At 46.4% G+C, this 144,179-nt stretch overlaps 2 protein-coding genes and 1 non-coding gene across 4 annotated transcripts in view; 2 read left to right on the top strand and 1 right to left on the bottom strand.

The window, feature by feature from the left end:
• The window catches only part of LOC119934017 (zinc finger and SCAN domain-containing protein 29-like), a 59,408-nt gene extending 13,808 nt beyond the window's left edge, over positions 1–45,600 (bottom strand). The window contains exons 1-8 of one of the 2 annotated variants that reach the window (XM_038753362.1): positions 45,101–45,600; positions 41,368–41,542; positions 31,967–32,055; positions 31,319–31,445; positions 29,816–30,520; positions 22,869–22,949; positions 21,430–21,906; positions 18,091–18,928 (exon numbers count right to left, since the gene is read on the bottom strand). In XM_038753362.1, the coding sequence (XP_038609290.1) occupies positions 18,091–18,928; positions 21,430–21,906; positions 22,869–22,949; positions 29,816–30,520; positions 31,319–31,445; positions 31,967–32,055; positions 41,368–41,542; positions 45,101–45,595 (2,987 nt within the window). In that variant the 5' untranslated portion in view covers positions 45,596–45,600. Of the gene's footprint in view, positions 1–17,223; positions 18,929–21,429; positions 21,907–22,868; positions 22,950–29,815; positions 30,521–31,318; positions 31,446–31,966; positions 32,056–41,367; positions 41,543–45,100 lie in introns of those variants that run through there. The other variant, XM_038753361.1, reaches the window with a different exon arrangement.
• Positions 11,324–11,428, top strand: LOC119935456. Its single transcript, XR_005453338.1, has one exon. It is a non-coding gene; the product is annotated as a U6 spliceosomal RNA (small nuclear RNA).
• Positions 45,601–96,176: 50,576 nt separating the features above from the next.
• On the top strand, positions 96,177–140,672 carry LOC119934018 (zinc finger and SCAN domain-containing protein 29-like). The gene is made up of 7 exons (XM_038753363.1): positions 96,177–96,275; positions 109,021–109,529; positions 111,513–111,714; positions 122,835–122,926; positions 123,276–123,402; positions 123,998–124,693; positions 134,928–140,672. Exons 2-7 carry the CDS (start codon positions 109,143–109,145, stop codon positions 135,830–135,832), a joined length of 2,409 nt encoding a protein of 802 aa, XP_038609291.1. The 5' UTR covers positions 96,177–96,275; positions 109,021–109,142; the 3' UTR covers positions 135,833–140,672.
• The last annotated feature ends 3,507 nt before the right edge of the window (positions 140,673–144,179 follow it).

The following is a 144,179-nucleotide window of genomic DNA, read 5'->3' as shown; positions in this document are numbered from 1 at the left end:
AGACATTAAAACCCACATCACCAACCCAGCAACAATCAATCAATCAATCGTATTTATTGAGCACTGACTGTGTGCAGAGCGCTGGACTAAGCGCTTGGGAAGTACAAGTTGGCAACATATAGAGACGGTCCCTACCCAACAGTGGGCTCACAGTCTAGAAGGGGGAGACAGAGAACAAAACCAAACATATTAACAAAATTAAATAAGTAGAATAGATATGTACAAGTAAAATAAATAGAGTAATAAATACGTACAAACATATATACATATATACAGGAATCATTGAACTGTCCGTCTTCTCTATATTCTGCCCTATCTGTAATTTATTCTAACGCCTGTCTTTCACTCTACACTGTGGGAAGTCTCTTGTGGGTAGAGGTCGTGACTACCGACCCTATTTATACTGAACTCTTCCCAGCATTTAGTACAGTGCCCTACGAACTGTAAACCCTCGATACGTACCCCTTATCGACGGATTAACAGCGCTGAGTGGGGAGTCAGAAACAACACGGGGCAGGGAAGGGGTTGAAAGAGAAATGGAGATAGATTATGAGGATGAAGAGCGACGAAGATAGCGCCTTTCCCTTCCCACAAAACATACCCAGGAAAGGGGCACAGTCTGCCAGCACAGGAGCTCTAACCTCTCCCACCCCCCAAATGCTTTTTTCAGCATCCCGGCATTCCTACTGATTTCTCAGCATTCCTTGATTATCTTCTCCTTCTGTATCAGAAGGGGAGTCATCAACTGATTCCGAATTCAAGTTACCACACGAGACAACGAAAAAATTAAATCATCCCGGTATTGCTCTCCCAGATAAAGTGCTCAAGCCAGAAGTCTTTTCCCAGTAATATCCTCAACCAGCTGAATAGCTTTCACAGTGAAACATACAGCACTTCTGATCACTAAGCGCTTAGTACAGTGCTCTGCACATAGTAAGCGCTCAATAAATACGATTGATGATGAATTCAAGATCGCACTGCACAACTCTCTGAGACATATTCTAAACCATCCGCTCTCACCCAGCCTTACTGTTGCATTGTTCTGGTAGAAACAGGAACTTTTTTTAGAGCGAGTTCAGGCAGGGCATATCTATTCTATTTATTTGATTTTGTTAGTCTGTTTGGTTTTGTTCTCCGTCTCCCCCTTTTAGACTGGGAGCCCACTGTTGGGTAGGGACTGTCTCTAGATGTTGCCAATTTGCACTTCCCAAGCGCTTAGTACAGTGCTCTGCACATAGTAAGCGCTCAATAAATACGATTGATGATGATGATGATGAGGGCAATCAGGCTCCCGATGGCATCTTTTCTGAAGTCCTGCCAGCCAAGTCTCTTTTTAGATTTTTCTCCAGTTTTCTCATTTTCACTCTCAAATTCATGGGTATTCAGGCTGCTTCAATTTACCCAAACTTCTTCCTGTAATGATGCTCTCAAAAGAACTTATCCTGGGGAGATCTCTACACTTCAGGCTATGTGAAAGGACTGACTTGGCCTTATAATAGGCGGCCTTATTTCAGACACAATTTTTTTCATTCTAAAAAAAAGTTACCGCATGAGACAACGAAAAAATTAAATCATCCCGGTATTGCTCTCCCAGATAAAGTGCTCAAGCCAGAAGTCTTTTCCCAGTAATATCCTCAACCAGCTGAATAGCTTTCACAGTGAAACATACAGTACTTCTGATCACTAAGCGCTTAGTACAGTGCTCTGCACACAGTAAGCGCTCAATAAATACGACTGAATGAATCACCATGCCTTTTAATTCCTTCAAAACTGGTTTCGGCGTCAGTTCTGTGTGTAAATGTATTTCCAGAGTGACCTGCTTCCAGTGCTCCCTTTGTTTTAGTAAACTGCACGTCCCACTCTCATGATCTGAAAAACAGTTCTTTTTTTTTTTTTTGCATTTTTCTCTAGCAAAAAGGATTGGAATGATATACTGAACTGCAAAAAGTCATTTTCCAAAGTAGTTTTTCATGTCAAATTGTCACAGTTCCCATCCAAAGGAAAAGCAGCCCAGTCTACTGGGAAAAGTACCGAGCAGAGACGAGGGAGATGGAGATTCTAGTCCTGAATATTCAGGTTTAAAGCAGGAATAATACTCCCTGAGCCTCCCAACCTCCCCCAGAAAGTGTGGGGATAAAATAAGACTAGTCATAGGTTCCTACTGAATGGCAGGGACAAGCGTGAGAGAGTCGGCCCAGGGGAATTTGGAAAAAGTGCTTAACAATTGCCACTATTATTATTATTATTATTATTAAATAATGGTAATACTTATTGGATACAACCAATGTGCCAAAAGCCAGGCAGAAATAAACATGTATAGCTGATGCCCAATGGTACAAATTAAAATAGGCACTGAGGGATTACCACCCACCTTGGATCAATCTGGAAAATGGGGATGAAGACTGTGAGCCTCCTGAGGGACCTGTATATATGTACCTGTATGTAGTATTTATTACTCTATTGATTTATTTATTTTAATTGTACATATTTATTCCATTTATTTTATTTTGTTAATATGTTTTTTGCTCTCTGTCTGCCCCTTCTAGACTGTGAGCCCACCGTTGGGTAGGGACTGTCTCTCTCTGTTGCCACCTTGGACTTCCCAAGCGCTTAGTACAGTGCTCTGCACACAATAAGCGCTCAATAAATACGACTGAATGAAATGAATGGAAAAAAGAGTGGCAAGAGGACCAGTGAGAAACCCATCGTGGCTAGCGACCACCCTCTATTGCCACGGTTGGTGGGAGTCATCTGCTCTTCCTCGGGGAGAGAGAAAAGTGGCAGATGCAAGTGCACGAGTTCAGTAGCCAACCAAACCTCCTTGCTGCATTCATTAACATCATCAATCGTATTTACTGAGCGCTTACTTACTGTACTAAGCGCTTGACACCGATCAACAATTGACAAGGGGGCCTAGGTAGCTGGAAACCGCGCCCAGAAGCAGTTTCCAGGGTGGAAGCCACCCATTCAGAGCCCAATTCCCTTCTCATTGAACGCCGAATCCCCTTCTACCCTGGCCTTCAGATAAGAAGTTTCATGGTCGATGCAAAACGGCCCTTCCTGCCAATAACCCTTTGGAGTTTTGTCCATCTCTAGCTCCCCTGCTTTTTTTTTTTCCCCCAAAATGCGAATTCCCTCCCGTCGCACCAGTAATTTGCAGGAACTTAAATAAAACCCCTGCAATATTGTACAGCTGACTCCTAAATGTTCTGTGGTCAACTAATTTGGGCTGTGGGAGGAGATTCCCACAGATTTCCCCACAGCACCTGTATATATGTTTGTACATATTTAGATTTATTACTCTATTTATTTAACTTGTACAAATCTATTCTATTTATTTTATTTTGTTAGTATGTTTGGTTTTGTTCTCTGTCTCCCCCTTTTAGACTGTGAGCCCGCTGTTGGGTAGGGACTGCCTCTATATGTTGCCAACTTGTACTTCCCAAGCACTTAGTACGGTGCTCTGCACACAGTAAGCGCTCAATAAAGATGATTGATGATGATGATGATGATTAACACCGATCAACAATTGACAAGGGGGCCTAGGTAGCTGGAAACCGCGCCCAGAAGCAGTTTCCAGGGTGGAAGCCACCCATTCAGAGCCCAATTCCCTTCTCATTTAACGCCGAATCCCCTTCTACCCTGGCCTTCAGATAAGAAGTTTCATGGTCGATACAATATGGCCCTTCCTGCCAATAACTCTTTGGACTTTTGTCCATCTCTAGCTCCCCTGCTTTTTTTTTTCCCCCCACAATGTGAATTCCCTCCCGTCGCACCAGTAATTTGCAGGAACTTAAATAAATCCCCGCAATATTGTACAGCTGACTCCTAAATGTTCTGTGGTCAACTAATTTGGGCTGTGGGAGGAGATTCCCCACAGATTTCCCCACAGCACCTGCATATATGTATATGTTTGTGCATATCTATTACTCTATTTATTCATTTATTTTACTTGTACATATCTATTCTATTTATTTTATTTTGTTAGTACGTTTGGTTTTGTTCTGTCTCCCCCTTTTAGACTGTGAGCCCACTGTTGGGTAGGGACTGTCTCTGTATGTTGCCAACTTGGACTTCCCAAGCGCTTAGTCCGGTGCTCTGCACACAGTAAGCGCTCAATAAATACGATTGATTGATTGACTGATTCCTGGGATTCTGCACACCCACAGTCCCCTGGGGTTAGGGTCGGGTGTGAATCATCATCATCAATCGTATTTATTGAGCGCTTACTATGTGCAGAGCACTGTACGAAGCGCTTGGGAAGTACAAATTGGCAACATCTAGAGACAGTCCCTACCCAACAGTGGGCTCACAGTCTAAAAGGGGGAGACAGAGAACAAAACCAAACATAGTAACAAAATAAATTAGAATAGATATGTACAAGTAAAATAAATTCCTAGAAGAGTCCAGAAGTCCACATGAAACTAAGTGGAGGCTAAAAGGGCCTTTGGGCATTGGCAATTCGGCCCACCCTCAACCCCACAGCATTTACGGACGCAACTTCGTCGGTCTCCCCCTCTAGACTCTAAGCTCCTCGCGGGTCTGCAGCGCGACACCAACTCTGTCGTACCCTCCCAGGTGCTTAGTACAGCACCCAATAAATCTGACCGATTGATCGACACAATGCCAAGGCTGCCCACGCTTTTCCAGATCGCATCACCCTCCTCTGTGAGCGCTACGGCTCCCCTCCCTGCTTCAGCACTGTTCCAGCGCTTAGAACAGTGCTTTGCCCATAGTAAGCGCTTAATGAATGGTATCATTTACTTTTATTGAAAATAAAATATTTGAGATGAAAATAAAATAATTTTCAGCAGGAGGAACTGCCTAACGGAAGGTCAGGTCAGAAGCTGATCATCATCCGGGTCTTTTATCATCAATCGTATTTATTGAGCGCTTACTGTGTGCAGAGCACTGTACTATCCTCATCTGAGGGGAAACCGAGCCCCAAATGATTATTTTTATTTGCCCGAGCCAAGTCTGTGAGGCAGCCAGCGACTTGCAGCCTTTCGTTGTCCCAACCCCCGAGGCCTCTCAATGACTTCACATCTCACGTCGCTTCCTCTGGGAACAGAGCGGGATTTCCCCCCCCCTTCTAATAATGATAATAATAATGACGGTATTTGTTAAGCACTTACTATGTGCCAAGCACTGTTCTAAGCGCTGGGGGGATACAAGGTGATCAGGTTGTCCCACGGGGGGCTCACAGTCTTCATCCCCATGCTCCAGATGGGGGAACTGAGGCCCAGGGAAGTGAAGTGACATGCCCAAAGTCACACAGCTGACAAGTGGTGGTGTCAGTGTGGCTTAGCGGAAATAATAATAATAATAATGATAATGATGGCATTTGTTAAGCGCTTACTATGTGCCAAGCACTGTTCTAAGCGCTGGGGGGATACAAGGTGATCAGGTTGTCCCACGGGGGGCTCACAGTCTTCATCCCCATGCTCCAGATGGGGGAACTGAGGCCCAGGGAAGTGAAGTGACATGCCCAAAGTCACACAGCTGACAAGTGGCGGTGGCGGTGTCAGTGTGGCTTAGTGGAAATAATAATAATAATAATAATGATGGCATTTGTTAAGCGCTTACTATGTGCAAAGCACTGTTCTAAGCGCTGGGGGGATACAAGGTGATCAGCTTGTCCCACGAGGGGCTCACAATCTTCATCCCCATGTTCCAGATGGGGGAACTGAGGCCCAGGGAAGTGAAGTGACATGCCCAAAGTCACACAGCTGACAAGTGGCGGTGTCAGTGTGGCTTAGCAGAAATAATAATAATAATAATAATAATAATGATGGCATTTGTTAAGCGCTTACTATGTGCAAAGCACTGTTCTAAGCGCTGGGGGGGGATACAGGGTGATCAGGTTGTCCCACGGGGGGCTCACAGTCTTCATCCCCATTTTACAGATGAGGTCACCGAGGCTCCGAGAAGTGAAGTGACTTGCCCAAGGTCACACAGCAGCCGTGTGGCGGAACCGGCATTCGAACCCATGACTTCAGACTCCAAAGCCCGGGCTCTTTCCCACTGAGCCACGAGCCCGGCCTTGGGAGTCAGAGGTCATGGGTTCTAATCCCGGATTCATTCAATCGTATTTACTGAGCGCTTACTGTGGGCAGGGCACTGTACTAAGCGCTTGGGAAGTACAAGTCGGCAACACCTAGAGACGGTCCCTACCCAACAACGGGTTCACAGTCTAGAAGGGGGGAGTAAGACAACAAAACAAAACACGGAGACGGGTGTCAAAATCTACCTCCTTCCCCTCCCCACAGCACTTGTATATATTTGTACAGATTTATTACTCTACTTATTTTACCTGTACATATTTACTATTCTATTTATTTTGCTAATGATGTGCATTTAGTTTTAATTCTATTTGTTCTGACGATTTGGACACCTGTCTCCGTGTTTTGTTTTGTCGTCTGTCTCCCCCTTCTAGACTGTGAGCCCGTTGGTGGGTAGGGACCGTCTCTATATGTGTTCGACTTGTACTTCCCAAGCACTTAGTACAGTGCTCCGCACACAGTAAGCGCTCAATAAATACGACTGAATGAATGCAAATCGTCAGAACAAATCTGCTGCGTGGCCTTGGGCAAGTCACTTCTCTGGGCCTCAGCTCCCTCATCTGTAAAATGGGGATGAAGACTGTGAGCCCCATGTGGGACAACCTGATGACCGTGTATCTATCCCAGCGCTTAGAACAGTGCTGGGCACATAGAGAAGCAGCGTGACTCGATGGAAAGAGCCCGGGCTTTGGAGTCAGAGATCATGGGTTCAAGTCCCGGCTCTGCCAATCGTCAGCTGTGTGACTTTGGGCAGGTCACTTAACTTCTCTGTGCCTCAGTGACCTCATCTGTAAAATGGGGATGAAGACTGTGAGCCCCCAGTGGGACAACCTGATCAGCTTTTTGAGAAGCAGCGTGGCTCAGTGGAAAGAGCCCGGGCTTTGGAGTCAGAGGTCACGGGTTCAAATCCCAGCTCCGCCAACTGTCAGCTGTGTGGCTTTGGGTAGGTCACTTCACTTCTCTGGGCCTCAGTGACCTCATCTGTAAAATGGGGGTTAAAACTGTGAGCCCCCAGTGGGACAACATGATCAGCTTTTTGAGAAGCAGAGTGGCTCAGTGGAAAGAGCCTGGGCTTTGGAGTCAGAGGTCACGGGTTCAAATCCCGGCTCCGCCAACTGTCAGCTGTGTGACTTTGGGCAAGTCACTTCTCTGTGCCTCAGTGACCTCATCTATAAAATGGGGATTAAAACTGTGAGCTCCCCGTGGGACAACCTGATCACCTTGTAACCTCCGCAGCACTTACAACAGTGCTTTGCACATAGTCATCACTTAGTAAGGAGAAGCAGCGGGGCTCAGTGGAAAGAGCCTGGGTTTTGGAGTCAGAGGTCATGGGTTCAAATCCTGGCTCCGCCAGTAGTCAGCTGGGTGACTTTGGGCAAGTCACTTCACACTTCTCTGGGCCCCTCTGGAAAATGGGCATGAAGACCGTGAGCCCCCCGTGGGCCAACCTGATCACCTTGTAACCTCCCCAGCGCTTAGAACAGTGCTTTGCATCATCATCATCAATCATATTTACTGAGCGCTTACTGTGTGCAGAGCACTGGACTAAGCGCTTGGGAAGTACAAGCTGAGACAGTCCCTACCCAACAGTGGGCTCACAGGCTAGCACCTAGTAGGGGCACTAGAACAGTGCTTTGCACATAGCAAGCGCTTAATAAATGCCATTATTAGTAGTAGTAGTTGCAGTAGGAAGCGCTTAGCATTAGAACCCGCGAGCTGTGCTTCCCAAGCCCGGGCTCTTTCCGTTCTCACCCAATGCCTGGGTCTCCGGGGCTCCCCGTGCCAGGCCTCCAGCAGCGTCACGGCCTCCTCCCCGCTCCGGGGGTGCTGCTCTCGCACCCAGGTCCGGCTGTCCTCGGGCAGGGCGGTCAGGAGCTGCTCCAGCACCAGCGACTCCAGGATCTGCTCCTTGGTGCGGAGGTCGGGCCTCAGCCAGCCGCTGCACAGGGCCCGGAGAATCTGCAGGGCGTCCCGGGGGCCGGAGGACTCCTGGTAGCGGAACTGCCTGAAGCGAAGGCGGCAGGCCTCGGCCCGGGCCCGGGCGGCCGGCCTCTCCCCGGACGACGCCTCGGACGGCCGTCGCACCCAGGGCCCCAAGGCCGCGCCGAGCTGCGAAGCCGCCATGGTCGCCGGAGGCCCTGCCTCCTTCGGCCGGTCCCTGAGGAAAGGACTTTATTTTATTAACAGGTCTTGTTCCGTCGGCTGTCTCCCCCTTCTAGACCGGGAGCCCGCTGTTGGGTAGCGACCGTCTCTATCGGTTGCCGACTCGGACTTCCCAAGCGCTTAGTCCGGCGCTCTGCACACAGTAAGCGCTCAATAAATACGATTGAATGAATGCATGAATGAATGAATGAATGTGAGCCCGCTGTTGGGTAGGGACCGTCTCCATAAGTTGCCGACTTGGACTTCCCAAGCGCTTAGTCCAGTGCTCTGCACACAGTAAGCGCTCAATAAATACGATTGAATGAATGAATGTTGGGTAGGGACCGTCTCAATATGTTGCCGACTTGGACTTCCCAAGCACTTAGTCCAGCGCTCTGCACACAGTAAGCGCTCAATAAATACGATTGAATGAATGAATGTTGGGTAAGGACCATCTCCATATGTTGACGACTTGAACTTCCCAAGCGCTTAGTCCGGCGCTCTGCACACAGTAAGCGCTCAATAAATACAATTGAATGAATGAATGTTGGGTAGGGACCATCTCTATAAGTTGCCGACTCGGACTTCCCAAGCGCTTAGTCCGGCGCTCTGCACACAGTAAGCGCTCAATAAATACGATTGAATGAATGAATGTTGGGTAGGGACCATCTCTATAAGTTGCCGACTCGGACTTCCCAAGCGCTTAGTCCGGCGCTCTGCACACAGTAAGCGCTCAATAAATACGATTGATTGAATGAATGTTGGGTAGGGACCATTTCTATATGTTGCCGACTTGGACTTCCCAAGCGCCTAGTCCAGTGCTCTGCACATATTAAGCACTCAATTCATTCATTCATTCAATCGTATTTATTGAGCACTTACTGTGTGCAGAGCCCTGGACTAAGCACTTGGGAAGTACAAGTTGGCAACATATAGAGACAGACCCTACCCAACAGCAGGCTCTCATTAAACATGACTGAATGTTACCAAATTTTTGGTTGTGATAAACATTTAGAGGGGTGTGCTATTTATATTCAAGTCACTATGTATATATGCTTGTACATATTTATTACTCTATTTTACGTGTACATATTTATTCTATTTATTTTGTTAATATGTTTTGTTTTGTTGTCCGTCTCCCCCTTCTAGCCTGTGAGCCCGCTGTTGGGTAGGGACCGTCTCTAGATGTTGCCAACTAGGACTTCCCAAGCGCTTAGTCCAGTGCTCTGCACACAGTAAGTGCTTAATTCATTCATTCATTCAATTGTATTTATTGAGCACTTACTGTGTGCAGAGCACCGGACTAAGCGCTTGGGAAGTACAAGTTGGCAACATAGAGAGACAGTCCCTACCCAACAGCGGGCTCTCAATAAATATGATTGAATGTTACCAAATTTTTGGTTGTGATAAACATTTAGGGGGTGTGCTATTCATATTCAAGTCACTATGTATATATGTTTGTACATATTTATTACTCTATTTTACTTGTACATATTTATTCTATTTATTTTATTTTGTTAATGTTTTGTTTAGTCATCTGTCTCCCCCTTCTAGACTGTGAGCCCGCTGTTGGGTAGGGACCGTCTCTAGATGTTGCCAACTTGGACTTCCCAAGCGCTTAGTACAGTGCTCTGCACACAGTGAGCGCTCAATAAATATGATTGAATGAATGAATGTGAGCCTGCTGTTGGGTAGGGACCATCTCTAGATGTTGCCCACTTGGACTTCCCAAGAGCTTAGTCCAGTGCTCCACACACAGTAAGCACTCAATTCATTCACTCATTCAATCGTATTTATTGAGCGCTTACTGTGTGCAGAGCACTGTACAAAACGCTTGGGAAGTATAAGTTGGCAACATATAGAGACGGTCCCTACCCAACAGCGGGCTCTCAATAAATACAATTGAATGTTACCAAATTTTTGGTTGTGATAAACATTTAGAGGGGTGTGCTATTTATATTCAAGTCACTATGTATATATGTTTGTACATATTTATTACTCTATTTATTTTACTTGTACGTATTTATTCATACATACATACATATTTATTTTGTTAATATGTTTTGGAGAAGGACCGGCTCTATCTATTGCCGACTTGGACTTCCCAAGCGCTTAGGATAGTGCTCTGCACACAGTAAGCGCTCAATAAATACGATTAATGAATGAATAGATTGGGAGCCCGTTGTTGGGGAAGGACCGTCTCTGTTGCTAACTTGGACTTCCCAAGCGCTTAGTCCAGTGCTCCGCACACAGGAAGCGCTCAATAAATACGATCGAATGAATGAATGAATAGATTGGGAGCCTGTGTTGGGGAAGGACCGGCTCTACCTGTTGCCGACTTGCACTGCCCAAGCGCTTAGTACAGTGCTCCGCACACAGGAAGCGCTCAATAAGTACGATGGAATGATGACAGAGGGAGCCGGTCCCTCCCCCCCAACGGGCTCCTGGGCTAGAAGGGGGGTGTCGGGGTCCTGACCCTGGTGGGCCCTGCTGAGGCGTGGGCACCTGTCATTCATTCATTCATTCAATCGTATTTATTGAGCGCTTACTGTGTGCGGAGCACTATCCTAAGCGCTTGGGCGGTCCAAGCTGGCAACAGATAGAGCCGGTCCTTCCCCAACAACGGGCTCCCAATCCATTCATTCATTCAATCGTATTTATTGAGCACTTACTGTGTGCGGAGCACTGTCCTAAGCGCTTGGGAAGTCCAAGTTGGCAACAGATAGAGCCGGTCCTTCCCCAACAACGGGCTCCCAATCTATTCATTCATTCAATCGTATTTATTGAGCGCTTACTGTGTGCGGAGCATTATCCTAAGCGTTTGGGAAGTCCAAGTTGGCAACAGACAGAGCCGGTCCTTCCCCAACAAGGGGCTCCCAGTCCATTCATTCAATCGTATTTATTGAGCGCTTCCTGTGTGCAGACACTGGACTAAGCGCTTGGGAAGTCCAAGTCGGCAACAGATAGAGCCGGTCCTTCCCCAACAAGGGGCTCCCGGTCTATTCATTCATTCAATCCTATTTACTGAGCGCTTCCTGTGTGCAGACACTGGACTAAGCGCTTGGGAACTACAAGTCGGCAACAGATAGAGCTGGTCCTTCCCCACCAACAGGCTCGCAGTCTGGAAGGGGGAGACAGACGAGAAAACACGAACAATACAGAGAAGATTAGCATGGCCCCTGTGCAAGGATGACACGCAAATTCGTGATGCGTTCCATATTTTTACATGTTTATTGTATTTATTTGATTTTGTTAATATGTTTTATTCTCTGTCTCCCCCTTCTAGACTGTGAGCCCGCTGTTGGGTAGGGACTGGCTCTATATGGACTTCCCAAGCGCTTAGTCCAGCGCTCTGCACACAGTAAGCGCTCAATAAAGATGATTGAATGAATGAATAATATGTTTTATTTTGTCGTCTGTCTCCCCCTTCTCGACTGTGAGCCCGCTGTTGGGTAGGGGCCGTCTCTAGATGTTGCCAACTTGGACTTCCAAGCGCTTAGTCCAGTGCTCTGCACACAGTAAGTGCTCAATAAAGACAACTGAATGAATGAATGAATAATATATTTTCTTTTGTCATCTGTCTCCCCCTTCTCGACTGTGAGCCCACTGATTGATAGGGGCCGTCTCTCTATGTTGCCAACTTGGACTTCCCAAGCGCTTAGTCCGGTGCTCTGCACACAGTAAGCGCTCAATAAATACGATTATTTATAGATAACAAAACACGATTAAATAGAGAAGCAGCGTGGCTCAGCGGAAAGAGCCCGGGCTTTGGAGTCAGAGGTCATGGGTTCGAATCCCGACTCCGCCACATGTCTGCTGTGTGATCTTGGGCATGTCACTTCACTGGGCCTCAGTTCCCTCATCTGGAAAATGGGGATGAAGACTGTGAGCCCCCCGTGGGACAACCTGATCACCCTGTACCCTCCCCAGAGCTTAGAACAGTGCTTGGCACATAGTAAGCACTTAACAAATGCCATTTATTATTATCAATCAATCAATCGTATTTATTGAGCGCTTACTGTGTGCAGAGCACTGGACTAAGCGCTTGGGAAGCCCAAGTTGGCAACATCTAGAGACGGCCCCTACCCAACAATCAATCAATCGTATTTATTGAGCGCTTACCGTGTGCAGAGCACTGGACTAAGCGCTTGGGAAGTCCAAGTTGGCAACATCTAGAGACGGTCCCTACCCAACAGTGGGCTCACAATCTAAATATTATTATTATTATCATTACGATTGAATGAATGCCTTGTAGTTCCCAAGCGCTTAGTCCAGCGCCCTGCACACAGGAGGCGCTCAATAAAGACGACGGACTGGATGACCCAAGCGAGCCCCTTCCCCTGGGGGAATAATGGTAATGATGGCGTTGGTTAGGCGCTTATTAAGTGCCCAGGGCTGAAGAGGAGGTCTGGCGGTCGGTTAGGAAGGAGGAATGGGGAAAAAAAGGGGAAAAAGAGGGGAAAAAAAGGGGGAGAAAAAGGGAATAAACAGGGGTGTGAGGGGTGGCAGCCTGCCTAGGCCCGAGCGCCTCACTCACCTCACGCGCCGCCTCCGCCGCCGCCGCCGCCGCTGGGCCTGCTCGCCCCGAGGCCCCGCCCCTCTCTCTGATTGGCCGCACCTGCCCCGGCCGGGGAAATCCCTTCCTGCCATTGGCTGGAGGCCCACGGGGCTCGCCCTCCGGCGCAAGGCTCTCTGGGAGTTGTAGGCCTCGGGGCCTGCCCCTGCTGCGGCCGCGCCGCGCGGACTCAGCGCCCGTTCATTCGTTCGTTCCTTCGTTCGTTCATCCATTCATTCATTCATCCACTCCTTCATTCATTCATCCACTCATCCACTCTTCGATTCGTTCACTCTCATTCATTCATCCACTCATCCATCCGTTCATTCATTCATCCACTCCTTCATTCATTCATCCACTCATCCACTCCTCCATTCATTCATCCACTCATCCACTCTTCCATTCATTCATTTATTCATCCACTCATCCATCCACTCATTCATTCATTCATCCACTCATCCATCCACTCATTCATCCACTCATTCATTCATCCACTCTTCCATTCATTCATCCCTCATCCATTCATTCATCCCTCATCCATCCACTCATTCATTCATTCATTCATTCACCCATTCATTCATTCATTCATTCATCCACGCATTCATCCACGCATTCATTCATCCACTCTTCCATTCATTCATCCCTCATCCATCCACTCATTCATTCATTCATCCATTCATTCACCCATCCACTCATTCATCCATCCATTCATTCATGTATTCATCCACTCATTCATTCCTCTACTCATCCACTCATTCACACATTCATTCATCCACTCATTCATCCACTCATTCATTCATTCCTTAATCCATCCATTCATTCATCCACTCATTCATTCATTCCTTAATCCATCCATTCATTCATCCACTCATTCATTCATTCCTTAATCCATCCATCCACTCATTCATCCATCCACTCATCCATTCATTCCTTAATCCATCCATCCACTCATTCATCCATCCACTCATCCATTCATTCAGGGAAGCAGCCTAGCTCAATGAAAGGAGCCCGGGCTTTGGAGTCAGAGGTCATGAGTTCGAATCCCAGCTCCACCACATGTCTGCTGTGTGACCTTGGGCAAGTCACTTAACTTCTCTGAGCCTCAGTTACCTCATCTGTAAAATGGAGATTAAGATTGTGAACCCGACATGGGACAACCTGATCACCTTATATCCTCCCCAGTGCTTAGTACAGTGCTTTGCACATAGTAAGCACTTAACAAATGCCATCATTATTATTATTATTATTCATCCATTTCATTCATTCATCCATCCATTCATTCATCCATCCATTCATTCATTCATCCATCCATTCATTCATCCATCCATCAATTCATTCATCCATTTCATTCATTCATCCGTCCATTCATTCCAAGTGCTTAGTACAGTGCTCTGTGCTTAGTACAGTGCTCTTAGTACAGTTTTATTTTGTTAATATGTTTTGTTTTGTTGTCCGTCTCGCCCTTCTAGACTGTGAGCCCATTGTTGGGTAGGGACCGTCTCTATATGTTGCCGACTTGTACTTCCCAAGCACTTAGTACAGTGCTCTGTGCTTAGTACAGTGCTCTTAGTACAGTTGTATTTTGTTAATATGTTTTGTTTTGTTGTCCGTCTCCCCCTTCTAGACTTTGAGCCCGTTGTTGGACAGGGTCCGTCTCTGTCTGTTGCCGACTTGGACTTCCCAAGCCCTTAGTCCAGTGCTCTGCACACAGTAAGCACTCAATAAATACAATTTAATGAATTAATATAATTCTATTTATTCTGGTGGTGACATGTGTCTCCATGTTTTGTTTTGTCATCTGTCTTCCCCTTCTAAACTGTGAGCCCGTTGGCGGGTCGGGACCGTCTCTAGATGTTGCTAACTTGTACTTCCCAAGCGCTTAGTCCAGTGCTCTGCGCACAGTAAGCGCTCACTAAATATGATTGAATGAATGAATGAATTCAGTCTCCTCCCTCTTCTGGGAGCATCTCCGTCTCTGGCATAAGCAGCTCCAGCTCCCTCTTGTCCCAGGCCTCCCCTGGGCATTGGTGCCTCAGTTCCCTCTTCTGGAAAATGGGGATTAAGACTGTGAGGCCCCCCCCCCCCCCCCCGTGGGACAACCTGATCACCTTATAATAATAATAATGATGGCATTTATTAAGCGCTTACTATGTGCAAAGCACTGTTCTAACCTTATAACCTCCCCAGCGCTAAGAACAGTGCTTTGCACATAGTAAGCGCTTAATAAATGCCATTATTATTATTCTTTTGTTGGTTGATCACCCCAGAGCGCCTGCAGCTTGACAAACTGTTTCCAAAGATCTCAGGTACTCCCACTAAGCCTATAACCTTTGCTTGGGGTCCCAAGCCTCATTAGCCCAGTTTAATGACACCGAGAATCAGCACGGTCTAGCAAGAAAGAGCACAGGCCTGGGAAATCAGGGTTTCTGGCCTCACGTGTCTGCTGGGTGACCTCGGGCAAATCACTTAACTTTCCTTATCTCCAAAATGGGGATTGAATACCTGTGACGACTCCTGCTTAGACTGTGAGCCCCATGTGAGACGAAGACTGTGTCGGATTTGATTCTTTTCTACCTCCCCCGGCACTTCTGATTCCGAAGTCAGGGTGCTGGTGTGGCACCTCGCCGCTATGCCTTAAACGTTGCTTTAATGAACTCACGGAGCTAGAACTACGCTCGACCACTCATCGGGGAGGTGATCAGTCTGATGATGGGACCCAATGTTCCTCTCCACGCTCCTCTTCCACCCTCACATCCTCAACGTGACCATGATCTCCATGCCTGTCTCCCTCCACGCTCTGAAGCCCACCATCCCCTTTCTTCTCCAACCCCAGCCTGATGTCCTGATTCCCATTTTCCCTGGATCTTCTTGCCCAAGCTCCTCATTCCACTCTTCAAGACCTTAACTCATTGCCACGAGGAAACTCCTCTGCCTCAAACTGACGGTGGCCTTTCCTTTAGATCCTGATCAATCAATCAATCAACGTCGTATTTATTGAGCGCTTACTGTGTGCAGAGCACTGGACTAAGCGCTTGGGAAGTAAACTGACGGTGGCTATTCCTTTTGATCCTGATCAATCAATCAATCAATCAGTCGTATTTATTGAGCGCTTACTGTGTGCAGAGCACTGGACTAAGCGCTTGGAAAGTCCAAGTTGGCAACATCTAGAGATGGTCCCTACCCAACAGTGGGCTCACAGTCTAGAAGGGGGAGACAGAGAACAAAACCAAACATATTAACAAAATAAAATAAATAGAACAAATATGTACAAGTAAAATAAATAGAGTAATCAATCAATCAATTGTATTTATTGAGCACTTACTGTGTGCAGAGCACTGGACTAAGTGCTTGGGAAGTACAAGTTGGCAACATCTAGAGACGGTCCCTACCTAACAGTGGGCTCACAGTTTAGAAGGGGGAGACAGAGAACAAAACCAAACATACTAACAAAATAAAATAAATAGAACAGATATGTACAAGTAAAATAGAATAATCAATCAATCGTATTTATTGAGCGCTTCCTGTGTGCAGAGCACTGGACTAAGCGCTTGGGAAGTACAAGTTGGCAACATATAGAGACGGTCCCTACCCAACAGTGGGCTAGAAGGGGGAGACAGAGAACAAAACCAAACATATTAACAAAATAAAATAAATAGAACAAATATGTACAAGTAAAATAGAGTAATCAATCAATCAATTGTATTTATTGAGCGCTTACTGTGTGCAGAGCACTGGACTAAGCGCTTGGGAAGTACAAGTTGGCAACATATAGAGACGGTCCCTACCCAACAGTGGGCGCACAGTCTAGAAGGGGGAGACAGAGAACAAAACCAAACATATTAACAAAATAAAATAAATAGAACAGATATGTACAAGTAAAATAAATAGAGTAATCAATCAATCAATCAATCGTATTTATTGAGCGCTTACTGTGTGCAGAGCACTGGACTAAGTGCTTGGGAAGTACAAGTTGGCAACATATAGAGACGGTCCCTACCCAACAGTGGGCTCACAGTCTAGAAGGGGGAGACAGAGAACAAAACCAAACATATTAACAAAATAAAATAAATAGAATATATATGTACAAGTAAAATAAATAAATAGAGTAATAAAATAAATAGAGTAATAGAGTGATCAAGTCACTCCGGCTGTCTTCTCTTCATCCTGGGAACTCTGGTATATATGTATGTATGTTTGTACATATTTATTACTCTATTTACTTATTTATTTTACTTGTACATATTTATTCTATTTATTTTGTTAATATGTTTTGTTGTCTGTCTCCCCCTTCTAGACTGTGAGCCCGCTGTTGGGTAGCGACCGTCTCTATATGGTGCCAACTTGTACTTCCCAAGTGCTTAGTACAGTGCTCTGCACACAGTAAGCGCTCAATAAATACGAATGCATGAATGAATGAATGAATGAATGGTCCAGACTCAAGAAAACTAGACACGATAGATTAGGTGGGAATGAACACTTTTATTTTGGTCAGAGTAACAATATTTTAGGGTTGTTGCACATTATATGCAGGTCACTGGTAGTAAAGGTTACGAGTTCATTCTAAAATCCCACCAGTCTGGAACCAAGGGTGGGAGATGCTAAATTCTACCTTATTCAGAAATCGAAAGGATAAAACCAAAGGACTTTTGCTCTAAGGTGAGGTCTAAATCAGGGAAACAATATCAGGGCGCATCCCAACGGAAGTAAACTTCCCCTTAACAGGCCAGGTTGGTTTCGGATACTTTGTTGGGTTTGAACTAATGCATAGTTTACAAATGCTCATGGATTACTTTGTTTCCCAAAACGGCAGAACCAAACAGTGGCCCCGAAGCGAATTATCGGTTCGGTAAAAACCCGCTCTGTCATGGCCAGATAGCGCCAGAAGATATCGGTCTGCATTTTCCACCTCTACATGAGGACCTCAGACCGCTCATCCCCAAACCCCTTACACGCTTTTCCTGTGTGGTCCGAACACACTCAGTGATGCTCAGATCGGTCATCCCAGCCACGGAAACACAGCTGTGGAAACCTCAGCAGGGATCATACGCCCTCATTTACCTGAAAGAGAAACTGAGAGCTGCGGAGGGGCGGGAGTGGATTCCCTGAATCGGAGGCCAAATCGGAAGGAGGACCCGGGCCCCCTAACATCCATTTCCTCGCTTTTCTCCGGGAGTTTAGCTTTGGCTCCAACAGGAAACTCTTCCCAGAACCGGGTGGAGAGCCCGGACCTCGAGTGCAACCGACGGGACTTATTGCGAGGTTTTCCCAGCCTCGTTATTTTACAAGATACGGCTGTCTGCCGCCTAATTAAGCCTGGATTGAGACAGAGGCTTTTCTCTCATGTGGACACCCTGGTGCCTAGTCAGGGCCGAGCTCTTCGTGAAGCTCTTCCCACACTGGGGACACTCATAGGGTTTCTCTCCCGTGTGGATTCTCCAATGGGCATTAAAGTGGGAGCTGTTACTGAAGCTTTTTCCACACTCACCACATTTGTAGGGGCTCTCTCCCGTGTGGGCCCGCCGGTGGGCACTGAACTGGGAGCTGTTGTTAAAACGTTTCCCGCACTCGCCGCACTTATAGGGCTTCTCTCCCGTGTGGGTCCTCTGGTGTACAATCAGGCTGGAGCTCTGGTTAAAGCTTTTCCCGCACTCGCCGCACTTATAGGGCCTCTCTCCCGTGTGGGTCCTCAGGTGGGCCGTGAGGTTGGAACGCTCGCTGAAACCCTTCCCGCACTCGTGGCATTTGTGAGGTTTCTCTCCCGTGTGGATCCTCTGATGGCGAACAAGGTAGGAGCCCCGGCTGAAGCTTTTCCCGCATTCGCGGCATTTCGGGACTTTGTCGTGGCTTGGTCGGGGTAAAAGGTGGGTGTTCTGAAAGACGCTTTTCCCACCCCTGAGGCGCTTGTAGGACTTGGCCGCTATGGAGAGTCTCTGTTGAACTCCCCCCCTCTTTGAATCTCTCTCCTGAAAAGTCAGCTTCCTCTGTCTCTCCCCAAGAACATTTCCCCATTGCCTTCTGGATGGCCGCTCACGCTCACCTCCTCCTTTCAGATTAGGACTTGGGCGCAGCTCCCCGCCAGGCCTTCCTGACGGTGTCCTGGGCAAGCCCACGTCTTCTGAACTTTCCCATTGTGGATTCTTCCCTTTCTTTTCACTCCTGACAGGAAAATCTGAAAGGAGGCAGAAAAACGCATTGCCTTTGATGACGAGCGGAGCGGGCGCGGGAGAACGGAAAAAAAGGTGAAAAGCAAACTACCGATTAGTTGGTAAATTGGTTGAAAAACTGAGAGCCCCCTCCGTGTTTCCTCCCTCACTCCTGGGCTCTGACCAGAGCGAGAGAGCACTGATCATCATCATCAATCGTATTTATTGAGCGCTTACTATGTGCAGAGCACTGTACTAGGCGCTTGGGAAGTACAAATTGGCAACATATAGAGACAGTCCCTACCCAACAGTGGGCTTGTCCTCACCTCAGTGCGTGATCCTTGGGACCACTCTACTTCTAGACTGTGAGCCCACTTTTGGGTAGGGACCGTCTCTATATGTTGCCAACTTGTACTTCCCAAGCGCTTAGTCCAGCGCTCTGCACACAGTAAGTGCTCAATAAATACGACTGAATGAATGCATGAATGAATGGGGCTTTACTAGAGGTCTAAGGACTACAATTCTCTTCTACTGGTTTCAATCAATCAATCAATCAATCGTCTTTATTGAGCGCTTACTGTGTGCAGAGCACTGTACTAAGCGCTTGGGAAGTACAAGTTGGCAACATATAGAGACAGTCCCTAGTTCAATCTCTGCCATGGGATTCAATCAACCAATCGTATTTATTGAGTGCTGTTTGAAGAGCACTGTACTAAGCGCTTGGAAGCATATAATATAGAACAGTGCTTTGCACATAGTAAGCGCTTAATAAATACCATTATTATATAATATAACAGAGTTGGTATGCACGTTCCCTGCCCACAGTGAGCTTACGGTCTAGAGGGGATTGTCCCCTTAATCTTTCTGCCTCCAAAAGCACCTACGACTGTGGATGGATGAGGAAACTCCCAGACTGAGCCCCTTCCTTCCTCTCCCCCTCGTCCCCCTCTCCATCCCCCCCCTTCTTACCTCCTTCCCTTCCCCACAGCACCTGTCTATATGGATATATGTTTGTACATATTTATTACTCTATTTATTTATTTATTTATTTTACTTGTACATATCTATTCTATTTATTTTATTTTGTTAGTATGTTTGGTTTTGTTCTCTGTCTCCCCCTTTTAGACTGTGAGCCCACTGTTGGGTAGGGACTGTCTCTATATGTTGCCAATTCGTACTTCCCAAGCGCTTAGTACAGTGCTCTGCACATAGTAAGCGCTCAATAAATACGATTGACGATGATGACTGTCTCTATATGTTGCCAATTTGTACTTCACAAGTGCTTAGTACAGTGCTCTGCACATAGTAAGCGCTCAATGATGATGATTGATGATGAAACCGTGGGCCAAGGCTCGGGGAGCCTAAAGTTCGGGAGGACTGAGTTGTGCCAGAGATGCGAGTCCGCTTCCTTGGCAAACTCTACCTTAAGTCACGCTGCCTCTCCTTTTTATGTCTGGGCTTTTGGGCAGCTCCATCCTGGAACTCTGCCCACCATGCCTGGAATCTCAGGGAAAGTATCTTAATTTACCTTCCTATCCCCGACAGATCAGTCATCAAGTCCAGGTGCTTCCTTCTCCACGGCAACATTTAAATTGGCTTATTCCTCCCATCCCAGGGACTGCCACTTCGTGCTAGGGCTACTCTTATCTCTTGGCAGCTCTTCCAGCTCCAAAACATTGTGCACGCTCTAATTCAAATGATTTTCTTTGCCCTTCACTTCACATCTGGAAGTCAGAGGACCTGGCTCCACCACTAGCCTGCTGTGTGACCTTGGGCAAGTCACATAACTGCCTTGTGCCTCATGGCACAAGATTCAAATGGAGATTCGATACCTGTTCTCCTTCCCATTTACACACTCTGAGCTCATATTCATTCATTCATTCAATCGTATTTATTGAGCGCTTACTGTGTGCAGAGCACTGGACTAAGCGCTTGGGAAGTCCAAGTTGGCAACATATAGAGACGGTCCCTACCCAGCAGTGGGCTCACGGTCTAGAAGGGGGAGACAGAGAACAAAACCAAACATATTAACAGAATAAAATAAATAGAATAAATATGTACAAGTAAAATAAATATGGGGTAGGGCCTGTGTCTGACCTGACTGTCTTGTATTAACGATGGTATTTGTTAAGTGCTTACTATGTGAAAAGCACTGTTCTAAGCACCTGGAGGATACAAAGTAATCGGGTTGTCCCACGCGGGGCTCACAGTCTTGATCCCCATTTTACAGATGAGGGAACTGAGACCCAGAGAAGTTGCCCAAGGTCACACAGCTAAGTGGTGGAGCCGGGGTTCGAACCCATGACCTCTGGCTCCCAAGCCCCTGCTCTTTCCACCGAGCCACGCTGCTTCTCTGTGCTTAGGATAATGCTCTGGGACATAATAAGTGCTTAATAGACACTGTAATTGTTACCAATAATTAATACATTATAAAATATAGAAAATAATAATAATTGTAACTCTAAGCTCCTGATTAGTTGCTATGCCCCTTAAGGATGCTCAATGAACACTTGCTAACTTGTCTTACCAGAGGGGGTTTGGAATAGGACAGGGGATTCAGAGCTGTCAACTTTAGGGACCGGTTCCTTGACGTCCAGTTCATCCCCGTCCGAATCCTCAGCCAAGGACACTTCCACAGCCACCCGGGGCGTCCACGCTCCGGTCCCGGCCTCGTCTCTCCCCCGCTCGGGGACCGGCGTCATCTTGCCGAGGACATCGGTGCCGGCGACGGAAGCCCAAGAGCCCAACAGGACGTCCATCTCTTTATAAAAGGCACAGGGCTCCGGGACGTGGCCTCGCCTGACTTTCCGGTAGCTGGACTGGAGGCTCTTCAACTTGGTCCGGCACTGCTCCGGGGATCGGAGGAAGCCGCGCTCCCGCAGCCGCTGGGCCACCGCCCCGTACACCTGGCCGTTGCGTTGGCACGTGCGGAGCTTTTCGTAGAAGCGGGACTCGCGGAGAATGGCTAGGAAAGTCTTGGTTTCCTCGTAGCCCCAGTGCACGCCTGCCACGGGAGAGAAGGTCACGCGGAAAAGTCAGCAACGGTACGGAGGCCTTCGATACTTCACCTCCCCAACTCCCAAGCCACGTCTCCTATGTTTCCCAGTTCCTGAGGAATCAACGGAACACGCACTTCAGTCTTTCAAACCTGGAAACTTTTCAACCCGGTAAAAGCCAACGTAGCTACCGGAGGGATTTATTTATTCTATTTATTTATTTATTATATTTATTTATTCTATTTATTTATTTATTCTATTTATTTATTTATTTATTATATTTATTTATTCTATTTATTTATTTATTCTATTTATTTATTCTATTTATTTATTTATTCTATTTATTTATTTATTTATTTTACTTGTACATACCTATTCTCTTTATTTTATTTTGTTAGTACGTTTGGTTTTGTTCTCTGTCTCCCCCTTTTCGACTGTGAGCCCACTGTCGGGTAGGGACTGTCTCTAGATGTTGCCAATTTGTACTTCCCAAGCGCTTAGTCCAGTGCTCCGCACACAGTAAGCGCTCAATAAATACGATTGATGATGATGATGAGAAGCAATCAATCAATCGTATGTATTGAGCGCTTACTGTGTGCAGAGCACTTGGGACGTCCAAGTTGGCAACATAGAGAGACAGTCCCTACCCAACAGTGGGCTCACAGTCTAAAAGAGGGAGAAGCAGCGTGGCTCAGTGGAAAGAGCCCGGGCTTGGGAGTCAGAGGTCACGGGTTCTAATCCCGGCTCCCCCACGTCTGCTGGGTGACCCTGGGCAGGTCACTTCGCTTCTCTGAGCCTCAGTTCCCTCATCTGTAAAATGGGGATTAAGACTGTGAGCCCCATGTGGGACAGCGTGATCACCCCGTATCCTCCCCCGGCGCTTAGAACAGTGCTTGGCACCTAGTAAGCGCTTAACCAACGCCATCATTATTATTATTATTATAGGAACGATTCGCTCATCAGAACCTACCTGCGTTGCAATAGTGCAGCTGCCGAGGAGCCAGGTTCATCGCGGTTGGCCGGTCAGGCCCTCGGGTGACTTCCAGGGTCCCTTCGAGGGGAAGAGCGGAACAGGGTGGGAAGGCCGTGAGAGGTTAGGGCACGGGAGCAGGGGGAGAGTGGAGCAGAGGGTGAAAAAGAGGACAGGGTGGGATCAGTCAGTGTTGGTTGCAAGTAGATTCTTCAACATTTTGATGCAGCCTCATTCTTCGCCCAAATAGACGGACCCGGTGCCCACCGGGGGTGGGGGCTTTCCTGTGCCGGACCCCCACTCTACCACCCTTAGGCATTCCCAGCTTGCATCCCTACAGCTGGGGTTGGTGGCCAGATTACCTCAAAGGAGTGATCCAGGCCAAGGGGGAGGAGAGGAATAAGGGGGCCGAGACAGTGGATTCAATCAATCAATCAATCAATTGTATTGATTGAGCGCTTACTGTGTGCAGAGCACTGTACTAAGCGCTTGGGAAGTACAAGTTGGCAACACAAAGAGACAGTCCCTACCCAACAGTGGGCTCACAGACTAGAAGATTGAGGCAAGTGACTCACTCCACTTTACAATTAATCCAGGAGGGCCAGGCTGGTTCTGGACCTGTTCCAGTGATCAGAAAGCCAAGGGGGAGGAGAGGAATAAGGGGGTCAGAGAAAGTGGATTCCATCAATCAATCAATCAATTGCATTGATTGAGCGCTTACTGTGTGCAGAGCACTGTACTAAGCGATTGGGAAGTACAAGTTGGCGACACATAGAGACAGTCCCTACCCAACAGTGGGCTCACAGTCTAGAAGATTGAGGCAAGTGACTCACTCCACTTTACAGTTAATCCAGGAGGGCCAGGCTGGTTCTGGGCCTGTTCCAGTGATCATCATCATCATCAATCGTATTTATTGAGCGCTTACTGTGTGCAGAGCACTGTACTAAGCGCTTGGGAAGTACAAATTGGCAACATATAGAGACAGTCCCTACCCAACAGTGGGCTCACAGTCTGAAAGGGGGAGACAAAACCAAACATACTAACAAAATAAAATAAATAGAATAGATATGCACAAGTAAAATAAATAAATAAATAAATAGAGTAATAAATATGTACAAACATATATACATATATACAGGTGCTGTGGGGGAGGGAAGGAGGTAAGATGGAGGGGATGGAGAGGGGGAGGAGGGGGAGAGGAAGGAAGGGGCTCAGTCTGGGAAGGCCTCCTGGAGGTGATCAGAAAGCCAAGGGGGAGGAGAGGAATAAGGGGGCCCAAGAAAGTGGATTCAATCAATCGTATTTATTGAGCGCTTACTGTGTGCAGAGTACTGTACTAAACGCTTGGGAAGAACAAGTTGGCGACACATAGAGACAGTCCCTACCCAACAGTGGGCTCACAGGCTAGAAGATTGAGGCAAGTGACTCACTCCACTTTACAATTAATCCAGGAGGGCCAGGCTGGTTCTGGGGCTGTGCCAGTGATCAGAAAGCATCCAACAAGGCATGTTGGGTTTAAGATCCCTCGCTAGGTTTAAGCTCCTTAAGGGCAGACACTGCGGTTTCTCCTACGCTCACCCTGGTACTTAGGAGGGCTCCGCACGCAGTACGAGCTCAAAAAGATACCTGGTAAGCGCTCAATAAATATATATATATATATGTATATATGTTTGTACATATTTACTACTCTATTTATTTTACTTGTACATATCTATTCTATTTATTTTATTTTGTTAGCATGTTTGCTTTTGTTCTCTGTCTCCCCCTTTTAGACTGTGAGCCCACTGTTGGGTAGGGACTGTCTCTAGATGTTGCCAATTTGTACTTCCCAAGCGCTTAGTACAGTGCTCTGCACATAGTAAGCGCTCAATAAATACGATTGATGATGATGATGATACCACCGATTAAAACCCTCCCCACAAGAGCGCAATCCCGGAAGGAACTGGCTGATGGCTTTGGGAGGGGGATTTTCATTCCAGAAGTGTCGGGGTGGGGAAGGGACCGACAGCAAAGTAAAAGAGGCAGAAGCAGCAGTTTTAGGACTAGCAGGAAATTTATGCTGCTGTCTGGAAATATTTAGCATTTGGGATAACCACGCTGCCAGAGTGGCCGCACATTCAGGGTCTCCCAGTAACGTCTAGACTTTATTCGCCGCTCCCCACCCTTTATTTAAAAAAATGGTATTTCATTCAATCGTATTTAATTCATTCATTCAATCGTATTTAATTCATTCATTCAATCGGATTCCCTCATTCGATCGTATATTACATATTTACTCTTCTATTTATTTTATTTTGTTAATTTCTTTTGTTCTCTGTCCTCCCCTTCTAGACTGTGAGCCTCCCGTTGGGTAGGGACCGGCTCTAGATGTTGCCAACGTGGACTTCCCAAGCGCTTAGTACAGTGCTCTGCACACTGTAAGTGCTCAATAAATAAATAAATAAATAAAAACTAAACAAAATAATAAATAAATAAATAAATAAATAATGAATGAATGAATAAATAAATGAATGAATACAACTGAATCATCATCATCAATCGCATTTATTGAGCGCTTACTGTGTGCAGAGCACTGTACTAAGCGCTTGGGAAGTACAAGTCGGCAACATATAGAGACAGTCCCTACCCAACAGTGGGCTCACAGTCTAATGTTCCACTTTCTCCCCATCCCCCTGTCTTTCCGCCTTCCCCTCCCCACAGTACCTGTATATATGTATATATGTTTGTTCGTATTTATCACTCTAGTTATTTTACTTGTACATATTTATTCTATTTATTTTATTTTGTTTATAGGTTTTGTTTTGTTGTCTGTCTTCCCCTTCCAGACTGTGAGCCCGCTGTTGGATAGGGACCGTCTCTATATGTTCCCCCTTTCCATCCCCCTCGCCTTACCTCCTTCCCCTCCCCACAGCACCTGTATATACGGATATATGTTTGTACGTATTTATTACTCTATTTATTTTACTTGTACATATTCTATTTATTTTATTTTGTTAATATGTTTTGTTTCGTTGTCTGTCCTCCCCTTCTAGACTGTGAGCCCGCTGTTGGGTAGGGACCGTCTCTAGATGTTGCCGACTTGGACTTCCCAAGCGCTTAGTACAGTGCTCTGCACACAGTAAGCGCTCAATAAATATGATTGAATGATTGAATGAATTTAATGAGCACTTACTGTGTGCAGAGCACTGTACTATTGCTTGGGAAGTATTTGTTACGTGCTTACTTTGTGCCAGGCACTGTACTAAACACTGGGGTAGACACAAGATTGGACACAGTCCCTGTCCCCCACGGGACTTACAGCCTTAATCCTCAATTGTGACTGAGGTGCAGGGAAGTTAAGTGACTTGCCCAAGGTCACCCAGCAGGGAAGTGACGGAGTGGGGATTAGAAGGACAGCGATGAGGGAACTGAGGCCCAGAGAAGTGAAGTGACTTGCCCAAAGTCACCCAGCTGACAAGTGGGGGAGCCGGGATTTGAACCCATGACCTCGGACTCCAAAGCCCGGGCTCTTTCCACTGAGCCACGCTGCTTCTGGTTATCAAGCGCTTAGTACAGTGCTCTGCACATAGTAAGCGCTCAATAAATACGATTGATGATGATCTGTCCACAAGATCTTCTCCAAACAATGAAATTCTCCAACGCCCTGCTACGGGACAAGGAAGATTCAGATGCTGGTGGTATCAAATATTTCTTTCTGCAGCAGATATTTAAGAGACATCTATAAGACTGTGTTGAAAATACAATCGAGACGCTCTCCTCTTGGCTGGGGCATCATTCATTCATTCATTCAACCGTATTTATTGAGCGCTTACCGTGTGCAGAGCACTGTACTGGGCGCTTGGGAAGTACAGGTTGGTAACATATAGAGATGGTCCCTACCCAACAGTGGGCTCACCGTCTAGAACACAGCACTATGTTAGGCAATATCTGGACAGTGTTAACAGCCACTGGAAAACGTTTAATACATATTTACTATTCTTTTTATTTTGTTAGTGATGCGCATCTAGCTTTAATTCTATTTGTTCTGACGATTTTGACACCTGTCTCCATGTTTTGTTTTGTTGTCTTTCTCCCCCTGCTAGACTGTGAGCCCGTTGATGGGTAGGGACCGTCTCTATATGCTGCCGACTTGGACTTCCCAAGCGCTTAGTACAGTGCGCTGCACACAGTAAGTGCTCAATAAATACGACTGAATGAATGAATGAATGAACCCAGGTCCTCTGTCTTTCAGGCCGGCTTTCTCTCCACTAGGCCCGCCGCTTCCCTGAAATAAGGGCAACATTCCCCACCATATCTTTGATAAACTGTATTTTCAGTGATCTCGTGGCCAGGATTGTTTAAATTTTAGTTCACTGCCCATGATCTTCAAACAGTGGTGTTGTGTAAACGTCCGTGTTTCACTGGTTCATTTGAACTGGGGGGCGGTTGGGGTGTTGTGTGGTTTTCTTGTCTTAACAGGGGGAATTCTTATATTTTTATCTTAGGATGGATCGTCACGCTCCTCTTACAAACGGAACAGTCGAGGGCCGGAGGTGGGAAGTGACTTCCTTCCACATCAGACCAGCCACCGGCCGAACTGAAACGAGGCCTCCTGCCTCCCAGTGTCTTGCTTTTTTCCCCAAGCTTATTACTTCCCCTTTCACAACACTCAGAGGGAGAGATTTTTACCCGTGCGGCTTTGGAACCGGATTGCGGTACTAGGGCTCTGCCTCCCGGTGCCTTGCTTTTTTCCCCAAGCTTATTACTTCCCCTTTCACAACACTCAGAGGGAGAGATTTTTACCCGTGCGGCTTTGAAACCGGATTGCGGTACTAGGGCTCTGCCTCCCGGTGTCTTGCTTTTTTCCCCAAGCTTATTACTTCCCCTTTCACAACACTCAGAGGGAGAGATTTTTACCCGTGCGGCTTTGGAACCGGATTGCGGTACTAGGGCTCTGCCTCCCGGTGTCTTGCTTTTTTCCCCGAGCTTATTACTGCCCCTTTCACAACACTCAGAGGGAGAGATATTTACCCGTGCGGCTTTGGAACCGGATTGCGGTACTAGGGCTCTGCCTCCCGGTGTCTTGCTTTTTTCCCCAAGCTTATTACTTCCCCTTTCACAACACTCAGAGGGAGAGATTTTCACCCGTGCGGCTTTGGAACCGGATTGCGGGACTAGGGCTCTGCCTCCCGGTGCCTTGCTTTTTTCCCCAAGCTTCTTACTTCCCCTTTCACAACACTCAGAGGGAGAGATTTTTACCCGTGCGGCTTTGGAACCGGATTGCGGGACTAGGGCTCTGCCTCCCGGTGTCTTGCTTTTTTCCCCAAGCTTATTACTTCCCCTTTCACAACATTCAGAGGGAGAGATTTTTACCCGTGCGGCTTTGGAACCGGATTGCGGTACTAGGGCTCTGCCTCCCGGTGCCTTGCTTTTTTCCCCGAGCTTATTACTTCCCCTTTCACAACACTCAGAGGGAGAGATTTTTACCCGTGCGGCTTTGGAACCAGATTGCGGTACTAGGGCTCTGCCTCCTGGTGTCTTGCTTTTTTCCCCAAGCTTATTACTTCCCCTTTCACAACACTCAGAGGGAGAGATATTTACCCGTGCGGCTTTGGAACCGGATTGCGGTACTAGGGCTCTGCCTCCCGGTGCCTTGCTTTTTTCCCCGAGCTTATTACTTCCCCTTTCACAACACTCAGAGGGAGAGATTTTTACCCGTGCGGCTTTGGAACCGGATTGCGGGACTAGGGCTCTGCCTCCCGGTGCCTTGCTTTTTTCCCCAAGCTTATTACTTCCCCTTTCACAACATTCAGAGGGAGAGATTTTTACCCGTGCGGCTTTGGAACCAGATTGCGGTACTAGGGCTCTGCCTCCCGGTGCCTTGCTTTTTTCCCCGAGCTTATTACTTCCCCTTTCACAACACTCAGAGGGAGAGATTTTTACCCGTGCGGCTTTGGAACCGGATTGCGGTACTAGGGCTCTGCCTCCCGGTGTCTTGCTTTTTTCCCCAAGCTTATGACTTCCCCTTTCGCAACACTCAGAAGGAGAGATTTGTACCCGTGCGGCTTTGGAACCGGATTGCGGGACTAGGGCTCTGCCTCCCGGTGTCTTGCTTTTTTCCCCAAGCTTATTACTTCCCCTTTCACAACACTCAGAGGGAGAGATTTTTACCTGTGCGGCTTTGGAACCGGATTGCGGTACTAGGGCTCTGCCTCCCGGTGTCTTGCTTTTTTCCCCAAGCTTATTACTTCCCCTTTCACAACACTCAGAGGGAGAGATTTTTACCCGTGCGGCTTTGGAACCGGATTGCGGTACTAGGGCTCTGCCTCCCGGTGCCTTGCTTTTTTCCCAAGCTTATTACTTCCCCTTTCACAACACTCAGAGGGAGAGACTTTCACCCGTGCGGCTTTGGAACCGGATTGCGGTACTAGGGCTCTGCCTCCCGGTGTCTTGCTTTTTTCCCCGAGCTTATTACTTCCCCTTTCACAACACTCAGAGGGAGAGACTTTCACCCGTGCGGCTTTGGAACCGGATTGCGGTACTAGGGCTCTGCCTCCCGGTGTCTTGCTTTTTTCCCCGAGCTTATTACTTCCCCTTTCACAACACTCAGAGGGAGAGATTTTCACCCATGCGGCTTTGGAACCGGATTGCGGTACTAGGGCTCTGCCTCCCGGTGCCTTGCTTTTTTCCCCGAGCTTATTACTTCCCCTTTCACAACACTCAGAGGGAGAGATTTTTACCCGTGCGGCTTTGGAACTGGATTGCGGTATTAGGGCTCTGCCTCCTGGTGTCTTGCTTTTTTTCCCAAGCTTATTACTTCCCCTTTCACAACACTCAGAGGGAGAGATTTTCACCCGTGCGGCTTTGGAACCGGATTGCGGGACTAGGGCTCTGCCTCCCGGTGCCTTGCTTTGTTCCCCAAGCTTATTACTTCCCCTTTCACAACACTCATAGGGAGAGATTTTTACCCGTGCGGCTTTGGAACCGGATTGCGGTACTAGGGCTGCTAGGCTCTTGGCTCTGCTCTTCAGGGCTCTGCTCATCACTCTCAGAATCCTCCATAGTATCGTCTTCCACCACCTCCTCGTGCACCCGGGGCCCGTGCTGCCGCTCTTCAGCGTCAGCACCGTCCTCTGCCAATCTCCGGGGAGACGCTGCCTCTCCTAGGATGCCCACGGAAGAGACGGAAGCCCGGGAATTCACCAGAGCTTCCATTTCCTCATAGAAGGCACAGGGCTCCGGGAGCCGACCCCTCCTTTCCTTCCAGTAGCTGGCCTGGAGGCTCTTGAATTTGGTCCGGCACTGCTCCCGGGTCCGAAGGAAGCCGCGTTCCCGCAGCCGCTCCGCCACCGCCCCGTACACCTGGCTGTTTCGCTGACAAGTCCGGAGCTGCTCGTAAAACCAGGACTCGCTGAGAATCGCCAGGAACGTCTTGGTCTCTTCAAAGCTCCAGTGCACCCCAGCAACTTTCTCATCTTCCAAGATCCGCGGCCTTGGGTCCCCCCAGGTCTGCCCTTCTCTCCTTGCTGGGGCCCGGTCAGGTCGCGCTTCCCCCTCTCCTGTCGGGAAGCCTCTCGGGACCCGCTTCTCCTCAGATATCTGGAGCTTTGGAATCCGGGTGCTTTCTCCTCGCTCCAGAACGGAGACCACGGTAGGATTAGGGATGGGAAATCCTGTTCATGGAGAAGCAAACAGGGCAGGTCATGGTTCATGTTGGCGGCTGGATAGAAGGACATCATCCCTCCTCTCAACTTACCAGAGATGGGTGGGACCAGTAAGTGAAGGGGCTAGTGAGATACTCTCGGATAGACACATGACTCGGGGAATGCAGGATAACTAGCCCAAATGTGACAGTGGAGAAACTCTATGTCCTGTAAGGGGGAACATAGACAATCTTTCTCTGCGCTCCTGGGAAAGGGATGACCACGACTCTCCCTCTCCCACCCCGACAAGGGGCCCTGGGGAGGGAGATTGGATGCCAAGAAACAACAAAAGGAAGAAACTCTCTCAGGCTCTGGGATATTGCGAGGGGCACGGTGGCCCCATGACCGACATGCAGCAGAAATCCCACAGCCCTGAATCATCCTCATCGACAGTATTTTACTAAATGCTCACTTCACTGGGCATTCTTACTAGAAACTGCATGGAATTAACAAGGGAAGGCACGGTCCTTGCCCTCAAGGATTTCACTACAGCGTGATAGAGACAGGACAATTTATTTATTTATTTATTTATTTATTCTACTTGTACATATCTATTCTATTTATTTTATTTTGTTAGTATGTTTGGTTTTGTTCTCTGTCTCCCCCTTTTAGACTGTGAGCCCACTGTTGGGTAGGGACTGTCTCTCTATGTTGCCAATTTGTACTTCCCAAGCGCTTAGTACAGTGCTCTGCACATAGTAAGCGCTCAATAAATACGATTGATGATGATGATGACAAGCATAATTTAGAGGAAAAATGAATCCTTACCCATTGGGACCACGTTCCTGTGATTCTCCCGCACGATGACTCTATACAGGGCCTTCTGGGCAGGAGCCAGACGCCTCAACTCGGCCTGAGCTGGAGACCCGGCCGTATCTTCACACGGTACTGGTTCCTGTAACACCACCGGCACCTGCTGTAACCCAGACAATCCCAATCCCTCTCCCCCCTCCCCACACCCTTCTCGCTTCCCAACCCCTCTCTTTCTCTCTGCCTGCAAAATGAAAATGGCCAGGTCTGGGTGAAGAAACTGATGAGATTATTCGCTTCTGACTGTGAGATGTGTTGGATTAGATGGAATGACATTCTCCCCCTTTCAGACTGTGAGCCCACTGCTGGGTAGGGACCGTCTCTATATGTTGCCAATTTGTACTTCCCAAGCGCTTAGTACAGTGCTCTGCACATAGTAAGCGCTCAATAAATACGATTGATGATGATGATGAATGACACAGAGAAAGGGAAAAGTACACGGGGGGAGACAGTGGCCTGAGAAGAGTCCAGGCCCCTCAACGGTGGGCACTGCCGCCAAATGGGGGGAATTTCCATGATGGGACGGACGATCTCTGGGGAAAGGGAAGGCCCGGGATCACACTTGATCCTGAGATTTCATGCTGGAAAAGAGGGATAGAGGCTCACCTTGGACCCAGTCACAAGGAGCACGGTTGTCATCTGGCCTCTACAGCTCCCCTCCTCAGGAAGAACTGAACCCGAAGGGACAGGCCAAGCTGAGGGAGGAGAAAGGAGCCAGCATTGTGACCGTTTACTACCTCCTTTACAGAGGAATGTCTTTCTTTTTTCTTAACGGTATCTTTTTTTTTTTGATGGCATTTGTTAAGCACTTACTATGTGTAAAGCGTTTCTGTTAAACGCTTACTGTGTGTCAGGCACCGCACTAAGTGTTGGGGTCCGTACGAGCTAATCAGGCTGGACACCGCCCGTGGCCCATATGGAGCTCACAGTCTTAACCCCCATTTTACGGACGAGGTCACTAAAGCACAGAGAAGCGAAGTGACTTGCCCAAGGTCACACAGCAGACAAGTGGCAGAGCCGGAATTAGAACGGTGGTCTTTCTGAGTCCCAAGCCCATGCTCTAGCCACTACGTCATGTTACATCTACGGTCTCGGAGACGGTATCCTCCCTCCCTCCCTTCCAGAATCCAAAAGATCCCAGCTCTCCCCACTTTCAAAGCCCCGCCAAAATCCCATCTTCGCCACCAAGGCTTCCTCCGGTTAATTCCCTGCATTCTTGTCATATAAACTCATCAGCCATCTCTAGTGCTTCTGTTTATCCTCGGTTCTTTTAGACATGTTTACTCAATCATTCACTCAATTATTTATTTAGATCACTCTATTTGTAACCAATTAAGCCCAGCGCTTAGAACAGCTCTTTGCACATAGTAACTGCTTAATAAATGTCATTATTATTATAATTAATTAATGATATTTATTGAGCGCTTACTGGGTTCAGAGTACTCTACTAAATGCTTCGGAGAGTACATTACAGCATAGATGGTAGACATGTTCCTTGCCTGCAGTGAGCATACTTTTTGTGTGTCTCCCCCATTAGAGCGTAAGCTACTTGCGGACAGGGAATATGCCACTTCACTTTTGGTTATTCCTAAGCACTTAGTAATAATAATAATACTTTTGGTTATTCTTAAGCACTTAGTACTGTGCACTGCACCCAGTGGGTACTCAATAAATGCTGTTTCTACTTTTTATTCCTTTTAAATTTAAACCAAGCACGGGAATGCTCAAATCGGATTACATATGTTTCAATGTCCTCTTCTCCCACTCCCTTCTGCATCGCCCTTGCACATAGATTTGCACGCTTTATTCACCCCACCCTCAGCCCCACAGCACTTATCCCTAATTTAGCCCTAATTTATCTATATAGATTTATTTCTATATTTATAAATTTATAAATAAATGTATTTATTTCTATATTAAATATCCCTAATTTATTTATATCGTCTGTCTCTCCCTCTGGACTACCTTATCAACTCTGCTATATTGTACTCTCCCAAGCGTTTAGTACACTGCTGTCTGCACGACTGATGGTAGTTACTGAGCACTTACTATGTGCAGAGCACCATACTAAGCGCTTGGGAGAGTACAACAGAATTAGAGGACATATTCCCTGCCCATAATGAGCTTCCGCTCTAATAACAATAATAATGGCATTTATTAAGCACTTACTATTCCGCTCTAATAATAATAATAATAATAATAATAATAATGGCATTTATTAAGCGCTTACTATGTGCAAAGCACCATTCTAAGTGCTGGGGAAGTACAAGGTGATCAGGTTGTCCCACAGGGGGCTCACAGTCTTCATCCCCATTTTCCAGATGAGGTAACTGAGGCCCAGAGAAGTGAAGTGTCTTGCCCAAAGTCACCCAGCTGACGAGTGGAAGCAGCGTGGCTCAGTGGAAAGAGCCCGGGCTTTGGAGTCAGAGGTCATGGGTTCAAATCCCGGCTCTGCCACATGTCAGCTGGGTGACTTTGGACAAGCCACTTCACTTCTCTGGGCCTCAGCTACCTCATCTGTAAAATGGGGATGAAGACTGTGAGCCCCCCGTGGGACAACCTGATTAGCTTGTAACCTCCCCAGTGCTTAGAATAGTGCTTTGCACATAGTAAGCGCTTAATAAACGCAAAAAAAACAAAAAAAAAAGTGGCGGAGCCGGGATTTGAACCCATGACCTCTGACTCCAAAGCCCGGGCTCTTTCCTACTGAGCCTCACTGCTTCTCTGATGGTCTGGAGGACCGCTCAGTTCTGGCTCCTTTTGTGAGTCTGAATCGTCTAAGGATCCAGCTGGCTTTACTGACACATACCAGAGAGACACCATTCGTCTGGGGTTCTGCGCTTTCCAACCTACAAAACTCCCCAAGGTGAGAAACGGTGGAGAGGGGCAGGGAGCATGGACTGGCAACAGAAAACCAGGGAAAGTGATGCAGGCAGCTGAGACCAAACAAAATTCCAGACCTACACAAAATGAGCCCCTGGCATCTAATGCCTGGTAATAATAACGATAATAATAATGATGCTGGTATTTGTTAAGCGCTTACTACATGCCAAGCACTGTTCAAAGCGCTGGGGTAGATACAACGCAATCGGGTTGTCCCACGCGGGGCTCAAAGCTCTCATCCTATCCCGTCTGGACTACTGCATCAGCCTTCTCTCTGAGCTCCCATCCTCGTGTCTCTCTCCACTTCAATCCATACTTCATGCTGCTGCCCGGATTATCTTTGTCCAGAAATGCTCTGGGCATGTTACTCCCCTCCTCAAAAACCTCCAGCGGCTACCAATCAATCTGCGCATCAGGCAGAAACTCCTCACCCTGGGCTTCCAGGCTGTCCATCCCCTCGCCCCCTCCTACCTCACCTCCCTTCTGTCCTTCTCCAGCCCAGCCCGCACCCTCCGCTCCTCCGCCGCTAATCTCCTCACCGTACTTCGTTCTCGCCTGTCCTGCCGTCGACCCCTGGCCCACGTCATCCCCCGGGCCCGGAATGCCCCCAATCCCTCTGCCCATCCACCAATAAATACGATTGATGATCCGCCAAGCTAGCTCTCTTCCTCCCTTCAAGGCCCTCCTGAGAGCTCACCTCCTCCAGGAGGCCTTCCCAGACTGAGCCCCTTCCTTCCTCTCCCCCTCGTCCCCCTCTCCATCCCCCCATTTTACCTCCTTCCCTTCCCCACAGCACCTGCATATATGTATATATGGTTGTACATATTTATTACTCTATTTATTTATTTATTTATTTTACTTGTACATTTCTATCCTATTTATTTTATTTTGTTGGTATGTTTGGTTCTGTTCTCTGTCTCCCGCTTTTAGACTGTGAGCCCACTGTTGGGTAGGGACTGTCTCTATGTGTTGCCAATTTGTACTTCCCAAGCGCTTAGTACGGTACTCTGCACATAGTAAGCACTCAATAAATATGATTGATTGATTGATTATTCCCCATTTTACAGATGACGGAACTGAGGCCCAGAGAAGGGAAGTGATTTGCCCAAAGTCACGCAGCCGACAAGTGGCGGAGCCGGGATTAGAACCCATGACCTCTGACTCCCAAGCCCGGGCTCTTTCCATTAAGCCACACTGATCTCTCTTCTACTTTTAAAGTCTTTGAGGGCAGATGATTTTACACCCCTCCTTGGTGACCTGTTTCACTGTTTAATCAATCAATCAATCATATTTATTGAGCGCTTACTATGTGCAGAGCACTGTACTAAGCGCTTGGGAAGTACAGATTGGCAACATATAGAGACAGTCCCTACCCAACAGCGGGCTCACAGACTAAAAGGGGGAGACAGAGTTTAACTACTGTGTCACAAAAAAACCCCTCACAACTAACTTTACTTCCTCCCCTAAAAGGTCGAGTCGGTTTCCTGGTTCGCTGTCCGCCTGAGTGCTATAATTCAAATGCTGAATGGATAAGAATTAGCAAGTAATAATAATAATAACAACAATGATAGCATTTATTAAGTGCTTACTATGTGCAAAGCACTGTTCTAAGCGCTGGGGAGGTTAACAAGGCGGTCAGGTTGTCCCACAAGGGCTCACAGTCTTCATCCCCATTTTCCAGATGAGGTAACTGAGGCCAGAGAAGTGAAGCGACTTGCCCAAAGTCACACAGCTGACAAGTGGCGGGGCCGGGATTTGAACCCATGACCTCTGACTCCAAAGCCGGGGCTCTTTCCACTGAGCCACGCTGCTTCTCCATATAATAATTGTTAAGCGCTTACTACGTGCCAAGCACTGTTCTAAGCGCTGGGGGCATACAAGGTGATCAGGTTGTCCCACATGGGGCTCACAGTCTTAATTCCCATTTTACAGATGAGGGAACTGAGGCCCAGAGAAGTGAAGTGACTTGCCCAAAGTCACACAGCGGACGATTGGCAGAGCTGGGATTTGAACCCGTGACCTCGGACTCCAAAGCCTGTGCTCTTTTCCACTGAGCCACGCTCAGTGGCTACAAGGGACGTAAAAAAACCCAAAAGTCTTATCAAGCCAATCCCATTTTCCACTATCTCCTCTCAGTTCCCACAGTCCCCCTCTCCCTCATCTTCCTCTTCTGGCTGTCCTTTTTTTCCTCCTCCTCCTCCTCCTCCTCTCACTCCTCCTGCCTCCATCAGCCACAGCTTCTTAGCCTTGATTCATTCATTCGTTCAATCGTATTTATTGAGCGCTTAGCACTGGACTAAGTGCTTGGGAAGTCCAAGTTGGCAACACAGAGAGGCGGTCCCTACCCAACGGCGGGCTCACAGTCTAGAAGGGGGAGACGGACGACAAAACAAAACATATTAACAAAATAAAGTAAATAGAGTAATAAACATGTACAAACATATATACAGGTGCTGTGGGGAGGGGAAGGCACTAGGCCCCGCTGCTTCTCTATGCGTCTCTGATGACCCTGTATCTATCAAGTGGCGGAGCCGGGATTAGAACCCATGACCTCTGACTCCCAAGCCCATGCTCTTTCCATTAAGCCACACTGATCTCTCTTCTACTTTTGAGGGAAGATGATTTTACACCCCTCCTTGGTGACCTGTTTCACTGTTTGACTATTGTGTCACAAAAAACTCCCTCACAACTAACTTTACTTCCTCCCCTAAAAGGTAGAGTTGGTTTCCTGGTTCGCTGTCCGCCTGAGTGCTATAATTCAAATGCTGAATGGATAAGAATTAGCAAGTACTACAACGGACATAAAAAAGACCCAAAAGTCTTATCAAACCAATTCCATTTTCCACTATCTCCTCTCAGTTCCCACAGTCCCCCTCTCCCTCATCTTCCTCTTCTGGCTGTCCTTTTTTTCCTCCTCCTCCTCCTCCTCTCACTCCTCCTGCCTCCATCAGCCACAGCTTCTTAGCCTTGATTCATTCAATTGTATTTACTGAGCGCTTACTGTGTGCAGAGCACCGAACTAAGCGCTTTGGAAGTCCAAGTTGGCAACACAGAGAGATGGTCCCTACCCAACAGCGGGATCACAGTCTAGAAGGGGGAGACAGACAACAAAACAAAACATATTAACAATATAAAATAGAGGAATAAATATGTACAAACATATCATCATCATCATCAATCGTATTTATTGAGCACTTACTATGTGCAGAGCGCTGTACTAAGTGCTTGGGAAGTACAAATTGGCAACATATAGAGACAGTCCCTACCCAACAGTGGGCTCACAGTCTAATATACAGTCTGCATACATATATACAGGTGCTGTGGGGAGGGGAAGGCACTAGGCCCCGCTGCTTCTCTATGCATCCCTGATGACCTTGTATCTACCTCAGCGCTTAGAACAGTGATCGGCACATAGGAAGCGCTTAACAAATCCCATCATCATTATTATTATCAGGTTGTCCCACGTGGGGCTCACAGTCTTCACCCCCATTGTCCTTGATTGCGACTGACCCCCCGACTTTGGCCCAGCTCCGTGGTCCTGGCCCAATCTGAACCCACAACGCTGACTTTTTCTTTGCCATTTCCCCTCTTTCCCTTCCGCACGTTACTCCGCTGCAATCCTCGAACGTCCCTCATCCAAAACTATCAATGTCGGGGGACTGGCATTGGTTTTTGTTTCTTTTTCTTCAAGCTTTTGTGTCTCAATGTGGCCCTGGGTCAAATGAATAACTCAGCCATCCTCAGCCACCCATAACTCCCGCTGGCCCTGCCTGCCTTGACTTTTCTCGCTCCCCGTCCTCGAGAGATTGAGAGCTAACCCCTCCTGTTTGGTTCTTCTCACCCCTTCGGCTTGTCTCCAACCTGGACAAAATCACAGCCCTTGAGAGCTCCCTGAACCTCGGGGGGCTGGAGAAATCTTTCTGGGGTCCCCCTGCAGATCCTGAAATCAGACCACAGTGCTTGGCACAAAGTAAGCCATTAACAAATACAACTATTATTAATAGTACTAGAGTAGCAGTCTCCTCCTAACGAATTTCCTGCTACCCCCAGCTTAACTCTTCCTGACGTCCTCTAGGCTTTCTCTTACGGGGGCAAATCCCGTTGTCCAGCAAAGCACATGAAAACTGATTTTTTTTTTTTTACTCTATTTATTTTATTTGTACATATCTATTCTATTTATTTTATTTTGTCAGTATGTTTGGTTTTGTTCTCCGTCTCCCCCTTTTAGACTGTGAGCCCACTGTTGGGTAGGGACTGTCTCTATATGTTGCCAATTTGTACTTCCCAAGCGCTTAGGACAGTGCTCTGCACATAGTAAGCGCTCAATAAATACGACTGATGATGATGATAGTATAAAGTCATTCATCTGGCTTCAGCGCTTAGAACAGGGCTCTGCACACAGTAAGCACTTAACAAATGCCGTCATTATTTTATTATTAGTTTTTATTTAAGCGTAGGGGGATAAGAGAGTCGCGGGAGGTTCTTTTCAGAGAAGCAGCTTGGCCGAGTGGAAAGAACGAGAGCCTGGCAGTTACGGGACCTGAGTTCTAAACATGGCTCCGCTTACCTGCTGTGTGACCTAGGGCAAGTCACTTAACTTCTCTGCGCCTCAGTTCCTTCATCCGTAAATTGGGATTAGATACCTAGTCTCCCTCTTACTTACACTGTGAGCCCCTTGTGGAACAGTGACTGTGTCCAACCTGTTTTTCTTGTGTCTATCTTGTATCTGGGAAGCAGCGTGGCTCGGTGGAAAGAGCCCGGGCTTTGGAGTCAGAGGTCATGGGTTCAAATCCCGGCTCCAGCACTTGTCAGCTGTGTGACTTCAGGCCAGTCACTTCACTTCTCTGGGCCTCAGTTCCCTCAGCTGTAAAATGGGGATTAAGACTGTGAGCCCCACATGGGACAACCTGATCACCCTGTATCTCCCCCAGCGCTTAGAACAGTGCTTTGCACATAGGAAGCACTTAACAAATACCACCATTATTATTATTATCGGTTCAAATCCCCCCCCCTGCCTTACCTCCTTCCCCTCCCCACAGCACCTGTATATATGTTTCTATGTATTACTCTATTTATTTATTTTATTTGTACATATTTATTCTATTTATTTTATTTTGTTAATATGCTTTGTTTTGTTGTCTGTCTCCCCCTTCTAGACTGTGAGCCCGCTGTTGGGTAGGGACCGTCTCGAGATGTTGCCAAGTTGTTGCCAACTTGTACTTCCCAAGCGCTTAGTCCAGTGCTCTGCACATAGTAAGCACTCAATAAATACAATTGAATGAATGAATGAATGCTCTGCACATAGTAAGCGCTTAATAAATGCTATTAAAAAAATGCCACAACTGGTGAAGTAAGCGCTCAATAAATACGATTGAATGAATGAATGAATGAATGAAATCCCAGCTCCGCCACTTGTCAGCTGTGTGACTTTGGTCAAGTCACTTCACTTCTCTGGGCCTCCGTTACCTCATCTGGAAAATGGGGATTGACTGTGAGCCCCCCGTGGGACAACCTGATCACCTTGTAACCTCTCCAGCGCTTAGGACAGTGCTTTGCACATAGGAAGCAGTAAATGCCATCATTATAATTATTATTATTATTACCACCCCAGTGCTTAGTTCAGTGCCTGGCGCATATCATCATCATCATCAATCGTATTTAATGAGCGCTTACTATGTGCAGAGCTCTGTACTAAGCGCTTGGGAAGTACAAATTGGCAACATATAGAGACAGTCCCTACCCAACAGCGGGCTCACAGTCTAAAAGGGGGAGACAGAGAACAAAACCAAACATACTAACAAAATAAAATAAATAGAATAGATATGTACAAGTAAAATAAATAAATAAATAAATAAATAGAGTAATAAATATGTACAACCATGTATACATATATACAGGTGCTGTGGGGAAGGGAAGGAGGTAAGATGGGGGGGGATGGAGAGGGGGGCAAGGGGGCGAGGGGGACAGGGAGAGAGGCATAGTAAGTGCTTACTAAATACCACAATTATTAGTGTTATGATTTTCAGCCTTTTGAGTCTAGGCCCCCTCTCTCCAGTCAGTCAGTCAGTTGATCGTATTTATTGTATGCTTACTGTGTGCAGAGCGCTGTACTAAGTGCCTGGGAGAGTCCAATATAACCACAGAGCCGACATATTCCCTGCCCACAGTGAGTCTACAAGGGGAGACGGACATTAATATAGGAGAAGCAGCGTGGCTCAGTGGAAAGAGCCCGGGCTTTGGAGTCAGAGGTCATGGGTTCGAATCCCAGCTCCGCCAACTGTCAGCTGTGTGATTTTGGGCAAGTCACTTCACTTCTCTGTGCCTCAGTTACCTCATCTGTAAAATGGGGATTAAGACTGGGAGCCCCCCGTGGGACAACCTGATCACCTTGTAACCTCCCCAGCGCTTAGAACGGTGCTTTGCACATAGTAGGCGCTTATTTCCCCCTTTTAGACTGTGAGCCCACTGTTGGGTAGGGACTGTCTCTATATGTTGCCAACTTGTACTTCCCAAGCGCTTAGTACAGTGCTCTGCACACATTAAGTGCTCAATAAATACGATTGATGATGATGATGATAAATGACAGATACATACACAAGTGTCAGCTGTGTGACTCTGGGCAAGTCACTTCACTTCTCTGGGCCTCAGTTCCCTCATCTGGAAAATGGGGATGAAGACTGTGAGCCCCCCGTGGGACCGCCTGATCACCTTGTAACCTCCCCAGTGCTTAGAACAGTGCTTTGCCCTTGTACCTACCTATTCTATTTATTTTATTTTGTTAGTATGTTTGGTTTTGTTCTGTCTCCCCCTCCTAGACTGTGAGCCCACTGTTGGGTAAGGACCGTCTCTAGATGTTGCCAGCTTGGACTTACCAAGCGCTTAGTACAGTGCTCTGCACACAATACAGCTGATTGATTGATTGATAGCAAATGCTTAATAAATGCCATTATTATTATTATTATTATAAGTGTTGTGGGGCTGGGAGGGGGAGATGGATAAAGGGAGCAAGTCAGGGCGGCGCAGAAGGGAGGTGAAGAAAAAGGAGACGGCTTCGTCAGGGACGGCACCTGAGAGGAGATGTTCTTTCACCGGGGCTTTGAAGTCATCAAACGGATGCTCCTTACCTGTTTCCTGAAGGAGTTGGGGATTTCCCTGATAGCGCGCTGGCTCCTGTGGCCCTGGATGCGGGCTCCATCTTCCCTCCTCTCGGAACTCTTCCTTGGGATGGCCCAGCACTTCCCGGGCCCCTTCCGCGGATCCACTCGAAACCACCTTCTCTGTCGACACGTTGACTGTGACCTGGGGAGAAACCCCCACCACCCGTCACGGCCGAGTCCGGAGGGAGGCACGATTCCGCGGGGAGAACCTGCATATAGGTTTGTACATATTTATTACTCTATTTATTTATTTTATTTGTACATATCTATTCTATTTATTTTATTTTGTTAGTAGGTTTGGTTTTGTTCTCTGTCTCCCCCTTTTAGACTGTGAGCCCACTGTTGGGTAGGGACTGTCTCTATATGTTGCCAATTTGGACTTCCCAAGCGCTTAGTACAGTGCTCTGCACATAGTAAGCGCTCAATAAATACGATTGATGATGATGATGATGATGAGATGGAGCTTAAGGCCGCAGAGAGGAAGAGAGAGAGTCTATCCCTGCCTGGTTTTCCCAAGCCCGCGTCAGAATCTGCGAATGGTTCTTGGGAAGCTGGGAAAGAGTCGGGCAGCTTCCGGGATGGACTGCTTATTATCCACCTGGACATTTCTTTCCTGCAACCTCCAGGGAACTGAGCAACCTGGCGTGTTCTCCTTAATGATCCCTGCCATTTTCTCTGGGCTTAGCACAGGTTGACGCTCTTGAAATATTACAGTGTAGGAATTTCGAGGTCGAGTATTTTATTTGCCTCTTCTGGAAAGCTCACCAGCCATCCATCTCTAGCACCGTGGTTCCTATTTATAGCCATCCTCAGCAGGAGCGTTTGCCTATTCAATTGCACATTCAGTTAATAATAATAATAATAATGGCATTTATTAAGCGCTTACTATGTGCAAAGCACTGTTCTATCTATTCTATTACCTATTACCAGTTACCTATCCTATTCTACTTCTATTCTATTCTATTTATTCTATTACCTATTACCAGTTACCTATTCTATTCTTTTTCTATTCTATTCTATTCTATTTCTATTCTATTTATTCTATTACCTATTACCAGTTACCTATTCTACTCTATTTATAAATATTTTTTATGTCTGTCACCTCAGTCGGATGGTAAACTCCTCACGGGCAGGGGACGGGTCCCTTTCTTCTGTTGTTCTCACCTCTCCTGCCGTTACCCTATTGCTGCCTGCAACTCTCTTCCTATTCCCGTTGGACAGTATCCCTCTCTCCCCATCTTCCAACTCCTTCCCTAATTAATTTCTCATCTATTTATTATTCTATTTATTTATTTATTTATTCTACTTGTACATATCGATTCTATTCATTTTATTTTGTTAGTATGTTTGGTTTTGTTCTCTGTCTCCCCCTTTTAGACTGTGAGCCCACTGTTGGGTAGGGACTGTCTCTAGATGTTGCCAACTTGTACTTCCCAAGCGCTTAGTACAGTGCCCTGCACATAGTAAGCGCTCAATAAATACGATTGATGATGATGATGACCTCCAAACACGGCCACTTCAGCAGGTTTGTGCTGTGCAGATCCTTGGGTACGCACACTTCCCCACTCCCACTGTGGCACTTTTGTACATATTTAAATTCTCTTATTGCGTCCTCGTATCCATTATTTATTTTACAGTCTGTCTCCCCGACTAGATGGTAAGGCCCTAGAAGACAGGGATCGTGCCTACTGATTCTACTGTACTCTTCCAACCCAAGCGCTCGGTACAGTTCCTACCCAATCAAGCGTATTTATTGAGCGCTTACATTATCATCATCATCATCAATCATATTTATTGAGCGCTTACTATGTGCAGAGCACTGTACTAAGCCCTTGGGAAGTACAAATTGGCAACATATAGAGACAGTCCCTACCCAACAGTGGGCTCACAGTCTAAAAGGGGGAGACAGAGAACAAAACCACACATACTAACAAAATAAAATAAATAGAATAGATATGTACAAATAAATTAAATAAATGAATAAATAGAGTAAAAAAATATATACAAACATATATCCATATATACAGGTGCTGTGGGGAAGGGAGGGAGGTAAGATGGGGGGGATGGAGAGGGGGACGAGGGGGAGAGGAAGGAAGGGGCTCAGTCTGCTTACAGTGTTCAGAGCACTGTACTAAGCGCTGGGGAGAGTACAATATAACAGAGTTGGTAGACATATCGCCTCCCCACAGTGAGCTTACAGTCTGGAGGGGGGAGGGCTCAGTAAATACTATTGATTGATTGCAAGAATGAACTGTAAGAGCTGGAAAAAGGCAGGAGATTTTGGCTTGGAGCCCTCCTTCAGGACACTACACTCAACAATATTAGGAGGGGGCTGATGGGGACATCGAGTCATTGGTACCCCCTCTTCCCCTCTGGGAAGGAGCACGGTCTAGCGGACAGGACACCGGCCTGAGAATCGGAAAGATCTGGGTCCTAATCCCAGGAGGGCTTCTCGTCTGCCGTGTGACGTCGGGGAAGCCATCTAACTCCTCCGTGCCTCGGTCACCTCATCTGGAAAATGGGGATTAAGACTGCGGGCCCCATGTGGACGAGGACCATGTCCAACCTGATTAGCACATACCTACCCCAATGCTTAAAACAGTGTCTGGCACACAGTAAGCCCCGCTTGACAGAGGAGGGAACTGAGGCCAAGAGCCCGGGCTTTGGAGTCAGAGGTCGCGGGTTCAAATCCCGGCTCCACCAACTGTCAGCTGTGTGACTTTGGGCAAGTCACTTCACTTCTCTGGGCCTCGGTTACCTCACCTGGAAAATGGGGATTAAGACTGTGAGCCCCCCCCGTGGGACAACCTGATCACCTTGTAACCTCCCCAGCGCTTAGAACAGTGCGTTGCACATAGTAAGCGCTTAATAAATGCTATTAAAAAAAAAAAGTAAGCACTATTTCTGAAGACAGCTGCAGACAGCTCAGTGTTGAGATTATCCATACGTGGGCTCCAGTTGCTCCCTCCAATCATCATCATCATCATCAATGGTATTTATTGAGCGCTTACTGTGTGCAGAGCACTGTACTAAGCGCTTGGGAAGTACAAATTGGCAACATATAGAGACAGTCCCTACCCAACAGTGGGCTCACCGTCTAAAAGGGGGAGACAGAGAACAAAACCAAACATACTGACAAAATAAAATAAATAGAATAGATATGTACAAGTAGAATAAATAGAGTAATAAATATGTACAAACACATATACATGTATACGGGGAAGGGAAGGAGGTAAGATGGGGGGGATGGAGAGGGGGATGAGGGGGAGAGGAAGGAAGGGGCTGAGTGTGGGAAGGCCTCCTGGAGGAGGTGAGCTCTCAGCAGGGCCTTGAAGGGAGGAAGAGAGCTAGCTTGGCGGATGGGCAGAAGGAGGGCATTCCAGGCCCGGGGGATGCCCTCCAATAAAAGGGCAATTTTTCCTGCCAACTATAGATCCTATACGTTGCCAACTTGTACTTCCCAAGCGCTTGGTCCAGTGCTCTGCACGCCGTAAGCGCCCAATAAATATGACTGAATGAATCCAGGCCTCCCCCAGCATATCCTTTCCCACGCCGGCCGCCTCTCCGCCAGTCCCACTTTCGATCAATCAATCAATCAATCGTATTCACTGAGCGCTTACTATGTGCAGAGCACTGTACGGAGCGCTTGGGAAGCACAAACTGGCAACACGATCACCCGCGGAGGCCCTCTCCTTCTTACCCGTTGCCCCGGCTCCCTCCGCAGATCCTCCACCAGAGCCACGGCCTCCTCCCCGCCGTCCGGCCGACGGTCCCGCACCCGGGCCCGAAGGTCCCCGGGAAGGACGGCGAGGAACTGCTCCAGGACCAGCAGCTCCAGGATCTGCTCCTTGGTGCGGCTCTCCGGCCTCAGCCAGCGACAGCAGAGTTCCCAGAGTTTGCTGAACGCCTCGTGGGGCCCGGCCGCCTCCCGGTAGCGGAACCGCCTGAAGCGCTGGCGGAGGGTCTCCGGGTCGGCTCTCCCTCCTCGCGGGGCAGGTTTCGAACCCCAGTCCTCCTCCACGAGGGCTTGGAGTTGTTGGGAGTCCGGGGTCGCCGCCATCGTCCGCTTCGGGGAACGGGCGTCACGCCGGTGGGTCCCCGGGCCTGGATTTCTCCGCGGCTTCTCTCGGGAGCTCATCTGGAAGCGATTCCCATCATGGGAACTCTCCCTGGGGATAGACAGCCTCGACAGCATCAATCAATCAATCGTATTTATTGAGCGCTTACTATGTGCAGAGCCCTGTACTAAGCGCTTGGGAAGTACAAACTGGCAACACATAGAGACAGTCCCTACCCAACAGTGGGCTCACAGTCTAAAAGGGGGAGACAGGGAACAGAACCAAACATACTAACAAAATAAAATAAATAGGATAGAAATGTACAAGTAAAATAAATAAATAGGGTAATAAGTACGTACAACCATATATACATATATACAGGTGCTGTGGGGAAGGGAAGGAGGTAAGATGGGGGGATGGAGAGGGGGACAACGGCATTTACTGAGCGCTTACTGTGCGTGAGGTCCCGGGGGGGGGGCGGCGCGGCCTGGATTTGGAGCACCGGACTGAGCGGTCGGGAGCGTAGACTATAGCAGAAATGGTAAGAATAATAAAAATAATAACGGTGGCATTTGTTAGGCACTTGCTATGTGCAAAGCACTCTTCAAAGCGCTGGGGTTTTAGACTGTGAGCCCACTGTTGGGTAGGGACTGTCTCTATATGTTGCCAACTTGTACTTCCCATGCGCTTCGTACAGTGCACAGTAAGCGCTCAGTAAATATGATTGATTGATTGATTGATTGGGGTGGTTTGAAATGGTAGACGCAGTCCTTGTCCACAATAATAATGACGGCGTTTATTAAGCACTTATTACTGTTCAGAGCGCTGGGGTGGTTTGAAAAGGTAGACGCAATTCTTGTCCACAATAATAACGACGGCGTTTATTAAGCGCTTACTATGTGCAAAGCACTGTTCCAAGCGCTGGGGTGGTTTGAAATGGTAGACGCAATCCTCGTCCACCATAATAATGACGGCGTTTATTAAGCGCTTACTATGTGCAAAGCACTGTTCCAAGCGCTGGGGTGGTTTGAAATGGTAGACGCAATCCTCGTGCACAATAATAATGACGGTGTTTATTAAGCGCTTACTACGTGCAAAGCACTGTTCTAAGAACTGGGGAGGTTACAAGGGGATCAGGTTGTCCCACGGCGGGGCTCACAGTCTTCATCCCCATTTTACAGATGAGGGAACTGAGGCACAGAGAAGTAAAGTGACTTGCCCAAAGTCACCCAGCTGACAAGTGGCAAGGATGGGATTTGAACCCATGACCTCTTCCTCCAAAGCCTGGGCTCTTTCCACTGAGCCACGCTGCTTCTAAGTGACTTCTAAACTGTGAGCCCACTGTCGGGGAAGGACCGTCTCTCTATGTTGCCAACTTGGACTTCCCAAGCGCTTAGTCCAGTGCTCTGCACACGGTAAGCGCTCAATAAATACGATTGAATGAATGCGGAGCACTGTACCAGCAGCTTGGGAGAGTACGGTTCAGACAGAGTTGGAAGACACGTTCCCTGCCCACAGAGAGCTTACAAGCTAGAGGGGGAGATGGACATTAATAGAAATAAATGTCAACAGAGTCTCATAAATAGCCGCAGTCACCTCAAGCCACTTCCAGGGGCTGGAAGGCTCCCACTTTCCACGCGTCACCTGCCCTCTGCCCAAGATGGAGAGTGAGGCTGAGTAATAATAATAATAATAATAATAATGGCATTTGTTAAGCGCTTACTATGTGCAAAGCACTGTTCTTAGCGCGGGGGGGATACAAGGCGATGAGGTTGTCCCACAGTTTTAATCCCCATTTTACAGATGAGGTCCCTGAGGCTCAGAGAAGTGACTTGCCCAAGGTCACACAGCAGACATGTGGCGGAGCCGGGATTCGAACCCGTGACCTCTGACTCCAAAGCCCGGGCTCTTTCCACTGAGCCAGCCACGTAGCATGGCAAAGCACCAATTTCATTTTACCCCTGCCCGCCTCACCCACCCCACTCGGTTTTCTGTCCCTTTCCCGTTCATCAGTCCCAACTCCCCTCCTCCCCCTCCCCACAGCACCTGTATATATGTTTGTACAGATTTATTACTCTATTTATTTTACTTGTACATATTTAATAATAATAATGACGGCATTTATTAAGCGCTTACTAAGTGCAAAGCACTGTACTAAGCATTGGGGAGGTTACAAGGTGATCAGGTTGTCCCACGGCGGGGCTCACAGTCTTAATCTCTCCCCCTTCTAGACTGTGAGCCCACTGTTGGGTAGGGACCGTCTCTAGATGTTGCCAACTTGGACTTCCCAAGCGCTTAGTACAGTGCTCTGCACACAGTAAGCGCTCAATAAATACGACTGATTGATTGATTAATCCCCATTTTACAGATGCGGTAACTGAGGCCTGGAGAAGTGAAGTGACTTGCCCAAAGTCGCACAGCTGACCATTGGTGGAGCCGGGATTTGAACCCATGACCTCTGACTCCAAAGCCTGAACTTTTTCCTTTTAGACTTTGACTTTTGGACTTTAGACTTAGACCTTTTAGACTGTGAGCCCACTGTCGGGAAGGGACTGTCTCTATGTTGCCAACTTGTACTTCCCAAGCGTTTAGTCCAGTGCCCTGCACACAGTAAGCGCTCAATAAATATGATTGATTGATTTCCACTCCGCCACGCTGCTTCTCTTTATTCTATTTATTTTATTTTGTTAATGTTTCGTTTTGCTGTCTGTCTCCTCCTTCTAGACTGTGAGCCCGCTGTTGGGTAGGGACCGTCTCTAGATGTTGCCAACTTGTACGTCCCAAGCGCTTAGTCCAGTGCCCTGCACACAGTAAGCGCTCAATAAATACGATTGATTTCCACTCCGCCACGCTGCTTCTCTTTATTCTATTTATTTTATTTTGTTAATGTTTTGTTTTGCTGTCTGTCTCCCCCTTCTAGACTGTGAGCCCGCTGTTGGGTAGGGACCGTTTCTATATGTTGCCAACTTGTATACGTCCCAAGCACTTAGTACAGTGCCCTGCACACAGTAAGCGCTCAATAAATACGATTGAATGAATGAATGAACATTTTTTTTCCATCTTCCCAAGCACTTAGTACAGTGCCCTGCACACAGTAAGCGCTCAATAAATACGATTGAATGAATGAATGAACATTTTTTTTCCATCTTCCCCACCAACCCAAGCCAATGTATAATATCGAACAAAAAAGAACGGCAAAACAAGAGAAAATATTTTTTTTTTTATTCAAACGTCCGAGGTCCCTATTTTTTTTTTCCAGTTTATGTCTATTCCGTGAAAGAATTAATCAAGGGTATTGATTGAGCACTTACTGGGAACAGAGCACTTGGGAAAGTACAATACAACAGAGTTGGTAGAAACAATCCCAGCCCTCCAGATTCCAAAAATGCAGATCGCAGGATTTTACTGGAATCCAAACATTTTAATTCAGGTTTGTATATCTGGCCCAGCTCCACAGACCCTTGGCCAATACTATTCTCATCCCGAGGGAACGGCAAAGATTTTCCGCAGGCACCTCTCCCTGGGATCCCGCAAGCCTTCCGCGGTCGCAAGAAAACGCTGCTTTCCTCAATTTTGCCGGCAAAATACATCCTTTGGGGTCGAACCCAAGGGCAGAACTAAGGAACGTTCTTCTGATAACGCACATCCATCTGGATACGGCATGACAGTGTCAAAAGAAACAGTTGAGTATCACTTTGACCAGAGGATGAGCATGAAAATGTGAATTTTCCTTAGCGAGAAGTGCTACCAAAAAGCAATCTCGTGTTCAAGGAAAACTGGGTGCATTAAAGAAACTGAAAAGTCACATGAAAATGTGAATTTTCCTTAACGAGAAGTGCTACCAAAAAGCAATCTCGTGTTAAAGGAAAACTGGGTGTATTAAAGAAACTGAAAAGTCCCAAGGCAAGGAGCTTGTCCTAATGGACATGGGCAAGATGCTCCCCTTGCTTGACCTCTGTCAAGCATATATACAGCACCTGTATATATGTTTGTACATATTTATTACTCTATTTATTTATTTTACATGTACATATCTATTCTAATTATTTTATTTTGTTAATATGTTTGGTTTTGTTCTCTGTCTCCCCCTTCTAGACTGTGAGCCCACTGTTGGGTAGGGACTATCTGTCTCTATATGTTGCCAACTTGGACTTCCCAAGCGCTTAGTACAGTGCTCTGCACACAGTAAGCGCTCAATAAATACGATGGATTGATTAAAGACACTGAAAAGTCACAAGGCAAGGAGCTCGTCCTAATGGACATGGGCAAAATGCTCCCCTTGCTTGACCTCTGTCAAGCATATATACAGCACCTGTATATATGTTTGTACATATTTATTACTCTATTTATTTATTTTACATGTACATACCTATTCTAATTATTTTATTTTGTTAATATGTTTGGTTTTGTTCTCTGTCTCCCCCTTCTAGACTGTGAGCCCACTGTTGGGTAGGGACTGTCTCTATATGTTGCCAACTTGGACTTCCCAAGCGCTTAGTACAGTGCTCTGCACACAGTAAGCGCTCAATAAATACGATGGATTGATTAAAGACACTGAAAAGTCACAAGGCAAGGAGCTTGTCCTAATGGACATGGGCAAGATGCTCCCCTTGCTTGACCTCTGTCAAGCATATATACAGCACCTGTATATATGTTTGTACATATTTATTACTCTATTTATTTATTTTACATGTATATATCTATTCTAATTATTTTATTTTGTTAATATGTTTGGTTTTGTTCTCTGTCTCCCCCTTCTAGACTGTGAGCCCACTGTTGGGTAGGGACTGTCTCTATATGTTGCCAACTTGGACTTCCCAAGCGCTTAGTACAGTGCTCTGCACACAGTAAGCGCTCAATAAATACGATGGATTGATTAAAGACACTGAAAAGTCACAAGGCAAGGAGCTCGTCCTAATGGACATGGGCAAAATGCTCCCCTTGCTTGACCTCTGTCAAGCATATATACAGCACCTGTATATATGTTTGTACATATTTATTACTCTATTTATTTATTTTACATGTATATATCTATTCTAATTATTTTATTTTGTTAATATGTTTGGTTTTGTTCTCTGTCTCCCCCTTCTAGACTGTGAGCCCACTGTTGGGTAGGGACTGTCTCTATATGTTGCCAACTTGGACTTCCCAAGCGCTTAGTACAGTGCTCTGCACACAGTAAGCGCTCAATAAATACGATGGATTGATTAAAGACACTGAAAAGTCACAAGGCAAGGAGCTCGTCCTAATGGACATGGGCAAGATCCTCCCCTTGCTTGACCTCTGTCAAGCATATATACAGCACCTGTATATATGTTTGTACATATTTATTACTCTATTTATTTATTTTACATGTACATACCTATTCTATTTATTTTATTTTGTTAGTATGCTTGGTTTTGTTCTCTGTCTCCCCCTTCTAGACTGTGAGCCCACTGTTGAGTAGGGACTGTCTCTCTATATTGCCAACTTGACTTCCCAAGCGCTTAGTACAGTGCTCTGCACACAGTAAGCGCTCAATAAATACGATGGATTGATTAAAGACACTGAAAAGTCACAAGGCAAGGAGCTCGTCCTAATGGACATGGGCAAAATGCTCCCCTTGCTTGACCTCTGTCAAGCATATATACAGCACCTGTATATATGTTTGTACATATTTATTACTCTATTTATTTATTTTACATGTACATATCTATTCTAATTATTTTATTTTGTTAATATGTTTGGTTTTGTTCTCTGTCTCCCCCTTCTAGACTGTGAGCCCACTGTTGGGTAGGGACTGTCTCTAGATGTTGCCAACTTGGACTTCCCAAGCGCTTAGTACAGTGTTCTGCACACAATAAGCGCTCAATAAATACGATTGATTGATTAAAGACACTGAAAAGTCACAAGGCAAGGAGCTCGTCCTAACGGACATGGGCAAGATGCTCCCCTTGCTTGACCTCTGTCAAGCATATATACAGCACCTGTATATATGTTTGTACATATTTATTACTCTATTCATTTTATATGTACATATCTATTCTATTTATTTTATTTTGTTAATATGTTTGGTTTTGTTCTCTGTCTCCCCCTTCTAGACTGTGAGCCCACTGTTGGGTAGGGACTGTCTCTAGATGTTGCCAACTTGTACTTCCCAAGCGCTTAGTACAGTGTTCTGCACACAGTAAGCACTCAATAAATACGATTGATTGATTAAAGACACTGAAAAGTCACAAGGGAAGGAGCTCGTCCTAATGCTCCTCTTGCTTGACCTCTGTCAAGCACATATAAGCACCTGTATATATATTTGTACATATTTATTACTCTATTTATTTATTTTACATGTACATATCTATTCTATTTATTTTATTCTGTTAGTATGTTTGGTTTTGCTCTCTGTCTCCCCCTTTTAGACTGTGAGCCCACTGTTGGGTAGGGACCGTCTCTAGATGTTGCCAACTTGGACTTCCCAAACGCTTAGTACAGTGCTCTGCACACAGTAAGCGCTCAATAAATACGATTGATGATGACCTCTGGCAATCTGGTTGTCCTGCCCACCCCACATTATTAAACTGTGACCTCTTTGACTCCCTAAAGAACACAGTCCAAATTTTGAGACAAGCACTGGTAGGAGAAGGAAGGTTTTTTTGTCGTTTCTTGTTTCTCCACAGGTATTCAGCACCTGGCTAACGGATGGGAAAAGTGCGCTGGAGTTGATGGGAGACACTGTGGAAAATAATAATAATAATGATGGCATTTATTAAGCTCTTACTCTGTGCAAAGCACTGTTCTAAGTGCTGAAAAATAGTTTCATATTTACCACGTATATGCTCTTTTTCACTGGAAGAATATTTAGCGAGTAGAAGCATTACTCACCTTCCGTGGCTACTTAAAAATCAAGTTAAAGCATTTTAAAGGAGTGCCTGGTGCAGGTTAATGAATCAAAACCCATTCACAGGCAGTCAGTCAATCAATCGTATTTATTGAGCACTTACTGTGTGCACGGCACTGGACTAAGCGCTTGGGAAGTACAAGTTGGCAACATATAGAGACGGTCCCTACCCAACAGTGGGCTCACAGTCTAAAAGGGGGAGACAGAGAACAAAACCAAACATACTAACAAAATTAAATGGAATAGATATGTACAAGTAAAATAAATAAATAAATAAATAGAGTAATAAATATGTACAAACACATATACATATATACAGGACATATATACACACATATATACATATATACTCAGCATTTCCCGTTTCGTTTGAGGAGTATCATGCCGCTTCTTGGGAAAGCCAACCTACTTAACTTGAATCTACCCCGGCGTTTAGTAATGATAATAATAATAATAATAATGGCATTTGTTAAGCGCTTACTATGTGCCAAGCACTGTTCTAAGCGCTGGGGGAGATACAAGGTAATGAGGTTGTCCCACGTAAGGCTCCCAGTCTTCATCCCTATCTTACAGATGAGGTAACTGAGGCACAGAGAAGTCAAGCGACTTGCCCAAAGTCACACAGCTGATCAGTGGAGGAGGCAGCATTAGAACCCACGACCCGGGCTCTTTCCACTTAAGCCACGCTGCTTCTCTACAGCACAGTGTGGGACACAGTGAGCGTTTAGCAAATACCATTAATACTAAAGAAGCAGCGTGGCTCAATGGAAAGAGCACGGGCTTCATCATCCTCATCATCAATCGTATTTATTGAGCGCTTACTATGTGCAGAGCACTGTACTAAGCGCTTGGGAAGTACAAATTGGCAACACAGAGAGACAGTCCCTACCCAACAGTGAGCTCACAGTCTAAAAGGCTTGGGCTTGGGAGACAGAGGTCATGGGTTCAAATCTCAGATCCGCCACCTGTCAGCTCTGTGACTTTGGGCAAGTCATTTCACTTCTCTGGGCCTCAGTGACCTCATCTGTAAGATGGGGTGAAGACTGTGAGCCCCACGTGGGATAATCTGATCACCTTGTATCTCCCCAGCGCTTGGAACAGTGCTGTGCACATAGTAAGCTCTTACCAAATGCCATTATTACTATTAAATAATAGACTTCTAGACTGTGAGCCCACTGTTGGGTAGGGACTGTCTCTATATGTTGCCAACTTGTACTTCCCAAGCACTTAGTACAGTGCTCTGCACACAGTAAGCGCTCAGTAAATACGATTGATTGATTGATTAAAAATTCAACAGGAGCACTACACATTGTGCGGCTTAAGTGGAATTTATTTGTGTTCCTCTGGGGCCTTGGATGTTGGCCTGAAGGACCCCCTGGCCTGGGTGTCTGTCGGCTGCCCCCAAGCAGCGTGGCTCAGTGGAAAGCGCCTGGGCTCGGGAGTCAGAGGTCATGGGTTCTAATTCCGGCTCCACCGCTTGTCTGCTGTGTGACTTTGGGCGAGTCACTTCACTGCTCTGAGCCTCAGTTCCCTCATCTGTAAAATGGGGACTAAGACTGCGAGCCTCCCCGTGGGACAACCTGATCACCTTGTAACCTCCCCAGCGCTTAGAACAGTGCTTTGCACATAGTAAGCGCTTAATAAATGCCATTATTATTATTAAAAGAGAAGTCCAGCGCCCTGGGAAGGGCGTGAAGAGGCAGCAGCTGAGGCCTCGCCTGAGCAAGGCCGCAGGACTCACCTGGTCCCCGGCTCCCTCCAGCCGGAAGTGACGACAGCTCGACGGTCTACGCATGCGCGACGCCTCCTCCTGGGACTACATTTCCCAGCATGCCCCGCATCGTTCGTTCGTTTTTATTGAGCGCTTACCATGTGCGGAGCACTGTACTAAGCGCTTGGGAAGTCCAAATCGGCAACATATAGAGACGGTCCCTATTACTCTATTTATTTTACTTGTACATATTTATTCTATTTATTTTATTTTGTTAATATGTTTTGTTGTCTCCCCCTTCTAGATGTCTGCCTCTATTTATTGAGCGCTTACCACGTGCGGAGCACTGTACTAAGCGCTTGGGAAGTCCAAGTCGGCAACATATAGAGACGGTCCCTATTACTCTATTTTACGTGTACATATTTATTCTACTTATTTTATTTTGTTAATATGTTTTGTTTTGTTGTCTGTCTCCCCCTTCTAGATGTCTGTCTCTATTTATTGAGCGCTTACCATGTGCGGAACACTGTACTAAGCGCTTGGGAAGTCCAAATCGGCAACATATAGAGACGGTCCCTATTACTCTATTTATTTTAGTTGTACATATTTATTCTATTTATTTTATTTTGTTATTGTGTTTTGTTTTGTTGTCTCCCCCTTCTAGATGTCTGCCTCTATTTATTGAGCGCTTACCATGTGCGGAGCACTGTACTAAGCGCTTGGGAAGTCCCAATCGGCAACATATAGAGACGGTCCCTATTACTCCATTTATTTATTTTACTTGTACATATTTTCTATTCTATTTATTTTATTAATATGTTCTTTTTTTGTTGTCTGTCTCCCCCTTCTAGACTGTGAGCTCGTTCGTTCATGCATTCATTCCTATTTATTGAGCGCTTACCATGTGCGGAACACTGTACTAAGCGCTTGGGAAGTCCAAGTCCGCAACATATAGAGACGGTCCCTATTACTCTATTAATTTTACTTGTACATATTTATTCTATTTATTTTATTTTGTTAATATGTTTTGTTTTGTTGTCTGTCTCCCCCTTCCAGATGTCTGCCTCTATTTATTGAGCGCTTAACATGTGCGGAGCACTGTACTAAGCGCTTGGGAAGTCCAAGTCGGCAACATATAGAGACGGTCCCTATTACTCTATTTTAGTTGTACATATTTATTCTAGTTATTTTATTTTGTTAGTATGTTTTGTTTTGTTGTCTGTCTCCCCCTTCTAGATGTCTGTCTCTATTTATTGAGCGCTTACCATGTGCGGAACACTGTACTAAGCGCTTGGGAAGTCCAAGTCGGCAACATATAGAGACGGTCCCTATTACTCTATTTATTTTACTTGTACATATTTATTCTATTTATTTTATTTTGTTAATATGTTTTGTTTTGTTGTCTGTCTCCCCCTTCTAGACTGTGAGCTCGTTCGTTCATGCATTCATTCGTATTTCAATCAATCAATCAATCAATCAATCGTATTTATTGAGCGCTTACTGTGTGCAGAGCACTGTACTAAGCGCTTGGGAAGTACAAGTTGGCAACATGTAGAGACGGTCCCTACCCAACAGCGGGCTCACAGTCTAATAGGGGGAGACAGAGAACAAAACCAAACATACCAACAAAATAAAATAAATAGTATAGATATGTACAAGTAAAATAAATAAATAGAGTAATAAATATGTACAGACATATATACATATATATATTTATTGAGCGCTTACCATGTGCAGAGCACTGTACTAAGCGCTTGGGAAGTCCAAGTCGGCAACATATAGAGGCGGTCCCTATTACTCCATTTATTTATTTCACTTGTACGTATTTTCTATTCTATTTATTTTATTTTGTTAATTTGTTTTGTTGTCTGTCTCCCCCTTCTAGACTGTGAGCTCGTTGTTCATGCATTCATTCCTATTTATTGAGCGCTTACCGTGTGCAGAGCACTGTACTAAGCGCTTGGGGCAAGTAGGCAACATATAGAGACAGGCCCTATTACTCTATTTATTTATTTTACTTGTACATATTTTCTATTCTATTTATTTTTATTTTGTTAGTATGTTTTGTTTTGTTGTCTGTCTCCCCCTTCTAGACTGTGAGCTCGTTGTTCATGCATTCATTCCTATTTATTGAGCGCTTACCGTGTGCGGAGCACTGTACTAAGCGCTTGGGAAGTCCAAGTAGGCAACATATAGAGACGGTCCCTATTACTCTATTTATTTTTTCCACTGTTGGGTAGGGACTGTCTCTATATGTTGCCTACTTATACTTCCCAAGCGCTTAGTACAGTGCTCTGCACACAGTAAGCGCTCAATAAATACGATTGATTGATTGATTGATTTACTTGTACATATTTTCTGTTCTATTTATTTTATTTTGTTAATACGTTTTGTTTTGTTGTCTGTCTCCCCCTTCTAGACTGTGAGCTCATTCGTTCATGCATTCATTCCTATTTATTGAGCGCTTACCTTGTGCAGAGCACTGTACTAAGCGCTTGGGAAGTCCAAGTCGGCAACATATAAAGATGGTCCCTATTACTCTATTAATTTATTTTACTTGTACATATTATTCTACTTATTTTATTTTGTTAATATGTTTTGTTTTGTTGTCTGTCTCCCCCTTCTAGACTGTGAGCTCGTTCGTTCATGCATTCATTCCTATTTACTGAGCGCTTACCATGTGGAGCGTGGCTCAGTGGAAAGAGCCCGGGCTTTGGAGTCAGAGATCATGGGTTCAAATCCCGCCTCTGCTGTCAGCTGTATGACTTTGGGCAAGTCACTTCTCTGTGCCTCAATTACCTCATCTGTGAAATGGGGATTAAAACTGTGAGCCCCCTGTGGGACAACTTGATCACCTTGCAACCTCCCCCTGCGCTTAGAACAGTGCTTTGCACATAGTAAGCGCTTAACAAATGCCATCATCATCATCATGTGCGGAGCACTGTACTAAGCGCTTGGGAAGTCCAAGTCGGTAACATATAAAGACGGTCCCTATTACTCTATTTATTTTACTTGTACATATTTATTCTACTTATTTTATTGTGTTAATATGTTTTGTTTTGTTGTCTGTCTCCCCCTTCTAGCCTGTGAGCCCGCTGTTGGGTAGGGACCGGCTCTAGATGTTGCCAACTTGGACTTCCCAAGCGCTTAGTACAGCGCTCTGCACACAGTAAGTGCTCAATAAATACGACTGAATGAATGAATGAATACGATTGAATGAATGGAATGAATGTCGGGTAGGGAACGGCTCTACAGTGCTTTGCACATAGTAAGCGCTTAATAAATGCCATTATTATTATTATTATTATTATTATATATTGCCAACTTGGACTTAGGCGGTTAGTCCAGTGCTCTGCACACAGTAAGTGCTCAATAAATACGATTGAATGAATGAATGAATGAACCAACAATGGGCTCCCAGTCCATTCATTCATTCGTTCGTTCGTTCATTCATTCATTCATAGAGAACCAGCATGGCTCAGTGGAAAGAGCCCGGGCTTGGGAGTTAGAGGTCATGTGTTCAAATCCCGCCTCCGCCAATTGTCAGCTGTGGGACTTTGGGCAAGTCGCTTGACTTCACTGGGCCTCAGTGACCTCATCTGTAAAATGGGGATTAAGACTGTGAGCCCCCCCCCGCCCCCACCGTGGGACAACCTGATCACCTTGTATCTTCCCCAGCGCTTAGAAGAGTGCTTTGCGCATAGTAAGCACTTAGTAAATGCATTTATTATTATTATTCATTCAATCATATTTATTGAGCGCTTACTGTGTGCAGAGCACTGGACTAAGCGCTTGGGAAGGACAAGTCGGCAACAGATAGAGCCGGTCCCTACCCACCAACGGGCTCACAGTCTAGAAGGGGGGAGACAGACAACTAAACAAAACACGTAGACAGGTATCAAAACCGTCGGAATAGATAGAATGATAGCTATATGCCCATTGTTAATAAAAGAGTAATAAATATGTGCAAATGAGGGAACTGAGGCCCAGAGAAGTGAAGTGACTTGCCCAAAGTCACACAGCTGAGAGTTGGCGGAGCCAGGATTTGAACCCATGACCTCTGACTCCATAGGCCATGCTCTTTCCACTGAGCCACGCTGCTTTTACAGATGAGGGAGCTGAGGCCCAGAGAATAATAATAATAATAATAATGGCATTTATTAGGCGCTTACTATGTGCAAAGCACTGTTCTAAGCGCTGGGGAGGTTACGAGGTGATCAGGTTGTCCCACGTGGGGCTCACAGTCTTTATCCCCATTTTACAGATGAGGTAACTGAGGCCCAGAGAAGTGAATTGGCTTGCCCAAGGTCACGCAGCGGACAAGTGGCGGAGTCGGGATTAGAACCCATGACCTTCTAATTCCTAGGCCCGGGCTCGCTGCTTCTAGTGTTTCCTCTTCCGCCACCGCCGAGCGCGTCCCGGTGATGCTCATGGCTGTGCCGGGGAGATGTCAGGGGTTGGGCGGTGGAGGATGCGGAAGCTTGTCATTATTTTTTATGGGATTTGTTAAGCGCTTATTATTTGCCAGGCGCTGAACTAAGCTCCGAGGTAGATTTAAGCTAATTAGGTTGGACGCCGCCCGTGTCCCACATAGGATTTACAGTCTTAATCCCCGGTCTACAGATGATGATGATGATGGCATTTAAGCGCTTACTATGTGCAAAGCGCTGTTCTAAGCGCTGGGGGGGGGGATACAAGGTGATCAGCTTGTCCCACGTGGGGCTCACAGTCTTCATCCCCATTTTACAGATGAGGTGACCAAGGCACAGAGAAGTGAAGTGACTTGCCCAAGGTCACACACCCAGATCCTGTATATATGTATATATGTTTGTACATATTTTTTTTACTCTACTTATTTATTTATTTAATTTATTTGTACATATCTATTTATTTTATTTTGTTAGTATGTTTGGTTTTGTTCTCTGTCTCCCCCTTTTAGACTGTGAGCCCACTGTTGGGTAGGGACTGTCTCTAGATGTTGCCAATTTGTACTTCCCAAGCGCTTAGTACAGTGCTCTGCACATAGTAAGCGCTCAATAAATACGATTGATGATGATGATGATGATCCTCTGACTCCTGGGCCCATAATTTATCCATGAGGCCACACGGCTTCTCACAAGCTTTAAAATAGAGGCAGGGGGAAATAATAATATTAATAATAATAATAATGGTATTTGTTAAGCGCTTACTATGTGCAAAGCACTGTTCTAAGCGCTGGGGGGATACAAGGTAATAATAATAATAATAATGGTATTTGTTAAGCACTTACTATGTGCAAAGCACTGTTCTAAGCGCTGGGGGGATACAAGGTAATAATAATAATGGTATTTGTTAAGCACTTACTATGTGCAAAGCACTGTTCTAAGCGCTGGAGGGATACAAGGTGATCAGGTTGTCCCACATGGGGCTCACAGTTTTAATTCCCAATTTACAGATGAGGGAACTGAGGCCCAGAGAAGTGAAGTGACTCGCCCAAAGTCACACAGCTGACAATTGGCAGAGCCGGGATTCGAACCCATGACCTCTGACTCCAAAGCCCGGGCTCTTTTCCACTGAACCACGCTGCTCGAGGGGAAGGTTGGGGACGGCGGGATTAAAGGGGGCTGGGAGCCTCAGGTCTGATTCTTTCCCCGTCTTCCCGAGGCTGCTGACCCCACTGAGGGCCCCAGGAGATAATAATAATTCATTCAATGGTATTTATTGAGCGCTTACTGTGTGCAGAGCACTGTACTAAGCGCTAATAATGATGGTATTTGTTAAGCGCTTACTATGGACAAGCACTGTCCTAAGATAGTAACATCAACTGCAGTGCAACACAGGGGCTCCAAGCCCGGGGTACGGGGAATGGTGAGTGTGGCTCAGTGGAAAGAGCCCGGGCTTTGGACTGTGAGCCCACTGTTGGGTAGGGACCGTCTCTATATGTTGCCAACTTGGACTTCCCAAGCGCTTAGTACAGTGCTCTGCACACAGTAAGCGCTCAATAAATACGATTGATTGATTGATTGATTGATTTGGAGCCAGAGATCATGGGTTCAAATCCCTGCTCCGCCACTTGTCAGCTGCGTGACTTTGGACAAGTCACTTAATCAATCAATCAATCAATCGTATTTATTGAGCGCTTACTGTGTGCAGAGCACTGGACTAAGCGCTTGGGAAGTCCGAGTTGGCAACATATAGAGACGGTCCCTACCCAACAGTGGGCTCACAGTCTAGAAGGGGGAGACAGAGAACAAAACCAAACATATTAACTAAAGAAAATAGAATAGAAATGTACAAGTAAAATAGAGTAATAAATATGTACATACATATATCAATCAATCAATCAATCATATTGAGCACTTACTGTGTGCAGAGCACTGGACTAAGCGCTTGGGAAGTCCAAGTTGGCAACATATAGAGACGGTCCCTACCCAACAGTGGGCTCACAGTCTAGAAGGGGGAGACAGACAACAAAACCAAACATATTAACAAAAGAAAATGAATAGAATAGAAATGTACAAGTAAAATAAATAGAGTAATAAATATGTACAAACATATATCAATCAATCAATCAGTCGTATTTATTGAGCACTTACTGTGTGCAGAGCACTGGACTAAGCGCTTGGGAAGTCCAAGTTGGCAACATATAGAGAGGGTCCCTACCCAACAGTGGGCTCACAGTCTAGAAGGGGGAGACAGAGAACAAAACCAAACATATTAACAAAATAAAATAAATAGAATAGAAATGTACAAGTAAAATAGAGTAATAAATATGTACAAACACATATACATATATACAGGTTATATACTTAACTTCTCTGGGTCTCAGTTCCCTCATCTGTCAAATGGGGATGAAGACTGTGAGCCTCCCGTGGGACAACCTGATCACCTTGTAACCTCCCTAGCGCTTAGAACAGTGCTTTGCACACTGTAGGCGCTTAACAAATGCCATTATTATTATTATTATTATAGAGAAGCAGCGTGGCTCAGTGGAAAGAGCCCGGGCTTTGGAGTCAGTGGTCATGGGTTCAAATCCTGGCTCCGCCACTTGTCAGCTGTGTGACTTTGGGCAAGTCACTTCACTTCTTTGGGCCTCAGTCACCTCATCTGTAAAATGAGGATTAAGACTGTGAGCCCCCCGCGGGACAACCTGATCACCTTGTATCTTCCCAGCACTTAGAACAGTGCTTTGCACATAGTAAGCGCTTAACAAATACCATTATTATTATTATTATTATTATTATTATTATTCAATCGTATTTATTGAGCACTTACTGTGTGCAGAGCACTGTATTAAGCGCTAATAATGATGGTATTTGTTAAGCACTTACTATGGCCAAGCACTGTTGTAGCCTCAAACACTGTTCTAATATAGTAACATCAACTGCAGGGCAACACAGGGGCTCCAAGAGCTCACCTCCTCCAGGAGGCCTTCCCAGACTGAGCCCCTTCCTTCCTCTCCCCCTCGTCCCCCTCTCCATCCCCACCTTATTACTCTATAAATAGAGTAATAAATATGTACAAACATATATACATATATACAGGTGCTGTGGGGAAGGGAAGGAGGTAAGCCCCTTCCTTCCTCTCCCCCTCGTCCCCCTCTCCATCCCCACCTTCTTACCTCCTTCCCTTCCCCACAGCACCTGTATATATGTATATATGTTTGTACATATTTATTACTCTATTTATTTATTTTACTTGTACATATCTATTCTATTAATTTTATTTTGTTAGTATGTTTGGTTTTGTTCTCTGTCTCCCCCTTTTAGACTGTGAGCCCACTGTTGGGTAGGGGCTGTCTCTAGATGTTGCCAACTTGGACTTCCCGAGCGCTTAGTCCAGTGCTCTGCACACAGTAAGCACTCAATAAATACGATTGATGATGATGATGGAGTATGGGTAGGGACCGTCTCTATATGTTGCCAACTTGTACTTCCCAAGCGCTTAGTACAGTGCTCTGCACACAGTATTCATTCATTCATTCATTCAATCGTATTTAATTGTATTCAATCGTAAGTAAGCGCTCAATAAATACGATTGATTGATTGATTGATGACGGCCCCACATCCCCCTCTCCAACCATGTTATCTCCAGGGACGAAAGGGAGGTGTTTGGTCCCAGGAGTGGGTCGCCACTACCAACCTCGTCCTTCGGCCCAGTCAGCTTAGGGACATAAGGCCCTACTGAGAGCTCACCTCCTCCAGGAGGCCTTCCCAGACTGAGCCCCTTCCTTCCTCTCCCCCTCGTCCCCCTCTCCATCCCCCCAATCTTACCTCCTTCCCTTCCCCACAGCACCTGGATATATGGATATATGTTTGTACGTATTTATTACTCTATTTTACTTGTACCTATCTACTCTATTTATTTTATTTTGTTAGTATGCTTGGTTTTGTTGTCTGTCTCCCCCTTTTAGACTGTGAGCCCACTGTTGGGTAGGGACTGTCTCTAGATGTTGCCAACTTGGACTTCCCAAGCGCTTAGTCCAGTGCTCTGCACACAGTAAGCGCTCAATAAATACGACTGATTATGATGATTAGGAGAGATTGTGCCATGGCAGGGAAGGGGCGTCCACATCGGGATAAATTGGGCAGGGGTGGGGGGACGGCTTTGCACGTCGGTCCTCAAAGACCGCAAAACAACGCAAGAGGGGATGTGAACAAGAATTAAAACCAGATGCCGGGCCTCAGGCAGTTAGTTACACACTCACCCACCTCTGTTCGGGAGGCCCTATGTTTGCTGCAGTTGAAACTAGTGTCAGGAGCTTTTGGTTTCTAATAATAATAATGATAATTATGGCATAATAATAATATTTATAGCATTTGTTAAGTGCTTACTGTTCTAAGCGCCGGGGTAGATACAACGTAATCAGGTTGGATACAGTCCCCTTCCCACATGGGGCTCACAGTCTTCACCCCCATTTTCCAGATGAGGTGGCTGAGGCCCGGAGAAGTGAAGTGACTTGCCCAAAGTCACCCAGCGGACAAGCGGCAGAGTCGGGATTAGAACTCACGCCCTCTGACTCCCAAGCCCGGGCTCTTTCCCCGGAGCCCCGCTGCTTATAGTGCGCAGAGTAGTGTACTAAGCGCTCGTCCTCCCCCTGGCCTGGCATGCCCTCCCTCCGCACATAATAATAATAATAATGATGGCATTTGTTAAGCGCTTACTATGTGCAAAGCACTGTTCTAAGCGCTGGGGTGGTTACAAGGCAATTAGTTTGTCCCACGGGGGGCTCACAGTCTTAATCCCCATTTTCCAGATGAGGTAACAGAGGCACAGAGAAGTTAAGTGACTTGCCCAAAGTCACACAGCTGACAATTGGCAGAGCCGGGATTTGAACCCATGACCTCTGACTCCAAAGCCCGGGCTCTTTCCACTGAGTCACGCTGCTGCTTCTCAAGCTAGCTCTCTTCCTCCCTTCAAAGCCCTCCTGAGAGCTCACCTCCTCCAAGAGGCCTTCCCAGACTGAGCCCCCTTTTTCCTCTCCTCCTCCCCATCCCCCCCGCCCTACCTCCTTCCCCTCCCACAGCACCTGTATATATGTTGGTACAGATTTATTACTCTATTTATTTTACTTGTACATATTTACTATTCTATTTATTTTCTTAATGATGTGCATTTAGCTTTAATTCTATTTGTTCTGACATCTTGACACCTGTCCACTTGTTTTGTTTTGTCGTCTGTCTCCCCCTTCTAGACTGTGAGCCCGTTGTTGGGTAGAACCGTCTCTAGATATTGCCAGCTTGGACTTCCCAAGCGCTTAGTACAGTGCTCTGCACACAGTAAGCACTCAATAAATACAATTGAATGAATGAATGAATGCTATTTATTTTATTTTGTTAGTATGTTTGGTTTTGTTCTCTGTCTCCCCCTTTTAGACTGTGAGCCCACTGTTGGGTAGGGACCGTCTCTATATGTTGCCAACTTGTACTTCCCAAGCACTTAGTACAGTGCTCTGCACACAGTAAGCGCTCAATAAATATGATTGATGATGATGACGATGATAAATACGATTGAATGAATGAGTGAATGAATGAAATAAAAATGTAACATTAAACAAAGATAAAGATAGATTTTAGGATTTGACCAAAAGCACAATTTCAATTGTATGTTGCCAACTTGTACTTCCCAAGCGCTTAGTACAGTGCTCTGCACACAGTAAGCACTTCATAAATACGATTGAATGAATGAATGAACAGTATAAAGCAATCAAACGCCAAATAAAAAAACATACATATTCAGTTAAAAGAGCATCGAAAGAGCTTCTCAGGAATCAGCACGGCCTAATGGAAAGAGCCAGTTTTGGGAGTCAGAGGACCAGGGTTCTATTTCGGATACAGCCCCTGTCCTGTATGGGGTTCACAGTCTAAATAGGAGAGAGAATAAGTATTTAATCCCCATTTAACGGTTGAGGAAACTGACACGGAGAGAAATTAAGTGACTTGTCCAAGGTCCCACGGCAAATAACTGGCAGAGCTGGGATTAGAACTCAGGTCCTCTAATTCCCAGGCCCGTCTCTTTCCACTAGACCATGCTGCTTCTCTGGTAAATTCTGGTAAGATGTGAGGAAAATGGTATTTGTAAAAATTTGCCAGTGGTCCACAGTTCACCATCAAAATAGAATTACAGCAGTAAAAAGGGGCACACCTGCCCTTTCCATTTTTATAGATTTTTAAGCAAGTTCTCCTTCAACTGCCTAAATTCCGGTCCTGGGAGTGGGGAGATCTGGGTTAGAGTCTCAGCTCCTCAATGGCTTAATGTGTCACCCTGGGCAAGTCATTTATCCTCTCTAGACCTCAGTTTTCCCATGTCTAAAATGGGAATAAAATTGTACGGTTCTTTCCCAATCGCTTAACCCAGTACTCTGCGGACAGTATTTATTTATTTTATTTGTACATATTTATTCTATTTACTTTATTTTGTTAATATGTTTTGTTTTGTTGTCTGTCTCCCCCTTCTAGACTGTGAGCCCACTGTTGGGTAGGAACCGTCTCTATATGTTGCCAACTTGGACTTCCCAAGCGCTTAGTACAGTGCTCTGCACACAGTAAGCGCTCAATAAATACGATTGAATGAATAAGTGTACGTCTGCCATTTGCCTGCTGTGTGACACGAGACAAGTTCTCTGTGCTTCAGTCTCCTCATTTGTAAAATGGACAGTGAACAACCAGCTCTCCCTTCTCCTCAGACTGTAAGCTCCAAGTGGGACCAGGACTGGGTCTACCCTAGTTATCTCGTATTTGTGCTAGAGAAGCAGAGTGGCTCAGTGGAAAGAGCCCAGACTTTGGAGTCAGAGGTCATGGGTTCAAATCCTGGCTCCGCCAATTGTCAGCTGTGTGTGACTTTGGGCAACTCACTAAACTTCTCTGTGCCTCAGTCACCTCATCTGTAAAATGGGGATTAAGACTGTGAGCTCCCCAAGGGACAAGCTGATCACCTTGTAATGATGATGATAACATTTATTAAGCGCTTACTATGTGCAAAGCACTGTTCTAAGTGCTGGGGAGGTTACAAGGTGATCAAGTTGTCCCACAGGGGGCTCACAGTCTTCATCCCCATTTTACAGATGAGGGAACTGAGGCGCAGAGAAGTGAAGTGACTTGCCCAAAGTCACACAGCTGGCAAGTGGCAGAGCTGGGATTTGAACCCACGACCTCTGACTCCAAAGCCCGGGCTCTTTCCACTGAGCCACGCTGCTTCTCTAACCTTGTAACCTCCCCAGTGCTTAGAACACATAGTAAGCACTTAATAAATGCCATTATTATCATTATTATTATTTGCCCCAGTACTTGGTACGATGCTTAGCGCAACAGTAAGCACTTAATAAATACCACAATTTATTATTATTGTTATTGATGATACTACTTTTATGACTACTACTAATTTTTAAAAAATAAAATCCAGACCCAAAACCTAATTTGTAACCCCCTTAAGCTTTTCCTGCTGTTTGGGCTTGCCAAGATTTGACTTCAGGCTCTTCTTTCCTCCACGCCGTTCCTTGCTCAGCATCATTTAGTACAGTGCTCTGCACATAGTAAACGCTCAATAAATACGATTGATGATCATTTCTCAAAACTCCTCACACACTGGGATCCTTGCCGCTCTTCCACAAAGACTGTCAACATGCTTCTCTTTCTCCCTTTTTCCCAATACGACTGACTGACTGGCTAATCCGTGCTGCCAAGATCCCAATCCTGAATTGGTAGTGGTTCAGCCTCTAGGACATCGTGCAGGTGCCAGGATTTCCTTCGGGCATCTGCCTGGATCCCAGATGGTTTTAATTTGTCCTTCACTAGGATTTTGGGATCCATGAGGAAAGAGACACACGCAGGGAGATTGGAGAGGGAAGGTTGCAGGCTGGAACTGTCTGCATCCACCCCTAGGATGGACATCCCATGCGCCACATTTGGATCAATCAGTCGATCAATCAATCGCATTTATTGAGCACTTACTGTATGCAAAGCATTGTACTAAGTTCATGAGAGACTACAATGTAACAGAGTTAGCAGACACGTTCCCTGCCCACAATAACTCCGCAATACACAGCGCGTGTAGACAACTCCTTGAACAAGTTGTCTACACGTGCTGCCTAGAATTCCTCAACAACAACTCTCTCCTCGACCCTCTCCAGTCTGGCTTCCGTCCCCTACATTCCAAGGAAACTGCCCTCTCAAAGGTCACCGATGACCTCCTGCTTGCCAAATCCAACGGCTCATACTCTGTCCTAATCCTCCTCGACCTCTCAGCTGCCTTCGACACTGTGGACCACCCCCTTCTCCTCAACACGCTATCTGATCTTGGCTTCACGGACTCCATCCTCTCCTGGTGCTCCTCTTATCTCTCTGGTCGTTCTTTCTCAGTCTCTTTTGCAGGCTCCTCCTCCCCATCTCATCCTCTTACTGTGGGGGTTCCCCAAGGTTCAGTGCTTGGTCCCCTTCTGTTCTCAATCTACACGCAGTCCCTCGGTGACCTCATTCGCTCCCACGGCTTCAGCTATCATCTCTACGCTGATGACACCCAGATCTCCATCTCTGCCCCTGCTGTCTCCCCCTCTCTCCAGGCTGGCATCTCCTCCTGCCTTCAGGACATCTCCATCTGGATGTCTGGCCGCCACCTAAAGCTCAACATGTCGAAGACTGAACTCCTTGTCTTCCCTCCCAAACCCTGCCCTCTCCCTGACTTTCCCATCTCTGTCGATGGCTCTACCATCCTTCCCGTCTCACAAGCCCGCAACCTTGGTGTCATCCTCGACTCCACTCTCTCATTCACCCCTCACATCCAAGCCGTCACCAAAACCTGCCGGTCTCAGCTCCGCAACATTGCCAAGATCCGCCCTTTCCTCTCCATCCAAACCGCTACCCTGCTCATTCAAGCTCTCATCCTATCCAGTCTGGACTACTGCACTAGCCTTCTCTCTGATCTCCCATCCTCGTGTCTCTCTCCACTTCAATCCATGCTTCAAGCTGTTGCCCGGATTATCTTTGTCCAGAAACGCTCTGGGCATATTACTCCCCTCCTCAAAAATCTCCAGTGGCTACCAATCAATCTGCACATCAGGCAGAAACTCCTCACCCTGGGCTTCAAGGCTGTCCATCCATCCCCTCGCCCCCTCCTACCTCACCTCCCTTCTCTCCTTCTCCAGCCCAGCCCGCACCCTCCGCTCCTCTGCCGCTAATCTCCTCACCGTACCTCGTTCTCGCCTGTCCCGCCATCGACCCCCGGCTCACGTCATCCCCCGGGCCTGGAATGCCCTCCCTCTGCCCCTCCGCCAAGTTAGCTCTCTTCCTCCCTTCAAGGCCCTGCTGAGAGCTCACATCCTTTAGGAGGCCTTCCCAGACTGAGCCCCTTCCTTCCTCCCCCCCTCGTCCCCCTCTCCATCCCCCCATCTTACCTCCTTCCCTTCCCCACAGCACCTGTATATATGTATATATGTTTGTACATATTTATTACTCTATTTATTTTACTTGTACATATCTATTCAATATATTTTATTTTGTTAGTATGTTTGGTTTTGTTCTCTGTCTCCCCCTTTTAGACTGTGAGCCCACTGTTGGGTAGGGGCTGTCTCTATATGTTGCCAATTTGTACTTCCCAAGCGCTTAGTACAGTGCTCTGCACATAGTAAGCGCTCAATAAATACGATTGATGATGATGATAGTAAGCGCTCAATAAATACAATAGACGATGATGAATAAGCTTACGGCCTAGAGTAGGAGATAGTCATTAGTATAAATAAATTAATATAAATAAATTACCTTATACATATAAGGGCTGTTCGTGCTGCTCTACAACCCCAATGTGGAGACTGTCCCAGTTTGAACAGGGCTGTTCAGAGTGGAGTGGGAAACAGCCCGAGGATTTGAGAAATAAACTGTTACCTTTGTACTATTGCTTTTTCTCAATTGTTGAATTTAGCTTTCATTCTTCCCTTTAGTGTTCTGCCCTCCCCTTCTGAAACTGTGAACGTCTTGAGGGCCATGGAGCTCATCAGAATGAATGCTCATGTATTCTTCCCAGGGCTGAGCACTGCGCTTTGTGCATTGTAAACATTTAATAAATGTCATTATTATTGTCAAAAATAAGCTGGCAGAAGCGTGGAGGCTATGAATTTGCAAATAGTCTCTTTCAAAGCCCCTGCTATTAGCAAGCCTTTCGACTGCACGTCAGCTCCAGTCTGAGGGAACAAATCCTCCAAGGTCATTTCAAAGATAAAATCCAAGTCTAATGTACAACTATTTCAGATTGATAACAAAGATGAAGCAGAGTGTTAAACCGAAAATAGCCTACACTTCTGACCCAGTCTCACTGACTAAACTGCTGGGCACCCAGTGGGAACACAGTATGCATAAACTCAATATATACAGTGTGTATGCACATATACCTCAATCATATTTATTCATTCATTCAATTGTATTTATCGAGCGCTTACTGTGTCCAGAGCACTGTACTAAGCACTTGGGAGAGTACAGTATAATGGAATAGGTTCACGTGACAGCTGATGGTCTAAAGGAGGATAAAAACATTAATATAAATAAATTACCGATATGTACGTAAGTGCTATGGGGCTGAGGCAGGGGTGAATAAAGGGTGAAATTCCAAGTGCAAGGATGACACAGAAAGAAGTGGGAAAAGGGGGAATGAGGGCTCAGTCGGGGGTTATTGAGTGTTTACTGTGTGCAGAGCACTGTGCTAAGTGCTTGGGGAAGTTTAATACAGCAATAAAGAGTGAAAATACCTGACCACAACTGAGATGGGCTTTGAATAAGGCTTTGAAGAGAATGATCATCTGTTAGATATTCATTCAGTCGTATTTATTGAGCACGTACTGTGAGGCCAGAGGCAGGACATGGGCGGGAGGTTAGCGGCAATATGGAGAAGATGGAGGTACAGTGAAAATACTTGAGAAGCAGCGTGGCTCAGTGGAAAGAGCCCGGGCTTTGGAGCCAGAGGTCATGGGTTCGAATCCCGGCTCCGCCACATGTCTGCTGTGTGACCTTGGGCAAGTCACTTCACTTCCCTGAGCCTCAGTTCCCTCATCTGTAAAATGGGGATTAAGACTGTGAGCCCCACATGGGACACCCTGATCACCTTGTATCCCCCCCCAGCGCTAAGAACGGTGCTTTGCACATAGTAAGCGCTTAATAAATGCCATTATTATTATTATTATAGGTTGGCATTACAGGAGTGAAGTGTGCCGACTGGAATGCAGTAGGAAATGAGGAAAGTAAGGTAGGAGGGGGCAACTAATTGAGTACTTTAAAGACGTTTCTGTTTGATGCAGAGGTGAATGGGCAACCACTGAAGGTTCCTGAGGACTGGGGAAACATGGACTGAACGCATTTGTATAAAAATGATCCAGGCAGCAGAGTGAAATAAGGACTGAAGTGGGGAGAGCCCGAAGGCAGAGAAGTCAGCAAGTAGCCTGTTGCAATAATCAAGGTGGGATACGATTATATATATAATATAATTATTATATAATATATATATTAAGCGCTTAGTAGAGTGCTCTGCACATAGTAAGCGCTCAATAAATACGATTGATTGATAGAGAGTAATGAAAGTCAGTCAATAATAAGTGCATAGTGCATATATATTGTATACAGTGTATATATAGTAACAAGAGTCAGTCAACAGTATATATTTTATACATATATAGTCAACTGACATACTACATTGAGAGAGAAAATAGTTTTCTTTTGGGAAGTAAAATGCCTCGTTGGGAGCCAGCTTTGGGCCAAGGTTTGTTTGTCCTCATCGGGGACTGATGTGGACAGAGAAGCAGCGTGGCTCATTGGAAAGAGCCCAGGCTTGGGAGTCAGAGGTCATGGGTTCAAATCCCGGCTCTGCCACTTGTCAGCTGAGTGACTTTAGGCAAGCCACTTAACTTCTCTGGGCCTCAGTTACCTCGTCTGTAAAACGGGGATTAAGACTGTGAGCCCCATGTGGGACAACCTGATCACCTTGTATCCCCCCCCAGCACTTAGAACAGTGCTTTGCACATAGTAAGCGCTTAACAAATGCCATCATTATTATTATTATTATTTAAGCGGTGCCTGCTGTGAATAATGCCATCATTATTATTATTGAGAAGCAGCGTGGCTCAGTGGAAAGAGCCCGGGCTTGGGAGTCAGAGGTCAGGGGTTTAAATCCCAGCTCCGCCACATGTCTGCTGTGTGACTTTGGGCAAGTCACTTAACTTCTCTGAGCCTCAGTCACCTCATCTGTAAAACGGGGATTAAGACTGTGAGCCCCACGTGGAACAACCTGATCACCTTGTATCCCCCCCAGCGCTTAGAACAGTGCTTTGCACATAGTAAGCGCTTAACAAATGCCATCATTATTATTATTATTATTTAAGCGGTGCCTGCTGTGAATAAGAAGTCTCAGGTAGATTCGGGAAGGATGAGGGGCATGCCAGAAAGCTGGATCCAAATTTGGAGGGAATCAAACGATTCGGGAAAAGGGGCATGGATACTGGGGTTTGGGGCTCTAGACTGAGGAGCAAGAATTTGGAAAAGTGGGAATTGAGAACCGAGAATGAAGGGGCTGAGCAGCCTGGAACTGCCACATTAAGGCCAGGAGTAAAGTGCACAAGTGGAGAAGCCAGACAGTCAGTCGATCAATAGCAATTATTGACTACCTACTAAGTGCTTGGGAAAGTGCAATACAATTAGTAGACATGATCCCTGCCCTCAAAGAGTTTACAATATAATGGGGACAGAAGCATTAAAGTAAGTTACGGATAGGAAGAAGGAGGAAAAGGGGATACGTACATGAATTAGTGCTTAAGTAACAGGGAATGTAAGATATGTACCTAAGTGCTGTGGGAGGTTGAGGGTACTTAAGTGCGTAGAGGCTTCGGAATTGCTGATGTGGCAGTTGTGGGGGTATTATAAACTGAGGAAATTTATCAGGGAAATCCTCCTGGAGGGGATAGGATTTTAAAAGGGTTTTGAAGATGGGGAGAGCCGTGGCCTGTCAGTTCCACACAGTGGGGAGGGTGTGGGCGATGGCAGGAGAAGTGAGAACGAGGCCTAGTGAGTAGGTTCTCTTGAGGGGAACAAAGAGTGGCCGCTGGGTGTAGTGGGAGAAGGCAGTAGTTAAATTGGAGTGAGAGAGCTCCTCCACAAAAACTCCTCATCACCGGCTTTAAAGCACTCCATCACCTTCCCCTCACCTTGCTTCTCTCCTTCTACAATGCAGCCCGCAAACTTTGCTCCTCTAATGCTAACCTTCTCACTGTGCCTCCATCTCGCCTTTCTTGCCGCCAACCCCTGGCCCACATCCTGCTTTTGGCCTGGAACGCCCTCCCTCTTCAAATCCTAAAGACGATTACTCTTCCCACCTTCAAAGCCTTACTAAAGACACACCTCTTCCAAGAGGGCTTTCCAGACCAAGCCTCATTTTTCCTCTTCTCCCACTCCCTTCTGCATCACCGTGACTTGCTCCCTTTGCTCTTCGCCCCATCTCAGCCCCACAGCACTTATGTATATATCTTATGTATATATACTTATGTATACACTTATATATATATATACATATATATACTTATGTATATATACTTGTACATATTTACTACTCTATTTTGTCAATGATAATAATAATAATAATAATGATGGCATTTGTTAAGCGCTTACTATGTGCAAAGCACTGTTCTAAGCGCCGGGGGGGATACAATGTGATCAAGTTGCCCTGCGTGGGGCTCACAGTCTTAATCCCCATTTTTACAGATGAGGGAACTGAGGCTCAGAGAAGTTAAGTGACTTGCCCAAGGTCACACAGCAGACTTGTGGCGGAGCCAGGATTCGAACCTATGACATCTGACTCCAAAGCCCGGGCTCTTTCCACTGAGCCACGATGTGCATCTAGCTTTACTTCTATTTATTCTGATGACTTGACACCTGACGGCATGTGTTGTCTGTCTCCCCCTTCTAGACTGTGAGCCCGTTGTTGGGTAGAGACCATCTCTATATGTTGCCAACTTGTACTTCCCAAGCGCTTAGTACAGTGCTCTGCACACAGTAAACGCTCAATAAATACGATTGAATAAATGAGTATATCTGTCATTTTATTTATTTTTATTGATGTCTGTCTCTCCCCCTCTAGCCTGTGAGCTCGTTGTGGGCAGGGAATGTCACTGTTTATTGTTGTATTGTTGCACTGTACTTTCCCAAGCGCTTAATACTGTGCTCTGCACACAGTAAGTGCTCAATAAATACAATTGAATGAATGAATATAGCTGTCATTTTATTTATTTTTATTGATGTCTGTCTCACCCCTCTAGCCTGTGAGCTCATTGTGGGCAGGGAATATCACTGTTTATTGTTGTATTGTTGCACTGTACTTTCCCAAGCGCTTAATACTGTGCTCTGCACACAGTAAGCGCTCAATAAATACAATTGAATGAATGAATATATCTGTCATTTTATTTATTTTTATTGATGTCAGTCTCCCCCCTCTAGCCCGTGAGCTCTTTGTGGGCAGGGAATGTCACTGTTTATTGTTGTATTGTTGCACTGTATTTTCCCAAGCAGTTAGTACTGTGCTCTGCACACTGTAAGCTCTTAATAAATATGAATGAATGAAAGCTGAATAAGCCCCTTAAACCCAATGGACAGGGCCTTCTGCTTGAAGTCAAGAGGAATGGGTAACCACTGGAAGTTTTTGAGGAATGGGGAGACATGGTTCAGAACCACATTCTAGAAAAATGATTCGGGAGGAGGAAAAGTAAAGGATGAACTGGATAGGGGAGAAACTGGAGAACAGGGAGGAGGGTGATATGGTAAAGTCAATAAACAGACACTTTCCCTGTCCATGAGGAATTTAAAGTCTAGAGGAGGGGGAGGAAGTTCCAGGTTAGCGGCAACCTAGGGTGTGAGAGGGAGGGAGGAAGGGGAAGAGTGATGGAGAGGAAGAGGATGATACTGGCAAAACCATCAGGATTTGGCGACAGACTGTTCATGGGGATTGCAAGACAGGGAGGAGTCATGGATAATGCCAAGGTTGCAGACTTCAGAGTCAGGGAGGATGTGAGGGTGTCAACTGTGATGGGGAAGTGAGGTGGAGGGCAGGATTTGGGAGAGAAGATGAGGAGTAATCAATCAATCAATCAATCGCATTTATTGAGCGCTTACTGTGTGCAGAGCACTGTATTAAGCGCTTGGGAAGTACAAGTTGGCAACATATAGAGACAGTCCCTACCCAACAGTGGGCTCACACTCTAAAAGAGTTGTAGACAATTTGAACTTGAGGTATCAGTGAGACATCCGTTTGAAAATATGCTAAGGGGTGGAGGAAATACGATACTACAGGGGAGAAAGGTCAGGCCTAGCAAGGTTGATTTGGGAATCACTCTTACAGAGGTGGTAGTTGAAGCTGTGGGAGTGGATGAGTTCCCCAAGCAAAGGAATGTAAAGGGAGAAGAGAATAAGACCCAGAAGAGAGTCCTGAAGAACACCCACAGCTAGAAGGTACAGAGTGAAGGAACATCCAGCGAACGAGAAAAGGAAACCCAGGAGAGAACTGTGTTTGTAAAACCAAGACTAGAGAGTGCATCCAGAGGAAGGAAGTAGTCTAAGTGTGGAAGGCGGCTGAGTGGTCAAAGAAGATTGGGACAGAGTAATGGCAGTTATATTTGGCCCGAAGGAAGTCATTGGTGACTTTGGAGACAGTGGTCTCAGTAGACTAGAGGGGCCAAAACCAAATTGCAGAGGATCAAGAAGGGGGATGAAGTAATGGAAGTGGAATTAGTGAAATGGAGTGGAGTACAGTTCGCTCAAGGCATTTGGAGACGGGTAGGAATGGACCTCCTGGGGAACCTCAGTACACAGGTCCAGACTTGAATACAAGTCTGTGCTTAGAACAGTGCTTTGCACATAGTAAGCGCTTAATAAATGCCATCATTATTATTATTATTATTACAAGGGAGCAGTCAGAAATGGATCACCCTGGGAGATACAAATGGTAGGCTACTCTTTTTGGTCAGCCTAATGCTAACCCTGCTGTATTGTGCTCTCCAAGCACTTAGAACAGTGCTCTGCAAACAATAAGTGCTCCATAAATACCACTGATGACAACGATGATGATGGCGGTGGTGACTAGGTTGTATTTTCCACTGACCAAACGTGAGGATGGGGGATTCGTTCATTCATTCATTCAATCGTATTTATTGAGCGCTTACTGTGTGCAGAGCACTGGACTAAGCGCTTGGGAAGTACAAGTTGGCAACAGATAGAGATGGTCCCTACCCAACAACGGGCTCACAGTCTGGAAGGGGGAGACAGACAACAAAACAAAACATGTGGACAGGTGTCAAGTCGTCAGAACAAATAGAATTAAAGCTAAATGCACATCATTGACAAAATAAATAGAATAGTAAATAGGGATGCCTGGGATTGAGAAATGATTCTCAATCATTTCTCAACACAGCACCTGTATATATGTATATATGTTTGTACATATTTATTACTCTATTTATTTATTTATTTTACTTGTACATATCTATTCAATATATTTTATTTTGTTAGTATGTTTGGTTTTGTTCTCTGTCTCCCCCTTTTAGACTGTGAGCCCACTGTTGGGTAGGGACTGTCTCTAGATGTTGCCAATTTGTACTTCCCAAGCGCTTAGTCCAGTGCTCTGCACACAGTAAGCGCTCAATAAATACAATTGATGATGATGATTGAACTAGTGCTGCAAACTAGGGGATTCTACTGGAGCCTTGAGAGGGTCCCTATTTGGGGTAGAAGTGGGGCAGGCTTCAGAACTGGGGCTTAGGAATCATCAATCCTATTTATTGAGCGCTTACTATGTGCAGAGCACTGTACTAAGCGCTTGGGAAGTACAAATTGGCAACATATAGAGACAGTCCCTACCCAACAGTGGGCTCACAGTCTAAAAGGTGGGTTCACAGTCTAAAAGACTGTCTAGGAATCTGTCTTTGGGGGAGATATATGGTTCAGATATGGAGATGGGTGGCTTTGGAGACTTTCACGTCTGCTGATTAGAGAAATGCTATACTAACCAAACACGCTCAAATTGCTGCAGGTACCTAAACTGGGTGAATCATAAACATTTCTATTTATTCTTTCGGGTTCTGAGATCGGGAGGGAGAATGAAGAGACTTCAATATCTGAAATTACCTTCAAAATGAATTTGCACAGAGCGTTATCAGGAAAATTCGAAGAGAATACTTATCAAGCTTCCAACCAGCAAAAAACCTGTTTAAAGTGAATGTGTGCCAGGAAAATAATGGGCAGGCTGCTTAATAGGGAGATTTGGAAACCCATTCTCCAGAACAAAATGTAGGGAAAGCCATTGATAATCAGGGCCTTCACATTCATTCATTCAATTGTATTCACTGAGCACTTACTGTGTGCAGAACAGTAAGCGCTCAGTAAATACGATTGAATGAGGGAATGAATATGTTTGTACAGATTGATTCCTCTATTTTACCTGTACATATTTACTATTTTATTTATTTTGTTAATGACGTGCATTTAGTTTTAATTCTATTTGTTCTGACGACTTGACACCTGTCCACATGTTTTGGTTTGTTGTCTGTCTTCCCCTTCTAGACTGTGAGCCCGTTGTTGGGTAGGGACCGTCTCTATACGTTGCCGACTTGTACATCCCAAGCGCTTAGTACAGTGCTCTGCATACAGTAAGCGCGCAATAAATACGACTGAATGAATGAATGAATGAAGAGCACTGTACTAAGCGCTTGGGAAGTACAAATCGGCAACATATAGAGGCGGTTCCTACCCAACAACGGGCTCACACACTGAACAGGAACTCTGCAAACGTTCTCTACTTGGGAAATCTCTCAATGAGAACTCACATAATAATAATAATAATGGTGGCATTTATTAAGTGCTTACTACGTGCAAAGCACGGCTCTAAGCGCTGGGGAGGTTACAAGATGATCAGGTGATCCCTTCAAGGCCCTGCTGAGAGCTCACCTCCTCCAGGAGGCCTTCCCGGACTGAGCCCCTTCCTTCCTCTCCCCCTCCTCCCCCTCTGCATCCCCCCCATCTTACCTCCTTCCCTTCCCCACAACACCTGCATATATGTATATTTGTTTGTACATATTTATTATTCTATTTATTTATTTATCTATTTATTTACTTGTACATATCTATTCTATTTATTTTACTTTGTTAGTATGTTTGGTTTTGTTCTCTGTCTCCCCTTTTAGACTGTGAGCCCACGGTTGGGTAGGGACTGTCTCTATATATTGCCAATTTGTACTTCCCAAGCGTTTAGTACAGTGCTCTGCACATAGCAAGTGCTCAATAAATACGATTGATGATGATGATGATGATCAGGTTGTCCCACGGGGGGCTCATAGTCTTAATCCCTACTTTACAGATGAGGGAACTGAGGCCCAGAGAAGTGAAGTGACTTGCCCAAAGTCACACAGCTGACAGCTGGCGGAGCCGGGATTTGAACCCATGACCTCTGATGCCAGACCCCTGATCTTTCTACTGAGCCTTTTCACCGTGCACCAGTTAACCCACATAGGAGAAAACCCTATAAATATATCGACTGCGAGAAAAGCTTTAGCGACAACTCAAACTTTTAGATACCAGAGGATCCGCACAGGAAAGGAACCCTAAATATTTCCCCACGGCGTGAGAAATACTTGCTACAATCCCGACCTGAAAAAGCACCCTAGAATCTACACGGGCGAGAAGCAGCGTGGCTCAGTGGAAAGAGCCCGAGCTTTGGAGTCAGAGGTCATGGGTTCAAATCCTGGCTCCGCCAATTGTCAGCCGGGTGACTTTGGGCAAGTCACTTCACTTCTCTGGGCCTCAGTTACCTCATCTGTAAAATGGGGATTAAAACTGTGAGCCCCCAGTGGGACAACCTGATCACCTTGTGACCTCCCCAGTGCTTAGAACGGTGCTTTGCACATAGTAAGCGCTTAATAAATGCCATTTTTTAAAAAAAAAGTCACATAAAAGGAGTTTTTGTGGGAAAAGCTGTAACGGTAGTTCTCGGCTCGGGCATGTTGGCTCTCTTTACATGCTACTCCCTAGTTAACTCTCTTCATTTCTGCCAAATAACCTTCTAGCTGTATCCCGCCCTCAACACTCTCACCTCTGTCCAAATTCCTCAAGTTGTTCCCCTTTACTGGAACTCTTCCCCCATCCCTGGCCCAAATCTGACAGGCCATAGCGCTACTCTAAATCCCTTAAATACCCTAAATCCTACTCTTCAAATCCTGGCTCCGCCACTTGTCAGCTGTGTGACTTTGGGCAAGTCACTTCATTTCTCTGTGCCTCAGTGACCTCATCTGTAAAATGGGGATGAAGACTGTGAGCCCCAGGTGGGACAACCTGATCACACTGTAACCTCCCTAGCGCTTAGAACGGTGCTTTACACATAGTAAGCGCTTAATAAATGCCATTATTATTATTATTATTATTATTACTCTAAGCTAGCTCCCTTCCTCCCTTCAAGGCCCTACTGAGAGCTCACCTCCTCCAGGAGGCCTTCCCAGACTGAGCCCCTTCCTTCCTCTCCCCCTCGTCCCCCTCTCCACCCCCCCATCCTACCTCCTTCCCTTCCCCACAGCAGCTGTATATATGTATATATTTTTGTACATATTTATTACTCTATTTATTTATTTATTTTACTTGTACATATCTATTCTATTTATTTTATTTAGTTAGTAAGTTTGGTTTTGTTCTCTGTCTCCCCCTTTTAGACTGTGAGCCCACTGTTGGGTAGGGACTGTCTCTATATGTTGCCAGTTTGTACTTCCCAAGCGCTTAGTACAGTGCTCTGCACATAGTAAGCGCTCAATAAATACAATTGATGATGATGATGATGATGATGATGTATATATGTTTGTACGTATTTATTACTCTATTTATTTATTATACTTGTACACATCTATTCTATTTATTTTATTTTGTTAGTATGTTTGGTTTTGTTCTCTGTCTCCCCCTTTTAGACTGTGAGCCCACTGTTGGGTAGGGACTGTCTCTATATGTTGCCAATTTGTACTTCCCAAGTGCTTAGTACAGTGCTCTGCACATAGTAAGCGCTCAATAAATATGATTGATACTCAAGTTCAAAGCCTTTCTAATACCCTTCCTCCTCCTACAAGTCTTCCCTAATTAACGCCCAGCACCTGAAGTTGTACTAGAGAAGCAGCGTGGCTCAGTGAAAAGAGCGCGGGCTTTGGAGTCAGAGGTCATGGGTTCAAATCCCAGCTCCGCCGACTGTCAGCTGTGTGACTTTGGGCAAGTCACTTCACTTCTCTGGGCCTCAGCTCCCTCGTCTGTAAAATGGGGATTAAAACTGTGAGCCCCCCGTGGGATAATCTGATCACCTTGTAACCTCCCCAGCGCTTAGAACAGTGCTTTGCACATAGTAAGTGCTTAATAAATGCTACCGTTATTATTATTATTATTATATATTATATTATATAATATTATATATAATATAATATTATATATCATATTGTATAATATATTATATCATGTTTTATATTATATTATTTATTATATTATTATTATTTTTATTATTATCAGCCCAACAGCCACCCTTAGCACATACATGTTGATTTTTACCCATCCTCAGCATTTGTGTAAATAGGCCTAATCGATTGTACAATTATTTTTTTCGCATATCTCTATTTGTAAATATTTTCATGTCTGTCACCCTCATATTTATTCAGCACTTACTGTCTGCAGAGCACTGGACTAAGTCCCTGGGAGAGAGACCAATATAACGGAGTTCGTAGATACATCATCTGCCCACGAGCTTATGTTCTGAAGAGGAAAGACAGACATCAGTTCCCTCATCTGTAAAATGGGGATGAAGACTGTGAGCCCCCCGTGGGACAACCTGATCACCTTGTAACCTCCCCAGCGCTTAGAACAGTGCTTTGCACACAGTAAGTGCTTAATAAATGCTATCATTATTATTATTATAAGTGATTAAGCATTTAGTACAGTGTGTTGTGTTGCCAACTTGTGCTTCCCAAGCGCTTAGTACAGTGCTCTGCACACAGTAAGCGCTCAATAAATACGACTGAATGAATGAATTAAGGCAAGGTCCTTATGGACAGGGGAGGTGTCTGGAGTTTCTGCTGTACTTTCTCAGTGCATAGTACAATGCACTGCACTCAGTGGGAGATCAATAAACACCATCACCGCTAGCAGCGTGGCCCGGTGGAAAGAGCCGGGGCTTTTGAGTCAGAGGTCGTGGGTTCGAATCCCCGTTCCACCACAAGTCTGCTGTGTGACCTTGGGCAAGTCACTTAACTTCTCTGAGCCTCAGTTACCTCATCTGTAAAAATGGGGATTAAGACTGTGAGCCCTACGTGGGACAACTTGATCACATTGTATCCTCCCAGCACTTAGAACGGTGCTTTGCATGTAGTAAACGCTTAACAAATGCCATTATTATTATTATTATTATTATTATTATTACTACAACGACGAGGACGACTACTGTTTCAGAGATGTCATTCATGAGAAAAATCCTATGAGCGTAGCAGACAATTTAGTCAAAATGTAAGTCTTGTTAATGTTTTTATTGTTTCATCTCTCCTTGTGGGTCTATCACTGGTCCCCTCTCTTAATTTTTATATTTAGACTGTAAGCCCTATTGGGGAATTATACACCGTCTTTGGCCTTTGGTACAGTGCTTTACATTCCGCAGGTGCTTAATAAATACTATTATTACTTAGCACAACTATCAGAGTACTCACACTGGAAAGAAGCCTATAAATGTAGTTTGGGGGGAAAGGCTTCAGTAACAATTCATAACTTATTTCGCACCTTTTAATAATAATAATAATAATAATGATGGTATTTATTAAGCGCTTACTATATGCAAAGCACTGTTGTAAGCGCCGGGGAGGTTTCAAGGTGATCAGGTTGTCCCACGGGAGGCTCACAGTTTTAATCCCCATTTTACAGATGAGGTCACTGAGGCCCAGAGAAGTGAAGTGACTTGCCCAAAGTCACACAGCTGACAGTTTGCAGAGCAGGGATTTGAACCCATGACCTCTGACTCCCAAGCCCGTGCTCTTTCCACTGAGCCACCTTACTGAGAAGCAACATGGCCCAGTGGATAGAGCACGGGCCTCGGATTCAGAAGGAGCTGGGTTCTAATCCTGGCTCTGCTGTGTGACCTTGGGCAAGTCACTTTACTTCTCTGTGCCTTAGTTACCTCATCTGTAAAATGGGGTTAAGACTGTGAGCCCTATTTGGGATGGGGACGGTGTCCAACCTGTTTACCTTGTATCTACCCCAATGCTTAGGGCACTGCCTGGCACATAGCAAGCACTTAACAAATACCACAATTGCTATTATTATTTCACCCGGAAAACTCAGCCAGGAAAGAAAACTCTACCGATTTACAGATTCGGGAAAACCCGAAGAAAGAAGGCAGATGAAGATGAATTCTAAATATCAAGAATTAGGGGAACTAGTCCCTGGTAACATTTTATCTTTCATCCCCATAAAAATGGCCTACTGCCAAGAAATACTTTTTAGGCATTTTCTCCTGACTCTTTGGGCTGATTCTGATCCTGTGATACGACGCAATGCCCCAAATATCAAGAGAAGTGTGTCCAGCCTTCTAGATATCAATAATGATTTTGCCAAGCAACTAGAGAAGCAGCATGGCTCGATGGAAAAAGTACGGGCTTGGGAGTCAGAGGTCATGGGTTCGAATCCCGGCTCCGCCACTTGTCAGCTGTGTGACTTTGGGCAAGTCACTTAACTTCTCGGTGCCTCAGTTACCTCATCTGTAAAAATGGGGTGAAGACTGTGAGCTCCACATGGGACAACCTGATCACCTTATATCCTCCCCAGCGCTTAGTACAGTGCTTTGCACATAGTAAGCGCTTAACAAATGCCATCATTATTATTATTATTAATTAAACTAAACTTCTCCCATCCATCTCTTTGGTCCTCAGTCTCTTCTCTTTCATCTCTAGAGAGATAATCCCCATTCTCACGTGACAGGAGAATCAATCGTATTTATTAAGCACTTACTGTGTGCAGAGCACTGTACTAAATGCTTGGGAGAGTACAGTACAGCAGAGTTGGTAGACACATCCCCTGCCCACAGGGAGCTTACAGTTTAAAGTCTAGCAGGAGAACAGAGAGCTAGAAAAAAGAGAGCATAGCTGAAAAATGGTTTGAGCTCCTTTAAGAAAGGCTAGAGCGAAAGCCAAGAAATGAACATTACTCACCTACACACAATCAAATAAAATACATTAGCATCGATCCCTAATCAATCCCTCAAACCATAGTATTCATTGACATAGAACCTAGGGCTGGAAAGAAATCAGTTTTATTTTTTTTTAAAGCTGCAGGCAAGCAAAAACGTAAATGAAGTGGAATGTACATCGCAAGGCACCAAAATAATATGCCTTTAAACGACTGATGCTTAAAGTCAACAGATGCTTAATCACCCCTAGCACTAGCAAGTGAGAACAGGGATGATAAAAATGTCTGTCGGCTGATGGGTGAAAAAAAAATCTATAAAGCAGTCATAATTCCCTTTGTTTGCCTAACACCGGTTTCCTACATTACTCTGCAAATCCCCATTATTCGATATATGGTATATGAATGCCCCAAGTGCTCTGTTACCATTTTTTTTATCGTGCTATGTTATCCCCTTTCTTCTGAGTGGCTCGAGCTCAAGCACACAAAGGGTTCAACGTAACCTACGAAGCAGAAAGAGGGGGCCCGGGGTAAGAAGAGGAGTAGAAAGGACACAGAAGGATCAGAGGAAGGAAAGGAAGGATGAACAGGCAAACAGTTGGACGTTCTCCGACCCAGGTTCCATCAAAGCACTTTTCTTCTTTAACCTATGACATTGATTGATTGATTGATTGATTCATTCATTCATTCATTCAATCGTATTTATTGAGCGCTTACTGTGTGCAGAGCACTGGACTTGGGAAGTCCAAGTTGGCGACATATAGGGACGGTCCCTACCCAACAGCGGGCTCACAGTCTAGAAGGGGGAGACAGACAACAAAACAAAACATGTGGACGGGTGTCAAGTCGTCAGAACAAACAGAAATAAAGCTAGATCATCATCATCATCATCAATCGTATTTATTGAGCGCTTACTGTGTGCAAAGCGCTGGACTAAGCGGTTGGGAAGTACAAGTTGGCAACATACAGAGACGGTCCTTACCCAACAGTGGGCTCACAGTCTAAAAGGGGGAGACGGAGAACAAAACCAAACATACTAACAAAATAAAATAAATAGAATAGATATGTACAAGTAAAATAAATAAATAAATAGAATAACAAATATATACAAACATATATACATATATACAGGTGCATCTATATATAGATGCACATCATTAACAAAATAAATAGAATAGTAAATATGTACAAGTAAAATAGAGTAATAAATCTGTACAAACCTTCATTCATTCATTCAAGCGTATTTATTGAGCGCTTACTGTGTGCAGAGCACTGGACTAAGCGCTTGGGAAGTCCAAGTTGGCAACATATAGAGACGGTCCCTACCCAACGGTGGGCTCACAGTCTAGAAACATATATACAGGTACTGTGGGGAGGGGAAGGAGGTAGGGCGGGGGGATGGGGAGGAGGAGAGGAAAAAGGGGGCTCAGTGTGGGAAGGCCTCTTGGAGGAGGTGAGCTCTCAGGAGGGCTTTGAAGGGAGGAAGAGAGCTAGCTTGAAGGATGTGCAGAGGGAGGGCAGCCCACTGTTGGGTAGGGACTGTCTCTATATGTTGCCAATTTGTACTTCCCAAGCGCTTAGTACAGTGCTCTGCACATAGTAAGCGCTCAATAAATACGATTGATGATGATGATGATGATTCCAGGCCAGGGGGATGACGTGGGCCAGGGATCGACGGCGGGACAGGCGAAACAGTGACAGCTGCCCCTGCAATCATGGCAAGACAGGGATGCCCAATGGTGGTGGTGGTATAAAGCAGTCTACTCTACTGCACTGTCCTCTCCCAGGCGCTTAGAACAGGGTGCTGCATCCAATAAGTGCTCAATATCAAAATCACTGATTGATATTTATGTATATTAATGTCTCTCTTCCCCTCTAGATTGTGAGCTTGTCGAGGGCAGAGAATATGTTTTAAGTGCTCAAGTGCCCACAGCAGATATGGATATATCTTGAATTTATGTATTTATGTATATTAATGTCTGTCTTTCCCTCAAGACTGTTAGCTCGTTGTGGGCAGGGAATATGTTGTTAAGTGCTCAAGTGCCCACAGCAGATACGGATATATCTTGAATTTATGTATTTATGTATATTAATGTCTGTCTTTCCCTCAAGACTGTTAGCTCATTGTGGGCAGGGAATATGTTGTTAAGTGCTCAAGTGCCCACAGCAGATCATCATCAATCGTATTTATTGAGCACTTACTATGTGCAGAGCACTGTACTAAGCGCTTGGGAAGTACAAATTGGCAACATACAGAGACAGTCCCTACCCAACAGTGGGCTCACAGTCTAAAAGCAGATATGTATATCCCCCTCTCCATCCCCCCGCCTTACCTCCTTCCCCTCCCCACAGCACCTGTATATATGTATATATGTTTGTATATATTTATTACTCTATTTATTTATTTTATTTGTACATATTTATTCTATTTATTTTAATCAATCAATCAATCGTATTTATTGAGCGCTTACTGTGTGCAGAGCACTGTACTAAGCGCTTGGGAAGTACAAGTTGGCAACATATAGAGACAGTCCCTACCCAACAGGGGGCTCACAGTCTAAAAGGTTCACAGTCTAAAATAAAAAACATATTTATTTTGTTAATATGTTTTGTTTTGTTCTCTGTCTCCCCCTTCTAGACTGTGAGCCCACTGTTGGGTAGGGACCGTCTCTAGATGTTGCCAACTTGTACTTCCCAAGCGCTTAGTCCAGTGCTCTGCATACAGTAAGCGCTCAATAAATACAATTGAATGAGTGAATGAAATTGGGAAGTTCTGCACCACCCCTTGCCCAACACCTCCCTGCTCTGGTCCATTCTTCATGGTTCACGTCTACTAAATTTTAGTGTCGTCTCCCAAGCGCCTAGTTCAGTGCTCTGCACACAGTAGGCACTCAATAAATACTAGTGATTGACTGGTTCTACTCTATCTATTATCTATTCTATTCATTTTATTTTGTTAGTATGTTTGGTTTTGTTCTCTGTCTCCCCCTTTTAGACTGTGAGCCCACTGTTGGGTAGGGACTGTCTCTATATGTTGCCAACTTGGACTTCCCAAGCGCTTAGTACAGTGTTCTGCACATAGTAAGCGCTCAATAAATACGATTGATGATGATGATGGTTGACTGACTGATCCCATTCCCGCAGCCGTGGCCAAGACGGGGAAACAAATGGGAAGGGGAAGGGAGGCGGGAGCCGCTTAACTCACTCTGCCCTGCAGGACAGCTAAGGAGCGTGACCTGGTGGAAAGAGCCCGGACTTGGGAATCGGGGGTTCCGGGTTCTAATTCTGACTCCGCCACCTGACATCTGTGTGACTTTGGGTGAGTCACTTCATTCCTCTGGGTCTCAGTTGCATCACCTGTGAAGTGGGGATTGGGTCTGTGGGCCCCGTGTGGGACAGCCTGATTACCTTGTATCTTTCCAGCACTTAGAACAGTGCTTTGCACATAGTAAGCGCTTAATAAATGCCATTATTATTATTATTACCCCTAGCGCTTAGAACAGTGCTTGGCACATAGTAAGTGCTGAATAAATACCATTATTATTATTACTGTTAGTAGTAGTAGTGCAAAGAAGCAGCATGGCTCAGTGGGAAAGAGCACGGGGAGTCAGAGGTCATGGGTTCAAATGCCACCCTGCCAATTGTCAGCTGTGTGACTTTGGGCTGCCTGATTACCTTGTATCTTTCCAGTGCTTGGAACAGTGCTTTGCACATAGTAAGCGCTTAATAAATGCCATTATTATTATTATTACCCCTAGCACTTAGAACAGTGCTTGGCACATAGTAAGTGCTGAACAAATACCATTATTATTATTATTGTTAGTAGTAGTAGTGCAGAGAAGCAGCATGGCTCAGTGGGAAAGAGCACGGGGAGTCAGAGGTCATGGGTTCAAATGCCACCCTGCCAATTGTCAGCTGTGTGACTTTGGGCAAGTCACTTAACTTCTCTGGGCCTCAGTTACCTCATATGTAAAATGGGGATTAAGACTGTGAGCCCCCCCGTGGGACAACCTGATCACCTTGTATCCTCCCCAGCACTTAGAACAGTGCTTTGCACATAGTAAGCGCTTAATAAATGCCATTATTATTATTATTATTATTCTTAAATTTGTTTTAAAAGGAAAAATTTATGGGGTAAGGTTCGCGAGAGGCACCAAGGAGACAAGAGAAGAGGAGACAAGTTGAGGGTAAGGGGAGGTAGAGGAGCAGCTGGGAACAGAGAAGGGGGGAGAGGGAGTTGGGGAAGGGGAGAAAGGTACAGGGAGGAAAGTGGCTCAGTGGAAAGAGCCCGGGCTTTGGAGTCAGAGGTCTTGGGTTCAAATCCTGCCTCCGCCAATTGTCAGCTGGGTGACTTTGGGCAAGTCGCTTCACTTCTCTGGGCCTCAGTTCCCTCTTCTGTAAAATGGGGACTAAGACTGTGAGCCCCCAGGTGGGGCAACCTGATCACCTTGTAATCTCCCCAGCGCTTAGAACAGTGCTTTGCACATAGTAAGCGCTTAATAAATGCCAAGTGAGTGTCCCTAGCCCCTCTGCCCTCTTTGCCAGCCAATCCCACCCCTTCTGCCCTCTCCGACTGGCACCCCCCGGTTGTTTTCCCTCCCACCTCCTCTGCCCTCTCTCCAGCTGGAAACCCGTGCGTTTTTATTGTATTTTTTTATGATATTGAAGTGCTCGCTACCAACCAACCCATCAGTTGTATTTATCGAGCTCTAAGTGGGTGCACGGCACTGTTGTAAGTGATCGGGCGAGGACAAGCGCTTATTTATTTATATATTTATTATTATACAATAATTATATATTATTAATTATAATTATATAATTGTTATATTTATTATTTATTTATATAAGCGCTTCCCAAGCACTTATTTATTTATTTATTTTACTTGTACATATCGATTCTATTTATTTTTATTTTGTTAGTATGTTTGGTTTTGTTCTCTGTCTCCCCCTTTTAGACTGTGAGCCCACTGTTGGCTAGGGACTGTCTCTCTATGTCGCCAACTTGTACTTCCCAAGCGCTTAGTCCAGTGCTCTGCACACAGTAAGTGCTCAATAAATACGATTGATTGATTATTATGACAGGGAGGAAAGTTGCTCACCTGGTGTGATTGGATGTAATGTGGGGGGTGGGCTTATCTTTGGTTGAATAAGTTAGCCAATGGTGTGGGATGTACCGCAAGCGCTTAGTACAGTGCTCTGCACAAAGTAAGCGCTCAATAAATACGATTGATTGATTACCCATGGGCTGCACGCATTGCTGAGTGGCCGTAACCCGGCGTATACCTGTAAAAGACAAAATCCCTGCTCTTCAGGATTCACAGCCAAATGGGAGACCAATAGACCTAGATGGATGAATACGGTGTATCTCTTCTCCATCTGGCTTTCATTCAATCGTATTCAATCGTATTCATTGAGCGCCTACTGTGTGCATCCATTCATTCATTCAATCATATTTATTGAGCGCTTACTGTGTGCAGAGCACTGTACTAAGCGCTTGGGAAGTACAAATAGGCAACATATAGAGACGGTCCCTACCCAACAACGGGCTCCCAGTCTAGAAGGGGGGAGACAGATGAAAAATCACAACAAGTAGCTAGGTGTCAATACCATCGGAATAAATAGAATTATAGCTACATTCATTCATTCAATCGTATTTATTGAGCGCTTACTGTGTGCAGAACACTGGACTAAGCACTTGGGAAGGACAAGTCGACAAGTTTACACATCTGTAAAAGGGAGATTAAGAGTGTGAGCCCCACGTGGGACAACCTGATCACCTTGTATCCTGCCCAGTGCTTAGAACAGTGCTTTGCACATAGTAAGCGCTTAACAAATGCCATCATCATTATTATTATTATTGTATAGAGACGGTCCCTACCAACACCGGGCTCGCAGTCTAGAAGGGGGAATTCTATATTCACAATTTCCCTATGAGATCACCCGCAGGTACTGAAGATTACAATCAATCATGTATTGAGTGCTTACGTGTGCAGAGCACTATACTAAGCGCCTGGGAGAGTACACTATAACAGAGTTAGTATTCATTCATTTAATCGCGTTTATTGAGCGCTTACTGTGTGCAGAGCACTGGACTAAGCGCTTGGGAAGTACAAGTTGGCAACATTTGTTAGTAGAGTTAGTAGACAAGCCCCTTCCTTCCTCTCCCCCTCGTCCCCCTCTCCATCCCCCCATCTTACCTCCTTCCCTTCCCCACAGCACCTGCATATATGTATATATGTTTGTACATATTTATTACTCTATTTATTTATTAATTTATTTTACTTGTACCTATCTATTCTATTTATTTTATTTTATTTTGTTGGCATGTTTGGTTTTGTTCTCTGTCTCCCCCTTCTAGACTGTGAGCCCACTGTTGGGTAGGGACTGTCTCTAGATGTTGCCAATTTGTACTTCCCAAGCGCTTCGTACAGTGCTCTGCACATAGTAAGCGCTCAATAAATACGATCGATGATGATGATGTTCCCTGCCCACAACCAGTTTACAGTCTAGAGGAAGAATTTACAAGGTCACACTCAACTGCTTTCGGCTTTGTGCCTTCTGTTTTTCCCTCCGGCTCCTCCTTCTTCTTCAAGATCCAGCTGTAGGTCAAAAGCAGGGAACCCTGGCCCCTGCCCTTCCTATTCTCAAGCACCATTTTACACTCCTACGCCATCCAGGAGGAGAGGGAAGCCCTTCTGAAGTGGGTGGCCATCACAGTACCTCAAAGCAACGGATCGAAGAACCTCTTAGACTGAGGACTCCTGGACCCTCCACAAATGGCCCTTTTTGAGAATCTGGCCTTTTCTGGTCTGCAGGAAAGCAACCAAGGACGAATGGCACGTGCTACTTGCGACACTGGGCATCAATCAATCAATCAGTCATATTTATTGAGCGCTTACTATCATCATCATCATCATCAATCGTATTTATTGAGCGCTTACTATGTGAAGAGCACTGTACTAAGCACTTGGGAAGTACAAATTGGCAACATATAGAGACAGTCCCTACTCAACATTGGGCTCACAGTCTAAAAGACAAAAAGGCATCAGCCCAACTCTAGCCCTGAGGTATACTCGCTATTTTCTCGGAGCATCCAAAACGGCATTAGAGTGGCCTGGGGCAACTCCGGTCCCGCTATATTTATGTAAATATTCTCGTACCCTGATATAGACCGTAATCTCGATGGATTTGTACTTCCCAAGCGCTTAGTACAGTGCTCTGCACATAGTAAGCGCTCAATAAATACGATTGATGATGATGATTTATTTATTTATTTTACTTGTACATATCTATTCTATTTATTTTATTTTGTTAGTCTGGTTTTGTTCTCTGTCTCCCCCTTTTAGACTGTGAGCCCACTGTTGGGTAGGGACTGTCTCTAGATGTTGCCAACTTTTGTACTTCCCAAGCGCTTAGTACAGTGCTCTGCACATAGTAAGCGCTCAATAAATACGATTGATGATGATGATGATGATGATTGATTTCCCTTATCCCGAATTTATAATAATAATGATGCCCTTTATTAAGCGCTTACTAGGTACAAAGCACTGTTCTAAGCACTGGAGAGGTTGCAAGGTGATGAGGTTGTCCCACTTGGGGCTCACAGTCTTCATCCCCATTTTCCAGATGAGGTAACTGAGGCCCAGAGAAGTGAAGTGACTTGCCCAAAGTCACACAGCTGACAAGGGGCGGAGCCGGGATTTGAACCCCTACTTCCCAAGCGCTTAGTACAGTGCTCTGCACCTAGTAAGCGCTCAATAAATACGATTGATGATGATGATGATGACCTCTGACTCCAAAGCCCGGGCTCTTTCCACTGAGCCACGCTGCTTCTCCCCCTGTAGACTGTGAGCTTCTTGTGGACAGGGATTACGTCTACCAACTCTGTTGAACTTCCCCAAGGGCTTAGTACAGTGCTCCGCACACAGTAAGTGCTCAGTAAATACCACGGATCGATTGTTTTGATCTCCAGCTACGCAAGTGGACTGATGCCCTGGGATGTGGCACCATATTGCCCCAGGGGCCACCACCCTTTAACTTCTGATCATCATCATCAATCGTATTTATTGAGCGCTTACTATGTGCAGAGCACTGTACTAAGCGCTTGGGAAGTACAAATTGGCAACATCTAGAGACAGTCCCTACCCAACAGTGGGCTCACAGTCTAAAAGGGGGAGACAGAGAACAAAACCAAACATACTAACAAAATAAAATAAATAGAATAGATATGTACAAGCAAAATAAATAAATAGAGTAATAAATATGTACAAACATATATACATATATACAGGTGTACATGTTCTGATGTACATTGCTCTTGCAAAGTACTTAACCGATGTTGACTATCTGGAAAAGGGAAGGAATGGGGCTCAGGAAAAACTCTATGTGACCAACACGAAAGCACTGGGTTCTCTGGGCCCCGCGAAATTCCCCATTCCCATGGGAATCTGGCATAATCTTCCACGTGGAGCAAGCTGTGCCTCAGTTACCTCACCTGTAAAAATGAGGATTAATAATAATGGCATTAATTAAGTGCTTACTATGTGTAAAGCACTGTTCGAAGCGCGGGGGAGGTAACAAGGTGATCAGGTTGTCCCACGGGGGGCTCACAGTCTTAATCCCCATTTTATAGATGAGGTAACTGAGGCCCAGAGAAGTGACTTGCCCAAAGTCCCACAGCCGACAGTTGGCGGAGCCGGGATTTGAACCCGTGACCTCTGACTCCAATGCCCGGGCTCTTTCCACTGAGCCACGCTGCTTCCCCAGGTGGGACATGGACTCCTCCAATCCTAGTAGCTTGTATCTGTAGAGGTTGCCGACTTGTCCTTCCCAAGCGCTTAGTACAGTGCTCTGCACACAGTTAGCGCTCAATAAATACAATTGAATAAATGAATGAATGTAGAGAAGCAGCGTGGCTCAGTGGAAAGAGCCCGGGCTTTGGAGTCAGAGGTCACGGGTTCAAATCCCAGCTCTGCCAACTGTCAGCTGTGTGACCTTGGGCAAGTCACTTAGCTTCTCTGTGCCTCAGTGACCTCATCTGTAAAATGGGGATTAAGACTGTGAGCCCCACACGGGACAATCTGATCACCTTGTATCGGCCCCAGCGCTTAGAACAGTGCTTTGCACATAGTAAGCACTTAACAAATGTCATTATTATTATTATTATTATTATTATTACCCCAGCACTTAGTAGAGTGCCTGGCATATAGTAAGCATTTAGCAAATACCATAAAGAAAATCTGAGAGACTGGAAGTCTTTACATAGATCTAAAGAAAAATCACACGGGTCAACACAAGATGGACACCATCAAAAGGCGGATAAAGGAGCGTGTCTTGCCCAGTGCCGACTCTCCAATTTGGTTCCCGCAAGCACTGACTTCCCTCCTTTCTCAACACTCACGAGAAGCAGCGTGGCTCAGTGGAAAGAGCCCGGGCTTGGGAGTCAGAGGGCGTGGGTTCGAATCCCGGCTCTGCCCCTTGTCAAGCTATGTGACTTTGGGAAAGTCACTTAACCTCTCCGGGCCTCAGTTCCCTCATCTGTAAAATGGGGATTAAGACTGTGAGCCCCATGTGGGACAACCTGAGTACCTCCTATCCCCCCAGCGCTTAGAACAGTGCTTGGCACATAGTAAGCGCTTAACAAATGCCATCATCATCATTTCTGCCAAAGGCACGTCGCTTGGCTTCTCTGTGCCTGGCTTTCATCTGTAAAATGGAGATTAAACACTTGTCTTCCCTTCCCCTTAGATGGCAAGCCTCATGTGGGACAGGAATCGTATCTGACCTTGTTGTCTATTACTCTATTTATTTATTTATTACTCTATTTATTTATTATTACTCTATTTATTTTACTTGTACATATCTATTCTATTTATTTTGTTAGCATGTTTGGTTTTGTCCTCTGTCTCCCCCTTTTAGACTGTGAGCCCACTGTTGGGTAGGGACTGTCTCTATATGTTGCCAATTTGTACTTCCCAGGCAGTTAGTACAGTGCTCCGCACATAGTAAGCGCTCAATAAATATGATTGATGATGATATGTTGCCAATTTGTACTTCCCAAGCGCTTAGTACAGTGCTCTGCACATAGTAAGCGCTCAATAAATACGATTGATTGATTGTCTTCTACCCCGAGACTCAGTACAGTGCCGGGGTTGGACTGAGAACCTTATGTAGGCCAGAGACTGTGCCCAACCTGATTATCTTGTATCTACCCCAGGGCTTAACGCACAAAACGCACAAAATAAGCACTTCGCAAATACCATAATAATCACTATTATTATTCCAAGGACTTGAATCACTGAGCCTGCAGAGGCATGCATGGATACGTAATTACTAATTCATGCCTCCTTCTGCCAGCAAACATGGCAGGCCTGAATGTTGCTAAGCTTCTAAATCCCACCTTCTATTCCCGCTTTTGTCCGGATTTTCCTCATTTCTGCGAAGCCCCTCGACGAGGGACAGGGACCGTGTCTAATTCCCACCTATCCATCCTCTCCCAGGACTAGGGATGGTGTTCCACACCCCAAAAAGTGCTTAATAAACACCATTATTCCCATTACAATCACTCTCCAGATGCCTGTGCGAATCCCTCCCTGTTGGTACAGGCATTTCCAAACCTCTCATTCCTGTTGCTGTTGTTCCTTTTCTCCCCGGTAAAGACAACGGATGCAAACTGATTTCTTTTTCCTCTTCCTGAGGGGGAAAAAAGGGCCAAAGCTAGAAGTTCCTCAGGAGAAATGGAGTCTTGGAGGAAAAGATGGGGAAGGGCTGATTGGAGACAAAAAAAAGGCTGAGCTTTTAGGGCGCCTTCTTTCTCCCTCCCCCACCCATCCATCTTTCACAAACGGAGGGAAAAATACACGCTCGATGCTGGTAGTTGGGTGGAAAACTGAAATAAAGGGGAAAAAACGGATCGGGATACGGGATAACACGGAAAGGGGGGAGGTGGAAATTCATGAGGCCTGAGGAAGAGCGTTTTGAAGGGCTGCGGTCTGGCGGATTTGAATCGATAAATCAATAGTGTTTTATTGAGCGTCTTAGGGGGAGGGAGCTTTTGTTAATCTTTTGTTTTGTTGGCTGTCTCCCCCTTCTAGACCGTGAGCCCGCTGTTGGGTAGGGGCCGTCTCTATCTGTTGCCAGCTTGGACTTCCCAAGCGCTTAGTACAGTGCTCTGCACTCAGTAAGCGCTCAATAAGTACGACTGAATGAGTAAATACTTTCGGATGAAAGCAGGGGCAAGGGACGACGCTTTCTAGACTGTGAGCCCACTGTTGGGTAGGCACCGTCTCTAGATGTTGCCAACTTGGACTTCCCAAGCGCTTAGTACAGTGCTCTGCACTCAGTAGGCGCTCAATAAATATGAATGAACGAATAAATACTTTGGGATGAAAGCAGGAGGAAGGGACGACGCTTTCTAGACTGTGAGCCCACTGTTGGGTAGGGACCGTCTCTCTATGTTGCCAACTTGGACTTCCCAAGCGCTTAGTACAGTGCTCTGCACTCAGTAAGCGCTCAATAAGTACGATTGAATGAGTAAATACTTTTGGATGAAAGCAGGGGCAAGGGACGACGCTTTCTAGACTGTGAGCCCACTGTTGGGTAGGCACCGTCTCTAGATGTTGCCAACTTGGACTTCCCAAGCGCTTAGTACAGTGCTCTGCACTCAGTAGGCGCTCAATAAATATGAATGAATGAATAAATACTTTGGGATGAAAGCAGGGGGAAGGGACGACGCTTTCTAGACTGTGAGCCCACTGTTGGGTAGGGACCGTCTCTCTATGTTGCCAACTTGGACTTCCCAAGCGCTTAGTACAGTGCTCTGCACTCAGTAAGCGCTCAATAAGTACGATTGAATGAGTAAATACTTTTGGATGAAAGCAGGGGGAAGGGACGACGCTTTCTAGACTGTGAGCCCGCTGTTGGGTAGGGACCGTCTCTATACGTTGCCAACTTGGACTTTCCAAGCACTTAGTACAGTGCTCTGCACACAGTCTTATTAGTTAGTTATTTATTTTATTTGTGCATATTTATTCTATTTATTTTATTTTGTTAATATGTTTTGTTGTCTGTCTCCCCTTTCTAGACTGTGAGCCCACTGTTGGGTAGGGACCGTCTCTATACGTTGCCAACTTGGACTTCCCAAGCTCTTAGTACAGTGCTCCGCACGCAGTCTATTTAGTTAGTTATTTGTTTTATTTGTGCATATTTATTCTATTTATTTTATTTTATTAGCATGTTTTGTCGTCTGTCTCGCCCTTTTAGACTGTGAGCCCGCCGTTGGGTAGGGACCGTCTCTAGATGTTGCCAACTTGGACTTCCCAAGCGCTTAGTACAGTGCTCCGCACACAGTCTATTTAGTTAGTTATTTTATTTGTGCATATTTATTCTATTTATTTTATTTTGTTAATATGTCTTGTTTTGTGTCTCCCCCTTCTAGCCTGTGAGCCCGCCGTTGGGTAGGGACCGTCTCTAGATGTTGCCGACTTGGCCTTCCCAAGCGCTTAGTCCAGTGCTCCGCACACAGTAAGCGCTCAATAAATACGATTGATTGATTGACCGTCTCTAGATGTTGCCAACTTGGACTTCCCAAGCGCTTAGTCCAATACTCTGTACACAGTAGGCGCTCAATAAATAGGATTGAGTGAAATCAATCAGTCAATCAATCAATCGTATTTATTGAGCGCTTACTGCGTGCAGAGCACTGGACTAAGCGCTTGGGAAGTCCAAGTTGGCAACATAGAGAGACGGTCCCTACCCAACAGTGGGCTCACAGTCTAGAAGGGGGAGACAGAGAACAAAACCAAACACACTAACAAAATAAAATAAATAGAATAGATATGTACAAGTAAAGTAAATAAATAAACAGAGTAATAAATATGTACAAACATATATCCATATATACAGGTGCTGTGGGGAAGGGAAGGAGGTAAGAAGGGGGGGGATGGAGAGGGGGACGAGGGGGAGAGGAAGGAAGGGGCTCAGTCTGGGAGGACTTACACAGTAAGCGCTCAATAAATAGGATTGAGTGAAAGTAAGCGCTCAGTCAATACGACTGAATTTTAGACTTTTAGACTGTGAGCCCACTCTTTTAGACTGTGAGCCCACTGTTGGGTAGGGACCGTCTCTCTATGTTGCCAACTTGTACTTTCCAAGCGCTTAGTAATAATAATGATGGCATTTATTAAGCGCTTACTATGTGCCAAGCACTGTTCTAAGCGCTGGGGAGGTTACAAGGTGATCAGGTTGTCCCACGGGGGGCTCACAGTCTTCATCCCCATTTTACAGATGAGGGAACTGGGGCCCAGAGAAGTGAAGCGACTTGCCCAGCGTCGCACAGCTAAGTGGCAGAGCCGGGATTTGAACCCACGACCTCTGACTCCTGAGCCCGGGCTCTTTCCACTGAGCCACGCTGCTTTTCTACTGCTCAGTCCAGTGCTCTGCACACAGTAAGCGCTCAAAAAATACGATTGATTGATTGATTGATTGACTGACTGAATGGCGCTTAGGCCAGCTATTTTATTTGTACCTATCTATTCTATTTATTTTATTTTGTTTGGTTTTGTTCTCTGTCTCCCCCTTTTAGACTGTAAGCCCACTGTTGAGTAGGGACTGTCTCTCTATGTTGCCAACTTGTACTTCCCAAGCGCTTAGTCCAGTGCTCTGCACATAGTAAGCGCTCAATAAATACGATTGATGATGATGATGATTTATTTATTTATTTTACTTGTACCTATCTATTCTATTTATTTTATTTGGTTAGTCTGTTTGGTTTTGTTCTCCGTCTCCCCCTTTTAGACTGTGAGCCCGCTGTTGGGTAGGGACTGTCTCTCTATGTCGCCAACTTGTACTTCCCAAGCGCTTAGTCCAGTGCTCTGCACATAGTAAGCGCTCAATAAATACGATTGATGATGATTTATTTATTTATTTTACTTGTACCTATCTATTCTATTTATTTTATTTTGTTTGTTTGGTTTTGTTCTCCGTCTCCCCCTTTTAGACTGTGAGCCCACTGTTGGGTAGGGACTGTCTCTCTATGTTGCCAACTTGTACCTCCCAAGCGCTCAGTCCAGTGCTCTGCACATAGTAAGCGCTCAATAAATACGATTGATGATGATGATGACAGGTGAGGGGAGGCCGAGCCCCGGCCCCGCCCAGAGGGGGCGCGCGCGAGCTCGGCCGTTCCCTGGTTACCTCAGGTTACCCTTGGTTACCGCCCCCCCGGCCCCCCCCCGCACCGAGAGCGAGGACTCGGGGCAGCGCCCCCTCCCTTTTCCTTGTCCCGCCCCCCGTCTCCCGGGCGACGGCGCGTTCTCCCTAGCTATTGGACGGCAGGGCCGTCCGTCACCCGAGGCCCGCCCTCCGATTGGCTCCCCGTCCGCGGAGTTCCGGCGGGGGGCGCGGGCTCGTGCGCGTGCGCCGGGGGGCCTGGCGTTCCCGGCGTTCCCCGGTCGCGCCGTCTTCCGGCCTGGATGCTGAGGGGGCGACGGAGGCTGAGGCGACGACGGCGGCTGAGGCGACGACGACGACGACGACGACGGTTGAGGCGACGGGGCCCGGGCCCGGTGAGTCCCCGGGGGCCGGTGGGCGGAGACAGGCCCGCTGCGTGGGGGGGGGATGAGGGGGGGAGTCGTTCGTCGTATATCCATTCATTCATTCATTCATTCATTCATTCATTCAATCAATCCTATTTACTGAGCGCCTACCGTGTGCGGAGCGCTTGGGAAGGACAGACCGTATTCGTCGTCCATTCATTCATTCAATCGTAGGAGGCCTTCCCAGACCTTCCTCTCCCCATCCCCCCATCTTACCTCCTTCCCTTCCCCACAGCACCTGCATATATGTTTGTACATATTTATTACTCTATTTATTTTGCTTGTCCCTATCTATTCTATTTATTTTATTTTGTTAGTCTGTTTGGTTTTGTTCTCTGTCTCCCCCCCCCCTTTTAGACTGTGAGCCCACTGTGGGGTAGGGACTGTCTCTATATGTTGCCAATTTGGACTTCCCAAGCGCTTAGTCCAGTGCTCTGCACACAGGAAGCGCTCAATAAATACGATTGATGATGATGATGATGATTTTATTTTGTTAGTCTGTTTGGTTTTGTTCTCTGTCTCCCCCCCTTTTAGACTGTGAGCCCACTGTTGGGTAGGGACCGTCTCTAGATGTTGCCAACTTGGACTTCCCAAGCGCTTAGTCCAGTGCTCTGCACACAGTAAGCGCTCAATAAATGCGATTGATGATGATTGATGATGACAGACCGTATTCGTCGTCCCTTCATTCATTCAATCGTAGGAGGCCTTCCCAGACTGAGCCCCTTCCCTCCTCTCCCCCTCGTCCCCCTCTCCATCCCCCTCTTCTTACCTCCTTCCCTTCCCCACAGCACCTGCATATATGTATATATGTTTGTACATATTTATTACTCTATTTATTTATTTTACTTGTACATATCTATTCTATTTATTTTATTTTGTTAGTCTGGTTTTGTTCTCTGTCTCCCCCCTTTTAGACGGTGAGCCCACTATTGGGTAGGGACTGTCTCTATATGTTGCCAACTTGGACTTCCCAAGTGCTTAGTACAGTGCTCTGCACATAGTAAACGCTCATTAAATACGATTGATGATGGTGATGATTTATTTATTTTACTTGTACATATCTAGTCTATTTATTTTATTTTGTTAGTATGCTTGGTTTTGTTCTCTGTCTCCCCCTTTTAGACTGTGAGCCCACTGTTGGGTAGGGACTGTCTCTAGATGTTGCCAACTTGGACTTCCCAAGGGCTTAGTCCAGTGCTCTGCACATAGTAAGCACTCATTAAATACGATTGATGATGATGATGATTTATTTATTTATTTTACTTGTACCTATCTATCCTATTTATTTTGTTAGTATGTTTGGTTTTGTTCTCTGTCTCCCCCCCCTTTTAGACTGTGAGCCCACTGTTGGGTAGAGGCTGTCTCTAGATGTTGCCAACTTGTACTTCCCAAGCGCTTAGTACAGTACTCTGCACACAGTAAGCGCTCAATAAATACGATTGATGATGATGATGATGATTTTATTTTGTTAGTCTGTTTGGTTTTGTTCTCTGTCTGCCCCTTTGAGACTGTGAGCCCGCTGTTGGGTAGGGACCGTCTCTCTATGTTGCCAACTTGTACTTCCCAAGCGCTTAGTACAGTGCCCTGCACACAGTAAGCGCTCAATAAATACGATGGATGATGACAGATCGTATTCGTCGTCCCTTCATTCAATCGTAGGAGGCCTTCCCAGACTGAGCCCCTTCCCTCCTCTCCCCCTCGTCCCCCTCCTCATCCCCCCATCTTACCTCCTTCCCTTCCCCACAGCACCTGCATATATGTTTGTGCATATTTATTGCTCTATTTATTTTACTTGTACGTATCTTTTCTATTTATTTGATTTTGTTAGTATGTTTGGTTTTGTTCTCTGCCTCCCCCCTTTTAGACTGTGAGCCCACTGTGGGGTAGGGACTGTCTCTATATGTTGCCAATTTGGACTTCCCAAGCGCTTAGTCCAGTGCTCTGCACACAGGAAGCGCTCAATAAATACGATTGATGATGATGATGATGATTTTATTTTGTTAGTCTGTTTGGTTTTGTTCTCTGTCTGCCCCTTTGAGACTATGAGCCCGCTGTTGGGTAGGGACCGTCTCTCTATGTTGCCAACTTGTACTTCCCAAGCGCTTAGTACAGTGCTCTGCGCATAGGAAGCGCTCAATAAATACGATTGATGATGATGATGACAGATCGTATTCGTCATCCATTCATTCATTCAATCGTAGGAGGCCTTCCCAGACTGAGCCCCTTCCCTCCTCTCCCCCTCGTCCCCATCCCCATCCCCCCCATCTTACCTCCTTCCCTTCCCCACAGCACCTGCATATATGTATATATGTTTGTACATATTTATTACTCTGTTTATTTTACTTGTACCTATGTATTCTATTTATTTTATTTTGTTAGTCTGTTTGGTTTTGTTCTCTGTCTCCCCCCCTTTAAGACTGTGAGCCCGCTGTTGGGTAGGGGCTGTCTCTATATGTTGCCAATTTGTACTTCCCAAGCGCTTAGTACAGTGCTCTGCACACAGTAAGCGCTCAATAAATGCGATTGATGATGATTGATGATGACAGATCGTATTCGTCGTCCCTTCATTCATTCAATCGTAGGAGGCCTTCCCAGACTGAGCCCCTTCCCTCCTCTCCCCCTTGTCCCCCTCCCCATCCCCCCCATCTTACCTCCTTCCCTTCCCCACAGCACCTGCATATATGTATATATGTTTGTACATATTTATTACTCTGTTTATTTGACTTGTACCTATGTATTCTATTTATTTTATTTTGTTAGTCTGGTTTCGTTCCCTGTCTCCCCCTTTTAGACTGTGAGCCCACTGTTGGGTAGGGACTGTCTCTGTCTATTGCCAACTTGTTCTTCCCAAGCACTTGGTACAGTGCTCTGCACATAGTAAGCGCTCAATAAGTACAATTGATGATGATGATGATTTATTTATTTATTTTACTTATACCTAGCTATTCTATTTATTTTATTTTGTTAGTCTGTTTGGTTTTGTTCTCTGTCTCCCCCTTTTAGACTGTGAGCCCGCTGTTGGGTAGGAACTATCTCTATATGTTGCCAACTTGGACTTCCCAAGCGCTTAGTACAGTGCTGTGCACATAGTAAGCGCTCAATAAATACGACTGATGATGATGATGATTTATTTATTTTACTTGTACATATCTATTCTATTTATTTTATTTTGTTAGTCTGGTTTTGTTCTCTGTCTTCCCCTTTTCGACTGGGAGCCCACTGTTGGGTAGGGACTGTCTCTAGATGTTGCCAACTTGGACTTCCCAAGGGCTTAGTCCAGTGCTCTGCACATAGTAAGCGCTCATTAAATACGATTGATGATGATGATTATTTATTTATTTATTTATTTTACTTGTACCTATCTATTCTATTTATTTTATTTTGTTATTCTGTTTGGTTTTGTGCTCTGTCTCCCCCCTTTTAGACTGTGAGCCCACTGTTGGGTAGGGACCCTCTCTAGATGTTGCCAACTTGGACTTCCCAAGCGCTTAGTACAGTGCTCTGCACATAGTAAGCGCTCAATAAATACGATTGATGATGATTTATTTATTTATTTTACTTGTACCTATCTATTCTATTTATTTTATTTTGTTAGTCTGTTTGGTTTTGTTCTCTGTCTCCCCCCCCTTTTAGACTGTGAGCCCACTGTTGGGTAGGGACTGTCTCTAGATGTTGCCAATTTGTACTTCCCAAGCGCTTAGTACAGTGCTCTGCACATAGTAAGCGCTCAATAAATACGATTGATGATGATGATGATGACAGATCGTATTCGTCGTCCCTTCATTCATTCATTCAATCGTAGGAGGCCTTCCCAGACTGAGCCCCTTCCCTCCTCTCCCCCTCCTCCCCCTCCCCATCCCCCCATCTTACCTTCTTCCCTTCCCCACAGCACCTGCATATATGTATATATGTTTGTACATATTTATTACTCTATTTATTTTACTTGTACATATCTATTCTATTTATTTTATTTTGTTAGTCTGGTTTTGTTTTCTGTCTCCCCACTTTTAGACTGTGAGCCCACTGTTGGGTAGGGACTGTCTCTATATGTTGCCAACTTGGATTTCCCAAGCGCTTAGTACAGTGCTCTGCACATAGTAAGCGCTCAATGAATACGATTGATGATGATGATGATTTATTTATTTTACTTGTACATATCTATTCTATTTATTTTATTTTGTTAGTATGCTTGGTTTTGTTCTCTGTCTCCCCCTTTTAGACTATGATCCCACTGTTGGGTAGGGACTGTCTCTAGATGTTGCCAACTTGGACTTCCCAAGTGCTTAGTACAGTGCTCTGCACATACTAAGCGCTCAATAAATGCGATTGATGATGATGATGATGACAGATCGTATTCGTCGTCCCTTCATTCATTCATTCAATCGTAGGAGGCCTTCCCAGACTGAGCCCCTTCCCTCCTCTCCCCCTCCTCCCCCTCCCCATCCCCCCATCTTACCTCCTTCCCTTCCCCACAGCACCTGTATATATGTATATATGTTTGTACATATTTATTACTCTATTTATTTATTTATTTTACTTGTACATATCTATTCTGTTTTATTTTGTTAGTATGTTTGGTTTTGTTCTCTGTCTCCCCCCTTTTAGACTGTGAGCCCACTGCTGGGTAGGGACTGTCTCTAGATGTTGCCAATTTGTACTTCCCAAGCGCTTAGTACAGTGCTCTGCACATAGTAAGCGCTCAATAAATACGATTGATAGTGATGATTTATTTATTTATTTTACTTGTACATAGCTATTCTATTTATTTTATTTTGTTAGTCTGTTTGGTTTTGTTCTCTGTCTCTCCCTTTTAGACTGTGAGCCCACTGTTGGGTAGGGACTGTCTCTATATGTTGCCAACTTGTACTTCCCAAGCGCTTAGTACAGTGCTCTGCATATAGTAAGCGCTCAATAAATACGATTGATGATGATGATGATTTATTTATTTATTTTACTTGTACATATCTATTCTATTTATTTTATTTTGTTAGTCTGGTTTTGTCCTCTGTCTCCCCCTTTTAGACTGTGAGCCCACTATTGGGTAGGGACTGTCTCTCAGTGTTGCCAGTTTGTACTTCCCAAGCGCTTACTACAGTGCTCTGCACACAGTAAGTGCTCAATAAATATGATTGATGATGATGATAATAATGATTGAGTGCCCACCGTGTGTGGGAGCACTGGACTGAGCGCTTGGGAAGCCCGAGTCGGCCCCTCCTCCTGACAGGCTAGAAGAAACATATAAGCCAAATGTAGAATAAATGTGTACAATTAAAATAAATAGAGTAATATGTACATACATATATACATTCATTCAGTCGTTTTTACTGAGCGCTCACTGTGTGCAGAGCACTGGACTGAGCGCTTGGGAAGCCCAAGTCGGCCCCACCTAGAGCCGGTCCCTCCTCACAGGCTAGAAGAAACATTTAAGCCAAATATGGAATAAATATGTACAAGTAAAATAAATAGAATAATAAATATGTACAAACAGATATTCAGTCGTGTTGATTGAGCGCTCACCGCCTGCGGAGCACTGGACTCAGCGCTTGGGAAGCCCGAGTCGGCCCCTCCTCCTCACAGGCTAGAAGAAACATATAAGCCAAATATAGAATAAATGTGTACAAGTAAAATAGAGTAATAAATATGTACATACATATATGCTTTCATTCAATCGTTTTTATTGAGCGCTCACTGTGTGCAGAGTGCTGGACTGAGCGCTTGGGAAGCCCGAGTCGGCCCCTCCTCCTCACAGGCTAGAAGAAACATATAAGCCAAATGTAGAATAAATGTGTACAAGTAAAATAAATAGAGTAATAAATATGTACATACATATATACATTCATTCAGTCATTTTTATTGAGCGCTCACTGTGTGCAGAGCGCTGGACTGAGCGCTTGGGAAGCCCAAGTCGGCCCCTCCTCCTCACAGGCTAGAAGAAACATATAAGCCAAATATAGAATAAATGTGTACAAGTAAAATAAATAGAGTAATAAATATGTACATACATATATGCTTTCATTCAGTCGTTTTTATATGAGTGCTCACTGTGTGCAGAGCGCTGGACTGAGCGCTTGGGAAGCCCGAGTCGACCCCTCATCCTCACAGGCTAGAAGAAACATAGAAGCCAAATGTAGAATAAATGTGTACAAGTAAAATAAATAGAGTGATAAATATGTACATACATATGTGCTTTCATTCAGTCGTTTTTATTGAGCGCTCACTGTTTGTGGAGCACTGGACTCAGCACTTGGGAAGCCGAAGTCGGCCCCAGCTAGAGTTGGTCCCTCGTCACAGGCCAGAAGGGGAACATATAAGCCAAAAATAAAATAAATGTGTACAAGTAAAATAAATAGAGTAATAAATATGTACAAACATATATTTATTCAGTCGTGTTGATTGAGCGCTCACCGTGTGCAGAGCACTGGACTGAGCGCTTGGGAAGCCCAAGTCGGCCCCAGCTAGAGCCGGTCCCTCCCCAACAGCGGGCTCACAGGCTAGAAGGGGGAGACGGACGACAAAGCAAAACATATTAACAAAATAAAACAGAATAAATATGCACAAATAAAATAAATAAATAACTAATTAGACTGTGTGCGGAGCACTGGACTAAGCGCTTGGGAAGTCCAAGTCGGCCCCAGCTAGAGCCGGTCCCTCCCCAACAGCGGGCTCACAGGCTAGAAGAAACATATAAGCCAAATGTAGAATAAATGTGTACAAGTAAAATAAATAGAGTAATAAATACGTACATACATATACGCATTCATCAGTCAGTCATTTTTATTGAGCGCTGACTGTGTGCGGAGCACAGGACTCAGCGCTTGGGAAGCCCAAGTCGGCCACAGCTAGAGACGGTCCCTACCCAACAGCGGGCTCACAGGCTAGAAGAAACATATAAGCCAAATATAGAATAAATGTGTACAAGTAAAATACATAGAGTAATAAATATGTACAAACAGATATTTATTCAGTCGTGTTTATTGAGCGCTTACTGTGTGCAGAGCACTGGACTGAGCGCTTGGGAAGCCCAAGTCGGCCACATCTAGAGACGGTCCCTCCCCAACAGCGGGCTTACAGGCTAGAAGGGGGAGACGGACGACAAAACACATAAGCCAAGTAGAATACATATGTACAAGTAAAACAGAGTAATAAATATGTACAAACAGATATTCATTCAGTCGTGTTTATTGAGCGCTCACCGTGTGCGGAGCACTGGACTCAGCGCTTGGGAAGCCCAAGTCGGCCCCAGCTAGAGCCGGTCTCTCCCCAACAGCGGGCTCACAGGCTAGAAGAAACATATCAGCCAAATATAGAATAAATACGTACAAGTAAAATAAATAGAGTAATAAATATGTACAAACAGATATTCATTCAGTCGTGTTGATTGAGCGCTCACTGTGTGCAGAGCACTGGACTCAGCGCTTGGGAAGTCCAAGTCGGCCAATCAATCAATCAATCAATCGTATTTATTGAGCACTTACTGTGTGCAGAGCACTGGACTAAGCGCTTGGGAAGTACAAGCTGGCAACATCTAGAGACGGTCCCTACCCAACAGTGGGCTCACAGTCTAGAAGGGGGAGACAGAGAACAAAACCAAACGTACTAACAAAATAAAATAAATAGAATAGATATGTACATGTAAAATAAATAAATAAATAAATAGAGTAATAAATATGTACAAACATATATACATATTTACAGGTGCTGTGGGGAAGGGAAGGAGGTAAGAGTCCAAGTCAGCCACATCTAGAGACGGTCCCTACCCAACAGCGGGATTCATTCAGTCGTATTTATTGAGCGCTCACTGTGTGCAGAGCACTGGACTCAGCGCTTGGAAAGTCCAAGTCGGCCACAGCTAGAGACGGTCCCTACCCTACAGCAGGCTCACAGGCTAGAAGGGGGAGACGGACGACAAAACATATAAACCAAATAGAATCCATATGTACAAGTTAGAGTAATAAATATTTTCATTCATATATACATTCATATATTCAGTCGTATTTATTGAGCACTCACTGTGTGCGGAGCACTGTACTAAGCGCTTGGGAAGTCCAAGTCGGCCACATCTAGAGACAGTCCCTACCCAACAGTGGGATTGATTCAGTCGTATTTATTGAGCGCTTACAGTGTGCGGAGCACTGGACTAAGCATTCGGGAAGTCCAAGTCGGCCACATCTAGAGACGGTCCCTACCCAACAGCGGGATTCATTCAGTCATATTTATTGAGCGCTTACTGTATGCGGAGTGCTGGACTAAGCGCTTGGGAAGTCCAAGTCGGCCACATCTAGAGACGGTCCCTACCCAACAGCGGGCTCCCAGGCTAGTAGGGGGAGGTGGACGACAAAACATATAAAGTGCTTAGTCCAGTGCTCTGCACATAGTAAGTGCTCAATAAATATGATTGATGATATAAAGCAAATAAAATAACTAGAATAATTATGTACAAGTAAAGTAGAGTGATAAATATGTACAAACATACAAGTAAAATAGAGTAATAAATATGTACAAACATATATCCATTCATTCAGTCATATTTATTGAGCGCTCACCGTGTGCAGAGCACTGGACTCAGCGCTCGGGAAGTCCAAGTTGGGAACCTAGAAAGACGGTCCCTACCCAACAGCGGGGTCACAGTCTAGAAGGGGGAGACAGACAACAAAATAAAACATATTAACAAAATAAATAGAATAAATATTCATTCATTCAGTCGTATTTATTGAACGCTTACCGTGTGCGGAGCACCGTACTAAGTGCTTGGGAAGTCCAAGTCGGCAACATCTAGAGACGGTCCCTACCCAACAGCGGGCTTCCAGTCTAGAAGGGGGAGACGGACGACAAAACATATAAGCCAACTAGAATAAATATGTACAAGTAAAATAAATAGAGTAATAAATATGTACATACATATATACATTCATTCAGTAGTTTTTATTGAGCGCTGACTGTGTGCAGAACACTGGAGTAAGCGCTTGGGAAGTCCAAGTCGGCCACAGCTAGAGACGGTCCCTCCCCAACAGCGGGCTTACAGTCTAGAAGGGGGAGACAGACGACAAAACATATAAGCCAACTAGAATAAATATGTACAAGTAAAATAGAGTAATAAATATGTACATACGTATATACATTCATTCATTCAGTCGTTTTTATTGAGCGCTCACTGTGTGCAGAGCACTGGACTCAGCACTTGGGTTGTCCAAGTTGGCAACAGCTAGATCCAGTCCCTGCCCAACAGTGGGCTCACAGTCTAGAAGGGGAAGACAGACGACAAAACAGAACATATTAACAAAATTAAATAAATAGAATAGTAAATATGTACAAATAAAATAGAGTAATAAATATTTACAAACATATATACATTCATTCAGTTGTATTTATTGAGCGCTCACTCTGTGCAGAGCGCTGTACTCAGCACTTGGGAAGTCCAAGTCGGCAACATCTAGAGACGGTCCTTACGCAACAGCAGGATTCATTCAGTCGTATTTATTGAGTTCTTACCGTGTGCGGAGCACTGGACTGAGCGCTTGGGAAGTCCAAGTCGGCCACAGCTAGAGACGGTCCCTACCCAACAGCGGGCTCACAGTCTGGAAGCGGGGGAGAGAGACGATAAAATAAAACATATTAAAATAAAATAAAATAAAATAAATAGAATTGTAAATATGTGCAAGTAAAATAAATAGAGTAATAAATATGTACAAGCATATATGCATATATACATTCATTCATTCAGTCATATTTATTGTGCTCTCACTGTGTGCAGAGCACTGTACTCAGCGCTTGGGAAGTCCAAGTTGGCCACATCTAGAGACGGTCCCTACCCAACAGCGGGATTCATTCAGTCGTATTTATTGAGCGCTTACTGTGTGCAGAGCACTGTACCAAGCGCTTGGGAAGTCCAAGTCGGCAACAGATACGGTCCCTACCCAACAGCGGGCTCACAGTCGAGAAGGGGGAGACGGACGACAAAACAAAACATATTAACAAAATGAAATAAATAGAATAAATATGTACAAGTAAAATAAATAGAGTAATAAATATGTACAAGCATATATACATTCATTCAATCATATTTATTGAGTGCTCACTGTGTGTAGAGCACTGTACTCAGCGCTTGGGAAGTCCAAGTTGGCAACATATAGAGACGGTCCCTACCCAACAGCGGGCTCACAGTCTAGAAGGGGGAGACAGACGACAAAACAAAACATATTAACAAAATAAAATAAATAGAATAAATATGTACAAGTAAAATAAATAGAGTAGTAAATATGTACATACATATATACAGGTGCTGTGGGGAGGGGAAGGAGGTAAGACGGGGGGGTGGGAAGGGGAAGGAGGGGGCTCAGTCTGGGAAGGCCTCCTGGAGGAGGTGAGCTCTCAGTAGGGCTTCTAGACTGTGAGCCCGCTGTTGGGTAGGGACCATCTCTATATGTTGCCAACTTGGACTTCCCAAGCGCTTAGTCCAGTGTTCTGCACACAGTAAGCACTCAATAAATACGATTGAATGAATGAATGGACCCTAAACTGCCAACTAGTTAGGGTAAGCGCCCATCCGATGGCCGGGCACGGAGTCGAGGTGATCATCCCCTCACGGCCGTGGGACGGGGCTGGGATCGTTCGCGTAACGGGAGGAAAAATGCGTGTGGAAAAATTGGCTGAGGAAAAGCGTCGAAAAACTGCCCGCCGTGTGGAAAAATTGGCCTCGGTTCCCCGCCCTGGGGGCGTTCAGGGGCTGGATTTCCTCGAGCTCCCTGGCAGGGCTTGAGCGGCTTGGGAGTTTACATGTCCGATGGAGCGCCCTTCATCCATGCCCAGTAGGCTTCTGAAAAGACGCCGACTACATCTCCCGGCAGCACATACGTATTGGGATAAACGACTGAGCATGCCCGAGGTTACCACTGTGCATTATTGATCCCTGAAAGGCCTACTCCCTCCCTGCGTTGAGCCTAGCCGGGCTGTAGACAAAGAAAAAGCGAGTTGGGTAGGGACCGTCTCTACATTCATTCAGTCGTATTTATTGAGCGCTTGCTGTGTGCGGAGCACTGTACTAAGGGCTTGGGAAGTACACGTTGGCAACATCTAGAGCCGGTCCCTACCCAACAGCGGGCTCACAGTCTAGAAGGGGGAGACAGACGACAAAACAAAACATTAATAAAATAAATAGAATACCGTCTCTGTCCCCATTCATCCCCATTTTACGCTCAATAAATACGATTGATTGAATGAATGAATGCATTCAGTCGGATTTGTCGAGAGCTTAGTGTGGGCAGAGCGCCGTACTAAGCGCTTAAAGTAGCCGCCTTCCCATCTCACTGCATAGAGAAGCAGTGTGGGTCAGTGGAAAGAGCCCGGGCTTTGGAATCAGGGGTCGTGGGTTCAAATCCTGGCTCTGCCACCTGTCAGCTGAGTGACTTTGGGCAAGCCACTTAACTTCTCTGTGCCTCAGTGACCTCATCTGTAAAATGGGGATGAAGACTCTGAGCCCCACCCCGTGGGACGACCTGATCACCTGGTAACCTCCCAGGTGCTTAGAACAGTTCTTTGCACATAGTAAGCACTTAACAAATGCCATCATTATTATTATTATTATTAACCTCCCCAGTGCTTAGAACAGTGCTTTGCACATAGTGAGCGCTTAACAAATGCCATCATTATTATTATCATTACCCAGGTGGAGCCGGGAGAGAAATCCACCCACCTATTCCCAAATGCCCACATTCCCACTTCAGCATCAGCTCAGTTTCCCTTCCCCAAAGATATCCCTTCCCTTTTTAGCCTCCGGGTAGGACCCTGTGCCAGGAACTGCCAGATTCTCTCTTTTTCTAATTATCGCTACTATTATTATTGTCATCACTGTGGTATTTATTAACTTTTACTTTACGTACGATGTGTCGAGTGCGGTTCTAAGAGCTGGCACGGAGGTAGGTACAACTAATCAGGTCACACGCAGCCCCTGCCCCATATGGGGCTCCCAGTCTAAGGAGGAGGGAGAACGGACATTGGGTCCCCATTTTACAGATGGGGAAACCGAGGCCCAGAGGAGTTAAGTGACTTAAGAAGCAGCTTGGCTCAGTGGAAAGAGCACGGGCTTTGGAGTCAGAGGTCATAGGTTCAAATCCCGGCTCCGCCAATTGTCAGCTGTGTGACTTTGGGCAAGTCACTTCAATTCTCTGGGCCTGTTACCTCATCTGTGTAATGGGGATTGACTGTGAGCCCCCCCCCCCCGCCGTGGGACAACCTGATCACTTTGTAACCTCCCCAGCGCTTAGAACAGTGCTTTGTACATAGTAAGCGCTTAATAAATGCCATCGTTATTATTGCCGGAGGTCGTTCCCCCCACCCGCAGGCAGCTGGCAGAGCCGGGATTAGAACCTAGGTCCTTTGACTCACAGGCCTGGGCTCTTCCCCCTAGGCCATGCTACTCCTTCCGAACTTGCTCTTCCCTCGCTCATTCCTCCAATGCCCCCGTGATTTCGGTACTGTAGCGAGAGGGGAATATTCAGAAAAGGAGGTAGGATTCAGAGTCAGGGTTAGTCCATAAAAGCCGCTTTGTCCTCCTTTGGGATAAGGCCAGATGAACCAGTCGGATGTGGCCCTCCTGGAAGATAATGACCACTTCTGTTTAGTTTGATTCAGAACCCAGTACAGTAGGGGCTTAATAAGCACCGTTCAATGATGCCGCTGAGTCTCTCTCCAGCTGATGTAGTCCTGCCTCTGCCTACAGGAAAAGCACCTCTCAGGGGTGCTTCACTGGAAGAGGCTTTCCAGAAACACAGTGGGGACTCACAGGTTCGAACACTGGAGTGCAGGCCCCTGCTGAAGTGAGGCCCTTCCCTGAGGTGGAGAATGGCTTCAGCCCTGGCTTCCCTGGACCAAGAGGGGCTCCTGATTGTGAAGGTGGAGAGGGACTATATGTGGAAGGAGGACACCGTCCCCCTGGAGGATGACATCGCCCCGGAGAGGTTCCACGAGCGCTTCAGGCAGTTCTGCTACCAAGAGGTGGCTGGCCCGCGAGAGGCCCTCAGCCGGCTCCGGGAACTCTGTCGCCTGTGGCTGAGGCCCGAGATGCACACAAAGGAGCAGATCTTGGAACTGCTGGTTCTGGAACAGTTCCTGACCGTCTTACCCAGGGAGATCCAGAACTGGGTGCGGGAACGCCATCCGGAGAGCGGAGAGGAGGCGGTGGCGATGGTGGAGGATTTGCAGAGAGACCCCAGGAGACTGAGGCAGCAGGTGAGGAGGAGGAGGAGGATAGAGCTGGGTAATAAAGTCATAACTTAATGGGCTATGGAATTAGACTGGGGAGGAACCGTGGGGTTGAGATGGGCCAGATGATGTTTCTATTGTCTTCCTCTGAATGTCCCTGGGCAATATGGAAATGAGACCTCTTTGACTCTAGTGAATATTGAACTCTGAGGTTTCTCCCTCGGGTGGGAGGGTAAGTTGTCTCTTCTGTCACCACAGTCTTACCCATCTGTTAGTACCAGTCCCATTGGGCTTCAGGCATTAGGGATGTGAGTTTTGTGGGTTCCGAGATGTTGCTTTCAAGAGAGCGAGGATTTTACCAGTGGCGACCTACTGGATTTATTGGATTAAAGATGCAATTTGAAAGGGGGGGTGTGGGGTGGCGAAGATAGGTCACCTGAAGACCCTATCCCATCCCCTGGATGAGTCCTAGAAACCTGCAGGCTGATTGACTCCTCATCCCGCTGGACTCCAGTCAGGGTTTTAGGGAAAATGGGGCCATCCCAGGGTTTTGGGGCCTCGTCTTCAAATGACTCCACGCCACCTGAAACCCCGTTATTGGGGCTGTACACGCAGGGGGTCTGCAGCTATCTCAGGCACCCCCTCTACCAACCCAGTTCGGGTAATCTTGGATCAGCGCTCTACGAGCAGCCACAAGACGACGCGGTTGGTTTCCCAAAACCGCATCTTAAGTCGAAGCATTGTAGGTTGGAACCGATATTTTCATAGGAACAATGTTGTAAATGCGGGACTGGTTCCTGAATCAAGGACGGCTACGTGATTCCTAGTCAGCTTACCCAGAATTGTGTACTCAGTCAATTCTAGGTGAGTTCTGTAGCTCCATTTGTGTATTTATATTGAGTCAGAGAGGTTCCACGATACTATGATAGCCGACCTTTACTTTAACGGAAATAAAATGGACGTTTCCACCCTCCCTCGTGATTCCACCTGACGATCAGGTAAACCCTTTCCCGTTTCCCCCTTCCAACCCCCGGCCATCTCTGTTCTCCCACCTCCTCTCCCGTTTCTCCCTCAAATTGCCCCCTCCCTCTCTACTTCCCTCCCCTACATCATGACTTTTGAATGTGTTTTCCTATTTCCCCGTGGCAATCCTCGTCTCCTCCTTCGTTCCCCTTCTCCCCTCCCTCTCCTCCCCCACACCGCTTGGCGCTCTCGGAACTAATGACATAAAGAAGGCTATTGTTGTAAAGCTGAAACTGGATGTAGATTTAGAAACGGAAGCACTTTTCGTCGTAACTCAGTGTCTTCCGTCGAGGACTGCATGCTCTGTGGGGCTTGTTCCTAGGGCCTCTCTTTGTGTGCGTCGCATCAAGAGTGGAGCTGCTGGTAGAAATGGCGCCAGGGTCCCAACTTGGTGCAAAGGTTTCCCAGCGTTCACAGTTAGAAGTACTGAGGTTTAGAAATTTCAAGTTTCGCCAAATGCTGTAGTATGTCCTCTAGTACAGAATGTTTCACCTTCTAAATTGCCTTCTTTAGTGTCTCTATGTGGCATATAGTGTCTCTATGTGGCATAAGAAATAATAGGTGATTTACTGGGATTGCCGTCCAAGAAAAACCGAACCAAAGGAGGAATAGCTGGAGAACAGTGGGTGGAAGCGAGTGACCTGGGCAGATTAGGGGAAGGAGCTCCGTGCTTGATAGTAATTGTGTTTGATAAGCACTTAATATATGCCAAGCTCTGTATGAAGAGCTGCAGTCGACGCAAGATAATCAGGCTGGATGCAGCCCCCTCTCCCTCATGGAGCTCGCAGTCGAAGAGGCAAGGAGAACAGGTAGCAAATCCTCATTGTTTGTGTTTGGTCCTTGCCAGGGCTTTTAGTTTTCTCTATGTGAGGAGGACTCTTCACTGCCCAGCATCGCTAGGTTTCTTTAGGAGTTTTAATTCCAACTCCCCCAGTCTTTTCCCCAGTCCCCGGCTCCACAGTGACGAACAATGAGGTCTGTTCCTAGGTTACACTCCGCCGGCAGGGTCAGCAGGGGCTCCTGGAAGGTGCAGAGTCTCTCAACTTGCCGCCGAAGGAAGAGGAGCAGCGCGCGAGGGCGAACCAGGAAAAGGGGCTGTGGAGCCCACAGTCTGAGCCACGAGAGCCATCAAGCCCTAAGGAGGTGCAGTCAAGCCTTGAGGAGGAGCTTCAGCCCCTGCGGGAGAGAGGTAAGGGACGAGGGATGGGGAGGGCCCTCCCCCAGATCGGGGGTGTTGAAGAACCTTGCCCAGAGGTCCCCAGCTGGGGGAATGGGGAGCATCTTAGACTACCCACAGGACTGGAAAAGCCCCAGAAATTGCCTGGTACATTCCACGACGGTGTCCAGGCTGGCTTCTCTTAAATCATTTTTGTGGGAGGTTGCTCGTCCATTGAACGTAATTCTCCCAGGGCCTGAGTCTGTGGCTTGGAGCAGGGTAAACCAAGCCCTTTGGAAAGGGCGTACGTTTTTCCAGATCAGTAGTGAGCGGTGGAGGGCATTGCTGGAAACACTGAGCTTCCATGGCTTCAGTCGCCCCCTGAAAAATTGGTGATCCACCAGGAGAGGAGTCACTTTGGGCATTGGGAGAATTGAACTCTTAACCTTCCTGTGCATAGGTGTTCAGAGCCAGTTTTGAGGGGAGACGAAGCTAGTGGTCTCCCGGGACTCCAGTTTTTAGAGGCTGCTGTTTCTGGGCCCCACCCTTTCATCCCACCCCTGCCTCCGACCCGCAGATCTCCCAAAGGCAGATACCCTGTGGGGATCAATCCATTAATCAGTGTTATTTATCGAGCGCTTACTCTGTGTAGAGCATTGTACTGAGGGCTTGGGAGAGTACAGTACAGCAGAGTTAGCGGGCACATTCCCTGCCCATAATAAGCTTACAGTCTAGAGAGGATGTCCTTGTCTTTCCATGGCCTGTGTTCGGCCTTACCAGCCACACTGACTTTTCAGGGCCCCCCGGTTAAAAGGGAGTGTCAGGGCGTTTCACTTGCTGCCATTTCTCCTTAAAGAACCCCCTCCCCGGGCTGCGTCCGGGGCAGTGCTGGCTTCTGGAACTCAGTACCTCCTGGGGAAGGAGTCTCTGAGTGACATGGAGCATCACACTTTATAAGCCATCTGTCTTCAGACTTGGACTTCAGACTTTTAGACTCCCCCTTTTAGACTGTGAGCCCACTATTGAGTAGGGACTGTCTCTATATGTTGCCAACTTGTACTTCCCAAGCGCTTAGTACAGTGCTCTGCACACAGTAAGCGCTCAATAAATACGATTCATGATGATGACTTGGGCTAGTGAAGTGACAGCTTGCTTGGTCGGGATCTCTGAGCTTTTTGTGCTGGCCCTTTATGTATTCAGGAACCTTTTAGCAGCTTGCAGATATTTTTCCCTTCTGCAGAATTCTTCCCAGCCCACCGCCTGTTTAACAATGCCCTGATGATTTGCTAGTCTGCATGGGAAGACTCTAAATCTCTCCTGTCTCAACCTTATGTTTCCAAGGCTCTATACTCAGGTTTCTTGACCCCAGTTTTGTGCTCACTTTTTCAAAAATCAAAAGCACCCCCTTAATGATGTTGTGGGTAGGGAATGCGTCTGCCAACTCTTATATGGTACTCTTCCAAGCGCATAGTATAGTGCTCTGCATACAGCAAGTGCTCAATAAATACGAGTGATTGGTAATAATAATAATAATGGTATTTGTTAAGCGCTTACTATGTGCAAAGCACTGTTTTAAGCGCTGGGGGGGGGGATACAAAGTGATCAGGTTGTCCCACGTGGGGCTCACTGTCTTAATCCCCATTTTACAGATGAGGGAACTGAGGCACAGAGAAGTTAAGTGACTTGCCCAAAGTCACACAGCTGACAAGTGGCAGAGTGGGGATTAGAACCCACGACCTCTGACTCCCAAGCCCAGGCTCTTTCCACTGAGCCACGCTGATTGATTGACTGTATAGGGATCAGTTTGCCCTTTATCCTTCATCTGCTGTAACAGCCTGCCATTTTTCACCTTGTATTTGTAGATTTTTTTTTCATTCTTTACTTTGTAATTGTTCCTCCCAAACTTCTCCCTGTTTATTTCTGAACAGTTCCAAGCTGCCCTGGTTGTTTTGGATTCCAGTCCTCTCCTCCAAAGCTCTAGCCACCCCTTCTGACTTTGTATCGCCCATAGCTTTTCTGAGTGGGCTCCCTTGATCTCTGTCAAAAAAAAAAAAAAGGGATAAACCCAGGCCCAAGAATGAATCAGTCACTGGTTTTTATCGAGCGCTTACTCTGGGCGGAGATCTGTATTAAGTGCTTGGGAGAGTAGAGTAGACATGATCCCTGCACTGAAAGAGCTTGCAGTCTAGTAAGGAGCACCCCCCCACACAAAGTAGTACTCAGTATAGTCGCGTCATTGCAGCTGAACCACAGGCGATCTGTGTTTGAGAGTGAACTGTCTCTGTTGCCTCCTACTTTTCAGTGATGTGGTCTAGAGTAGAGCTGTTAATGTAAGCCATGTCTCCGACCCCAAGCCTCAGTGTGGGAGCTACAAAAAGGCCAGTTTGTCCCCAACTCTGACTATAACAGTTGGATGCTGGCTTCCCCAGCCCTTTGTACATTACCGTTAAAAGCTCATTTCTCCCTTGTGTGCTACGAAGATGAAATCCTGCTAATGGATCTTTGGCGTTATCAATCAGTCAGCGGTATTTTTTGAGCACATACTGTGAGCGGAGTACTGTCCTAAACACTTGGGAAAGTACAATGCAGTGGAGGCGATGAGATCCCTGCCTGCAAGAAACTTACTATCTACAGTGTTTAGCAGTTACAGTGTGATGCTCTTTGATATATTCGCTTGCTGCGAGAAACTGCTTGGCTCACGGTACTGGAATGACTGTGTGTGTTGCCTCGTTAATCTCTTCGTTGTAAATTTACGTTAATGTCTATGGGCGGCTGAGACCAGCCCATATTTGGTGCCTGTCAGATCCTGGAGGAAGGGTGTGTGAAACGTGGCTGCCGTATCATAGTACTGTAGAGGGGGCTGGGGTGGGGGTAAAGGGGGCTGGGGGGTGTCGGTGGGTAACAGGCTTTGTGTGAGGTCAAGGGAAAAACTCCAGAACCCACCAGCAAAAATGACAGGGCCAGGATTGGCCTGGAGCAGCAGAATCTTTCACCAGGGATCTTATGTGGGCCGGAGGAGACCAATTTGCCTCTCCACTGCCTGTACTAGCCAACTCCCTGACTTTGCCTCACTTCTGGCATGGAAGTGGCCCCAGGCATCCACTTCCCTGGCCGCATCACAAGCACAGCAGGTGGGTCTGTGGGTGTCTGAGAGAATCTGTGGAAAAGTGGTGGGGGTTTTTTGTGTATGTGTGTATGCCTGAGAGAGAGAGAGAGAGAGAGAGAGAGAGAGATATGTGTGTGTGTGTGTGTGTGTGTGTGTGTGTGTATGCCTGCCCATATATGCCCTGCTGGGCTATTGGGAGGAAGGAGGAAAGGCTTGGAAGTCAAGATGAAGGGAAAGGAGAGGGGATAAATTGGGGTGGGAGAAGATGGAAGAGAAGCAAAGACAAGAGGTTGGAGGAAACCTAGATGATGGGGGAAAAGGAACAAGTGGAGATCAATCAATCAATCAATCAATCAATCGTATTTATTGAGCGCTTACTGTGTGCAGAGCACTGTACTAAGCGCTTGGGAAGCACAAGTTGTCAACATATAGAGACGGTCCCTACCCAACAGTGGGCTCACAGTCTAGAAGGGGGAGACAGAGAACGAAACAAAACATATTAACAAAATAAAATAAATAGAATAGATATGTACAAGTAAAATAAATAAATAGAGTAATAAATACATACAAACATATAAAGACAGGAGCAAAAAACCTCAAAATTCCTTGAATTTTTCATTGGTGGCTCAGATGTAAATATTTCACCTGTTCCAAACACCTGGGCCACGATTCTGCTACAGTAGTCAGGAGCATGAAGGGAGAAAGGTGCTAGGAGCCAGGGGCCCAAGCACTCAAGATTCCAAGTCAGACTTCAAGGGTTTCTTCTTCCTCACCTCTCCTCCTCCCCAACATGCTCTGAACCAACCGGTATTTTCCTAAGAAGAAATTTGGACCACCAGTAAATTTGAACTGGACACCTCTGACATCCACCCAACCCCAAATGATGTAGTACCTCACCTTGATGTGATGTATTACCTGTATATATGTATATATGTTTGTACATATTTATTACTCTATTTATTTATTTATTTTACTTGTACATATCTATTCTATTTATTTTATTTTGTTAGTATGTTTGGTTTTGTTCTCTGTCTCCCCCTTTTAGACTGTGAGCCCACTGTTGGGTAGGGACTGTCTCTAGATGTTGCCAATTTGTACTTCCCAAGCGCTTAGTACAGTGCTGTGCACACAGTAAGCGCTCAATAAATACGATTGATGATGATGATGATGATGTGGTTTGACGGGCCACTTTGAAATTAAACGAGGCCTCTAGCGTATTAATAAGACCAGGCCAAATCACCCGTCATTCTGTTTGTGAACAAGGCCTGAGAGTTTGGCTTATTCATGTCACAGCAACTGCAATAATTCTTTATTTTGGGGGAGTAATGAAAACTGCATCTAAACAAAAGATTAGTGCTGTTACATGTCAGAAGAAAAAAAATAAATGTTCCGCTGTGGCTTTAACCCCCAAAATAGAAATATTAGATAAACTGAAATCAGGGCAAGGGAGTGTGGCCCTCAGCCATGTATATGGGGTGACATATCTAATCTATTTTATTTTGTTAATATGTTTGGTTTTGTTCTCTGTCTCCCCCTTTTAGACTGTGAGCCCACTGTTGGGTAGGGACTGTCTCTATATGTTGCCAACTTGTACTTCCCAAGCGCTTAGTACAGTGCTTTGCACACAGTAAGCGCTCAATAAATGATTGATTGATTGACTGAGTCAAACATTTGTACCATATGAAAAAATGGAGACCTAATAAGAGAAGCAGTGTGGCCCAAGAGAAGCAGTGTGGCTTAATGGATAGAGCATAGGCTTGGAAGTCAGAAGGATCTGGGTTCTAATTCCAGCTCCGCCACTTTGGGTAAATCACTTAACTTCTCTGTGCTTCGGTTACCTCATCTGTAAAATGGGGATTGAGACTGTGAGGTCTATGAAAAAAGAGCCTGTTTAAGTGCTGAAAGACCTCCAGATGACCCGGTAAAAATAATTATTATTATTGTTCTTATTTTATTTGCTAATTCAAGCAGGCTACTAAGCACTGGGGTAGATACAAATTAATCAGGTCTAACTGTCCCTGTCCCACATGGGGCTCACAGCCTAAATAAAGGGGAGAACAGGCACTGAATCCCCATTTTACAAAACAGCTAAACACAGTGTGGACAGAAGTTGAGTGGAACCATCAGTGTGTGGTTTGAAGACCCAGTTGAGAAATGGGTCCCTCTGAATAGTTCAGACGCTCAGGAGGAGACCTTACACCCATGTGGCACCATCTGCGAACAAGGCAGGGCGCGAAGCAGTGTGGTCTAGTGGAAAGAGCACGGGCGTGGAAGTCAAAAGGACCTGTGTTCTAATCCTGTCTGCTGTATGACCTTGGGTAAGTCACTTCACTTCTCCGTGCCTCAGTTCCCTCATCTGTCAAATGGTGAGACAGGGACTGTGTCTAACCAATTAGCTTGTATCTAGCCCAGTACTTAGAAAAGTGCCTGACATATAGTAAGTGCTTAATAAGAATCACAATTATTATTATCATCAAGGCAGAAAATCATGTACACTTGATTGATTGTACTAACATTCCTTTCAGTTCCATTGTGGGGCGGTTTGATTGGTTTAGAAAACCCCTTACCTTCCACAACTTGAAACTGGTGGGTAAATCCCCCTTTCCAGGTCATAGGCAGCCAAAAATTACTTACCGCTGAATAATAATAATAATTGATGAGAGAGAGATTACAAATCCCAACATCTTTTAAACGCAGACAAAAATGACTTTTTTTGTGGAAAAGAATGTCAAACAGAACATTTATTTCTGGAGAAGAGCTAGCAGCAGCTAGTCTCCAGGCCACAATGCCATATGTTGCTGTTGTGTTTGATTGCTTTGGGGGAATCTCAAGTGCAAGCCTGTCAATCCATCAGTCGATCAATCAGTGGTATTTATTGAGCATTACTGTGGGGCAGAGCAGTGCACAAAGTGCTTGGGAGAATACCATACAACAGATTTGATAGACATAGCCTGGAGGGGAAGCTAGACATTAAAGTAAATTATAGAGATGTACAAAAATGCTGTAGGGCTGAGAGTGGGGTGAATAAAGGGTACAAATCCAAATGCAAGGGCAACACAGAACGGAGAGGAAATAGGGGAAATGAGGGCTTATTGGGGAAGGCCTCTCGGAGATGTGATTTTAATAAGGCCTTGAAGGTGAGGAGAGTGATGGTCTGTTGAATTTGAAGGGTGAGGGACTTCCAGGGCATCATCATCATCAATCGTATTTATTGAGCGCTTACTATGTGCAGAGCACTGTACTAAGCGCTTGGGAAGTACAAATTGGCAACATCTAGAGACAGTCCCTACCCAACAGTGGGCTCACAGTCTAAAAAGGGCAGACAGAGAACAAAACCAGACATACTAACAAAATAAAATAAATAGAATAGATATGTACAAGTAAAATAAATAAATAAATAGAGTAATAAATATGTACAAACATATATACATATATACAGGTGCTGTGGAGAAGGGAAGGAGGTAAGATGGGGGGATGGAGAGGGGGACGAGGGGGAGAGGAAGGAAGGGGCTCAGTCTGGGAAGGCCTCCTGGAGGAGGGCAGCTGGCAAAGGGCAGCTGAAAGATCAATCAATCAATCAATCAATCGTATTTATTGAGTGCTTACTGTGTGCAGAGCACTGCACCAAGCACTTGGGAAGTACAAGTTGGCAACATATAGAGATGGTCCCTACTGAAGGTAGGGTAAGTAGTACAGTGGCAAGAAATTAGTTGGCGACGAGATAGACGATGACATTGCGGTGCAGTGAGGAGGTTGGCGTGATTGGAGTGAACTGAGCTTGCTGGGTTAATGAGAAATCGGCAAGGTAAGATAGGAGGGGCAAGGTGATTGAGTGTTTTAAAACCAGTGATAATGAGTTTCTTTTTGATGTGGAGGTGGAGGGGCAACCACGGAGTTTCTCCAGAAGCAGGGAGACATGGGCTGAATAACCCGGGCAGCAGAGTGAATTATAGATGGAGCGGGGAAAGCCAGGAGCCAGGAGATCAGCAAGGAGTCTGATGCAGTAATCAAGGCGGAATTAATCCCTTGTATTTACTGAGCACTTACTATGTGCGGAGCACTGTGCTAAGTGCTTGGGAGAGTACAATCCAACAGAATTAGCAGACAAGTTTCCTGCCCATAATGAACTTTACAGTCTAGAGGGGTAGGCAGACATTAATATGAATAAATAAGTAATTTATAGTATATAATTTAAAGATATGTGCAGAAGTGCTGTGGGGTTGGGGGTGGGGTGATCATGAAATAGCCAAAGGTCACAGATTGCAGTGCGTGGACGACGCAGAAGGGAGAGCATGCCGGGGAAGAGAAGGCATAATTGGGGAAGACCTCTTGGAAAAGATGTATCCTTAATAATGCAGAATAGGATAAGTGCTTGGACTAACATGGTAGAAGTTTGGGTGGATAGGAAAAGGAGGATTTTAGCAGCGCTGTGAAGGTTGAATCGACAGTATACGGTGACAGATTGACTATGTGGGTTGAATGAGAGATGAGTCGAGATAAACAAGCATGGGCTAAAAACCCACGTGTGTTGAAAGGCAAACAGAATGCATATTTGCCAGGTTACCGGAAACCAAACAGAAGGTCACTGCAGTGTTATTTACAGACCAGTTCAAATTTCGTGTTGTTCCCCAGGTCAAAGATTACTTCAAGGAGCAAAACTTGTCTTTTAAAGTGCTTCTCCTTGAACAAAAACGTCGAGGTGGTGTTTTTGCCACCACATCCAACTTTCCTTTGCAGTCAGTGAACCAAGGAGTATTTAAAACATGTAAAGGTTAGAGTTCCCCCGCTAGACTGTCAGCTCCTTGCAGGCAGAGAATTTGTCTACCAACTCTGCTATACTGTACTCTCCCAACCACTTAGGACAGTTCTCTGAACACAGTAAGCGCTCAGTAAATACAACTGATTGATTGATGACCACATTATGCATGCTTCAGGAGATTCCGGCAGAGACTGGAGGAAAACCTGGCATTCATTTAACACCAAGAATGTTGTTGAGATTAGTAAAGGGTCATCGGGTGAAGTCAAGAAGTTGATTCTGAATGCCTGGACTAATGGAAAGAGCCCGGGCTTGGGAGCCAGAGGACATGGAATCTAATCCCAGCTCTGCTGTTTGCCTGCTGTGTGACTTTGGGCAAGTCCCTTTACTTCTCTGGGCCTGTTACTTCATCTGTAAAGTAAGGATTAAGTCCTCCTCCCTCTTAGACTGTGAGCCCCATATGAGACAGGGCTTGTCTCCAACCTGATTTATCTTCTGTCTATCCTAGCACTTAGTACACTGCCTGGCACATAGTAAACCCTTAATGAGTCCCATTTAAAAAAAGATGGGGTGGGAAGGATATGACTAAATGCTGTGAAAGACTTCTGTGGAGTCTCCCAATCCAAGAAGAGGTCTCCAAGATCATCAAACTGGCAAAACCCATTGCAGTGGACAGGATGTGAAGTTCCGCTAGAGCAGAAAATTTAGAAGTTGTTGGAGGAGCTGGCAGAAGAGGAATTGGCAAAGCCAAGTCCATCTAGAGAAACTGAAAGAGCGAGTGAAGAGGAGAGTGAGTGGCCGACACATCCTCTGGAAAATCAGGCAGAGATTTTTTTAAGAGACGCGGAGAAGTCTGGGCAGAATCAGTGCAGCTTGATTCCGGCATGGAAAGGAGCCTGAAATGCAGCGAGGCATTCGGGAGGTCATGGCTCTGTTTCACATTTACTAAAGTAGGAAGGTCAAGGCCCACCAGAAGCTCTTGTAGCATCCAGCTTTGTCCCCCAAGAGCAGCGCAGCATTTTCAACAAGCAGCAGCATAATAGTAATTCTGGGACCTGTTAAGTGCTTAGGAGGTGTCAAGCACTGGGGTAGATAGAAGATATTCAGGTTGGCCACAGGCTCTGTCCCCCATGGGGCTCACAGTCTAAATAAGAGGGAGTAAGATTGACTTCTCATTTTATAGATGAAAGTGAGGCCCCCGAGGAGGTAAGTGACTTGTCCAAGGTCACACAGCAAGCAGGTGTCGGAACTCGGGTCCCCTGATTCCCTGGACCGTACTCTTTCCACTAGGGCCACACTGTTTCTCTAAAAACACATCAGCGTCACCCAAAACACATCCCCAGGTGGCTTCCCAATGTGGATATTTCACTTTCCCGAGACTCAACCTTCCCCTCCTTAAATTGGCCTGGAGACCGTGAAGGCTTGAAGCTTTGGGTAGTTGACCCCAAACCCTTCCACAATTGAAATTGCCCCCATCACCCAAACCACCCATTCTGTTAGTTCTTTCTGATCATCCCTCATTTTTAATTGAATTTATTCACGATAGTTTTTTAGGTTTGTACTGTGTGTTATTCATTCAAGTCCTTCAATCACATTTATTGAGCACGTACTGTGTGCAGAGCACTGTACTAAGCGCTTGGGAGAGTACTATACAACAATAAATAGACACATTCCCTGCTCACAATGAACTTACAGTCCAGAGGAGGGGAGATAGACATCAATACAACAAATAAATTACAGATATGTACATAAGTGCTGTGGGGCTGGGAGCGGGGAAGAACAAAGGGAGCAAGTCAGGGCGACGCAGACGGGAGGGGAAGAGGAGCGGGAGGGTCTTAGAATATCAACAGAATTTAAACTGTTCTATCCATTTCAGTATTATACATAAATTGTTTTTGGATTTTTAAAAAATATGAAAAATCTGAGAGCCTGAACTTAATTCCCATTGCTTTCCTCTTGATTGAATTCTTCAATGGTTGTAGCATTTTCCTGAAGCACAATTGCAGTGCTGTTTATGCTGTTTTATTCTACAACCCCAGTCACAGTCAAAGAAGTCTCCACTGTGGCCTCCCTCCCATACCCAAGATCTCCAGTTGTCACCATTCATCCGTCATTGATGTGCTTACTGACCCGACTTTCCTAAGATTTCTCGGCATATTTTGTTTTGTGACTATCTTGCTCTGAGTACGGGCTGCTTTGGTACAGACTTCAGTTTTCAAATTGGGTGTGAAGGAGTGTTCCTTGAATGTCTTGATTTTTAGTACTGTGAAGTACTGCTGCCTCCTTGTAAAGTATTGCACGTTTGCAAGTCACCTTCTGCCCTGTCTCAAATTGTGCTCTTTGGAGTCTGCTAAATGGACACCATCTAGCCAGTTTATGGAAAATGGATACTGGTGCTTTTGTGTGGTGACTCTCCGTTGTTGGGCTTTTTTGTCCCTCTTGGCCCCTGACTGTGGCCTTCTCACTGTCTCTTTACTAAGTTTTCAGACCATTTCAAATCAGAAGACTGGAGGAAATGACCAGGACAGGATTCTGTGCATGGGTGGCTGCCCCTGAGCTAAGCCGTTCACCATCCATGCACAAGGAGTCTACAGCATCATCCATGCCCCCAAACACACCCTTTTCCTCCCCTCCCTTTATTCATTCATTCATTCAATCGTATTTACTGAGAGCTTACTGTGTGCAGAGCACTGTACTAAGCGCTTGGGAAGTACAAGTCGGTAACATATAGAGACGGTCCCTACCCAACAACGGGCTCACAGTCTAGAAGGGGAAGACAGACAATAAAACAAAACATGTAGACCGGTGTCAAAATTGTCAGAACAAATAGAATTAAAGCTATATGCACATCATTAACAAAATCCCCCCATCCCTCTAAAGAGCTCTGAAATGCCACTCTCGGCCTCATTTTCCAAGCTTTTGGATGACTGCCATAACCGGCAACATTAAGTCCTCACTGGGGTTTTGTGGCAGGTGAGTGGAAAGCTGAATTCCTGAGGTCTGTGCCTGGAGAGAGGCGATGTTTGGGTGACAGCGGTTCTGTTCTCAGGCTCCCCTTCACATCAGGGTACCGAGGGAAGGACTACTTCTAACCGCCCAGCAGACAAGACAATTAAAATCCCAAGCTGAGCAAGTGGATAAACTAGATTTTTTAAGGTCAAACCCGGGCACTGAAGTTGTTAGGGAGTGTCACGTATTTTAGAAATCAGTTCACAGTGTTGCCCCCCCCCCCACCCCCCCCACCCCAAGGCTCAGGGCCCCTGCTCTAATGGCTCCTTTTTTCTCTCTCAGTTTCTCCTACTCCTCGGGTTCCTAGCCTTTCCCGAAAGGGGAGCACCAGAGACCGGGATATGGCCGTCGCACTCCTGACGTATGACTCCCAGGTGAGTTTGGTTCCCTTTGTCCCTCCTGATATCGAGAAGCACACTACCTGCAAAGACTCCTTCTGCCCTTCCTCCTCCTAAGCCATTTGGGTCATGGCTCAAGAAGCTGGCCCAGTCCACTCGGGGACCCGGGAACTGAGCCTGAGCTGTGGGGTAATTGACTCCTCGAAGGCCGCTCCCCTATTCTCTCTGTCTTTCACGGAAAGGGTTCTCTGTTTCCCCAAGACGTGCAGCAGTCTGTCTGATTCTCCTTCTTGGGCCTGGCTCCATTTCTCACTCCGGGTGTGAGAGGAATTTTCTCAGAGGCAGCAGATTCTCAGTAGGCTGTCTCCCTCTTGCGTTGTTTCAGAGATCCAAGAAGTACGAGAACACAAGCATGTCCCACACCCAGGAAAGGCAGAACCATCTGGTTCCTCCCCGAAGAAACCTCCACCGACACCTCAAGCAGGAAAATTATGGGAGTATAAGCTCACTGGGTAAGACCGATTTTCCCCTTTAGATTCCAAATTCTGGGGACCCTGGTGTTCTCAGTTTCTAATATGACCAGAGGCCTTTGAGCGCCAGATCTTGTGGCAAAGAGATTACCACCCTTCCTGCCCGCCCTGCAGCTCTGTTTTAGTTCTTCCTGTGGCAGTCTTGGAAATTCACCTTCCCAAGAGCCTTCCAAAGGGAGAGAGAGTTCCCTAGCCTCCCCAAAGCAGAGTGGCCTAATGGATAGAGCAGAGGCCTCGGAGCCAGAAGGACCTGGGTTCTAGTCCCGGCTGCACCACTTGTCTGCTTTGTGATCTTGGGCAAGTCACTTCACTTCTCTGTGCCCCAGTTACCTCATCTGTAAAACGGGGATTAAGACTGTGAGCCCCACGTGGGACATGGACTGTCCAACCTGGTTAGCTTAGATCTACCTCAGGGCTTAGTACAGTGCCCAGCACGTAGTAAGTGCTTAACAAGTACCATTAAAAAAAAAAATTGTCTCCCAGAAGTCCTGTTTTATGGTGGAAGAGGTAGGGATTGGGTTTGGGGGAGCTCCCTGTGACCAGCTGATCCATACTCTGTCCGCTTCTCCCTGAGCAGGATTTGGCATTTCCAAGCCTGACATCTCTGGGCTAAAGCCAGGGGAAGAAGGATTGGGTGACCTGGATCTTCAGGGCTCCAAGGATAAGGACATCCTGAGAGGCTCCTGTCCTGAGGAGCAGGAAGAGACCGAAAGCGAAGCTCCAACACGGCGGGAAGAAACAAACTGGAAAGACCAGGAGTCCGAGGCATGGAAAGATGAGAAGGTCACAGGCATGCACTGGGACTCGGAGGAAATTAAGACTTTACTTGCCATTCTCAGCGAGCCTCAGTTTTACGAAATCATCCGGATCTGCCACCAAAACAGCCAGGTGTACGGGGCCGTGGCAGAGCGGCTGCAGGAGTACGGCTTCCTCCGGACACCGGAACAGTGTCAGGCCAAGTTCAAAGGCCTCCTAAAGAGCTACCGTAGAGCAAGGAGCGGCCATGTGCTGGAGCCCTGCATCTTCTATGATGAGATGGACGCCTTGATGAGCTCCTGGTCTCCCGTTCTCCCTACCGACGTCCTAGAGGAGGGGATGTCTCTCCCTTACTACGGAATGGGCCACGCCGAGACGGACGAGCAGGAGCCCGGGGCCTGGGACCACGAGGTGGCCACAGCAGGGGTCTTGTCGGAAGAGTCCGACAGTGACGAGTTGGGCATTGAAGAACCGGCCCAAGAGGAGGGTCCTTCATCTCTGTTCCAAGGCTCCCGAGGTAAGACTCCATCTACTTGGGGGGCCTCTGGCCGGGAAGGGACAAGCACTGTGGCCTAATGAAGAGTGGAAGGTATGGAAGAATCGCCTGGTAGTTTTAAGGGACTTGGTACCCCAGGGCAGGTCCAGGGTTGTTTGCAGGAAGGGGGAAAGAAAGAAAGATTCCTGGATACGGCGAACTGATCCCGAGAGCATGTGAGTGGGAGGGTGGTCCGGGAAGAAGGCAGGATTCTGATTTTGTCCCAGCCGAGTGGTTCTTCCAGTTTTTCATGGGAGTTCACACTCTCGACCACTGAGGATTAACCTATTTCCAGTGTCAGTTGTTGGGCGTGAATCCAGAGAAGAGGTGTCTCTGGGTTTTCTTTTTCTTTTTTTTTTCCTGCTCACCTTCTGCTCCTTTCTTTTTCTCCTTTTTCCTGTTCCTCGCTCCCTTCCCCTTCTCGTGCATCCTTGCTTTCTTCCAGAATCTCTCCTTCCACCTTCAGGGCTCAGCCTTTTTAAAACTGTGTGACTTTTTTATTTTCCTTATGCGCCATTTTTTTTTTAAACCCCACCAAGATACAATGGGGTATACACATCAGGAGGCAGTCCTATGAGTGGTGTTCTGGCTTTAAATGTGTTCGCTCTGGGAAGGTATCTGAGAGCAGAAATGGAATCGTGAGGGTCTTGGGGGTGGTCACACCCCCATTGCGTTTGTCTTCCATCATCTTCTCTGCGCCTTCAGGCTGGGGCTTAGGCTGGTGACAGTGAAGCACTCGGTGTAGAATTAGATGATGGGAGCTCCATTTGGATCTTTTCTTGGGCTCTCCCTTAGGCTTCTGGATGGCAGAAGGATTAGGGCTGGATGGGAAGGGCACAGGGTGTCTGTATTATTAACGCATTGTTAGTTTGGTCGACTGGGAATAAATGTATTTGTAAATAGAAGTGGAATCCCCCGCCAACACCCCTTTTGGGGTAGATAGGGGATCAGGCGTGAGGCTCCCATTTTGTGCGGGCTTGCTGTGTGCTTGGTTGGGGGAATGGCAGGGCCAAGGGAGAGTCTGTGGCTACCACCCACTCATTAGTAATTATTTGCCTCCTCCCCTACCCCCCACCTCTCCAGAAATGACACCTCCTTGCTTCACCTAAAGAGCCTCCTAAGGTTGAACCCCTCCCAGGAAAGTGGGGTTTCCCTTCCTAAGGAAAACGGAGTGCCAGACGTGAAAAAATTGGAATTTTAAAAGGCCGGAGGAAACTGGGGGGGGAAGTTTAGCTCAGGGGCACACGGATTTCCCAGAGTACAGGGCAGCTGAGATTCGGTTCCCTCTGGCGTCCACTGTCCCTGCGGGCACCTGAGCCGTATGTAGGAGGGCAGGAGACGCTTTGGTCAGCAGGGTATGAATCCCGGTGCGGTGTTCAACCAGCTGCAGGCCCCTCCCGGACTCGGGGCTGCAGATCGCCGGCCCTTCGCTCCTCTGCCAAGGTGACCCGGTAGAACCCCCTCCCCTCGCCGCTCTCCTTCAGAGCTGCCTGCTTCAGCACACAGTAGGCGTTCAATAAATAATATTGATTGATTGATTCGGCCCTCTGCATTGCGCACTTCCAACAGGAGATGCATGAAGTCCAGACTGCGGCAGTTCTGCTCTCCTTCTGTCTGCTGTGGCGGTTGTGGTGATGTCAACGGTTTCCCCGGTCCGTCAATAGCGGCTTTGATGGTTTCCCCATGTGGCAGTGGTGCTTTTGTCCCTGACCTCTGCCCCGCCCCATGATAATGACAGTGATGTCGCTCCCCCCTTAATGGTGTCAGTTTTCCCATGCTGGGGAGGGGTGCCGCCCCCACTCTTCTACCCCCCAGCGTTGGGAGTGAGGTGGAGAGGCACGTGGCTGGGGGTCCTAGGTTTGGGACCCTGTTGTGGCGGGGCCCTGAGGAGCCACAGCAGGTCCAGGGAGTCTGTTAGCGGTGTAAAGCGTTCTGGCATGATGCAGTGGAAGGTGACTGGATGGTTGAGGAAAGTGGAGTGCGATCCATTTTGCCGTGTTTTTAGGGCAGGGATAGTTCAGATGTGGCCTATTTTCATCCCATTATCTTCCCATTTTTCATCTCTGCTGATAAGGGAGTTCACAAAATAATTGAAAGCACAGCACTCGTAAACCCGTTTCGGTGTCTCAGCAGGAACAGTGGCATTTTGGTCCCGGTTGGGCGTGGGTCCCTCAGCCACCAGTATGGCTTTGCGACACCTTGGAAATGCTTTGAGGCCTGGAGGGATCCTTTTGGGGTCTGGTCAGCTCCCAGTTTGATTATCTTTGGGGAATTCGGGGGGTTCAGGAGGGTATGGTTGGTCCCTACGAGTTGGGGAGGTGGTTCCATCTCGGCCTGCTGGAACCATCCCTCAATCTTGTCAAAAAACCCCAAAAGTCTCTGAACCTCTCCATCCCCGTGAGAATCACCAGGCTGGAAGCTGGCCTGGCTAATAATTCTAATAATGGCAGTATCAGTTACACTTACTATGTGCCAAGCACTATACTAAGCACTGGAATAGACACCAAAGTAATAATTGTATTATATGCACCAAACACTGTACTGAGCGCTACAGCAGATACGAGATAATCAGTCAATCAATCAATCGTATTTATTGAGCTCTTACTGTGTGCAGAGCACTGTACTAAGCGCTTGGGAAGTACAAGTTGGCAACATATAGAGGCAGTCCCTACCCAGCAGTGGGCTCACAGTCTAAAAGGGGGAGACAGAACTAAACCAAACATACTAACAAAATAAAATAAATAGAACAGATATGTATAAGTAAAATAAATAGAGCAATACATATGTACAAACATATATACATGTATACAGGTGCTGTGGGGAAGGGAAGGAGGTAAGATGGGGGGGATGGAGAGGAGGACAAGAAGGAGAGTAAGGAAGGGGCTCAGTCTGGGAAGGCCTCCTGGAGGAGGTGAGCTCTCAGTAGGGCCTTGAAGGGAGGAAGAGAGCTAGGTTGGCGGATGTGCGGAGGGAGGGCATTCCAGGCCAGGGGGATGATGTGGGCCGGGGGACGACGGCGGGACAGGCGAGAATGAGGTACGGTGAGGAGGTGAGCTGCGGCAGAGGAGCGGAAGGTGCGGGCTGGGCTGGAGAAGGAGAGAAGGGAGGTGAGGTAGGAGGTGGCGAGGGGATGGATGGACAGCCTGGAAGCCCAGGGTGAGGAGTTTCTGCCTGATGCGCAGATTGATTGGTAGCCACTGGAGATTTTTGAGGAGGGGAGTAACATGCCCAGAGCGTTTCTGGACAAAGACAATCCGGGCAGCAGTATGAAGTATGGATTGAAGTGGGGAGAGACATGAGGAGAGGAGATCAGAGAGAAGGCTGATGCGGTAGTCCAGACGGGATAGCATGAGAGCTTGAACGAGCAGGGTAGCGGTTGGGATGGAGAGGAAAGGGCGGATCTTGGCAATGTTGCGGAGCTGAGACCGGCAGGTTTTGGTGACGGCTTGGATGTGAGGGGTGAACGAGAGAGCGGAGTCGAGGATGACACCAAGGTTGCGGGCTTGTGAGACGGGAAGGATGGTAGTGCCGTCAACAGAGATGGGAAAGTCAGGGAGAGGGCAGGGTTTGGGAGGGAAGACAAGGAGTTCAGTCTTGGACATGTTGAGTTTTAGGAGGCAGGCAGACATCCAAATGGAAATGTCCTGAAGGCAGGAGGAGATGCGAGCCTGGAGGGAGGGGGAGAGAGCAGGGGCAGAGATATAGATCTGGGTGTCATCAGCGTAAAGATGATAGTTGAAGCCGTGGGAGCGAATGAGGTCACCAAGGGAGTGAGTGTAGATGGAGAACAGAAGAGGACCAAGAACTGAACCTTGAGGAACCCCTACATTTAGGGGATGGAAGGGGGAGGAGGAGCCTGCAAAAGTGACTGAGAATGAACGACCGGAGAGATAAGAGGAGAACCAGGAGAGGACGGAATCTGTGAAGCCAAGGTCGGATAGCGTGTTGAGGAGAAGGGGGTGGTCCACAGTGTCGAAGGCAGCTGAGAGGTCGAGGAGGATTAGGACAGAGTATGAGCCGTCAGATCTGGCAAGGAGGAGGTCATTGGTGACCTTTGAGAGGGCAGATTCCGTGGAATGTAGGGGACGGAAGCCAGACTGGAGGGGGTCGAGGAGAGAGTTGGTGTTGAGGAATTCTAGGCAGCGCGTGTAGACAACTCGTTCAAGGAGTTTGGAAAGGAATGGTAGGAGGGATATGGGGCAATAACTAGAAGGTGAGGTGGGGTCAAGAGAGGGTTTTTTTAGGATGGGAAAGACATGGGCATGTTTGAAGGCAGAGGGGAAGGAACCAGTGGAGAGTGAGCGGTTGAAGATGGAAGTTAAGGAGGATAAGATAATCAGATTAGGCACGGTCACTGTCCCACATGGGGCTCCCAGTCTAGGTAGGAGGGAGAACAGATACTGAATCCCCATTTTACTGTTGAGGAATTGGCACAGAGAAGTTAAGTGACTCACCCAAGGTTACACAGCAGGCAAACAGTGGAGTCGGGAGTAGAAGGTTCTCCGACTCCCAGGCCTGTGGTCTTTCCAGTAGGCCATATGGCTGGATCCCTGGTAATGACTTGAACCTCTCAGACCCATTTTGTGGCTTAGGGGATTCAAGCACAGTTCATTCATTCAATCGTATTTGATCAATTGATCAGTAACTACTGGGTGACTCTAAACAGGAGCTTCAAGGAGTGTGGCTTAATTTCCAGAAGCCATCAGGATATCTTTGATATTTGATATTCGCCATATTTGATATTTGCCCCATCCGCAACCTCACAGCATTTATGTAGAACCTTTAACTTACACCTTATATATTACTTATTCATATTAATGTCCGCCTCCCTCTCTGTACTGAAAGTTCGTTATGGGCAAGGAACGTGTTTGCTAATTCTGTTGTATCGGAGTCTCCCAAGTGCTTAGTACAGTGCCCTGCACATAGAAACCACTCAAAGACCTTTGATTGATTTGAGGAGTCGTCAGTGCACAACCCTGTCAGACCCATTCAGAGTGGATGAAATGATTCTTCACCCTCTTTGTTTTCCGTAGAGGAGCGTTTAGTATTCTGTAATCCCATCATCATCATCAATCGTATTTATTGAGCGCTTACTGTGTGCAGAGCACTGTACTAAGCGCTTGGGAAGTACAAGTCGGCAACATATAGAGACAGTCCCTACCCAACAGTGGGCTCACAGTCTAAAAGGGGGAGACAGAGAACAAAACCAAACATACTAACAAAGTAAAATAAATATAATAAATATAATAAATAAAATCCCAGATGAATTCAGATGGATCAGTGGAGTTTGCCCATGTCCCTGAATAGCCTCAGGAAGCCCAGTCCTACCGTGGGACATCCCTTGTCCAAATAGCCCCTGGGAGATGGGCTGAGCGAGGTCTGTATTCCACTCGTTCAGTCCTATTTATTGAGCACTTACTGTGTGCGGAGCAGTGTACTCTAAGATCTTGGGAGTCTACAATACACAATAAAGAGACACATTTTAATTCTGCAGTAGAGCAGAGCCCTTTGTTATGACTCCCAACACGTACCTCAGGGTTGGCATTTGGAGGATTCCTCCAGAACGATGACCCCAGGTATAAAATTCACCTCCCCTGAGAGGACTGGCCCAGGGTCAAACTGACGGCAGAGAAGAGGCCTAGGGACCAGCTAAATTATCGTGATCTACGGCGGGACTCAGGAAACAGTAGTTCTAGTCCCAACTGGCTAGCTAAGGCAAGTCGCTTCTCTGGACATCAGTTTCCTCATCTGTAAAATGGGGATAAAGCACTTGTTTTTCCTCCCTCTTAGACTGTGAGCCCCACGTGGGCTCATCCCACTGCTTAACGTAGTTCTTGGTACGTACAGCTTAGTAAATACCAACATCGTCATTGGTATTATTCTACCCTTTATCAGCCCAAGGCAAAAATGAAAGCCTAGAGGAAGATTTGGCCCCAGAAAAAGTAGCGGCACATCCATGATTCTGTGCAAAATCCCAAAAGTCAAGAATACTCTGCGGAAGAAATGTTTTTAAGGCTCAAGTAGCTAGGTGCCTAGCGGGGAGGAAAGAGATGTTGGAAAGTGGGGACGTGTTTCTCCCTAGTGTGGCTTTATTGTGTGGTTGTGTGTCCTAGGTGGGAGTTTTGTGTTGGTTAGAGAAGACCAGAAGTAGGAGACAGTTCTAGCTAGAGGTGAGATAACCTCAGCAGGGCCTCAATGATGGAGTGTCCCAGGGATATTTCTGGCTGATGGGTAAAATCCCCAAATCTCGGAGGGGCCAGTCATGACCTCTTCTCCCCTGCACTCCCACCAATTTGTGTTTCATGCCCCATTGGGTACTTACCCGAGAGAGAAAAGAGAGAGTGAGCAGCACTGCGAAAACCACTGCCACCATCGTCGATTTCTCTGCAGGTTATGGGTCCCGAAGCTTCAGGACCGAGGTTTAGCTATCATTCTTGGCGGTAGATTCTTCATCAGCGTGTACTCTAACCACCCACCTGCTGCTGTCTCACCTCTCCCTCACAGTTATCAATTCCCAGTCCTCTGGAACAAAAGAAGGGAGATCTCTTGGTTTAAGTACGTAGCTGGGAAAACTGGGAATATAGGATAGCTAGACATTCCTGTTCCCCAGTGCTATTGAAAAATCCCTGTGCTCCAGGATTCTTCCATCCCCATGGCCATCATCATCATCATCATCATCATCATCAATCGTATTTATTGAGCGCTTACTGTTTTAAGAGCACTGTACTAAGCGCTTGGGAAGTACAAGTTGGCAACATATAGAGACAGTCCCTACCCGATAGTGGGCTCACAGTCTAAAAGAGTGGGCTCACAGTCTAAAAAAAGAGTGGGCTCACCCTCCCATTTCATAACATCATTGTCGCAGGGAACATGTCTGCCAACTCTGCGTTATTGCACATTCCCAAGTGCTTAGTACAATGCTTTGCTCACAGTAAGTGCTCAATAAATACGATTGATTGATTGTTAACATCCTAATTCTCCTTGAGCTCTTCTGCTCTCACTGTCACCCATAGTTCTTATATACATAATAATAATAATGGCATTTATTAAGCACTTACTGCAAAGCACTGTTCTACGCACTGGGGAAGTTACAAGGTGATCAGGTTGTCCCATGGGGGGCTCACTGTCTTAATCCCCATTTTACAGGAGGTAACTGAGGCACCGAGAAGTTAAGTGACTTGCCCAAAGTCACACAGCTGACAATTGGCGGAGCCGGGATTTGAACCCATGACCTCTGACTCCAAAGCCCGGGCTCTTTCCACTGAGCCACGCTGCTTCACAATTCATATGAATATACATATTCATTTATGTGCTGCGCTAGTTTAGCGTTTATTAAATTCCCCATCTTCCTAGTCTCTCTTCAGTCCTAACTGAAAGTAATTTTGTTGTCTTTCCCTCTAGTAGATTGTAAGCTTCTTGAGGGCAGTGATCCCGTCCTTTGCTTTTGTTGTATTTTTCCACGAGCTTAAACTTAGTACTGGGCCCTGCACACAGTAAGTGCTGAAAAAGTATTTTTCATTAATTTCGGAAGCCCAGATTGGAGCCTGCGGAAGAGATGACTGTTTCCTCTATTAATCAGTGGTATTTATTGAGCGCTTACTGTGTGCAGAGCACTGTACTAAGTGCTTGAGAGAGTACAGTAATAGCGTTGTAAGCGCAATTCCTATCCACAGCGACCTTGCAGTTGACAAAGAGATTACAGTCTACAAGACTGTAAGCCTTTTGAGGGCAGGGACTGCAGCTTCTGTTGTCTGGTGTTTCTTTTCTCTGTTCTCCAAGTGTCCAGTACCCCAATGGCTCGGTCAGTAGTGTTGAAACAAATACCGAATGGGGAGTCCAAGAGGATTCACATCCCAAATGCAAGTATTTAGCTGGCCAGTGGTGGTTGGCCAGGAAGAGGGGTGGGAAACTGGTAAAATAGTCACCGTGATTGTAGCCCTTATGTCCCTTGGGCAGTGGCCAAAGCCAAATTAAAGATGTCCCTTCTGAGACATCATATTACTTGCGGCGATTTAGGGGGAGGATGATGTGAGATGGGTCTACTGGAAGTAAACTAAAAGATGAAGCTAAAGGCAGGTGGTGATTAGAGACAGTACATTAGGAAAGGAGGAGCGGGGTTTATTGAGTGGAGGAGGCCTGGGGGTGAGGAAGAAGGCACTTGAGAAAGTCAGGCCCAATCAATCATCTGCACATAGTAAGCGCTCAATAAGTACGATTGATGATGATGATGATCCGCTCTTTGATTCATTCAACGCAGCACTGGCCAACCTTTACCCGCAACTGACCCCGGGCCCCTGTCCTGACTCTAGTTAGCCAACTTGACCGGTCACGCCGTAGCAGGGACCTGAGGACGGGCCTAACCCTAATTAGGAGGAGGGACGGGGCGAGAACGCGGAGGAGGGTGAGGCTTAGGGAGGTGATGATGAGGGGCATGCATGGGGAATGACTCAGAAACTTGTAAGGTGCTCAGACTGGGTGACTCTGAAGAAGGGAGGACCTGCCACTTCATTACCTCGGGGTTAGAAGTCGGATGCTGGATGCGGCGTTAGAGGACAGTACTCTTTTGCATTGAAGCCACGAAAATAGAGAAGGGGCACCTTTTCTAGCCCCGTGCCATGCGGCCCTCAGTAGAGCTGCTGAGACCCTAAGGTTCTGCTGAGTGACTCTGCTGGCCAGGGGAATGGCATCGGACCCAGGGTCCACTCAGCTGAGCCCTGAGGGTTTCAGGAGAACAAATCCACTTCTCTTTTGTATTTCGTGAAAGCTCAGGGTTGCATATGTGGCAAACTTGCACTTCCCAAGCACTTAGTACAGTGCTCTGCACACAGTAAGTGCTCAATAAATACGATGGATGATGATGATGTTATGGATCCGCCTGGACTCTCTTTTCTGAGAATTTCCATAATCAATCCCACAGCACAAGAACGGCCAGGGCAGTGGTACTTAATAGGTGGAATTTCTACACGTGGTACTTTGCAGGGGACTGCCATTATGATAGGCTCAAAATACACTGTCTTTTCATTAGTAGAGGATTGTTAATTCACCCATCAAGGGTAATGTCTTCGGCATCCTTATAAAACCCAACTTCCCCTTTTTATGAAATGCTTCCAATTGGAACCTTTTTTTTTCCTCCTCCAGCACTCTTTTTGGACGTTCCCCAGCCTTATGGACTTAGGACCTGGGTTTATTCCTGGCTTCACCGTGTACCTGCTGTGTGACTTGGGCAACTCACTAACTTCTCTGTGCCTCAGTTCCTTCATCTTCCAGTTGGAGATTCAGTAACTGTTTTCCCTCTTAGGCTGTGAGTCCCATGTGGGAGCTGATTATCTTGTCCCCAGTGCTTAGTTCAGTGCTTGACACATAATAAACACTTAACAAATACTGTAATAATAATAATGATAATATCAGCCTACACTGAGTCCAAACAACCACCCAATGACTAACGCAGGGTGCCATTTCCCCTTATCTTCTCCTGAAGCACTGTTTCCCAAAAAATTCCCAGCTGGTTCCTAAAAAGAGCATCCTAAGGTGAAACGTTGAAAATTGGAACCAGCTTTCTCATCAACTACCCAGTTTTTACCCACTTTATCCAGAATTATGCACTCAGTCCATTCGAAATAAGCAGTATTGTGGTAATTTCTATTGAGTTAGAGAGGCTCCACAGTAGGGTAGCTGACCTTCTGAAGTGAAATGGACAGGTTGTCCGTCCGTGGTGGTGGTCAGACAAATCCTCTCTCACGCTCCCCTCCCTTATTTAACTACTCCCGCCCCAAATTCCAACCCACCCCACCTGCTTTTTCAAATTGTCCATTTCTTTGCGCCCATCGTCCCCCTGCCCAGAACTAGTGCCATTAAAGAGGTTAATATTGTAAAGTCGGAACCGACATGTAAACCTGAAACGGCATGTAGATGGAGAAACCTTGCGCCTCTTGTCGTGACTCAAAATATCTGAAGTTCGAAACTGCCCCTTATCTCTCTGCTGAAATGCAGTAGCCATAGAGCCAGTTGTTCAGGGCTTCGGGAATGGGAGGAGAACCAGTCGTCAACCCTTTCAGGAAAGGAAGAAACCATTGATCTTCCAACGGACTTGGGGAATGAGCATATGGGAAATGGTGCTCCAGCATCCCTGCCTCGCCGGTCATTTGGTTTGAACATTTTCTCTCCTTTCGCCATTTTCTTTTGCTGTGACCTCTGCAATGTCTGTCCCTTTTTTCAGGTTTTGAGTTCGGGAATGGTATTAAGAAGAATCCCAAGCAGGAAATTTCTGACGAAGTGAAACTCCACGGGACATTCCCAGGAAGACCCAAAATGGATGCTCCCCTGCATCCCGATTGGGAAAAAGCTTTTGAGAATGAGTGCAGCTCAGGGTGGCAATGGGAAAACCCCCAAGGAGAGAGGCAGCAGAGATTGACACCTCAGGAGGATTTAGAGAAAGTCCTAGGCTTTCAGTGGCCATACCTGGGGGAGAGTTCCTTTGCGTATCTCAAATTTGGGAAGGGCTTTCCTCACAGCTCCCACCTCATTACCCATCAGCTAGCCCATCAGATAAAGAATCCTCACACCTGTAGCGAATGTGGGAAAAGCTTTGATCTGAGCCGGAGCCTTATTAGACACCAGAGGATCCATACGGGAGAGAAACCTTATAAATGTCTCGACTGTGGGAAGAGCTTCAGTCACAGCTCAAACTTGTGCGCCCATCGGAGAATACACACGGGGGAGAAACCCTATAAATGCGGCGAGTGTGGGAAATGCTTCAATCAGAGCTCAAGCCTTATCGTGCACCGGAGAATTCACACGGGAGAGAAGCCCTTTAAGTGTGCCGAGTGTGGGAAGTGTTTCAACCAGAGCTCAAGTCTTATAGTGCACCAGAGAACCCACACCGGCGAGAGACCCTATAAATGCGGCGAGTGTGGGAAGAGCTTCAACAACAGCTCCCACTTCAGCGCCCACTGGAGAACCCACACGGGAGAGAAGCCCTATGAATGTCCCCAGTGCGGGAAAAGCTTTAATAGAAGCTCTCACCTTACCAAACACTGGAGTATCCACAGGAGAGAAAAGCTGCTGCTACAGCCCAGACCTAGTTACAACCCAGAGGACCTGCAGGGGAGTAGCGTGCTTTAAAGGCGTCAGGCCGGGGAAAACCATTTTGGGGAAGCCCCCCCACCTTCCTCCTCCCAAAATTCCTACTTATCCTATCAAAATAGTCCATCAGGTTTAGGAAAAAGAGTCTTTGGGGTTTTCCCTCCGCTTCCGTAGCAGCTATTCTGCTCCTAGTATATCTCAAGCCAAAATTCCCAAGGTGGACAGCCCAGGAGTAGGAAGACTGGGGTCCCACTTTGCAGCTCTGCCAGTGACTTGATAAATCGGGCCATGACTCTCACATCTGTCCCAGTTTCTCTGGGTCACATGAGGAGAAGATCGGAGCTGGGTGTTCCATTTTGTGATTCCTGTTTAGTGCTTGTTGCCCCAGCCAGGTGACTGACCGTGGGAGCTGGTTGCAGCAGCTCAGAGTCAGAAAAACGCAGGTTCAACATGCTCCAGGGTTGGGCTCAAAAGATGGGCGCCGAACTGGAGGGAGCATGCCGATGGCGACGCCATCTCTTCCTCCCCCTGAGAAACCTCCTCTGTGAAAGAGTCCCGAAGGCCACGGTCTCCGCTAGGATATGGCCTGGACTCGCATCCAGATGTTTGAAAAAGTTATGCAGATACGACCAGTACATTTGCATCTTTAAAAAAAAAATGTATTTAATTTTCATTAAATTTGCATCATTTTGCATGTCCCTGCATAAATTACATGCTTAATTTTGATGCATTCCTAGAGTTTTTCCTTCTTAATTCCTTCCCATCCGTCCACTCACGTAGTAGGAGGACAGGCTTTCCGAGGCCCCAAGTATAGGTCACTTCCCAGTCGAGGAGGGCCCTCCGAGGATGGGCGAGGGCCGTCCTGTCAGGTTCAGACCTCTGAGCCGGTCCTGAAACTAAACTAGCCTGCTAGGGTTGAGGACTTGAAACGGGGGGCCGCCCAGCTCTAGAACGGAGCTGCCAGGCTCCCCGGAGGTTAGGCTTAAGTGAGACGAAGTTCATCGAGCGTGCAGCTTCCCGTGCACCTTCTGAGGGCCTCCAGCCCCAGAGACTTGGCCAAGCCTCGTCTTCGCTAAAGACGATGGGATGGGGCAGGGCTAGTAGGATTTACCGAGAAAGCTTAGGGCTACTACGGACTTATTACTTTATCCGCCAACCCCCAGCGGAAGAGGCCTGCTTTCCAAGCTCTCAGATAGGGCAGGACTACTGTTAGGCCAGAGGGGCCAGAAGAGGAGTCGTCAGCGGAAGTCAGGAAGCCTTCGTGTAAAAGGAAACATCACCCATCTCATAGGCGAGGGAAACCTCCAACTGGGGGACCTGGGCGGGAGTGGCCTACAGAACCAGAAAGCCATATTTTCTTTCCCATTTTGGCCACTTAACCCAGAAACCAGGTCCAGCGGCCTGAAAACTGGAGCCCAGGATGAAGGTGGTTCACCCTTCCCGCACCTCTAATCCCACTCGCTCTGCCTCTTTCTTCCTCTCAGAGCACCCCGCTCAGACGCCTAACACTCCCACACGCAAACAGTAACCCACGGACAGGCACAGTTTCACGTTGGTGGAGACGGGCACGGTCTTCGGACACAACCAGGAAAAAAGACACAAGGGGCACTGGGCAGCCTCACTGATACAATGCATGGGTGTCCACGCGGTTTCATTTATTGGGCCAAAATGGTTGATTGCCTCAGGGGCACTTCCACCGGGGCATTCCAAATTCCAATTGGATTATGGACGGGCTCAGTGCTACCCAACAGCCCTGACTCCACTATAATGCATTCTGGAAGCAGAAGTCTTTCCTTCAATACTGTCAGTCTTTAGAAAGTGAGCGAAGCGGGAAAATAGTTCTCATTATATAGTATGGGGTACTAGATTATGTTGCCCCAGTGTTGAGGACTTGTAGTCCTATTGACTTGGAATCTGAGCCCAGTGCCTTGCCCGTCAGAATTCAGAAAGAAAACGGAGTGGAAGCTTCCAGTGGACAACCAGGAAGGAGATGTCTACCCCTCCACCAAAGTGCCACATTGTAGCAGACCCAGAAGGAATACGGAGCAGAAGGTGGGAGAGCTGGGGGAAAAGGAGATCCACCAGTGGCATTAACTGATCCGGACCAGGTCATTTTCATGTTTCAGAGAAGCCACTGTCCCATTCAAGTTTTAAATTTGAAAAAAAAAAATGCATTTTTTTTTTACCATAATCCTTTTGACTCATCACAATTTCAAAAGGATATTTTCAGCTGAAGCCCTAGCCGTGGCTCTCAGGTTCTGGTCCTTCTCTCCTAAGTGCCCCCAGGAAGCAGGGGAACCCACTAATTTGTATTTTGCCCCTTTTAAAAGAGATATTTTCAGCTGAAGCCCTAGCCATGGCTCTCAGGTTCTGGTCCTTCTCTCCTAAGTGCCCCCAGGAAGCAGGGGAACCCACTAATTTGTATTTTGCCCCTTTTAAAAGAGATATTTTCAGCTGAAGCCCTAGCCATGGCTCTCAGGTTCTGGTCCTTCTCTCCTAAGTGCCCCCAGGAAGCAGGGGAACCCACTAATTTGTATTTTGCCCCTTTTAAAAGAGATATTTTCAACTGAAGCCCTAGCAGTGGCTCTCAGGTTCTGGTCCTCCTCTCCTAGGTGCCCCCGGGAAGCAGGGGAACCCACTAATTCGTATTTTGCCCCTTTTAAAAGAGATATTTTCAACTGAAGCCCTAGCAGTGGCTCTCAGGTTCTGGTCCTTCTCTCCTAAGTGCCCCCGGGAAGCAGGGGAACCCACTAATTCGTATTGTGCCCCAAGTTCTGCACAGCTTTAAGCTGGCTGTGCTCTGCACGGGGACAGCCGGGAATACACTACATACGTCTGAACAGACTGGAACACGTAGATCCGTCCGTTCAGACCGGTGCACAAGCACCGGACGGAGCTAACTAGGGGATGGTGAAGAGTTTAGGTAGGCCTAGTAGCAATCAGGGCAGCTGCAACAACTCCTCTCTACACATGAGGTGGACTGCAGCTGATTAAGGGCACCAGAAGTGAGAAGGGGAACTGATACACAATGCCAACTTCTAAAGAATCCCGAGAATTGAAGCCCAAGCCGCAACTGGAAAAGCCCTGGTAAATCTAGGAAAGGGTTGAAGCGAACCAGTAGATTGTGTGTTTATCAAGGGCAGGGATCACCTGCTAGATTTCCGTCTGCCCTCCCGAGTCCCCGGAACAAGGTTCCGCATGCCACAAATGCTGTTGAGGAGGAGGACTTTTAGCTCCTCTAAAAGTCGTCCCGTGGTAAGTAACAACCCCGAGAGAAATGGCTCTGGGGACGGCTGAACAAACACTCCCTTTCTGAAGAGCCCGGCCGGAAGGTTTGAATCGCTCCCGTCGCAGAAAGCTTTCCTCCCCTTTGATTAGCTGCTGAGTTCTCGCCTCTTGCCGGGTTTTACTACGGAGAGCTGGTCTTTCCTGGGAAATTGAATCCAACCCTTCAGGTTGGGAACGTCATCCCCTTCCGGGCGCTAGGCACTGGGACAACTGCCGACTCGGGAAACTAGAAAGGAGGACAAGAGGAGGTGAGAGAGGTTGGTCCCATCCGAGGGTAGGCCGAAAGGTGGGGGCGAGTTCCGTGGGAAGCCCCAAGTCGGGAGGGAAAGGTTCGCTCCAAGCTAGGAAACGGGGAGGAAAGTTTGCAGTCGAGGTGAATTCCTGGGGACCGAAGGACTCGGATCTACTTATTTTGAATCCACCCTAGCACTTAGCACGGTGCCTGGCACTGTGGTTACCGGATACGGTTTCCGTTACTACGATTATTAACTGAGATGGGAAGCTGGGAGATCCCAGCCCAAGGTAAATGCTGGACGATTTAATGGCTGGAAAAATACCTCATGCTGGAGTAGGGCAGCTTCCCCTCCTTGGCCGCGTCCACCAAGGACACCTCTCCCGAACAGGACAGAACTGCTCGTACATTCCACTCAGAAGTTCAAACTCTATCGGTTTTCCTTGTTTCTTGTTTTGTTTCGTTTTAACCTTCCCTCTTGTTTCAGGTGTAATAAGTGTATTGAAAAGACAAAGGAATGAGTGAGGTTGGACGTAGAAAGTGACATGGAGGAGAATAGGGCGTAAGCGGGAAAGGAAGGGGCCGTTAAAGGGCCTTCGGTGGGCCCAGCTTTCTAATCAACTTACCCTGCCGGACCAATTACCTTGCAAAGAGTAGAAGAAATGGATCAGCATTGCCCCTTTTCACCTCTTCCACCTCCCAAGGTGAAGTTCACCCCCAGGAGCGGCATCTTTTGACCAAAGGACGACTGTGTATCCCGTAGGAGAGTTGAATACGCTCCAGGTCAGTAAAGTGACTCCGGGGAGTGGCTGCCCCTCTCACCCTCTACCTCTCGCTCCGGACCCCGAGCCTACCCACGCCACCCACCTAGAGTGAGGCCAGGACACCCCGGAGGTGTGGAGTTCAGCTGGAGGAAACATGGACACCCACACGTCCCACGCTCGCTTGTGCCGGTCAGCAAGGAGTGGCAAAAACCGCAGGGAGTGGTTTTCCGACTTTCCTCCAGCTCCCGCTTCGAGGAAACGCGGTGGCGAGGTAGGGGGCACTTGGAAAGCCTTAGGAAAGCTCATCGCTCATCTGCATTCTGTCTCTGCTCTTCTGGGGGGGGGTCTCTACGCCCTCGATTTCAACCCATCCACCCCGCCGGCCCAACCTGTGACCCCGTTCCTCCCCTCCATCTCATTCTTGTAATTATTCTATCTATCTATGTGTGTGTTGATGTAAGTTAGTCTTAACTCCCCTATTAGATTGTAAACTCCCCGAGGGCAGAAACCATGTCTATTCTTTAAAATGTATCCCTAGTGCCTGGTTCAATGCTATGCATCCTGTGGGCACTCAATAAAGACTTGTTTGACTTGATTTGTCGCCCAAAGCTGTCAGATGATTTACGTGACCCCCCCGGGGTCACTTTCCCCTTCTCCAGCTCGTGGGCACGCAGGGCCGGGTGAGGTGGGACGGCGGGGAGGAGAGAGTAAGGTAATGAACTGGGATGAAAAAAAAGCTTGACATAGTAGGGAGAATTCAATCCCTCTCGCCTTCTTGGCTCCCTGCTGACATCCTCCTTGCTCGCATGCAAGGAATCAATCAATCAATCGTATTTATTGAGCGCTTACTGTGCGCAGAGCACTGGACTAAGCGCTTGGGGAGTACAAGTTGGCAACATCTAGAGACGGTCCCTGTCCAACAGCGGGCTCACAGTCTAGAAGGGGGAGACCGGGAACAAAACCAAACCTATTAACAAAATAAAATGAATAGAATAGATACTAGTCTTTTAGACTTTCAGTCTTTTAGACTGTGAGCCCACTGTTGGGTAGGGACTGTCTCTATATGTTGCCAGTTTGTACTTCCCAAGCGCTTAGTACAGTGCTCTGCACACAGTAAGCGCTCAATAAATGCGATTGATGATTGATGATGATGATATGTACAAGTAAAATAGAGTAGTAAATATGTACAAACATAAAGTAAAATAGAGTAATAAATATGCACAAATATATCTACATATATACAGGTGCTGTGGGGAAGGGAAGGAGGTAAGATGGCGGGGGGGGGAGCGGATGGAGAGGGCCTCGGCAGGGCCTTGAAGGGAACGAATGAATCAATCAATCAATCGTATTTATTGAGTGCTTACTGTGTGCAGAGCACTGTACTAAGCGCTTGGGAAGTACAAGTTGGCAACATATAGAGGCAGTCCCTACCCAACAGTGGGCTCACTGTAATCACTCTAGATTGCAAACTCCTTGTGGGTGGGAATGTTTCCATTATATTGTTCTCTCCCAGGTGCTTAGTACAGTGTTCTGCACACAGTGAGCGCTCAGGAAATACAATTGATCAGTGACCTTTGCCTACATTCTCCCCCATTCATTTTATCTTCTAGACTGTGAGCCCACTGTTGGGTAGGGACCGTCTCTATATGTTGCCAACTTGGACTTCCCAAGCGCTTAGTACAGTGCTCTGCACACAGTAAGCGCTCAATAAATATGATTGACTGATTGATTCAGTCGTATTTATTGAATCAATACAATTCATTCAATAAATGAATGCCCACAGCGTGGCTCGGTGGAAAGAGCCCGGGCTTTGGAGTCAGAGGTTCAAATCCCAGCTCCACCACTTATCAGCTGTGTGACCTTGGGCAAGTCACTTCACTTCTCTGGGCCTCAGTTCCCTCATCTGTAAAATGGGGATTAAAACTGTGAGCCCCCTGTGGGACAACCTGATCGCCTTGTAACCCCCCAGCGCTTAGAACAGTGCTTTGCACATAGTAAGCGCTTAATAAATGCCATTATTATTATTTATTGAGCGCTTACTGTGTGCAGAGCACTGTACTAAGCACTTGGAAAGTACAACTCGGCGACAGAGACAGTCCCGACCCAACAACGGGCTCACAGTCTAGAAACCCCATTGAGTTTTGAACCAGTAATTGGGTAGAAGAAGGGTGTTGGGAGAGCAAGCCCATGGGAAAGGGAGGCTTGGACTCACACCTGGGGAAACTTTGTATTTCCCAAGCGCTTAGTACAGTGCTCTGCACACAGTAAGCGCTCAATAAATACGATTGAATGAATGAATGAATGAAACGGTGGTTCCCGTTAAGGAATTCCCTGGATGTGACAGGGAACAGGATACATGGGGCTGGAGGCGGCAGGAGGGAACGTAAGCCTGGGACAGATGGTGGGAGTAGTGGCGGGGGCCGGCTTGTTCTGACAAAAGTTTGACCGCTGGGCTCGGCCGGAGAATCAATCAATCAATCAATCGTACTTATTGAGCACTTACTGTGTGCACAACACTGGACTAAGCGCTTGGGAAGTCCAAGTTGGCAACATATACAGTCCCTACCCAACAGCGGGCTCACAGTCTAGAAAGGGGAGACAGAGAACAAAACCAAACATACTAACAAAATAAAATAAATAGACTAGATAGAATAGAATAGATATCATCATCAATCGTATTTATCGTATTTATTGAGCGCTTACCGTGTGCAGAGCACTGTACTAAGCACTTGGGAAGTACAAATTGGCAACATATAGAGCCAGTCCCTACCCAACAGTGGGCTCACAGTCACATATCTAATAGATATGTACAAGATAAATAAATAGAGTAATAAATATGTACAAACATATATACATATAGGGTGAGGTGGGGTAACCTGCCTGGAAAAGCAGCATGGCTCGGTGGAAAGAGCCCGGGCTTGGGAGCCAGAGGTCATGGGTTCCAATCCCGGCTCCGCCGCTTGTCAGATGTGTGACTTTGGGCAAGTCACTTCTTTCTCTGGGCCTCAGTTATCTCATCTGTAAAACGGGGATGAAGACTGTGAGCCCCGCGTGGGACAACCTGATCACCTCGTATCCCCCCCCCCCAGCGCTTAGAACAGTGCTTCGCCCATAGTAAGCGCCTAACAAATGCCATCATATATAATGGATAGAGCACGGGCCTTGGAATGAGAAGGACCCGAGTTCTAATCCCAGTTCTGCCACTTTTCCGCTCTGTGACCTTGGACAAGTCACTTCTCTGGGCCTCAGTTACCTCATCGGAAAAATGGGGATTACGGCCGTGAGCCCCACGCGGGACATGGGCTGCGTCCAGCCTGAATTAGCTTGTATCTACCCCAGCGCTTAGAACAGTGCTTTGCACAGAGTAAGCGCTTAATAAATGCTATTATTATTATTATTATTATTATTAAAAAGAAAAACCACGAGGGCAGCGAAAAGGCTGGCAGTACCAGGCAGAAGCCACGGAAAAACACTCCACGGAGGCAGGTAGGGGGAAATAGAGGGGCGGTGGATAATAATAATAATAATAATGATAATAATAATAATAATAATAATGGTATTTGTTAAGCGCTTACTATGTGCAAAGCACTGTTCTAAGCACTGGGGAGGTTACAAGGGTGATCAGGTTGTCCCATGGGGGGCTCACAATCATCATCCCCATTTTACAGATGAGGTAACTGAGGCACAGAGAAGTTAAGTGGCTTCCCAAAGTCACACAGCTGGCAATTGGCGGAGCCGGAATTTGAACCCACAACCTCTGACTCCAAAGCCCGGGCTCTTGCCACTGAGCCATTGCTGGATGCGCTCCACTCCGATCTATGCACTCCCGGCCCACTGGGAAGGAAAAACAAAGATCTAGGATGGCATTATTCATCTCAGCTGGTCTCACGTAATTCGGAGGTGGTTTGGTGAAAGCTTGATTTAACTGTTTTAAAATGTTGAAATTCTCCAAACTTCCAGGTCTGATCTTTTATGATTCAGCTACCGTATCCTCTGCATGGCAAGTGTTCTGAAACGTTACTCCTTTCCAATCAATCAATCAATCGTATTTATTGAGCGCTTACTGTGTGCAGAGCACTGGACTAAGCGCTTGGGAAGTTTG

Source organism: Tachyglossus aculeatus, chromosome 11 (genome assembly GCF_015852505.1).
Source record: "Tachyglossus aculeatus isolate mTacAcu1 chromosome 11, mTacAcu1.pri, whole genome shotgun sequence".
Taxonomy (NCBI): domain Eukaryota; kingdom Metazoa; phylum Chordata; class Mammalia; order Monotremata; family Tachyglossidae; genus Tachyglossus; species Tachyglossus aculeatus.
This window is presented reverse-complemented; position numbering and strand designations above follow the sequence as displayed.

What these genes read in the sequence shown, in the direction of transcription:
- LOC119934018 (XM_038753363.1), top strand. Translation starts at nt 109,143, where the DNA reads ATGGCTTCAGCCCTGGCTTCCCTGGACCAAGAGGGGCTCCTGATTGTG. An exon ending in CCAGGAGACTGAGGCAGCAG is followed by an intron (nt 109,530 to 111,512) that starts GTGAGGAGGAGG and finishes GTCTGTTCCTAG; the next exon opens with GTTACACTCCGCCGGCAGGG. An exon ending in TCTGTTCCAAGGCTCCCGAG is followed by an intron (nt 124,694 to 134,927) that starts GTAAGACTCCAT and finishes CCCTTTTTTCAG; the next exon opens with GTTTTGAGTTCGGGAATGGT.